General features: G+C 43.3%; 1 protein-coding gene across 3 annotated transcripts; it reads left to right on the top strand.

The window, feature by feature from the left end:
- The first annotated feature begins 25,711 nt into the window (after positions 1–25,711).
- BMF (Bcl2 modifying factor) lies at positions 25,712–141,886 on the top strand. 3 transcript variants are annotated; one of them, XM_077464859.1, is made up of 5 exons: positions 25,731–25,795; positions 34,344–34,506; positions 74,835–75,130; positions 97,899–98,053; positions 139,480–141,886. In XM_077464859.1, exons 3-5 carry the CDS (start codon positions 74,836–74,838, stop codon positions 139,576–139,578), a joined length of 549 nt encoding a protein of 182 aa, XP_077320985.1. In that variant the 5' UTR covers positions 25,731–25,795; positions 34,344–34,506; position 74,835; the 3' UTR covers positions 139,579–141,886. The 3 variants fall into 3 exon arrangements, with proteins under 3 accessions (XP_077320983.1, XP_077320985.1, XP_077320984.1); XM_077464857.1 differs by lacking the exon at positions 34,344–34,506 and having other exon boundaries at positions 25,712–25,795; XM_077464858.1 differs by lacking the exons at positions 25,731–25,795; positions 34,344–34,506 and adding an exon at positions 70,198–70,334.
- The last annotated feature ends 2,293 nt before the right edge of the window (positions 141,887–144,179 follow it).

Here is a 144,179-nt window from a genome sequence, read left to right as displayed (position 1 = left end):
TCCCACTTCCTAACAGGATTTCTGAAGTAGTCTGTAGATTTGTAAATAGATCTCACCAGTCTGTTGAATAAGTAAACTCCATTGGGTGACTTGCTTGTGCTCTAGCTCACTGTGGAACTTGAACCAACAGTTATTAAAAATGAAAATCTGTCTCAGTCTCTCTCTCTGCCTTGTAACATCATCTGGAAAGGAGAGAAGGAGGTGAGAAGAAATAGTTTCAGAGCAAAAATGACAGTTTTACTGCCCTTATTAAAAGCTTTGGGACTGTCAACATGTCCTGTGTAGCCTGACATACGACGAGTTATCTTAATGTGATAGTTAGCTCTTCAAAGCACAACATTACATTAGTAGAACACTGGCATCTGGTAGTTATAGTTTATTAATTGACCTATTCTTGCTTTGTTTTATTTTGTATAGGCTGAAAGCTGACAAATGTAGACACAAAAGTGAATGTCTCATTGGCAGTGACTCATTCCGTATATAACGGCTTAGTCCACAACTTTGGTCAGACAAAGTCGAGTAGGCACTACTGTGCTGCCTGTGTGGTCTCTTTAGATAACTCACAGTGCTGTTGGAATTATTTATCATTCATTTATTGTTAATTTGTAAAACATAAAAAATGTATATACAGTAGATATAGTAGTATAGTAGTAGATATACAATAGATACACAGATATAAAGCAACCATTTAGAACGATGTAAAGCTTAAAGATAAAAGTAAAATAAAACTGTCCATTAAAAGATAATAAAAAATACCTAGATTTTGGAAGCACAAAAAAATGCCCAACTATTTTAGATTGGGAAGCAGAAGTAAAAGAAAGTGGAGGCTGAAAAGTGGGTGTTTAAAATCATCTTCAGCAAAAAGTTTAATACGTACCATTCCATTGCTATACCCCCGAAAACACCAATGACTAGACATCTGATCTTCAGCTACCAAAAGTACCAAAATGTTCTCTCATTTTTTTATTTGTCATTTCTTTTTATCCTGCTAAATTTTTCCCCATCAAACTCCCAGTTTTAAATATTTTTTTTTCATGTTTATTCCATAATTGATGAAGAGCCATCATAGTTTTCATCAACCACAATTATAATTCTAGAAATATTCCTATTACGGTATAGCATGGAACAAGGAACGTAAAAGATCGATTCCTGAATATGTCAGCCTTTTAATACAGTACCTCTCTGAAGATATGAGATGTTTATTTAAAGAAACTACAATGGTGTTTGTATTGCCTTATGTATTCTTAATTTTAAAATTTCCATTCACTTCCTGCCCTATAAATACAGATGGAGTTGAAAAAAATGTCTCTGTGTGTCATGCTTACCCTCAACGCAGGTGGTCAGACACTATAGCTTGCTTCTGTGTTCTTCTGTGTTCTTCACCTATAACAAACCCCTTTGCCATAAAGGCAAGCCGGCCTACTGATACTCAGTTGTACTCAGGATTTTTGCACAATGCCTGACCACCACACCAGGGCATGCGCAAATTGAGCAAAGCAAACAGGTACTTTTGGTTGGCAGATAGGCAGAGTGGTTCAATTACAGTCCGGGTACAAGGCAGGCAGAGTTCAGAGAATAGTAGATATCTGACTCAAGGCTGTCAACAAGGGAATCCAAACAGCGGTGCAGGACAGACAAACAGCTTGATCATGTGTAACAAACGTAATATCACAAGCATGACACTGCAGGCTTGTCTTGCTTCAGTCAGGTTTGGTCTGCGCTAATCACAGGCAGTGAGACATTGCCCCAATGAGCGGCTGCAGAAATCGGGCAATGTCTCACTGCCTGTGATTAGCGCAGCTCTGCGCCGACTTCCTGGCGGGCTCTGCACGTGGAGCATGCGAACACGCCTGAGCTCATCCTTAGGCCCCTTTCACACTGGGGTGGGAGCGGCGTCAGCGGTAAAGTGTCGCTATTTTTATTGGCACTTTACCGTTATTTTAGCGATGTAATGCGGCCGCTAGCGGGGCGGTTAAAGTGTTAAAACCGTCCGCAAAGCGCCACTGCAGCGGCGCTTTGACGGCGGTATAGCCACGCTGCCCCATTGATTTCAATCGGTAGGAGCGGCTAGCAGGACTTTTTTCACCGTCCGCAAAGTGCAGCTTTCACACTGGAGTGAAAGGGGCCGGGTTTTTCAGGCGCTACACAGGCGCTATTTTTAGCGCTGTAGCGCCTGAAAACCACCACAGTGTGAAAGGGGCCTTAGTCTCCACTCAGAGACTGGTCACATTAATCACCTTGCAGGTGGAAAGACAGAAAAAGAGGGTGCCACAGCTAAACCCAGGATGCTGGAAAGAGGAGCAGGAGTGCTAGACACTGAGGCTCTGGATTTGATTCTCCTTTGAAAGAGGTCAATCAGAATTTTTTTTTTTTTTAAACTGAGTAATTGCTAACAAGGGGACCTCCCTAGCAAAATCTCCCCCTTCTTGCCCTTCATCGAGGCTACAAAACAAATAGAAGGATGAATGTAAATGTACAAAATCCTACACTGATCAAATCACTTTAAAATTCATGAGTACAAATACAGACAAAACACAACAAAACACAGACAAAACATGACTAAATTCATGCTAATCAGAAACACGTATAAACACTATTATATAGTGGCTAAACATAATGTTAATGAAATACATGAAAAACTATTGTAATTAACCACTTCAATACAGGGCACATAAACACCTTCCTGCCCAGACCAATTTTGAGCTTTCAGCACTGTCGCATTTTGAATGACAATTGCGCGGTCATGCTACACTGTACCCAAATGACATTTTTATCATTTTTTTCCCACAAATAGAGCTTTCTTTTGGTGGTATTCGATCACCTCTGCGGTTTTTATTTTTTGTGCTACAAATAAAAAAATACCGAAAATTTTGAAAAAAAAAATGTTTTTTTTTTGTTTCAGTTTCAAAACTTTGTAAATAAGTACGTTTTCTCCTTCACGGATGGGCACTGATGGGGCTACACTGATGGGCACTGATAAGGCGGCACTGATGGGCACCAATGAAGTGGCACTGATGAGGTGGCATTGATGGACACTGATAGGCGGCACTGATAGGTGGCACTGATAGGCGACACTGATAGGCGACACGGATGGGCGACATGGATGGGCGACACGGATGGGCGACACGGATGGACACTGATAGGTGGCACAAATTGGCACTGATAGCTGGCACGTATTGGCATGGATAGGCGGCACAGATGGGCATGGGTAGGCGGCACAGATGGGCATGGGTGGGCACTGATAGGCGGCACAGGTGGGCACTCATTAGCGGCACAGGTGGGCACTCATTAGCAACACAGGTGTTATACTGTACTAATGGATGCCAATCAGTGCCAAACAATAATGCATGCCAATCAGTGATGCCCATTGTGGGCACTGATTGCCATCCATTATGGGCACTGATTGGCATCCATTGTGCCTGACTGGCATCCCTGGTGGTCTAGGGAGGATTACCTCTGCTGGGCATCCCTGGTGGTCTGGTGGCATCCCTGGTGGTCCAGTGTGGGCATCCTCGGGGGGGGCTGTGCTGATAATCGATCAGCACAGACCCCCCCTGTCAGAGGAGCAGCCAATCGGCTCTCCTCTACTCGCGTCTGACAGACGCGAGTGAGGAAAAGCCGATCACCGGCTCTTCCCATTTACACTGTGATCAGCCGTGATTGGACACGGCTGATCACGTGGTAAAGAGTCTCCGTCGGAGACTCTTTACCGAGATCGTAGTTGCCGGGTGTCAGACTGACACCCCGCAACAGCGATCGCCGCAATGCGCGCCCCCGGGGGCGCGCAGCGGCTCATAATCCTGATCACGTCATATGACGTCCGGTTAGGATTATGAAACCACTTTGCCGCCGTCTATTTGTAATAGGGCGGGCGGCAAGTGGTTAAAAACAGAAAGAAAGCAGTATAGAGTGTGAGACTCAATTACATTAAAATCTATTAGAACATATTTAACAATCCTATAATATGGCCTTTTGGTTGCAAGGATTCATATCAGGGTATGCCTGAGTTATCCCATCTTTGAGCCTACCTGAATGTATTGTGTTATACTTGCCCATTAGGTGATTTTCATGTTGTACCCCTACCGTTGTTAATCTACAGGGTCAAACTATGTTTACTTGCTATTTCTTTCTACCTTTGTACTTCTTATTTGAAAAGATTTATAAAAAATCTATTGAAAATGGTAAACATAATTAATAAGATTAAAAACTATCCTATGAGATAAAATATAATGATATAGTTTCATAGTTAGTAAGGTTGAATAAAGACACCAGTCCATCCAGTTCAACCTGAGTGAGTGTCTACAATTGTCCCTATCCCTGTACATTGCACACTCACATCAGTCTCTACCCTCAAGGAGCCCACTATCCTAGGTCCCAATTCCTATACTAGGGCCAATTTTGGACAGAAGCCAATTAACCTACCTGCATGTCTTTGGATTGTGGGAGGAAACCGGAGCACCCGGAGGAAACCCACGCAGGCACAGGGAGAACAAGCAAACTCCAGGCAGGTAGTGTCGTGGTTGGGATTTGAACCAGCGACCCTTCTTACTGCTAGGTGAGAGTGCTAACCACTACACCACTGTGCTGCCCATAATAATATAATATGATACAACAGAGGTGTCCAACCTGTGGCCCAAAGACCGCATGCAGCCCAAGACGGCAATGAATGCGGACCAACACAAATTTTTTTAGAATTGTTTTGTAAAAATGCGTTTACACTTATCGTACATATGCGGTCGAAGAAAAATTTGATAGTGTCTATTTGCTGGACTTTTATCAATTTTATCTTTCCAAAGAAAAATAACAAAGGATAACAAACGCGCAATAGTTCTTTCTGCCACTAGATGTCCTCAGTCCTCTGAGTTGAATGCCATCTGTGAGTGCAGGACTTTATGGACCATTGCTTTGATGGGATGTTGCTTCAACACTCTGCATTCACATACATTGATACAGAGATTGGCGCTGACATCATCATATTTTTCTGCATCATTAAGGACTGCATTGTCACCCTGTCACACAGGTTTCTAGTGAAGACTGCAGACTTTCAACACATTACACAGGCATGGCCCATAATTGCGACTATAAGAAAACCCACCCTGAGAAATACCATGCAGCCATAGCTGGATTGCGTGTGGTCAGGAAGTGACTGCAAAGAGGTTGCAAGAGATCAGCAGCGCTGAGATGCAACATAAGATAAAAAAAAGGCCAAACCTGCATCATACTCTTTAAAAATGACAATTGTTTATGGTGCACAGTGCTTTAGCAAATTTAACATCTACAATATGTTCAAATTTACACAGCTACCTGCAGAAACAACTATGACCTTGTCAAAACACAAGCCAGTTTTTCCTACTCTAGGTAGATGGACATGGGCATCTTTATTCCTTCATAAAACACAGAATTATTTAACCAGTTCTCGACCAGCGCAGGCCGATGTACATTGGCAGAATGGCACGGGAAGGCATATTGGCGTACAGGTACGTCCAATCTTTAATACCACGTGAGTCCGGTCGCAGGTCCCGCAGACTCAATCGCCACGGGCATACCCGCAATTGTTTCACGGGGCTGCTGAACGGAGAGATGCCGTTGTAAACAGCATCTCCCCGTTCTGCCTAGCAACAAGTGACGCTGATCTCTGCTCCATGTGATTGGAGCAGAGATCAGTGTTCACTAAATGAAAGCCCAGCCCCCAACAGTTAGTAGCACATCGCTAGGAACACTTAACCCCTACACTGCCACTGTCATTTACACAGGAATCACTGCATTTGTATAGCAGTGATTGCTGTATAAATGACAATGGTCCCAAAAATGTGTCAAAAATGTCTGATGTGTCCGCCATAATGTCGCAGTCACAATAAAAATCGCTGATCGCCACCATTGCTAGTAAAAAAAAAATTATTAATAAAAATGCCATAAAACTATCCCCTATTTTGTAAACGCTATAACTTTTGCGCAAACCAAAATTTCAAAATTGTTGCTCTATTTTTGTTTATAGCGCAAAAAATAAAAACACAGGGGTGATGAAATACCACCAAAAGAAAGCTTTATTTGTGGGAAAAAAAGGACGTCAATTTTGTTTGGGAGCCACGTCGCATGACCGCGCAATTGTCAGTTAAAGCAACGCAGTGCCGAATCTCAAAAAGTGGTCTCGTCTTTGACCAGCAAGATGGTCCGGGCTGAAGTGGTTAAAGAAAGAAAAATAGAGCTGTTTATCCTTTGCTTAGTCTATAGGCAGTTTTTAATACTTCTAATTTGAGTATGTGGGAACAGAGATCTTTAACTTCAGTCTTTGATCTCTTTTAAATTCTGCTATGTAACGGACAAACCAACTTGTTTCTCTCATTTGACTTTGTTTCTTTCAAATAATGTAACAGTTCTGTTCCCGTTGGCTGGGTAGTAAAGATAAAATATGCAGGAACTGTTTTCATTCACTCTTCCTATTCTCAGCACTTTGTTTCATTATTCCCATTCTGTGCATTGTGTAGTGAACTCAATTGGAAAACAGAAAGATGGAAAGTGGAATAAAAACTGGAACTTCATGAGCTGAACTCCACGTATGGATTTTATTGCTTTGTATCATTGGCGCAACTTGGATTAATGTAGCTATGCATATTCCATACCTACGATACCGTTGTGGAAATCACTGCAGTATTACAGTGCAGTCATCCAGGTCCTGTGCTGTGCAGATACCCATATGCATAGTGAATACAGGGGGTCCCTCGCTGAGTGCAGCTGCCATTCACAGAACACCTTGTATTTTTTCAGTGAATACAAGGCATTCACTGATAAGACAAGATAAGACAAGATGGAGAAATGGTGGAGTCACATTTTCATCGGTTTTAGTAAATTCCCCTAATGTGTTCTATGAATGGCAGCTGCAACTGAGCAAACAACCCCCTTTACTATGCATTAGAGCACTGCACAGCACAGGCCCTGGAACACTACAGCCACTGCTACAGTGATTCTCAGCTTCTAGCTTCTCGGCCCCATAGCTCCCAACTGTTCCTGATTTCGAGGGACTGGCCCTTATTTGGGACAAAGTCCCTATGTCCCTCATTTTGGTCTGATCTATATAGTTGTATAGAAAATTAACTTTTTATCTTCCAAAAAGTGTTTCCCAGGGCTAAACCTTTCATCCAATTTTTTAATTTCTGTATTGGTAAATTTCAAAAGCCAATATAAAGGAATAGTAGTGGTAAAAAAAGCACTTGTGGGGTTAAGTAATCTTTTTCTCTAATTCTCCTTTAAGGGGGTGTGTCAGGGGGCATGTCTTATGCCTGCATATTTTTGTCAATACTGTAGGCGTCCCTCATTCCCATCTCAAAAAGTTGAGAGGTATGCGGTCCCACAGATATGGATTATGTATATGTGTATGTACACTGGTCCCAGCTGTAACAATGCAATAAAGAATAAACCTGGAGTTCAACTTTAATGATAATAAACATATTGACTGTTCAAATTTTTGTACATTTATTTCTGATTGCTGTCAAGAAATAAAGACACCCATATGCAATCCCTCTTTTGAATATCAAGTCCTTCAAGTTTTCAGTCATTCTATTTCTGTATTTCCAGTGATAAGCTATCCAGTTTGCATTTCAGGCAATAGTAAATGACAAAAATGCATTTTTTACATTTAGCTGAATTTATATATATATATATATTAGTGATGCACCAATACCATTTTTTTAACACCGATACCTATCGCCCTGGTACAGGGGATAGCCAGAGACTGCAGGCATGGTACAGGGGACAGCCAGAGACTGCAGGCATGGTACAGGGGACAGCCAGAGACTGCAGGCATGGTACAGGGGACAGCCAGAATTTGCAGGCATGGTACAGGGGACAGCCAGAGACTGCAGGCATGGTACAGGGGACAGCCAGAGACTGCAGATATGGTACAGGAGACAGCCAGGGAGGCACATACCAGGGAGGTCAGGAGAATACAGTACATGGAGTGTGCGGGAACATCAAATACCCTTTTAAAGGAGGCCACAAACTGAGGGTAACTCAAGACAACAGGTTTTGTGTCTCCCATAGAGGGTTATCCCAGGTCAAGGCTCTCTCAAAAAGCAAAGATATCACGAAACCTACTTTGCTTCTGTCCGTGGGAAATGCCTGGGGCAGCATCTCGAAGTATATCTCAACCTGATTGAGAAACTCTCTGCATTGAACTTGATCACCCCCAAATCGCTGGGGAAGCGGAGCAGAACCAGACATACCTCTTATAGAGGAGATACTCGAGGCGGGTGCCTGTACAGAGACTGGCGCAGCAGCAGGGACGGCCTGCAACACAGGTTGTACCGGAGAAGCCACCGTGGGGGATTCCAGGTGAGCCGTGTGATTCAGGAGCGTTTGTAACGCCATGTCAAACTGATCCATGTGGTGATCTTGCTCATCCAATCTGGAAAAAATATTCCCAACAAGTGGATTGACTGCATCTTCTGAATTCATGGCCTTCGCGTACTGTCAGAATCCATGAGACAGAAGTACAATTAAATCACACTTGTTTATTAATAAAAATAAAAAGGTAAATAGAAAAAGCGTAGTCAAGCATAGCCAGAGTCCAGTAACCAGATCAGGTAATTAGCCAGGCCAGAAGTCAGGGATCCAAGTAGAGCAACAGCAAGCAGGATAAGGAGCCAGAAGGGATGTCAGCAAGCCAGTCTTTAAACAAACCGCAGGAGATGGTTTCTAGTGATGTGGCCAAGGCAAAGTCAGAGGTGAAGTGAGCTGGAAGGCTTTAAGTACGCAGGTCAGACGAGCATCATCAGGAACAGCTGATAACTGTGGAGAGAGATGGGAGCTGACAATTAGCCGACAGCTGAGCAACCAGCCCAGAGAAGGAAGGGCTAAGCAGGCCCTGACACAACCACATGTTTTGGATGGTAAGACTATTATTAGAAATTATCTGTCAGCCACAGTCTTTCAGGAGGACCAAAAATATATTGGTGATTCCCCATGGAGGGAGAATCCTACACCATCGCATCTTGGCTGGTCAAGACAATCAAGAAGGCCTACGACATTCAGAATCTGCTGGTACCTGGAGGCATTAGGGCTCACTCAACAAGAGCAGTGGCAGCTTACTGTGCAGCGTATTGTAGAGTGTCTTGAGACAATTTGCAGGGCAGCAACCTGGTCTTCCAGGCATACATTCATGTCCCTCTATAGAGTGGACACGCCTCAGTTATCAATGGTAGATTTTGGAAGAGCCGTTGTTAGAGCCAATTCTTCAGCTATATAATAAATTATACTACTTTAACTTGCACCCTACCGACTGGCGAGTTATTTCCCAGTGTGTGCTGCCATGATGCATCAGGAAAACGGAAAATGTTATACTTTCCTTTCCGTAATTTTTCTTTTCTGATGCATCTGCATGTTAGCGCACAGCCCATCCCACCCCTTCTTTAGGATGGTAGTTACAGAGAATGAAGTGGGGTGCCTGTCCTTCAAATTTTTACTTAACCAATCCTGTCAGGTTGTGGGGGTGGAGTCACAACTCAGTGTGTGTTGCTATGGAGATCAGGAAAGGAAAATTACGGAAAGGTAAGTATACAATTTTCTGTTTTATTACAGTTCTGACTGGTCCTTGACTATATTTGATCTGGATATGTCCTCTTCATTACTTTAGCCTCAGCTGTGCCTTGGAGCCAGAAGGAACTGAGACCAGACAATACTGTATATATCAACTGAAGTGATAGGGTTCAGGCACATGGAATAATATAGGCATTTTATATTGCCCAGCACAAATTTCCTGGAGCTTACCTGTGCCCAGGAGCCGCTCGTGTCTCATACAGTCTGCCATTCAAGTGAATGCTTGTGAGCATGTGTACTCTTGTAAATGCGGATGCTTCATTACATTGATATTTACTCACAATGCACATCCAACATTTTTCCTGAAGGTGAAAATGTCTTTACCTCTTTACTTTAGCATTTATAAGAGTACAGGTGTGTACAGCCATTCACTGTAATGGCGAGCTGTACGCAGAATCTGCAGCTTCTCTGGTGTGGTAAAGCGCCAATAAATGTAGCTAGGCATACAAAATGCCTATAATATTCCATGTGCATAAAACACTACTTAGGCAGGCCATATACAGTTTGAATCTCGGCCAGTTCCCTCTGAACCAGCCGAGATTCGAACTGTTTGGGCAGGATGAATATACCAAGTTGATTGATCGATCAATTTGGGTACATCCAGCATGCCGAGTTTTACTTGCGATTATTGCTAGTGGCTGCTATAGCTGCTAGAAATAGGCAGGAGAAGACAATGGCCTGGCAGGAGGGATTCCTACATCAACCCATACTTGCAGGAAAGAAATTTACTCTGTGTATGGCCGGCCTTAAAAATAGATAAATAAATTCAGTCTGCATCAAAACACCATGGTGCTCATTTATAACATAGAGTGGATATCATAATCCGCTCTCTGTTATACTGTGCAGTACTACTGCATACTGCAAACTGCATAGGTCAGGCACTGATACTGGGAGAGAAGACCTGGCTCACAACTGAAATTCCAATTCATCCCAGGTGTTCAGTAGGGTTGGGGTCAGGGTTCTGTACAGAAATCCCCCACACCAAAATCACATAAACTATCTTTTTAACAGATCATAACTGGAACAGAAAAGGAGCTTACCCAAACTACCTCAAGTCTGGAGGTGCACAATTCTCGTAAATATATTTTTATGCTGTAGCATCAACACTACCCTTCACCAGAAATACCAGAACTCACATTCTTTGTCACGGCAGGTAAGTGCTGTAGTTCAACACTGCATGCCATCAAGATCTGGAAATGGTGAAGGTGTTCCATCAGATTAGACGACCCGTTAAATTTTGTAATGGAAGTGACATTCCATCACGACCATCTTGGTACACCCCACAGTAGCCCACAGTAGATACAGTGAGAAGGCAGCAAGCGGGTATCTTTTTACACCAACCGGAATCTGGCAATTCACACTTATCTTTACCAGTAAACTGAGTTTATATAGTGAAATACAATATTTTGAAATCCTTCTGACTCTTTTGATGTTGAATTTTAAAAGCAGTGGCATGCCTGCTGATCTCACAGGTTTGCTAATCTGACAGAACACCACAGCTTTTACTATTCAACATCAAAAGAGTCAGACGGATTGCAAAATACTGTATTTCACTATATAAGCTCTGTTTACTGGTAAATAAAAAAAGTGTGTGAAATGCCAGACTCCTGTGGGTGTAAAAAGATGTCCACCTGCCGCCTTCTCACTGTATCCTTACTGTGGGTGACTGCAGGGTGTACCAAGATGGCCGTAACGGAGCGTCGCCTCCGTTACAAAATTTGACAGGTTGCCTAATCTGATGGAACAGCAGCATACAATTAGTTTCTATCTAGTATGTAAATATTGATGCAGAGATTAGGTACTCACAAATCTTCACTGCAATTTTCCTATTAGGTTAATTTCCTAGGATGGTCAGATCTATCTAGTGGCAATAATGCCATACTTTTCCTAATTTAGGTATTTCAGGGGAAAAAAATGCTTCATTATTGCTATGAGATGGCACTGACGATCATGTAAAATAAACATAATAGGGAAATTATAGTGAAGATTTGTGGAGCCTGTGGGAATGAATGAAATATTTACACAGCAAATTTTTAGGCACAGATTTTCAATCTCATTAGCCTTTCAGCTTGGTGCAATCCTTGACTTTTCCCAAGGATTTAGTCATATATACATGTAGCGCCGGCTCCTGAAGAGCACGCGCTATGTGTTTTGAAATTTAATGTTACACCTGAACTGCAGTTTGGTTTGGGTATAATTATTCTAAATTTTGACCTCAGCATCAGTCTGACTGGACTATAGGGTGTTCAGCCGCCTGGCCATAGAGGGTGCTGTCTCTTCTGGCAGGCATGGTAACACAGTCTGGTTTGGGTGCTTTGAGATTACTTTCTCTCTGAGCCAGCCCAGTGGGAGCGTCGCTCTTGCTGTGTTTTCTGGGAGAAGGTACTTAAGATGCAGATGTCATGTGGTTCGGGGTTCTGGTCCAGAAGTATATTCTGACTCCATGGTCCTGGTCCTCCTGACCAGCCCCCAGGGCGCCTATGGCCTGGGGTGCGTATCCACCCGACTATATGTCTTGGGGCTGGCTAGCCCGAGGCAAGGAAGTTTGGTGAGAGACGATTCACGCTTTTCAGATTTGTGCTTCAGTTCAGTACTGCTCTTGATGACTCTGATAAGGGGACCTTATACTTTAGGCTTTAAATACTCATTTCCCAAAATGTTATACTGATCTTGGCCAAAAATGTTGGTGTCTAATCTGCTTGCAATGTTGATTAGCAAAATTACAAATTTTTTGTCTTGTTTCACTCCACAGTTTCCTTAAACGCCACAGGAATGGCAGACTGTGGCCTCCCACTTTGCCAGTCGTTGGGACTTTCCCAATTGTGGAGATGCAATTGATGGGAAACACGTCCGCATCGTCCCACCCCCCAACTCGGGGTCGTACTATTATAATTACAAGGGGTTTAATAGTATCGTGATGTTGGCAGTGGTGTCAGCGACCTATGACTTCCTTTATGTGGACGTGGGGCAAAATGGCCGGATGTCGGATGGTGGAGTGTTCTCACGGACGGAATTCTACTGGCATCTCCAGAGTGGCAGTCTGGGCTTGCCACCCCCCAGAGGAGAATCAGGAAGGACTCCCGTTCGTCTTCGTCGCGGATGAGGCGTTTGCCCTGACAAACCATCTGATGCGGCCTTTCCCGGTGAGGACCCTCACCCCGGACCAGAGGATCTTTAATTCCGAACTTTAAGTCAGAAGAGTGATGGAGAACACTTTTGGAATACTGGTTCCGCCTTTTTTTAACGCCTATCCACATGGCGGAATATAAAATAAATCACATAGTGCTTGCCTGCTGTGTTCTGCACAATTTCTTAAAAAGACATTCAGCAAACTATGTGGTCTCAGTTGGCCAAGATGCAGACTTGCCTAAAAATGAGAACCTCACGGCCCTTGAAGCTGCTCGTCCTGGCTTGCCCCCCCCAAAGTGCCCGTGAGGTCCAAAACCAATACATGGAGTACTTTGTGGTTAGGGGGGCCATTGATATGCCAGACAATGTCTGAGAGGCATTTTTTAATAATTTTTTCTTTGAAACTACAATAATCTTTGTTTTCATTTACTGCTTGGCTTGGTTTTAGGTGTCTCCTAGGTAAATTTTAGATTTTTGTTTTTGTGCCTTTTTCTCCAACAGTGCAAACCCAAGTTCTGAGCGAGATGAGGGGACAGACTCTTCTTCAGATAATCTTATTATGTTGTGGGTCTGCTACACACACACCTTGTTTTTGTTAACTAATGTATGTAGTGCATTACTGACAAAAATCTTGCTAATTTTCAACACCATGGCAGAAATATATGGGGTCAGGAAAATGGCGTGATTGTGAAAATGAACACATCACTGTGGGTGTTATTTACTAAAGGCACATCCACTATGCACTACAAGTGCACTGCAAAAGTACACCTGAAACTGCACTTGGAGTGCAAAGTGGAGTTGCCTTTAGTAAATAACACCCATTGTCACCGAAAACAAAAATTTTACTCCAAATCATGCTTTTGCGCATTGAAAAAGGAAGCCACGCATTGTTGATAATTTAACTTTTTAATCAAATTCACATGTGCGTTTAGAAAAGGGTTTTACAACAAACCAACATATTGGGTGTATCAAAAACATTATTTAAGGTAATTTTTTCGCAACTTGGTGTTTTTGTGTAAACAGGCATGTATCAAAGTGTAACATACAGAACACAGGAACTTACAAAGTTCAACTTTGAAAAGTGAAGACAATATCAGACATGAGTATGTACAAACTGGGCTGATATTGCCTTCATCACATGGGATGTCACCCCTGGAAAAGGCAAATTTGGAAGATGCACACAGTGTGTCAACATGTGCTATCTCCCATCATGGGGGATCAATGTACATGTTTTGGGGCTGCAACCCCTTCATCTCAGCCACTTTCCACAAAACACGTACATTGATCCCCCATGATGGGAGATAGGGCATGTTGACACACTGTGTGCATCTTCCAAATTTGGCTTTTTGTAAAATACAAAAGTTGTTGTTTCAAAACACAAAAATAAAACCCTAGCTAGTTTGGGGTGTTTCAGACTCTCCCCAAAACATCAATGATGTTCTTCATTTTATTTTGAACATCATAGATGTTTTTCTGTATATTTTCTAAATCCCGATTGCACCCCATTATCTCCCCAATCAGGATCTGGGCGCTTTCACTGGTAAAATGTGATTCTTCTTCCACATCACCTACAAAAAAAAGCAAAAAAAAAACACCATGTATTATAAATATGCCGACATACATTGATTAGCTTACTGGAAGCTGTGGTCTCTGACACTCACCTGTTGTGGTGACAATTTGTCCAACTTCAATGATCTCTCCTTCCTCCTCCTCCTGCTCCTCTGCTTCTGGTGTTGGAATTTTGCCTTCTTTGGGAGGTGTGGGGTCCCTGGTGTCCTCAGACTTCCCGAGTCTTCTCTCCCCTAAGAGAATGTAAAAAAGGAATACTTAGCACACAGAGGGCAGAAATAGGAATATGAAACATTGCTTGTAAGTGTGGTACAATTGTGTTTTTTGGCCGAGTTCAAAGATGAGAACATTATTGTGGACACTTTGTTAAGCTGGAATACTTACCTGCAAAACGATGTTTGTTACAAACAATTGAAACCATGAACCCCTAGACACAAGGAGCGAGCAAGAGAAGGTAACGGTAAGCCCATTAAAACCAGCCGCTCCTTCGGGGGGTAAGTGCCACATACAGTATGTATGTCTAGGCTAAGGAAATAGAGACTCCTAATAAAAGACTTATTTTTTCTCTCTAAAATGCACTTTATTGTTGTCATCTGATTTTGCATATTTCTAGGAATAAGATTTCCTGAAATAGTGTCCTATATTCTTTATGCAAGGTCAGATCAGTTTAGTTACAACCACTGCCCATTGTAAAGAACGCTGGCCAGGCCTCAGCTGTCTTGTCAGTCAACACCTTCAACTTTCTCACTTCGAAACTGGCCATCTTGCTTCCTTGTTAAAGTGGTTGTATAGTCTTTTTTTGAACATTTACCTACAGTAATATAATAAGGCTTACATGTAGGTAAAATGAATATCTTTTAAACCTGTACGGTTTAGGAGATATTTACTTTTTACGCAGCCGCTGACGTCATGCGGCGCATGCGCTGTTAAGGCCCGGCTGAAGGTCCGGCAGAACTGCCAGACCTTGCTGGGAAAAACAAGATATTTGGGGGCACACCCTAAAAGATGCATTAAAGATGGTGCAGCCATAAGACCATACAACAGAACATAATATTACAGCGCACACATGCAAAAAAGACATTTGCCTCCAGCAAGGCATATTTAAAACACCTAGACATTTCCAAAAAACATTATCTAAAAATGTGGGCATTTGGTCACACCATATTGCTATATGCAGGGCAGGACTTACCATTGGGCTTTACTGGGCTCAAGCCATGGGCCCCGCCCAATAGGGGGCCCCGCAGAGATACATAGCCAAGTGTACTCGGCTCGGCTTCGCTCACAGTCCCGCCCTATGATGGACATAACACAGGGACTGGGCGTGACTGTAAGCCGAGCCGACTGTGGGTGTTATTTACTAAAGGCACATCCACTATGCACTACAAGTGCACTGCAAAAGTACACCTGAAACTGCACTTGGAGTGCAAAGTGGAGTTGCCTTTAGTAAATAACACCCATTGTCACCGAAAACAACAATTTTACTCCAAATCATGCTTTTGCGCATTGAAAAAGGAAGCCACGCATTGTTGATAATTTAACTTTTTAATCAAATTCACATGTGCGTTTAGAAAAGGGTTTTACAACAAACCAACATATTGGATGTATCAAAAACATTATTTAAGGTAATTTTTTCGCAACTTGGTGTTTTTGTGTAAACAGGCATGTATCAAAGTGTAACATACAGAACACAGGAACTTACAAAGTTCAACTTTGAAAAGTGAAGACAATATCAGACATGAGTATGTACAAACTGGGCTGATATTGCCTTCATCACATGGGATGTCACCCCTGGAAAAGGCAAATTTGGAAGATGCACACAGTGTGTCAACATGTGCTATCTCCCATCATGGGGGATCAATGTACATGTTTTGGGGCTGCAACCCCTTCATCTCAGTCACTTTCCACAAAACACGTACATTGATCCCCCATGATGGGAGATAGGGCATGTTGACACACTGTGTGCATCTTCCAAATTTGGCTTTTTGTAAAATACAAAAGTTGTTGTTTCAAAACACAAAAATAAAACCCTAGCTAGTTTGGGGTGTTTCAGACTCTCCCCAAAACATCAATGATGTTCTTCATTTTATTTTGAACATCATAGATGTTTTTCTGTATATTTTCTAAATCCCGATAGCACCCCATTATCTCCCCAATCAGGATCTGGGCGCTTTCACTGGTAAAATGTGATTCTTCTTCCACATCACCTACAAAAAAAAGCAAAAAAAAAACACCATGTATTATAAATATGCCGACATACATTGATTAGCTTACTGGAAGCTGTGGTCTCTGACACTCACCTGTTGTGGTGACAATTTGTCCAACTTCAATGATCTCTCCTTCCTCCTCCTCCTGCTCCTCTGCTTCTGGTGTTGGAATTTTGCCTTCTTTGGGAGGTGTGGGGTCCCTGGTGTCCTCAGACTTCCCGAGTCTTCTCTCCCCTAGGAGAATGTAAAAAAGGAATACTTAGCACACAGAGGGCAGAAATAGGAATATGAAACATTGCTTGTAAGTGTGGTACAATTGTGTTTTTTGGCCGAGTTCAAAGATGAGAACATTATTGTGGACACTTTGTTAAGCTGGAATACTTACCTGCAGAACGATGTTTGTTACAAACAATTGAAACCATGAACTTGAAAGTGGCCATTTTAAACTGTACAACATGAATTCAAAGCACATGGAGCAGTATGCAAGCAAGAATAATCATATGAACACACGACAACTACTTACTTTTTTGAAAAACACGCTTGATCCTTCTGTACTGATCGTGCTCCCTTAGTTTCAGGTCTGACCAGCGTTTTCTCAGTTGATCCTTGGATCGTCATACCCCAAAATTCTTCTGAAGACTCTTCACAACTTTAGTCATGATCTTGGCCTTTCTGATATTTGGGTTTGGGTAAGGTCCATACTTCCCATCATAGTCGGTCCTCTTCAATATGTCCACCATATCCAACATCTCTCCAAAAGACATATTTGAGGCCTTAAATCTTCTCTTCCAGGATCGGGACGTTTCAGGCTCCGGGCTTTCCTCGCCCTCCTCCTCGTTAGTGGAACTCTAAATTGCGCACCTGCGGTCTCTCCGCCATGTGCTCTCCCCACTGTGCCGAAAGCGAAGGGGCGGGGAATAGTCTAGAAAGAACGTCAGGGGCGGGCAGAGTTTCACGCATGTGCACTGTATATAAAACGCAACACGCGTGTGTCGTACGTACGATCTGTGAGTAGAGGAAGGAGGAACTGAAACTCCGATCGTTCAAACAAAGGTACAATTTTAACTTGGTACATCACTAGCCTATACTGCTTCTAGATTGAGGCCTATATTGGCACAAGATTATAGAGAGTTTAGCCTGAAATGATTAGGTTTTGTCTTGTGTTGTGTCTTTCAGACAAGATGGATCCCTTCAAGGAACCTCATTTTCTAGAAATAATCATTGATATGCTCAGGGAGCTGCCCTGCCTGTGGCAAATGAAAAACCCCCTTTCTAAGGACCGAAGAAATAGGAAGGCAATGCTGGAGAAAGTGCTTGGTTTGGTTAAGATCATGCTTCCCATGGCAGACATGACCTATGTGATGGCCACAATTGGTGCCCTGAGGAGTACTTATCTCAGGGAGCACAAGAAGTTCCAGGATTCCCTGAGATCAGGATATATCCCCAGGATGTTGTACTATGAGAGGCTGCATTTTCTGGCAGACCAGGGGGAACCCAGGCCACCACTCTCCAGTCTTCCTTCAAGGCTTCCTTCACCCCCAGCTGAGGCTTCCGATGTCCAACCTGGGCCTTGCAGGCAACAACATGTGGAGGGGCCCAGCTTGAGACAGGTATAGTGATGTTAACTAGATGTTATTATTGATTAGTAAGTTGTGATTTAACAAAGTGGTTTACATCTCAATAGACAGTAGTGACCAAAAATGATTGGGACAAGAATGAAAAATGCTGGGCTCAGAATGATAGTCTGTTCTATTTGGTAACATTCAATTTGCAACAGTCATGAGCACAAAATTGTGTGATTGATGAGCAAAAAACTAAAACTATGTCCCATTTTCATACACAGGAAGACCTCAGCCGGGGGGAGGCTGTGGCAAGTGGCAGCCAGGAGGTTGACCATCACCCTCCTTCTCTTCCTCTTGCCACAACTACAGGAGCTGAGCCACAGCCTCGAAGGATGCCTGGCGGGAAGTGCCTAAGGGAGACTAGAGAGTGATGGCATGGGTTCAGTCTGGTCTGACAGAAGATGCAGCCTCTTGAAGAACCACATCCTGGGGACATAGATGGCATCTGCTCTTCCTGATCTCTAGGACTTCTGGACCAGACTTCTCTCCCTGAGATATGTACTCCTCAGGCCACCAATTTTTCTTTTTCGAATTAGTTCATGTCTGCCCTGGGGGCCAAAGGCTTCGCCAAATTGACAAGTTTCTCCAGCGCTGCCTCCCTCTTTTTAGTTGTTTGACACCTAAATAAAGGGTTTTTTGGTTTGAAGAAATACTTGCGTATGTGTTTTACTTCAAAAAGGAGAGTTTATTTGTGAGCAGGCAGGTACATTTCAAAAATACAAAGTGAAATGAATAACAAGGGGCACCAACACCAAACAACCTCCTGTAGATTAAAAAAGAAAAAAAAATACAAAAAAGATAATAATGGTGTTGTGGTAAGTTGAAACCCAAAACACACCCCAAAAAATGAAAAGATGAGCAAACTGACAAAAAAGGAGATGTTGATGAAAAAAAACAACCACAAAATTCCCCAATAAAAAAAATTGTGTAGATGTGACGATTTAAAATATTGTAGTGCTGAAATGAGAAGTGTGTGTGACTATGAGCATCAAAAGAAGTTCATTCTTGCAGCATTGTAAAGAACAAGAGAATGTGCTTCATGAAAGAATTTTTAACATTGCAGTGTGACGAATGTTCTATATCGATTACGAGCAGTAGTTTTACCTGAGCGAACGCTTCCGTGTCCGAATTTGATTGTGAGCATGCGTGGAACCTTGTCCGTCGGAGTAGGCTACACATGATCGGAGTATGTCCGATCGGAGCATTTTGACGGAAAATTTTACCGGCAAGTTGGAAAAGTTGGTCCATTTGATATTCCGACGGAAACAGTCCAATGGAGACCACACACAGTTGGAATATCCAACAAAACGGTCCGATAAGAAACATTCCGTCGGAATCTCTGACCGTGTGTACAAGGGCTAAGAGTACCTGGACTTTTCACCTAACCCTCTGATTCTACACTAGAGACTGTTGTTAACTACGTTTTTGCAAATAAAAATCCCTTTAAGCTGATCTGTCGTTAGTCTCTTAAGCCACGTACACACGGGCGGATTGTATGGCCTACTTAGTCGGTCATACAATCCAACGGACAGTCCGTCATACTTTCGAATGAACGGACTTGACCACACACGGATGCACAAACAGTCCGTCGAAAGCTTGCGCGATGATGTGTACAGCACGTACGACGGGACTAGAAATAGGAAGTCCAATACACAGCAATGCAACCTTTCGCCGTGTAAATCCTTTCTGAGCATGCGCCATTCTTAGTCCGTCGAACTAGCCTACTGACGAGCGGATTGTCCGCTGAAACCAAAGTATGACGGACAGTATTACGGAAATTCCGAAATACTTAGTACGCCAGACTGCACGCTGAAAAAGTCCGCTGAAGCCCACACACGAGCGGACTGTCCGCTGAAATGTGTTTCGACGGACTAAGTAGGCCATACAGTCCGCCCGTGTGTACGTGGCTTTACGTTTCTGGGCCATCTACCACGGGAACCCCTAGACACAAGGAGCGAGCAAGAGAAGGTAACGGTAAGCCCATTAAAACCAGCCGCTCCTTCGGGGGGTAAGTGCCACATACAGTATGTATGTCTAGGCTAAGGAAATAGAGACTCCTAATAAAAGACTTATTTTTTCTCTCTAAAATGCACTTTATTGTTGTCATCTGATTTTGCATATTTCTAGGAATAAGATTTCCTGAAATAGTGTCCTATATTCTTTATGCAAGGTCAGATCAGTTTAGTTACAACCACTGCCCATTGTAAAGAACGCTGGCCAGGCCTCAGCTGTCTTGTCAGTCAACACCTTCAACTTTCTCACTTCGAAACTGGCCAGCTTGCTTCCTTGTTAAAGTGGTTGTATAGTCTTTTTTTGAACATTTACCTACAGTAATATAATAAGGCTTACATGTAGGTAAGATGAATATCTTTTAAACCTGTACGGTTTAGGAGATATTTACTTTTTACGCAGCCGCTGACGTCATGCGGCGCATGCGCTGTTAAGGCCCGGCTGAAGGTCCGGCAGAACTGCCAGACCTTGCTGGGAAAAACAAGATATTTGGGGGCACACCCTAAAAGATGCATTAAAGATGGTGCAGCCATAAGACCATACAACAGAACATAATATTACAGCGCACACATGCAAAAAAGACATTTGCCTCCAGCAAGGCATATTTAAAACACCTAGACATTTCCAAAAAACATTATCTAAAAATGTGGGCATTTGGTCACACCATATTGTTATATGCAGGGCAGGACTTACCATTGGGCTTTACTGGGCTCAAGCCATGGGCCCCGCCCAATAGGGGGCCCCGCAGAGATACATAGCCAAGTGTACTCGGCTCGGCTTCGCTCACAGTCCTGCCCTATGATGGACATAACACAGGGACTGGGCGTGACTGTAAGCCGAGCCGAGTACTCTCAGCTACTCTCAGCTACTCTCGGCTCTGATCGGGACTGCGAGAGGACCCGAGAGCCGCGAGAGGACCCAAGAGCGGTCAAGAGAACCCAAGAGCCGGTGAGAGCCCCCGAGAGATCCCGAGAGCCGGCGAGAGCCCCGAGAGCTGCCAAGATACATAGGACTCTGTATCTAGGTGGCGCCATTTTTAAACGTCAAGACTGCAATGACAAGGCTGCAAATGACACTGGGGCAAGACTGCAAATGACAAGGCTGCAATGACACTGGACAAGGCTGCAGATGGACACTGATAAGGCTGCATTGATGGGCATTTAAATGTAAGTTTTTTTTCCCTTAAACTTCCCTCCTAAAAGTTTTTTTCCTTAAAATTCCCTCCTAAACTTGCGGTGCGTGTTATACGCTGGCACAGGTTGTAAGCTGATAAATGCGGTAATGTATAGACGGTAGGGCCCGAAAGTGACTCAAGCCCAGGGGCCCCCACCACCCTAAGTCCTGCCCTGGCTATATGGTGCTTAAGCCCACTTACTGGCAAGTATTGGCAAGTATTGGCAGAGTATTGCAGAGTATCGCACAGTGTTGCAGAGTATTGGCAGATTACTACACAGTATGGGCAGAGTACTGCAGATTATTGTCACTTAGCAGTGCTGTGGGCGCTTCACATCCAGCCCACAACGCTGCTGCAATCTCTCCCCCTCTCCGATCGTTACAGAGAGGGGAGGGAGGAACCGGCATCATGACATGACACCGGTTTGTTTACAAGTGATCGCTCCGTCATTTGGCTGAGCGATCATGTGGTAAACAGCCACTACCAGCGGCCGTTTACTGCGATCTGTGATGCGCCGGGTCCAGGGGGGGGGGGGGGGGGGCGTGCGAGAGCAAGATTCTGGGAGGACGTCCATGGACGTCCACCCAGAAAAACCCGCCCGTGCTGTAGCCGTCTTTCAGCAAGTGGTTAAATAAGCCAGCCTTGCTGGAGGTAAATGTCTTTTTTGCATGTGTGCGCTGTAATATCTTGTTCTGTTGCTGGGAAAAAGACTCCGCTATACCCGGAAGACACGCCAAGGCAACATGTCAGCTCCCTCTGCGTGGATTGGGTGAGATACCAGTGCCTCGTTATAAGGTATTTCATAATGAGCTAGTATGCGCTGCATACTAGCTCATTATGCCTTTGCCTTGCAGGTTTTTTTGTTTTTTAAAAGAAAAAAATTTGCGTGTTTACTACTGCTTTAACCCATACATTGTCCATTCATGTCAGCTGATGGTTACATACTTTACAGTACTTGTATATATTGCACCGTGTACAGTCTAGTAAATGAATAACAGAATAGATCTAAACCTGAGCAAAGTCTTATCTTCATGGAGACGAAAGTCCCGTACACACGATGCGAAAATCAGATGGAAAAATTTGTACAATGAGCTGTCTGACAAATTTCGGATCATTAGTACGGTGCTTTGGACAGCAGATTTCGCTTTTTTGTCAGGCAAAAGCTGGATGTGCAGACCAAAAATTTGGTCGGATGTGAACTCAACGTCTGATTTTTGTTCCATCAGTATGGTTTTCTTATGAAAAAAATTGTAAGAGCAAGACTACGCATGCTCAGAAACCATACAGAACTATTCAACACATTACATCACTTCTGATGTTGTATTCTGTCGTATGAACATTTTCGTAATTGTGAGTAACCTCTTCACTTTCAACATGACATTCGCATGCCACAAATACTGACGTTCTGTTGTCTCAGCCTGGGTTCACACATATGCAATGTCAGACATTGCATGCGATTCACACCACATTGCTGTGCCGATGACATGCAATGTCTTTGCAATGTGAGTTCCGCTATACAGTTATATGGCTGAACTCGCAATGGATTCACACGAATAGTGCAGGAATCTTTTTTCCCCTGTTATGGAATCAGATAGCATCGGTGTTCACACCCATGCGATCCGATTCCTGTCGGAATTCAGTGTGATCTGCGAACTTGATCTGGGGGTGTCATTAACTTTGCACTGACACGCTCAGTTCACAGAGGGCAGTGTGAACTGCCCGTGAGGACGATGCGATGCAGCAGCCGCCACTGGCATCGTGCTGGTTCCCGAAACGCATACGTGTGAACCGGAGGTTAGCGGTAAATGGTTTTTATCACGCATTTAACTGCCACTTTTGCTGGACAGGCAAAAGAAGGGACAAAATAGCAGATCTATTGGCAGAATCTAAAGAAACTAAATAAAAACAAGCCTAAAAAAGAAAACGACTTGCTTGGTCTGGATCTGAACCGTGGTCCGCTAGTTAGGGATGCCTGTTCTAGTCCCCGCATGCAAGGGTGGCTCCATAGGATGTTGTAGGGCAGGGATCCTCAAAATACGACCCTCCAGCTGTTGCGAAACTACACATCCCATGAGGCATTGTAAAACTCTGACATTCACAGACATGACTAGGCATCATGGGAATTGTAGTTCCTGAACAACTGGAGGGCCGTAGTTTGAAGACACATGTTGTAGGGGAAAGGAGCCACCCTGACACAAAAAACCTGGAGCAGTGGTCATGACACCAGCTTAAAAAGTGCTTAAGAACTGAGGGTTTAATATCGCTTTAGACTAAAAGAAAACGGGCAAGTTACACATGGGCATCGCTGGGCAGCTGATGTTCCTGTGCTGAGAGTGACCTCACTGTGCGTTCCTAGCACAGAGACTGAGCTGTCAACTCCCACTCCTCACTAGAATAGTAGCTGGTGGGACTGGATTCTGATAATGTGACTACTAAGAGGGCTTTCACACTGCTATTTTTAGCGGCGTTTTACCGTCGGATTTGCGCCGCATTTCAGCCGCTAGCGGGGCGCTTTTACCCCCTCTAGCTGCTGAGAAAGGGTTAAAACCACCTGTAATAGCAGCGTTTTGCCGGCGGTATTGCAGTGTTGCCCCATTGATTTCAATGGAGAGCATTGGTGGAGGAGCGTAAACACACGGCTTCTTCACCGCTCCAAAGAAGCTGCTGGCAGGACTTTTCCCGACGTCCTGCCAGCGCACCGCTCCAGTGTGAAAGCCCCTGGGCTTTCACACTGTAGACAATGGTGCAGCAGTTTGAGGGCGGATTTCAGGCGCTATTTCTAACGCTATAGCACCTGCAAAACGCCCTCGGTGTGAAAGGGGTCTAAGACAGCCAATCACAGTGGTCACATGATTTCTGATCCTTTCTACACTTCAGGCGCACAGAACCTATTCGGCCCCATTCACACCTCAGTGTTTTGTAGCTTGATGTTTGAAGCTTGAAAACGCTGGAGGAGAAAAAAAAATCAATGATTCTCTATGGAAATGATTCACATCCCTACTCCAAGTCGCCTGAAGCCAAACACCTGGAGCTCAAAAATGTTCTGGAATTTTTTTTGTAGCTCGAATCGGGCAGATTTGAATGGTTTTTTGGCGTGTTTTTATTCTCATAGTAATTAATGGAAATGTGCCATTTGCAATTTTTGTGCGCATTTTGTCACACGTTTTTGTGGAGATTTTTCTGCCCAAATGAAAATAACTGTAAAAATAAAAAAGTAATAATATATGAATAAATAAATGTAAAATAAATACACAAATAATTAAAAAGCATCATGAATAAATTAAATAAATTAATAATACATAAATAAATAATAATTAACCACTAACTTTAAAAAATATTAATAATATTTAATAATAATAATACAATTATAATAAATAAACACCTAAACCTGAACAAAAATAAAATAATAATAATAATAATGTATTTATTTATTTTATGTAAGGGTGTTTAGTTATTTATTATTATTTTATTTTTATTCAGGTTTAATAATAATAATAATAATAATAATATATTTATGTATTTTGTGTTAGTTATTTATTATTATTATTTTAAGGGTTATGGGTAGGGGTTAATTATTTATTTACTACTACTTAGTATTTATTTATTTCTATTATTTATTATTTGTTTCTGAATATTTTTATGTACTTGTGTATTTATTTTACAGTATTTATTCTCTTATTTTTATTATTAGTAGTAGGATTAACACCCTAACCCTAGCAAAAAAATAAATAAACTCAACCCCTAATCCTAACCTAACTTTAACTCTAACCCCTCACCCTAACGAAAATAAAGAAATAATATTAATAAAAAAGGAAATCAAAGCTAAAGGAAAAAATACAAAATCTGAAATACCTAGTAACAAATGATGCAGCTCTATTGGCTAAAAAAAAAAAAAAGACAAAGCTAAAAAACGCTGTATAAAACCATGGAAGTCGCGCCAAAAGACACTGAAAAAATGCCTAAAGACGCTGACGCTCTAAAGCGACTTTGGGGCCGGGTGGGACGTGGATAATGAAGAATTGCAGCTTTTAAAGTGGCAACATTGGGGGTGCAGATTGCTGACATCTTGTGAACAATAGTGAATCTGTTGAAAAACTCTGTGTTGTCCAATGAGCTGTACAGTCATTTCTCCTCCTGACATGGAAAACAAGGAGGGGGAGGGGAGCTTTACAATAAGAGAGAACACAAGCAGTGTGTGTGAAGTGTGATGGAAATACAACTTTCACCACTGACAGACAGCGGGCACCACAAACAATAGGAGAGAGGGAGGAGAGACCAGGACATCTATGCAGATAAGTAGTAAAAGAGGGCCTTGTCATTGGATGATGATGAGTGAAGGGGCGTGTCGGGGACGGAGAAGCGCTCCTCCTGCCAATCACCTCCGCTCTGTCCCTGGCACTCCGCCCCCTATCTCCTCCATGGGCTTCAGTGATCCCTGCTATCGGGACAAGCTGCCTGTGGCAGGTGAGAGGCGGCTCGCTGAGTGCCGGGACCAGGTGAGCGGTGCGGGCTGTGTGTCTCTCTGTCTCTGTGTGTGTGTGTCTGTGTGTGTCAGGGATCATTGTATAGAATGCTGGCTATATAGAGTGCTGCTATCATCGTATACAATGCTGGCTATATAGAGTGCTGCTATGATATACATATACAAGTCACTGCCCATCTCCCCGGACCGTCTGCCCGTCACCTTCCAGCCAGCATGGGGCCAATGTGGGTGGCACCGGGTGATCAGTGTGGTAAACAGAGAACAGATGTGTGGAGAGGAGGAGCTCTGTTTACACAACATCTGTGCCGGAGATCCGCACACCCAGTGTGCTCGTGTGTCACCTACCCAACGAACCTACCTACCGCCACCCCACGGGAGAGTTTTCAGCAGCTCCAACTAACATTAAAGGGGAACTCCAGTCCAGCCGCCTTAATCGCACCATGTGCCCCGGGCAAAGTAATGCACAAGTGCCCCTGCTAGCCTTCCACGAGTTACTCACCTACTCTCAGGAATTCAAGTGTAAATAGATGATAGAATTAAACATGTATTGATTAGTACTTTCAATAAAATCAGTTTGAAACAATAAGAAAACATGGCACAAATCAAAGACTAATCAACAGAAAGGGCAGAGTACTGGTGGAGAGGTAGAAAAGAGAATTTCAGGGGGGTTCAGGGGGGCACAGTGCTGGTATAAGGAGGGCACAGTGCTGGGATAAGGAGGGTACGATACTGGGATAAGAAGGGCACAATATGGGGATAAGAAGGGCACAATACTGATATAAGGAGTGTACAGTACTGGGATAAGGAGGGCACAGTACTGGGATACGGAGGGTATAGTACAGTAATAAGGAGGGCACAATACTTGGATAAGGAGGACACAGTACTGTGATAAGGAGGGCACAGTACTTGGATAAGGAGGGCACAGTACTGGGATAAGGAGGGCACAATACTGTGATGAGGGCACAATACTGTGATAAGGAGGTCACAGTACTTGGATAAGGAGGGCACAGTACTGGGATAAGGAGGGCACAGTACTGGGATAAGGAGGGCACAATACTGGGATAAGGAGGGCACAGTACTGGGATAAGGAGGGCACAGTACTGGGATAAGGAGGGCACAGTACTGTGATAAGGAGGTCACAGTACTTGGATAAGGAGGTCACAGTACTTGGATAAGGAGGGCACAGTACTGGGATAAGGAGGGCACAGTACTGGGATAAGGAGGGCACAATACTGGGATAAGGAGGGCACAGTACTGGGATAAGGAGGGCACAGTACTGGGATAAGGAGGGCACAATACAGGGATAAGGAGGGCACAATACTGATATAAGGAGTGTACTACTGGGATAAGGAGAGCACAGTACTGGGATAAGGGCGGCACAGTACTGGGATAAGGAGAGCACAGTACTGGGATAAGGGCGGCACAGTACTGGGATAAGGAGGGTACATTACAGGTTCTGGGACGTTGCCATCCCAAGACAGCTTAGTAAAAAGTGTGATCCAGGACAGTTGCAAAGTGCGTTATAATGCAAGATTATCATGGGGCCCCCATGCACCTGGGGCCCCTGGATTAAGAGGACCCTTACTCCAGTTATACCCTAAGACTAAACCTGCTCCTACCCCCATTCTGAGACTATTCTGTCTGCACTGTAAAAGAAAGATGTATATATATATATACTTATTCTCGGGGGGGGGGACTGGGGGGGGTCCCTGTCCAGTCACATGATCGGGTCCCACTGCTGGCTTCATTGTAGAGGAGGGGCAGTGACAACTGCTGCAGAGCTGGATATCAGCCATAGACTTACTATGGTGGAAGCCGTTGCTTGCTGTCCCTCTTCTATACTGAAGCTGGTGCTGGGACCCGACCATGTGAGTGGACTGGAGCAACTTCGGAAGATAGGGTAGATAGATTTAGGCTTATTTATGGTATGACTGGAGTTCCACTTTAACTATTAAGGGTCATTGGGCAGAATGCTCCTTAGATCAAGGGTCAATGTGAAGAATGTTACCTACAATGGGGGTCAGTAGGGAGAATGTCCCTTACATCGGTGGTTGAGAGAATGCCCCTTACATTGGTGGTCAGTGGGGAGAATGTCCCTTACATTGGTGGTCAGTGAGAAGACTGCTTCTAATATTGGTGGTCAGTGGGCAGAATGTCCCTTACATTGGTGGTCAGTGAGAAGTATGTTTCTTACATTGGTGGTCAGTGGGAAGAATGATTCTCACATTGGAGGTCAGTGGGAAGAAACTCTCCCTTTTATTGGTAGTCAGAGGGAAAACGCCCCTTATGTTGGTGGTCAATTGGAAGAATGGTCCTTATATTGCCAGTCAGCAGGAAGAATACCCTTCTATTGATGGTCAATGAGGAGAATGTCTCTGAGGAATGTCCCCTACATTGGAGATCAGAATGCCTCCTTTACACACTGCTAAGGAAATCATGGGCGTCATGATGGTGGCTCAGCCAAGTGGTGTTGGACTCAGAATTATGAAGGCACCATCAGATGGGAGGTCAATCAGCCACAGCCCAAGAAACCCCTAGCAAACTCTGTAAGAACCATGGGGGTTCCACAGAACCCTTGTTGAGAATAACTGTTGTAAAATCTGAAAGTGGGCCCTGAGCTCTCCAAATTCTAGAACCAGTCTTTGTGTGATTACACTATACTGTGATGAATAAGGGGGTACATTTGTCAAGCATACACCTAAACATGAACATGGTGGTGTGTTATTTCATTTGTTATGCTTTAGAAAGCTTGGTTCTTCATGACACAGTAAGTTTGGATTGCCTGTATGACATTGGTACAATTGTGATTTTTTTTTCTTTTTTGCTTCATCTACAATTGCAGGAATATACATTTTTTGCGACTTTATATATGGGATATATATACTGTATATACAGTATCTCACAAAAGTGAGTAAAGCCCTCACATTTTTGTAAATATTTAATTATATCTTTTCATGTGACAACACTGAAGAAATGACACTTTGCTACAATGTAAAATAGTGAGTGTACAGCTTGTATAACTGTAAATTTTCTGTCCCCTCAAAATAACTCAACACACAGCCATTAATGTTGAAACCTCTGGCAACAAAAGAGAGTACACCCCTAAGTAAAAATGTTCAAATTGGGTCCAATTAGCCATTTTCCCTCCCCGGTGTCATGTGACTTGTTAGTGTTACAAGATCTCAGGTGTGAAGGAGGAGCAGGTGTGTTAAATTTGGTGTTATCGCTCTCACTCTCTCATACTGGTCACTGAAAGTTCAACATGGCACCTCATGGCAAAGATCTTTCTGAAAAACTGAAAAAAAGAATTGTTGCTCTACGTAAAGATGGCTTAGGCTATAAGAAGATTGCCAAGATCCTGAAACTGAGCTGCAGCACGGTGGCCAAGACATACATGATTTAACAGGACAGGTTCCACTCAGAACAGGCCTCGCCATGGTCGACCAAAGAAGTTGAGTGCATGTGCTTAGCATCATATCCAGAAGTTGTCTATTGTAAATAGACGTATGAGTGCTGCCAGCATTGCTACAGAGGTTGAAGGGGTGGGGAGTCAACCTGTCAGTGCTCAGACCATACGCCGCACAATGCAATAAATAGGTCTGCATGGCTGTTGTCCCAAAAAGAAGGCACTAAGATGGTGCACAAGGAAGCCTGCAAACATTTTTCTGAAGACAAGCAGACTAAAGACATGGACTACTGGAACCATGTCCTGTGGTGTGATAAGACCAAGATAAACTTATTTGGTTCAGGTGGTGTCAAGTGTGTGTAGCAGCCACCAGGTGAGGAGTACAAAGACAAGTGTGTTTTGCTACAGTAAAGTATGCTGGTGGGAGTGTCATAGTCTGGGGCTGCATGAGTGCTGCTGACACTGGGGAGCTGCAGTTCATTGAGGGAACCATGAATGCCAACGTGTACTGTGACATACTGAAGCAGAGCATGATCCCCTCTCTGCGGAGACTGGGCCACAGGGCAGTATTCCAACATGAAAGCGACCCCAAACACATCTCCAAGATGACCGCTGCCTTGCTAAAGAAGCTGAGGGTAAAGGTGATGGACTAACCAAGCATGTCTCCAGACCTAAACCCTATTGAGCATCTGTGGGGCATCCTCAAACGGCAGGTAGAGCAGCACAAGGTCTCTAACATCCACCAGCTCCGTTATGGCGTCATGGAGGAGTGGAAGAGGACTCCAGTGGCAACCTGTGAAACTCTGGTGAAAGCCATGCCCAAGAGGGTTAAGGCAGTGTTGGAAAATAATGGTGGCCACACAAAAATATTGACACTTTGGGCCCAATTTGGACATTTTCACTTAGGGTTGCACTTGCTTTTGTTGCCAGCGGTTTAGACATTAATGGCTGTGCATTGAGTTATTTTGAGGGGGCAGAAAATTGACACTGTTATACAAGCTGTACACTCACTACTTTACATTGTAGCACTGTGTAATGTCTTCAGTGTTGTCACATAAAAAGATATAATAAAATATTTACAAAAATGCGAGGGGTGTATTCACTTTTGTGAGATACTGTAGTACATTCAATGACTAAGTGGACCACCCGTTTTTGTTGTTTTTTTCTCTGCTTCTCCGTTTTGGTCGATGACGCACATGTAAAATCTTGCGTCCCTACCACAAACATTTTTGTACTAGATTTGGTTTGCATTCTTGCCATTTAGCATTGGGGTTCTGGATCCAGTTCCCACCAGGGACACCATATATCTGGAGCTTCTATGTCCTCCATGTTTTTGTGTTGGGCTTTCTTCCACAATTCATAAACATACTTGTAGCATACTTGGCCATTGGGGAACATTGACTGGTGTGAATGGCTGAATTCTCTGTAAAGCTCTGAGAAAAGTGTCAGCTTTGTGTAAATTCTGTAATTGGTTAGTGTATAAAATATTTACTTCAGATGCAGTTTCCAGAGTGGTTTTCATATCTAAAGACCTATTTTTTCCATCTGCAAATTGCTGCTCATGTAATAATGAAAAGGCTGCTTGGTAATTATTTGGCAGATTTCAGATAGAACAGGCTTTAAATAAAAATAAGCTATAGGCATTATTTAAAGTGACCCTGTCATGTGAAAAAAAAAAATCGGCTGAAGGGTTTCTACAAGTGAAGATTTGGTAAACTGAACTTTCTGGCAGCCCTCAATCCCTACTTCTTTGGTTATCAAGCACTGCAGCCTCTCTTCAGCAATTGACACTTCCAGGAGTATCAGTTGGCTGTGTTCCCTGCCGCACACCATCGTTCCATCCTCTTACCCCTACATCATTTCAGGGCATGGCGTAGGGGATGGCGGATGGAACCACAGTGGCAAGACACATACATGCAAAATGTTGAACGCTGAAGAGACTGGCGCAGTTATTGTTGTAGAAGTGTATAGCTATGTATATACTGTATGTAACAATGGGCAAAGAAGAATGCGGGGGGGGGGGGGGTGTATCTCTATGCTGTGGGTTCCTGGCTCCTACTCTTTTCAGCATGATATAAAATGAATGGAGAATCTAGAAGGACCACTTGCTTGTGGCTCCAGATTTCTGTTCGGCATGATATAAAATGAATGGAGAATCTAGAAGGACCACTTGCTGGTGGCTCCAGATTTCTGTTCGGCATGATGTAAAATGAATGGAGAATCTAGAAGGACCACTTGCTGGTGGCTCCAGATTTCTGTTCGGCATGATGTAAAATGAATGGAGAATCTAGAGTAACCACTTTCTGATGGCTCCAGATTTCTGTTCGGCATGATATAAAATGAATGGAGAATCTAAAGGAACCACTTTCTGATGGCTCCAGATTTCTGTTCGGCATGATATAAAACGAATGGAAAATCTAGAAGGACCACTTGCTGATGGCTCCAGATTTCTGTTCGGCATGATATAAAATGAATGGAGTATCTAGAAGGACCATTTGCTGATGGCTCCAGATTTCTGTTCGGCATGCTATAAAACAAATAGAGTATCTAGAAGGACCACTTGCTGATGGCTCCAGATTTCTATTCAGCATGATATAAAACGAATGGAGAATCTAGAAGGACCACTTGCTGATGGCTCCAGATTTCTGTTCGGCATGATGTAAAATGAATGGAAAATCTAGAGTAACCACTTTCTGATGGCTCCAGATTTCTGTTCGGCATGATATAAAATGAATGGAGAATCTAGAAGAACCACTTTCTGATGACTCCAGATTTCTGATGAAGGGGGAAGTAGTAGAGTTCTCGCTGTCAGAGTCCCAGATGACTCAACTCACCAGCATCTACCAAACACTGAAGCAGCACTTTTTATGTAGATAATGATTTACAGCATCATGACTTTTAATGGCCTACAGCTTCTCCAGTTATCTTGTCAGCAGCCTAACAGGTTAGAACATCATCTATTTCAGCCTGACACCAAGCTAGTTGCTCCTTCATATTTATGAAATAAAGTAGCAGAAATAAAATACTGGACATAAGCCTACATGATCCCAAGGCTAACCACAACCACGAGTAGGTGCACACAATACTGTACAAGTCAGCAGTTGGGCCGATAACCACATTAGTCAGTAATGACAGAACATTCAGCTAAATATAAAGACCCAACAGAATGACTCAGCAAGACTTCTCTTGTGTGTCCTTTATACAGAAACGTGGACCTGTCTGCGGTGCTGAATGTTGCCTTCAATAGAGGAGAGTTTTTGCTTCTCTTCTCTATAGAATGAAATGGTCAAAATGTTTGCTCAATGGATACCAAGGGTGCCATCGGGATACCAAGGGTGCCATAGACGTAATGCCCACAGCCAGGGCTGGGTTCCTCAATTGTGTACAACATCCTCTAATCACTTTAGCCATGTGTTATTTGAGGTGTCTAAGAAAAGTAGCCATTCTGAAGACTTTAGTAACTTTGTTACATTGTACTATATCAGAGGTCCCCAACCTCTGGGACACAGACCAGGCCATGGCCTGATAGCAACCAGGCCGCACAGCAGGAGGTGAGCGGTGGGCGAGCGAGGTTTGATCTGTACTTACAGCCTAGCGCATTACTGCCTGAGCTCCGCCTCCTGTCAGATCAGTGGCAGCATTAGATTTTAATAGGAGCATGAACCCTACTGTACACTGCGCATGCGTGGGATCTAGGTTGTGCACTCCTATGAGAATGTAATGTCTCATGATCTGAGGTGGAGGCGGAGCTGAGGAAGTGATGCTAGTACTGATGAGCAGCTGCAAATACAGATCATTAGCAGGGAGGTTTGAGTGCACAGAAACCCTATCAGTGAGTGGCAAGTGACAAGCTGTATATGGTGGCAGGCTTTATTGTGACAAGTGTGCATCTTACTTCAATTGTAAAGCTGCATCTGGTGGCAGGCCTTAAAGTGTTACTAAACCCAGGACCCTGCATTTACCATATCCGGTCTCCCACAGTACACAGAACAATCATTTTAGTAAATATAAACTGCAAAATACCTTTTCTCATCAGCATTATATAGCAGTCTTGTGACTTCTATCAGTGCCTCTTTAAAGCTTGTAGGAGGAGTTTTCATACTGCACTGGCTGACCTATCAGGATGCAGGACATTGCTGATTGGCCCTGTGCTGATCACAAGAAAAACACCAAACTGAGCATGTGCAGAGTGACTCCAAAGGCTCTGTACTATTAGGAGATGGATTGGGGACAATAGACACTGTTGCGTGTTTAGTAACACTTTAAAGTGGTTGTAAACCCTTACAGACCACTTTAACCTACAGGTAAGCCTAGATTAAGGCTTATCTGTAGGTGCAAGAAATATATCCTTAACCTACACGGTTAAGGAGATATTTTCCAAAAAACGGGCACCGATGTCTACTGCGCATGCGCGCCATAGACAACGGCACAGGCGCACTGAGCGTGCCGTCAGTGACGCCGATCATGCCGTCACTGACAGCTCCTGCACGCAGGAGATATGGCGGGTGTAAACTGAGCTGAAGCTTACGGTATATTAATTATGACATTGGTATTATATTATGTTGCTGGTTTAGAATTAGTGCTTAGCAGATATTATGTTATCTAAGGTGGGAATAAGATGCATGCAGTAATGCTGAAATCTAAAAAAATGGATTTGGGACATGATGGCGGTAAGAAGGGCATTTGACAAATGAGATCTACTGTTATATAATACAGGGGCCCCCAACCTTCTTGGCAACAGGGACAGGTTTCTTGGAATGTTTCTATGGGCTGGTGGTTAGTATGGTTTCGGGATGATTCGAGCACAAGCAGACTAAAAAAAGTGTTGGACTCTGACTTAAAGGTGTTGTAAAGTCAGAATTTTTTTATCTTAATGCATTATGTGCATTAAGATAAAAAGCCTTTTGAGTGCAGCAGCCCCCCTCAGCACTCCTTTTCCTCTCCAGCAGACTGTTTCATTTCAAGAGATGATGCAAACCATTTAACCCTGGCAGGGGTGCTTACAATGATCAGCTGTTAAATATTTTTATAAAACCATTATCCCAAAAGGGAAAAAAACCTGCTGTAATTGCTTATAAAATATTAGCTGGAATGTGGCTTCAATTTGTTAGTGTATTTAAATCTGCTACTCCTTCTAACACTCCCCTCTCCCCAGACTGACAATGACGCTGTCCAGTGGTGCCCCCTGTGCTCCTTGATCCAGAGTAGGGCACACTAATACAGGAGGTGATTACTGTCCAGATAACCAGGTGAAAGCAAAGGGAAAAAGAGTCAGACCTAAGAAAGAAAAATGACGCAGCCACAACCTCTAATGACTGGTAAGCTGCAATATGTTACATTTTTATGAATCCCTAGAAATCCACGCTAGGTCAAAAATTGGTATATAGCAAGCAGCCACTTAATCAACTGCGATACCATCTGTATTAGAGCTGCGTATTATTTTGCATATATATTACATTTTTGGTTTTGGGTTTAAAGGGGTTGTAAACCTTTGTGTTTTTTCACCTTAAAGCGGTTCTTCACCCTAAAGGGGAAGTTCCGCTAGTATTATCCCTCCCCCCCTCCGGTGCCACAATCGGCACCTTTCGGGGGGAGGGGGGTGCAGTTACCTGGATAATCCAGGTAACTGCACCCACTTCCGGCCAGACCGCCGCAGACCCCCGCATCGCTACGCCCCCCCGTTGTGTTCTGGGAAACACACAGTTCCCAGAGACACAGCGGGGAACCAGCGCAGCGCGACTCGCGCATGCGCAGTAGGGAACCGGGCAGTGAAGCCCTCATGCTTCACTTCCCGATTCCCTGACAGAGGATGGCGGCGGTGGCTGCAGCGAGACGAGCGATCGCTCGTCATCTGCCGCCGACATCGCTGGAACCTGGGACAGGTAAGTGTGATATTATTAAAAGTCAGCAGCTGCAATATTAGTAGCTGCTGGCTTTTAATATTTTTTTTTTAGGTGCAGCTCCTCTTTAATGCATCCTATGCTGAAATCCTCTTGTCATTCTTTGATGTATGTCCGGCAACATGGGTTCAGTACCTTGCCATTCTTGAATTTTCAATATTTACTATTAAGAGGCTTTTCCATTCTTGAATTTTATTTATTTAATATTAAAAGAGAAGTATGGGATTTATTTTTTTTCAGTTTCATACTTACATCAGTGGATACAGCATCGGTCCCCCAGTGCCTTTGCACTGAGAACTGAGCGATCGAACATCGCTGATGACTTGGTTTTCACAGCTCCCAGAGCAGAGAGCTGCTGACTGTCTATCAGCAACTCTCCGCTCTGCTTCTGCCACGCTCATTGGAGCACTGAGCTGTGGAGGGGCGGGGAATGGCCGTCTCAGCGGCTCGCTGATAGAGGCTGAGACGGGTGTCAGTCCAGGCACCTGGTGGATCCCGACTCCCATTGTCGGGATGGTGCAGTGAAGTCCGTGACATCAGCAGAGAGCGAATTGCACTCCTGTGATCCATAGGAGAAGCCCAGCGAAATGAGCGTTGGCTGGACTTCTCCTTTAATGGTCCATTTACACCTTTGTGGTGTGTTAACACAAGCATGTCATATCTCAAATTAACATGCATGTCATTGAGGCAGGACGTTCAAAACAAATGGGCTGCCAATGAATCTTATTGTACTTAAAAGTGCACACCTAGCACACTACAATTCAGGTGCATTGGTAATTTTTATCATAGGTGTATTTTAAATGATAGAGACAAAATATCAACCAAAAATCCAGGAAAAACATGATCCAAATGTTATAAAATGAGCTGCAGTTCAGTGAGTAAAATAAGTATTTGATCCCCAAGCAAAACATGACTTAGTACTTGGTGGAGAAACCCTTGTTGACAAACACAGAGGTAAGACGTTCCTTGTAGATGGTTACCAGGTTTTCACAAATCTCAGGAAGGATTTTGGTCCTTTCTTGTTTACAGATCTTCTCTAAATCCTTAAAGGACATGTCCAGTCTGAGCTTGTTTGGCTGGGCTTCTCCTATGGGTCACAAGAATGCTATTCGTTATGCACTCCTGTGACCTATTTTCAGCAGAGATCGGCCTGAAGTCCACTCTCTGCAGATGTCACTGAAATCAGTCCAGGCACAACATTAAAGTCATCATGACAGTAACGTTTGGATTGGCCAGGTGCCTGGACTAATGCCTGTCTCGGCCTCTCAGCAAGCGGATTAGAGACGCCCACTCTCCGCCCCTCCACAGCTCATCGCACCAGTGAGCATGGAGGATCAGAGAGGAGAGATGCTGATTGACAGGCAGCAGCTCTCCTCTTGGGAATCTGTGAGAACCGAGTCATTGGCGATGTTCGATGGCTCGGTTTTCAGTGTAGAGATGCTCGGGGACGGGTGCATGCACCCACCTAGGTAAGTATAAAAGGGGAAAAAAAAACCTTTTAGGGTTTCTTGGCTGTCTCTTGCAAACTCGAATTTGCATCTCCCTCCATCATTTTTTTTTTTTTTTTATAGGATTAAGGTCTGAAGACTGGCTAGACCACTCCATGACCTTAATGTGCTTCTTCTTGAGCCACTCTTTAGTTGCCTTGGTGGTATGTTTTGGGTCATTGTCGTGCTGAAAGACCCATCCATGACCCATCTTCAGTGCTCTGGCTGAGGGAAGAAGGTTCCCATCCAAGATTTTACAATACATGGCCCCATTCATTGGCCGCTCAATTTTGGCAAAATCGGTCTGTACCTTTAGCTGAGAAACGGCACCGCAGAATAATGTTTCCGTGCTTGACAGTGGGGATGGTATTCTTGGGGTCATAGTCAGCGTTTTTCTTCCTCCGAACATGGCAAATCCCCCTCAAGAATGCAAATGTATAGTTGTGCTTACCAACAAGGGTTTCTTCACTAAGTCATGTTTTGCTTGGGGATAAAATTGTTTTATGTGGATTTTTGGTTGATGTTCTGTCTATCATTTTAAATAAATCTATGATAACTCGGTGCTGCCACTGTACAAGATCACCTATGTTAATCGAAATTGCCCTTTTAAATTTGGCAAGATATGGTCGGAATGGATAGATGCTTGAGGTATAGAGTTGGCAGATGACAATCGAGACTTTGTGATGCACCTGCTCCATGATAATGGACCACTGATATGATCTCCTGAATAACCATGTACTATCTATATCGTGTGAATCCAACTACTTAGATGAGGTCCCCCCCCCCCATTTTTCATTTATCCTACTCCTCTCCTTCCCTCTCCCCTACTATCTGGACCTCCTTAAATCAGTGTGCTTAGTTCTATTACTTCCAACCAGTATCTCATTGTAATGGGATAAAACAGCCCTGAACACCTCTCTCCTAACATCACCAAATCAACTGTTTTGTGACAATCTATGGCTATGCAATATTATATTTGTATAATATATATATATATATATATATATATATATATATATATATATATATATATATATATATATATATATATATATATATATATATATTTATATATATATATATTTATTTATTTATTTATTTTAGATTATAACTGCGTATATGCATTGCTTCTACTGTAAAACTTTGAGTAAACCTTTTTCTTGTGGGGAAAAAAAATACATCTATGATAAAAACTTATAGACTCTTCATTTCTTTGTAAGTGGGCAAATTTACAAAATCTGCAGGGGATCAAATCATTATTTTCCTCACTGTATAATATTTCTTTATTAACAAACCTATTCTACACTGGTCAGGCCTGTTCCAACCTTAGTGAGTGTCTACAGCAGACACGTCTTCTTCCTAATGTGGTCTATCAGGCTGGGAAGAAGTTGGGCATAGTGTGTAGACACATAAAACCCCCTGATTCTTGTTTCACGTTATTGCCAGACAAACTCTCATTGTTTGTAACTGCCTGCAGGGGGAGCTGTTCAGGCTTTTTCTGTCTGTACTGACAGCTGAAATTGTTCGTCTGTTTCATATGTTGTTCTAAGTGATCAGCTGCTCCCACAAGCGTGTGCGCTCTGCTCTCAGCTTCCAAACATGACTCAGCGCCTACCCGCTAACACTAGCATACGTGTTAACTCGCACAATGCCCTCTTGCACCTCATTCAACTGTAAAAAATGCATCTCATTTTGCTTCCAAGAACAATACAGAGCTGAGCTTGAGGAATAAATAACAAAAACAACACAACTTAGGTCAATAGTGCAATACAAAACAACAAGGTCATCTGTGGAAAGTTTGAGAGATTATTTAAAGGTAATTTTTTTTTTTTTTAAATAACAAACATGGTATACTTACCTCCACTGTGCAGCTCGTTTTGCACAGAGTGACCCCGAACCTGGTCTTCTGGGGCCCCTTGGCGGCTGTCCTGGCTCCTCCCCGCAAGAACTAAGCACCTTCATGTAAGCTCTCTCGCATGGTGGTTAGTTCTTGCGGGCACGCTCCTGTGATACAGCCGTCGGCTATAGCCGCTCACTGTATCACTCGGCCCCGCCCCCGGCGCACCACGTCATTGGATGTGATTGACAGCAGCGTGAGCCAAAGACTGAGCTGCTTTCAATCCATCCACACTAGCCAATCAACGGCCAGGCTGAGCGGCGAAGAGAACATCAGGGACGAGCGCAGCAGGTGAACGGGCTCAGGTAAGTAAAACGGGGGGCTGGGGGGAGCCGGTATTGTCGGATGTTTTTTCACCTTAATGCATAGGATGCATTAAGGTGAAAAAACGCAAACCTTTAAAACCCCTTTAATGGACAGCTTCACTGGTCAAAGTTGTCCTTTAAATCCTGAATGGCTGAATTTTATTGAAATCTCAAATTGAGTTCCATTCACTGTAGCATGTTGCGTTGCAGTGTAGTTCAGCATGACACCACTAGGGTTGCCACCACATCCCTTTAAACCCGAACACATATGAATTACACAGGCTGTGAAGCTAATTTAATGCAGATAAGGTACCAAGTGAGTTTAATTACCACCCTAATTTGCATTAATATGTGTTCCATTTTAAAGGGATGAGGTGGCAACCCTAGACGCCGCACACCACTAAAGCATGTTGGTGTGAACTGGCCCCATAAGAAACAAGGCAAATAGCCTTGTCTATGCATTGGCACAGTGTTGGGCATAACCGCCCAGTACAGCCCAATGCTCCTGGTCTGAATGGGGCTATAGCCCTACCACTGAGTTCTTAATTCTGTAGCCCTGCACAGCTCTTCACAGCCTTTGGCAATCCGTGATTTGGTTTATTCCTATTGCTTAGTCATGCTCTTCTAAATGACGGAGTACAGATTGGCCATAGAAATAAATGGGTAGGCGATCCTTGTGCACACTAGGCACAGGACTGGCCCTGTCCATTGCTCCACAGCATTTGTGTGCTATGGCTCCATTTATGGATTGTCAATACTCCGAATGGCTGGGTGAGTGGTGCTCATGTGCACTAGACACAAGACTGGCCCAGCACCTTACAGTGAAGAGCTCAGGCGCATGCTGAAGGTATTTTAGTATGCAGGCTACACTGAGGGCGGTGGGGGTAGTCCTCTTCTGTTTTTTTTTCCTGAACCTAGACAAATTTGGAGATAGATGTAAACAGACACAAGTCTGTTTACATCCAGTTGCCCATAGAGCTGCATGGAACTTCCTTTCTGCTCCAACTGAAAAGGCAGAGCTGATCAGAAAGCCTGTGTGAAAGGGGCCCAAGGGCGCCATTACCATGCGTGTTAGGCTGCCCATAGATGTTTTTTTATTTATTTTTGGTCCCCATTCACACGTGCGAGGTGGAGTAAATAATCCTCCCTGCTGTGCTGTTGTATTCTGACAGCAAAGACTCATCTACTGTCAGGCCGCGTACACACGCGGGGACTGTTCGCCCAACTTTGTCCGTCAAACAGTTTCGGCAAACTTTCCGCTCAAAATTAGCATGGACGGACATGGCCACAAACGACGGACGAACAGTTTGCTGAAACCGTGCGCGATGACGTGAACGGCACGTACGACGGGACGAAAAATACGACGTCCTATACACTGCATTATAACTTTCGGCGTGAAAATCCTTTCTGAGCATGCGCGGAACTTTGTTTGACGAACAAGCCTACACACGAGCGGACTGTTCGCTGAAACAAGGTTTCAGCGGACAGTTTTTCGGAAATTCCGAAAAACCTTGTCCGTCAAACTGTCCGCTGAAACTGTCCGCTGAAAGCCCACACACGAGCGGACTGTCCGCCCAAACACTGTTCAGCGGACAAAGTTGGGCGAACAGTCCGCCCGTGTGTACGCGGCCTCAGATTACACTGATAAACTCTGCAGTCAATTAATTGCAGCTGCTGATCAATTGAGAATTTTCCAACATTATTCAATAGAAACAGTAGTAGATGGAAAGAATTCCACTTAGTGCTACTAGTGATTTCCCATAAACAGAACCTTTCATGAAATTAATAATAATCAGCTATTACTAACATTGAAAATGCTAACTTCCCAGTTTTTTCAGGCCAAGTACATTTTGAGTTAAAGGCCTGGAACAAGCACACAGCAAGTAAAGTCTGAACAGAAATAGCCCGTGTTCTGTTCCCGATTAGCATCCCTCTCATCCCCGGAGCTCATCCTTCTGGAACAACGATTCAAATGAAAGATTAGAAAACCGTGGACGTGGCACTTTCAGTTGAACAAGGGGGATTTTGTCTATACAGGTTTGCATCCCAGTCAAGAAGTTGCTAATTCTTTGTTTTGTGGCAGCCCAACAATAAGGAAACCACGTTTCATTGCCTAAGCATTATCATCTAAAAGAAGTTTATTTTATTACACTATGGCGATCCCTCTCGTTTCTATATGTGCCGGGCAATGAGCGGTGTGGCCGTAGGATCTTTTCAACCACTTGAATCGAGTGCCTAATAGGGATACATCCTCCAGGCGGTCCATTTGCAGAGGGAGTGTTTTCATTGTGGCGATATCTGGTCTCAGTGATGGGACCAGTCTAGCTGGTAAGCGGCAGTAGTGTTGGTGGTGGATGCATGTCTCTGCAACTCTGATGACACTTTTCCTAATATTGGTGTGGTGTGTTACACATTGGAGACTACAATCAGAATCTTTGCTGATGGGGAATATGGACTAATATTTGAACACATGTATTTTTGGTCTACTTTTTGTTTAAATATTGTTGGATATATTTATTTATTTTATTTGATTTATTTATCTATTTCACATGGTATTTTTGGATCATTTTAGCGCAGCTTTTTTTGGGAAAAAAAAAAAATTACTAGCCACTCCATTCTATGTCATGGTCATGTCGGAGTACAAATTTTCCCTGATAATGAAGTATTTGCACTTTGAAGATAATGAATTATTTGATGAAACTACTCATCCAGCACCCAAACTCAAGAAGATTTGGGAGGTATATCAAATGATTCAGAAAAATTTCCACCAGAGCTATGTGCCAGATAGAGACATCAGTGTAGACAAAAGTCTAATGGCCTGCAAGGGAAGGCTCACCTGGATACAATATATGGTGTCAAAGAGAGCATGATTTGACATCAAATCCTTCATGCTACAGTGCCTTGCGAAAGTATTCGGCCCCCTTGAACTTTTCAACCTTTTGCCACATATCAGGCTTCATACATAAAGATATAAAATTTTAATTTTTTATTAAGAATCACCAACAAGTGGGACACAATTGTGAAGTGGAACGAAATCTATTGGATTTTTGAAACGTTTTTAACTAATAAAAAAATGAAAAGTGGGTCGTGCAAAATTATTCGGCCCCCTTGCGTTAATACTTTGTAGAGCCACCTTTTGCTGCAATTACAGCTGCAAGTCGCTTGGGGTATGTCTCTATCAGTTTTGCACATCGAGAGACTGAAATTCTTGCCCATTCTTCCTTGCAAAACAGCTCAAGCTCAGTGAGGTTGGATGGAGAGCGTTTGTGAACAGCAGTTTTCAGCTCTTTCCACAGATTCTCGATTGGATTCAGGTCTGGACTTTGACTTGGCCATTCTAACACCTGGATACGTTTATTTGTGAACCATTCCTTTGTAGATTTTGCTGTATGTTTGGGATCATTGTCTTGTTGGAAGATAAATCTCCGTCCCAGTTTCAGGTCTTTTGCAGACTCCAACAGGTTTTCATCCATAATGGTCCTGTATTTGGCTGCATCCATCTTCCCCTCAATTTTTTAAACAAAAAGTTTTTATTGAGGTATAACAAACAAAAATTTACAGGCACCAAGAGTACAATAAGTACAATTGCGAGGTAAGGTACAACAGCTTATAAGTACATCTCTCAAATGTCTTTATATTTATTTTATAATTATTATTATTTATTTTTTTATCCCCTTACTTCTTCCACCCCCTCCCCCCCCCCCCCCCCTTATTCTAACTAACTTTATATGCACATACATACATACACATATATATAATAAAAAACAGGCAAGAAGCGTATACATATTATTATATATATCCTACGTGTCACTGATATCAGAAGGGTGTACAGTGAGTAAAGTACAGCAATTTCAAAACCGGAGTCTCGAGTAACAGCGTATGTAAAAGAGGTCAAGAGTAGGTATAGGGTGATAACCGGTGCCAGCCATATGGGTCTTCCTGACCTCTGGCTATACTCCCAGTGAGGGGCAAACTACTCATCTGGCAACATATATTCAAGGTTCCTTACATGCAGGTGTCGGGGTCTCGTAACCAACGATCCCATATTTTGTCATACTTGGTCGGGCATTCTCTGTTAATATACAGTGGTGTGAAAAAGTGTTTGCCCCCTTCCTCATTTCCTGTTCCTTTGCATGTTTGTCACACTTAAGTGTTTCGGAACATCAAACCAATTTAAACAATAGTCAAGGACAACACAAGTAAACACAAAATGCAATTTGTAAATGAAGGTGTTTATTATTAAAGGTGAAAAAAAATCCAAACCATCATGGCCCTGTGTGAAAAAGTGATTGACCCCTAAACCTAATAACTGGTTGGGCCACCCTTAGCAGCAACAACTGCAACCAAGCGTTTGCGATAACGTGCAATGAGGCTTTTACAGCGTCCTGGAGGAATTTTGGCCCACTCATCTTTGCAGAATTGTCCTAATTCAGTTACATTAGAGGGTTTTCGAGCATGAACGGCCTTTTTAAGGTCATACCACAACATCTCAATAGGATTCAGGTCAGGACTTTGGCTAGGCCACTCCAAAGTCTTCATTTTGTTTTTCTTCAGCCATTCGGTGGTGGACTTGCTGGTGTGTTTAGGATCATTGTCCTGCTGCAGAACCCAAGTTGGTTTCAGCTTGAGTACACAAACAGATGGTCGGACATTCTCCTTCAGGATCTCTTGGTAGACAGCAGAATTCATAGTTCCTTTTATCACGGCAAGTCTTCCAGGTCCTGAAGCAGCAAAACAGCCCCAGACCATCACACTACCACCACCATATTTTACTGTTGGTATAATGTTCTTTTTCTGAAATGCAGTGTTCCCTCTACGCCAGATATACTTGGACACACACCTTCCAAAGAGTTCCACTTTTGTCTCATCGGTCCACAGAATGTTGTCCCAAAAGTCTTGGGGATCATCAAGATGTGTTGTGGAGAAATTGAGACGAGCTTTGATGTTCTTTTTGCTCAGCAGTGGTTTTCTCCTTGGAACTCTGCCATGCAGGCCATTTTTGCCCAGTCTTTTCCTGATGGTGGAGGCATGAACGCTGACCTTAACTGAGGCAAGTGAGGCCTGCAGTTCTTTGGACGTTGTTGTGGGGTCTTTTGTGACCTCTTGGATGAGTCGTCGCTGCGCTCTTGGGGTAATTTTGGGCGGCCGGCCACTCCTGGGAAGGTTCACCACTGTTCCATGTCTTCGCCATTTGTGGATAATGGCTTTCACTGTGGTTCGCTGGATTCCCAAAGCTTTGGAAATGGCTTTATAACCCTTTCCAGACTGATAGATCTCAATTACTTTCTTTCTCAATTGTTCCTGAATTTCTTTGGGTCTCGGCATGATGTGTAGCTTTTAAGGATCTTCTGGTGGACCTTACTGTGTCAAGCAGCTCCTATTTAAGTGATGCCTTGATTGTGAACAGGTGTGGCAATAATCAGGCCTGGGTGTGGCTAGAGAAATTGAACTCAGGTGTGGACAACCACAGTTATAGTATGTTTTAACAAGGGGGGCAATCACTTTTTCACACAGGGCCATGATGGTTTGGATTTTTTTTCACCTTTAATAATAAACACCTTCATTTACAAATTGCATTTTGTGTTTACTTGTGTTGTCCTTGACTATTATTTAAATTGGTTTGATGTTCCGAAACACTTAAGTGTGACAAACATGCAAAGGAACAGGAAATGAGGAAGGGGGCAAACACTTTTTCACACCACTGTACATAACCTTTTTATATGGTAAATTATTATTGACCTCCACCTTCCACTCCACCAACCCAGGGGGTATGGGACGCATCCAATTTCGGACAATAACCTTCCGCACTGAGAACAATGTCTCATGCAGGAATGTCTTTGTGTATTTGTCTGTGGTATCTGGAAGCACCCCAAGTAGGCATTGTTTTGGGTCCAATGTGACCGGAGAGCCCATGTGATCATGTAGAAAGGTGACAACTTGCGCCCAGAGGCCTTGTATTTTGGGACACGACCATATTAAATGAAAGAATTTACCCACCTCCTTCCCACACATCTGACATAAGGTAGATTGAGAGTTTCTATATCTGGCAACCCGCAGGGGGGTGAGATATGCCTGGTGGATAATATAAATTTGAGTCAGTCTGTCAGTAAGTTTGGGTGAGACAGCCTTACAGGATTCCAAAGACTCCTCCCATTCCACATCCTCCAGAGGGCCTATCACCCTTTCCCAACGAGGTTTGAGTTTGTATGCCAATTTGGTGGAAACTGGGGTAGTAAGCATGTCGTAGAAGGACGAGGTTAATTTACGGGGATCAGAGCTCTTGATTATGGCCATAAGTGCATTAGGGGTAGACTGTGGTGCGGATTCCAAAAACTGAGCCCGAGCCGCATGTCTCATCTGTAGAAACTGAAAGAGCATGGATCTGGGAAGTGAAAATTCTGCGCTAAGCGTGGCAAAAGTTTTAAAGGTTCCGTCGACAAACAATTGGTGCATATAGAGAATACCATATGTAAACCAAAGGTCTGTATCGGGAAGTCTTAGAAATTCCGACAAAGTTTTATTGTACCACAATGGAGTATAATTATTATAGAGTGGTATCCCTAGCTTGGCGGAAGCTAAGTCCCAAATGCGTCTGTAATGGTATAGCAAGGTCTGTCAATTGTCCCCCTGACCCGCACCGCTAGAGCCCATCGCCAGCGTGTAAATTGAGTCTCCAGTGCGTCGAGCCCATCTCGGGCAGAGCAGTTGGAGAAAGCGCTCCCTGTCCGTCTTGTCAATATGATACAGTTGGGATAATTGTGACGCGATATAATAGAGATTAAAATCGGGAAGGGCAGTGCCCCCTAGGTCCGTGGGGCTTTTAAGCGCCTGCCAAGCCAATTTGTGTCTGTTGGTTCCCCACACAAAGGGTTTGAGCAGGGCCTCAAGGGACTTAAAATGCTTCAGGGGTAAGTAAACCGGGGAGTGCCAGAGGATATAGAGTATCTTGGGTAAAAGGACCATTTTAATAAGATTTATCTGACCCCAAATCCCCAGCGGCAGATGGGCCTAGGCCCGCAGTTTGGATTGAATGTGGGAAATTAGAGGGCTTAAATTTAAATGTGTATAGTCCGCCGGTGATCTGGAGACACACACCCCCAGATACTTAATGACACTGACTCGTTGTAATGGCAGACTGTCCTGAAATTCAGTCGGTGGGAAGCTGTCAAGTGGAAGAATTTGGGACTTCCCCCTATTAATTTTTAACCCAGAAAAGGTCCCAAATCTCTCGATTGTCTGAAGAGCCTTCTGCAGAGAGGGGCCCGAGTCCGCCAGGTATAGCAGTGTGTCGTCAGCATACATGCTGATCTTTTCGGTCAGGGCGCCATGGCTCAGTCCCCTGATCTCTGGGTTAGCTCGGATGGATATGGCCAAGGGTTCCGCGGCCAGGGTGTATAATAGTGGTGAAAGAGGGCAGCCTTTTCTCGTGCCTCTGCACGAGACGGCCAGCCATTGGCCAACACCCGGGCCGTGGGCGCCTGATACAGCAGTTGAACCCACTTAATGAAACGTGGTCCAAAGCCATATCCCTCCAAGCAGCTCCAGAGATAACTCCATTCCACCGAGTCGAACACCTTTGCCGTGTCCAGTGTCACCACCACCCATGACCCAACTTCTGTGTGCGTAGCCTGGAGGTTAATATACAGTTTGCGTAGATTAAAGGATGTGTTGCGGCCTGGCATAAAGCCTGCTTGATCTACATGTATGAGGGAGAGAATGACTTGGTTCAATCGAAGGGACAGTACTTTAGCTATTATTTTTATATCTACTTGCAGTAGAGAAATAGGACGATAGGATTCGGGGTAACCTGGGTCCTTCCCCGGTTTGGGGATGAGGACTATTGTTGCTTCCTGCATGGAGGGGGGCAGGGTGAAGGTTTCAAATAGGTTATTGAATAGTGCAAGCAGTTTGGAAGTTAGTAATTCTCTAAATTGGGTGTAAAATTCAACAGGGAGTCCATCAGATCCAGGGGATTTGGATCTAGCAAAGCTGGAGATCGCGGCGTCTATTTCTTCCACGGTAAGGGGTGCCTCAAGTGAATCTGTTTGTTCTTTCGTCAACTGGGGGAAGGTAATGCTGTGAAGGAAAGTGGTCCGCATGTCTGTCAGGTCTGTCACTGTTGTTTTATATAGATCCGCAAAAAACTCTCTGAACTGAGAGGTAACACTGCATGGGTCCGTGATCTGACTCCCCCCGGGCCATGTAGGGTAATGACAACTGGGGGCCTGTCTTCGCTATGCACTAGGTAAGCAAGGAGCTTGCCCGCCTTTTCACCATATTCAAAGAGTTTCTGCTTAGTAAAGAAGAGCTTTTGATGAGCTTTCGTATACTGGAGTTGAGTCACCACTCTAGTCTGCATTTTAAGCTGGGCCGCTGTCGCTGGGGTGGGATTGGCCGCGTATTCCCGTTCAGTGGAGACTAGCTCCGCTATTGCCCTGTCGAACACTCCAGCGGAATCTGTTTTGATTTTGTTTATGTGTGAGATCAGGATAGTACGGGCGTACATTTTAAATGAATCCCAAATTGCAGCAACAGATGCTTTGTGATCATTTTCCAAGAAGTATTGCTTCCATTGGGGGATGAGCCCATCATCCTCTGGAAGCAGTGAGAGCCAGAACGTGTTCAATCGCCATGGCCTTGGTGGTTTATCAATAGGGATGCTAAGGGTGGTCCAGTACGGACTGTGGTCAGATAGTAGCATTAGTAACCTGGGGCAAAACGCTGTTTCCAGGATCCGTGGAGCAGGGTGTGGGATACAAGAATGAAATCTATGCGGGACATAGAGTTGTGAGTAGGAGAAAAACAGGAATAGGCTCGAGTGTACGGGAAGTTGTGCCTCCATGTGCCTACAAGGTGAAAGGTGGAGATGAGTTTAGAGAATTTAGTCGTATCAGCACTGGCTACTGTTGCCTGCGACGTCTGTAGTCTATCCAAGGCCGGACATAGTGTTGTGTTAAAATCGCCTAACCAGATCGCTGGTATCGTGGGGTTACGGGACATGAAGGCAAAGCCATCTATGAGCACTGTTACACTAAAGGGAGGAGGTATGTAGAAAGACATGAGAAGGAACGGTTCACCGTAGAGCTTAGCATGAAGAAATACATACCGACCGTGGGGATCAATTAGGAGTTCACAGAGTTCAAAATGTACCGATTTGGCTATCAATAATGAGACACCCCTAGCATTAGTCGTATAGGTGGAGTGGTACACCCACCCAACCCAGGGGCGGCGAAGAACCATTTGGAGTCTGCCCTCAACATGTGTCTCGACCAGCACCACTACATCAGCACATTGTTTTTTGAGGAATGCAAGGGTGGCCGAGTGCTTAATTTTCTCGCGCAGGCCCCTCACATTCCACGTGAGAAATTTTATAGTTGCCATGGTGCTGCGTAGGGTGCATACCCTTGCCTCAGTAGGACACATATCTTTAGGTCTAGTGAAAAATATAATATATAATAGAACTGGAGTACATCAAACACTGTGTGCGGCACCTCTTCAACAGATATACATTTTCCCATATTTGGTTCCTGAGACACTGTATGCACATTTACAAATTGCAAAAATAACTGTTGAACAACCCCCTCCCCGCCTTACACCCACCCCAACTTGTGCAGGCATGATCCCTTAACAATTTTAAACTTCCATCTGGGAAAAAACGTAACTTTGCATGTAAGGAGAAGATAAGGAACAGTTTTAGCCACTGGGACAAGTAGTGGTTCCGAGCCAGCCACCACAGAGATGAATGAAAATGGGGCCTAATTGCGCGCCCCCACATGTTAGTGTAGAGAAGAGGCAGTGAGACCCAGTCGCTCTGTTCATCTGCATAGTTATAATTCCCAGTGGTTAGTGGGGCATATATTTGCTGCACTATGCATGAGGCTTGTAGGACCAACACACCTCTGCAGCCCCGTGTGGCAAATAAGTTCAGGAGTATAAAGAAAAAAAAATAGAAAACCCCCATTTGCAGTGAAATATAGTAAGTCCACTCAAAATATCCAAAATCACAGGAGGATGGTTTAGAAACCCAGTGCTCTGTATGCCGTAGGAAGGATTATATATCAACGGTTGTGGCAGTAGGGTCAGTAAAAAAACCGAGGTCCACCCATCTCCCCGGCCCAGCAAAGCACAACAACGTGAACCCGCCAATGTGGGGCGCAAGTCAGGGTGACTATGTTGCAAGGGTGATTAAGTCAGGCCAAGTGGTGATGGAGATATGGAACAGTAGCGGCTTGCCATATGGCTCACCTGATGTGCAGTCAGTCACCCCTGCCCTGTGCAGGTCTGCGCTCCAGCCAGGAGATGACCTCGCGAGTATCCTCGAAGAATGATACGCGGCCATCATGTTCCACCCTCAGGCGTGCAGGAAAAAGCATGGAATACTTCAGGTGACGGTTGCGCAGTCTGCGTTTGGCTTCCATAAAGCTCTGTCGACGTCTCTGTATCTCGGCCGAGAAGTCAGAAAATATTGCCACTTTGATGTTTCCCACCGGGATGTTACCCCTCTCTCTCGCCAGCCGCAACGCAGCATCCCGATCTTTGTAGTTTAAAAGTTTTGCAATAAAGGTACGGGGGGAGCCACTTGAGGAGGAGGCTTAGCTGGCATCCTATGAGCTCTTTCCACCACCATCACAGGGGAGAAGGCCTCCCGACCGTACGTGGTTATCAGCAGTTGTTCAAGAAATTATGTCGGGTCTTTACCTTCCGCTCCCTCCGGGAGACCGACGAAGCGGAGATTACACCTCCTCAGGCGATTTTCCATGTCGTCCTGCTTGGCGAGCAGCTGGTTAATCTGTCCCTGCATGCGTTCAGATCTAGCCTGTATCAGCGGGAGGATATCTTCCACCGCACTGATGCGGGTTTCCGTCTCCGTGACCCGTTCACGGATTTTCTGAAAATCTTGTCTAATTAGAGATATGTCCGTTTTAACTTCCTCGATCTGGGCAGTGAGGGATGTCCTGCAGAGTGTGATCGCTTCTAGTAGTTTATCCGTGTCTCCCTGCCCACGCTCCCCTCCTGCCCTCTCAGCGACACCATCCTCCTCAGCCTCCTCTCCCTCATTCCCACGGTACTGTGCGAGCTTTGCCGCGGCAGATTTATGGCTCTTTGGAGGGAACATAGTATGAGGCTTACGTGTGACAGGTTCAGCCAGTCAGGGTATTGCAGGCAGAGAAGGGAGAGGACAGCAGACACAAGGCCCAGTAATGGCTGAAGGATGAGGTGTACCAAAATGGCCGCGGACCTCCAGGCACAGGCCAGCGCCCAGGACCTGCCCAGTCACAGTAGTGCAGGAGACTCACCCCTCCGTGCAGGCAGCTGGATGGCTGTACAATATAGTAGGCAGACTGGATGAGAGGACGGCGTGCACAAGGCCCAGCGCTGGTCCGGAGCCTGGGTGTACCAAGATGGCCGCTGACCTCCGTGGGTAGGCCGAAGCCGCGGTCTCGCCTAAGTGCGGCCGCCGTGCGGGACGGCATCGCTCCGACCGGGTCGCCGGGAGGCTGGAAAACAGGTAGGGTATACAGGGGGACCCCAGGCAAGTAGCCCACACGGAGTGGAGTGGAGGATCACTGCAAACCAGGATTAATAGATGGAGCCCTGGGTGTGCAGGTCCTACTCCATGCTCAGTCAGGCCACGCCCCATCTTCCCCTCAATTTTAACCATCTTCCCTGTCCCTGCTGAAGAAAAGCAGGCCCAAACCATGATGCTGCCACCACCAAGTTTGACAGTGGGGATGGTGTGTTGAGGGTGATGAGCTGTTTTGCTTTTACGCCAAACATATCGTTTTGCATTGTGGGCAAAAAGTTCCATTTTGGTTTCATCTGACCAGAGCACCTTCTTCCACATGTTTGGTGTGTCTCCCAGGTGGCTTGTGGCAAACTTTAGACGAGACTTTTTATGGATATCTTTGAGAAATGGCTTTCTTCTTGCCACTCTTCCATAAAGGCCAGATTTGTGCAGTGTACGACTGATTGTTGTCCTATGGACAGACTCTCCCACCTCAGCTGTAGTTCTCTGCAGTTCATCCAGAGTGATCATGGGCCTCTTGGCTGCATCTCTGATCAGTCTTCTCCTTGTCTGAGCTGAAAGTTTAGAGGGACGGCCAGGTCTTGGTAGATTTGCAGTGGTCTGATACTCCTTCCATTTCAAAATGATCGCTTGCACAGTGCTCCTTGGGATGTTTAAAGCTTGGGAAATCTTTTTGTATCCAAATCCGGCTTTAAACTTCTCCACAACAGTATTACGGACCTGCCTGGTGTGTTCCTTGGTCTTCATGATGCTCTCTGCGCTTTCAACAGAACCCTGAGACTATCACAGAGCAGGTGCATTTATACAGAGACTTGATTACACACAGGTGGATTCTATTTATCACCATCAGTCATTTAGGACAACATTGGATCATTCAGAGATCCTCGCTGAACTTCTGGAGTGAGTTTGCTTCACTGAAAGTAAAGGGGCCGAATAATTTTGCACGCACCACTTTTCAGTTTTTTATTTGCTAAAAAAGTTTAAATTATCCAATAGATTTCGTTCCAATTCACAATTGTGTCCCACTTGTTGGTGATTCTTCACAAAAAATTTAAATTTTATATCTTTATGTTTGAAGCCTGAAATGTGGCAAAAGGTTGAAAAGTTCAAGGGGGCCGAATACTTTCGCAAGGCACTGTATGTGAATCGAACACTGGTTACATTTGGAATTCTGTCCTATACACTGGGAAAGGAACCAAATTCAACACAAAATACAGCAATTATGGAATGGGAACATCTTCAGTTCTTTCATTGATTGAGCCAATGCTAAATTAGGACATACAGAACAAAATGGATGCCTATGGAAACGTTAGGGCTAACTGGCGTGACGTTCCACCAATCTTTTGGCAATGAAAAGCTCAAGACAGGAGAAATGGTTGCCTGACAGAAAGGCAAAATGATGGCACTGCGATGGCATGACAAAAAAGATGTGTGCCTAATGAGTACAATTCATAATACCTTCACTGTTATGGTACACGCTAAAGGTGGGAAAGACATCATGACACCACAAGCGGTGATAGACTACAACAACACCATGGGAGGTGTTGACAGAGCTGACCATGCAATGACATTTTATCCAGCAATGAGAAAACACCAAAAAAGTATTACAAGAAGATCTTCAGACATCTTCTTGAGCAATGCTTGGGGAATGCCTTCATTCTACTGTTGATCAAAGCATGATGACATTGGAAGGAAAATCCAAATGGAAAGCAGGTTCTATTGTCCTTATTGTGACGTCGGACTTTGTGCAGTTCCATGTTTCAAAATGTACCATACCTGGGATGTTTACTGAAGCAATATGACTAGTAATATTGCACCCTTGTTTGACCCAAAAAAATGTCAGGGATTTTTATTATATTATTGACTAAAATTTATTGAATAAAATATATTATTATGTTATTTATTATATTACAATTTATGATTTTGTGTTTCAAACTTTATCATACCCGGGATGTCTACTAGACTCTGGTTTGGACAGATTTAAGTGAGTTATTCATAAGAATTACAGGCCTACAATATAAAACGCCAAATGCAAAATAATTGTACCGCTTTCAGCATCAAAAATCTGAAAAAATCATACCACCAGGGAGGTTAAACATGAGAACTGTGTACCGCATGGATATCCATTGTATTGTCTTCATCAGTCAATATGCATTTAATTCCATCAGTGAATATAACAAATTTTGTCTGTGGATCTATGTACTCTGTGGGTAAACTGAAGATTTGAAATAAGTTTTACTTTTATTTAACATATATACATTTTATCCTGCTGTAAAAAATATGAATTGGGAGTCAGCTATAATCTGATCATTGTTTAGTATTGAATGTGTTGGTTTTTTTTCTTGGGTATATTTTTTATTCAGTATATTTTAGTCTAGTGACCTGATAAGATGAATCTTCTATATATTAGTATGTGTGTGTGCGTGTACACACAAAAACATCTGCTTAGTTCACAAGGTTACATCATAAAACATGTGATAGCTGTTTTTACTGCGAATGCTGGTTGATAAATGAGGTGTGATGGAGCCACGGTTATCGTCCAACAATTATCACTTGCGGGATGTTGATATTAGGTGCTCATTAGTACCCTATAAAATATTTCCCAGAAAATGTCCTAGATTTCCTGTGTTAGCTCACAGCATGCTACTGGTTTGGAATGAAATGATAGGCTAGGTAATTATTATCTAACGTAGCAGTATTTGTAAATGAGAAAATAAAAGATAACTCTACCCAAAGCCATTTTTCCACAGGATTCATCCACTGCCATTTCTCAAGTACTTCAGCAAGAAAAGTCCCTGGCCACTGGCATTGCCAAGAAAGGAAGTCACATGCATACTGTTGGGTTCAGTATAATGTAAAGGAAGATGATCAACCCCAGTCCCCCTGGTATTCCCATGCTGTACATTTTCTTTTTCTTTTTTTTTTATATATATACTGACCTTTTTTAGAGGTCAGTCATGTGATATGTTGAGTCCCTTCAGCAGGGCACTGTTCCCTAGACACAGAGATTAAAGATTGATACATTAACACCAGTACCACTGTCTGCATCAGTGCACTGTGAATAAAGGCTTTGTGGTGACACCCCACAGGGCCAATGACACCCTACATTCACAGTATTCTCCTCAGTCTTCCAGGTAGGGTGAAGCAGCACCTGGGGAACATATAAAGAAGAAAATTTGCCTTAATTGGGGGTGAAGAGGTAACATAGATTGGTGGGTATACCTTGCTGGGGGTGGGGGGGGGGGGTCAGGTCTCAGAAGCCCTGAATGGCCAATATGACAGTGCTGACAATATACTGCTAAAATAGAGATTAGCTAATCTCCAATCTCAGGTACCCAGAATAATTTGTTGAACATGACCATTCTGCTTTAAAAGAGAAGTAAACGAGAAATGCTTTTTTGGCCATACTTCTCTTCTGGGTCACATGTTCTGCTCTCCTGTGACCCAGATTTAGCCGTCAGTGAGCTAAAGTTTGCTGATGTAGCATAGCCAGTCTGAGCTCTGCAAGGATCCCGACAATAATGTTGGGATCCACTTAGATGCCTGACTATCAGATGGCTCAGCTGCTGAGAGCATGAACCAGCTGCTCCCACCCATTCCACAGCCCCGTACTCCAGTGAACGCTGGTGGGGCAGAGCAAAGAGCCGGTGATCGGTAAGCTCTCAGGCTTTTAGCTGGTGGGGGCAGCTGCAGCATCGGGCTGATGCTACAGCCATATACTGTAGGTGAGTATGTGGGTTTATTTTTTATCTCTCCCACACTTCTCCTATAAAGAGACACTGTCACTTTTGGCCATTCAGGGCTTCAGAGGGCCTTATATCTCAGCAAGGTATACTCACCAATGCACGTTACGCCCCTGGCTCTGTATTATATCTTGCTCCATAACAGAGCAGAGCTTCCAGGTATGGGAGAGCATGTGACCTCTTCTATGTGACAGTGCTCCAGCCTCAACAGTTATTTCCCATGCCCAAACAATGTCTCTAGGAGGCGGCAGTGCTGTCATTTACCCAGGTAAGCTCTAGTAAGATAAGAGTGGACTTGGTGGGCTATTGGTGAGTACAATTTGCTGGGGTTTGATGGGGAGGGGATATGTACAAGCACTGTCACTTCATCCTAAATAGGCTGGGGACATTGTCTTTTCAACATTACTGGACAAGTGGAAGCCTTGCTGTGTCTCATGGATCATAAGCTGACCAAAGAATTCTAGGAACAAGAGTTCCTATTGGTTTCTGGGAGTGTAGAGTTTTTTTTGTCACTGCACAAGGCTGAACATGCTAAGGAGGAAGAGTAGCCACATCTAGAGGAAGAGTAGCTACACAGTCGCTCGTTTGGCTGTACTTCTCCTGTGAATCACAGGAGTGCAATTTGTTCTGCACTCTTGTGACCCTTTTTTTTAGCAGAGTGGCCTGAAGCCTGCTGTTGGATGGTGTCACAGAGCCAGTCCAAGCTGGGGCAAGACTGCAACAATGAAGTCAGGATCCGCCCGCATGCCTGGACTGGTCCCTGGCTCAGCCTCTCAATGAGCCACTGAGCCTGAGCCGGCTGCTCCTGCCTTCTCCACAGCCCCATGCTCTAGTGAGCTTGGGGGGGGGGGGGGGGCAGAGCAGGCAGCAGTGACTGACAGACACCAGCTCTCTGCTCAGGAAGCCCTGAGAACTGAGCGGTCTGCAGTGTTTGATTGCTTGGTTCTCAGTCTTAGAGCCAGCGAGGGACAGATGCAGCACCCAGTACTTCTCTTTTAAGCATGAAGACTTCTCAGTGCCCCTCTTACTGATTTATCTCCTTTCCTGAAAGGAATTTGGATGAGTTTTATCCATGGCTGTAGTGGGAATTTTGTATCTATCCTGGAATCGTATTCTATAAAATTGTCATTTTAGGGCTATTCTCAATATCAGTGACTGGAGTGTACCAGTACTGGCCACCCTCTTGTAGACACGTTTAAAACATTCTGTTTGGTCTATTTGGAGAGGAAAATGTATTTTAATTTCCAGCATAGAAAGCTGTGTTTAGTCATTGTGACTTCTGACACTTTCACACAGATGTGCCTAGGCATTGAATATTCCAGACCAGCCATTTGACAGTTTATCAGCGTGATGTATACTGAGCCTGGAATGCATTTAAACAAAACTGAATACCTGATATTGCTGGATGCCAGCTGTTCAGAACTTGATAGCAATAAGAAGTTGATCAATATAACAATCTCAATAAATCAAGTTTATTTAAACTTTATCTTTCCTGATTAACCATTTATTAATGTGCTGGGGTTTGGTGGTTGAGGATTGGCAATGATTCCTATGACAATTTAGATTTACTCTCTTTTGCTCCTGACATCAGGAAACTCCATGGTGTTAACAGTGTGATCTAGATGACCCTTTTCCAGCCTGTGTGTATGGGATCTAAAGATTTTTGTTGTCTTGCTCAGTTACCTTTAGATTAAGGTTGTTAAATCTTTTGTTAGCTTTATTGTGTAACCCTTATGCCGCGTACACACGACCAGACTTATGTCCGACAGACTTCCGAAGGAGTTCTGCCGGAGTTCCGACAGAGTTCTGACGGACTTTTCGAATGAGCGGACTTGGCCACACACAATCACACTAAACTCCGACGGATTCGAACGTGATGACGTACGACTGGACTCGAATAAGGAAGTTCATAGCCAGTAGCCAATAGCTGCCCTGGCGTCGGTTTTAGTCCGTCGGAATAGCATACACACGAGCGAATTTTTCGGTAGGAACTGGGTCCGGCGGAGTTCCGTCGGAAAAATTTGAAGCATGTTCCATTTTCTAAAGTCTGTCAGACTTTTGCGAATCAAAAGTTCATTGCAGCCCACACACGATCGAAAAGTCTGACGGAATCATTCCGTCAGACTTTGGATGTCGAAAAGTCCGCTCGTGTGTACGGGGCTTTAGAGTCCATTCACACAGGAGCAACTTTGGATCCGACTTGAAGTCGCCCCAAGTTGCCTCAAGTCGTGCAACATGATAAAATCAATGTGAGTGAATGAGAGCCGTCTTAATGTACATTACTGAAGTTGCTCCGACTTCAGAAAAGGTTCCTGTACTACTTCAATCCGACTTCTAGGCAACTTGTACCCATTGATTTCAATAGAAGTTGCCTCCAAATCTGATCCCCTGTCTTAACTGAAGCAACTTTCCAGGAAGTAAAAATAGTTTTCTAGGCAAACCCCTCCCTCCCACAGAGCTGATTATTATGTGATTGGCCACTGGTAAAGTCCCCTGTCCTGGAAGCAACTTCAAGTTGCCTTGTAAGTTGCCTTAAGTCGTGCTGTGATTCATACTCAAGTCGTGTCCAAGTTGCCTCCCAAAGTCTCGCTCAAAGTCGTGTTGCCCCTGTGTGAATGGACCCTTAGTTGACAAATGCTTTGGTTGCAGTGCATGGACCTGAGACAGTTGTCAGCAATAAGTTACATTTCTTGCTGTGGTTAGCCCATGGGTGATCAACACAGATACAATACATCATTGGTTGGTGTTACCAGCATCAGGACTATTTACTGTGCAACACAATAACTCTACTTTATCATCTTATGATGGTTACAATAGATTGTTTAATTAATATATACATAAAGTTTAGGCTAAATTAACATTTTGTGATGGAGTTTTATTATCCGTAGATGTGTGTGTGTGTTTATGTACAGTCTTTATGTGTGTGTAAATTTATATAGTATATATAATTTTTTAGGGTACCTAGATAGTCAAGGCAGAGATAACATGAAGGTCTAGTTGGTTTTCTGTACTCCTCTGTAGTCAGACCTTCCAGAGCTCCTCACTTGTTCTGTGGGGTGGTATGCTTCCAGTAGCCTGTAGAGTGCCGCTTCTTCATTGCCTATTATTATCTCACTAGCACTGTCTTCTGAGCAAGGTAACATCTGGATGGTGTCAGAGCTCAGCTCGATCCCAAACTCCCAACAGTATGTGATGGGAAATCTCAACAGCAGGGTCACAGATTGCAACTAAATACATTACAGAGGATCTGTCCATTCCCCACATTCCCCGGTTCAATACAAAAAAAAACTATTTTGATTGGAGTTCACTGGGCTTTATGTTTGGGAGATTTTAAGCACACCAACTTTGCAATTCGTTAATAATCGGTATATGATAATCATGAATCAATCCCAAAAGTAATTTGTGAAAAAGTATGACAGTTAGTCAGGTTGAAAAAAGACACAAGTCCATCCAGTTCAACCAAAAAAAGATACAATCCCATATACACAATCCTATATCTTACATATACCTTACATATAATTCAAGAGAAACCCAAAAGCAAGAACCACCGTAGAATTAGAATAAGATGCAAGCAAAACATAAATTAAATGTAAAATGAGAGATGGCTGTCCTCATTCATGCTTTTATGAGGTAAATTACAGTATCTGGTTTGTATATCTAAAAAGTTCACTCTGAAATGTCTACAGTATCTGAGAAGATCCTTATCTGTTTAGCAGACTTAACTTGTTCAGTAATAATGAATCTGGGGTTTGATGTATTGTGATATACATAAACATAGGTGGTTTAGATTTTGAGCAGTACTGAATTTCAAAGTTGTAGGTCCCTGGTGGCTGCTCAACTTTTGTCAAAGGCCTACGTGGTGGTTATCCTGTCAAAGGTGTAGCAACTATAGTAATTGATCAATGATAACAATGCATTAAAGGGAGATGTTCTCTCTTCTTGCATTCTCACGCCCCCCATATCTTCCCTATACATACCACCATTTTCACTTTTTTGACATCCACCCTTTTTTTTCCCTTGCATCCCTGCGGTTGCCCATTTGTACATCTTTAATTTCCAGCTCAGGCTACCAAATCGCATCAGCCTTCTGTAATGCAGACTTACGTGGTCAATCATTCAAACCCTGAAGAAGGGTAAGAACTTGAAAACCCAGCATTTACATTTTACAAGTAAAATTCTGATGCTTCCACAATTCTAAATTTGTGACCATTCATGGCTGTCCTCACCAATCACTACAGTGGCTGCAGTTTACAAAGAAATATCAAATTTAAGTTTTGACTTCTACTTGCGTCATTGTACAATCTGCTTGAATATGTTTCTAGTTAATGCCTGTTATGTCTCTCTGGATACTATTTTCACGAATGACTCTTTGATTCACAATTAAAATATATTTATTAATTAATATATGCATTACCTTTTTAGTTTAGTTATTGTTTACTGGTCTTTGATATAACATCTTAATCTAAGCATCTTCTGTCTATAGTTAACCACTTTACAACCGGCGCACGCCGATGTACGTCCATTTTGTGAAGAGGGATATCTCGGTAATGGCAGCAGCTGGTGCCACAACCGAGATATCCATCTCTTCAGGCGCCAGTCGTGTGTGCGATAATTGTGGTCTCTACGGTGGGTTCACCACGAGATCACCGCTATCGGCGGCGGGAGAGGTGCTACCCCCCCTCCCGCCGCTCTCCCGCACCCTTTGCCGCTTACCGGAGGCAATCGGGTCCTTTCCTGTGCTGGGTATAGAGACGAGTGCGGATAAGATGGCCCCCCTCGTCTCTATACCATAGGAAGGCGGAAGCGACGTCAAAACGTCACTTCCTCCCATACCTCTTAAAGGCACATTTTTTCAATGTAATTTTTTCAAATGACATTTATTTTTTTATTTTTTTATTGCATTTAAGTCCAAATATGAGATCTGAGGACTTTTTGACCCCAGATCTCATATTTAAGAGGACATGTCATGCTTTTTTCTATTACAAGGGATGTTTACATTCCTTGTAATAGGAATAAAAGTGATCCATTTTTTATTAATTTTTTTAAAACAGTGTAAAAATAAATAAAATCAATTAAAATAAATAATAAAAAAATAAAAAAAAGGTTTTTAAAAACAACCTGATCCCGACGAGCTTGCGCGCAGAAGCGAGCGCATACGTGAGTAGCGCCCGCATATGAAAATGGTAGTCAAACCACACATGTGAATTATCGCCGCGATCGTTAGAGCGAGGGCAATAATTTGAGCCCTAGACCTCCTCTGTAACACAAAAAATGCAACCTGTAGAATTTTTTAAATGTTGCTTAAGGAGATATTTGAGGCTAAAAGTTTGACGCCATTCCACGAGCGGGCGCAATTTTGAAACATTACATGTTGGGTATTAATTTACTCAGCGTAACATTATCTTTCACAATATAAAAAATAAATTGGGCTAATTTTACTGTTGTCTTATTTTTTTATTCAAAAAAGTGAATAAAAAAAAAAATGCACTTGTAAGACCGCTGCGCAAATACGGTGTGAAAAAAAGTATTGCAATGATTGCCATTTTATTCTCTAGGGTGTTAGAAAAAAACAATATAAAATGTTTGGGGGTTCTAAGTAATTTTCTAGCAAAAAAAAAAATGTTTTAAACATGTAAACACTGAGTCTGAAAAAGAGGCCTGGTCCTTAAGTGGTTAACACAGCACACACAGATTCTGAAAATAGCCAAGGATGAATGGCTCCTGCGCCGTGAGTCCAGGTTCTATCCCCACCATCCAAGTGGACATAAAGTTAGAATAAAAAGAGCCGAGCATAGCGAGGCCGAGCCCGAAGCGTGGCAAGCAAAGCTCGCCCGCGAGGGGCCCTCTAATTTTCACAACCCTGTGTCCGCTTGGATGGGGGGGCTAACACCTCCACTCACGGTGCAGACGCCGTTCATCTTCGGAGATTTTCCGAAGCTTCGTCTGCCCCGTACTGCACATGCGCAGTAAGGGGCGGACACTATATGACGGCAGGACACTATCTGCCAGAACACCGGCCTTACCTTATGTATTACTTGACCCTCCCTCTTAGACTGTAAGCTCCAATGAGCAGGGCTCTCTGACCCCTGTTGTATTGAATTGTATTGTAACTGTACTATCTGCTTTCATTTTGTAAAGCACTGCAAAAACTGTTGACGCTATATACATTTTGTATAATAATTATAATAACAGTAAAAATAATAAAAAAAAAGTGAAGGGAAAGGCTTTGTTGGTATTATATATTCTGAGATTGACTACCTGTGAGTGCAAAGGCTTCATCAACTATTGTTTTTAAAACCAAAACTAAAACACACTGAACTGTCACCTTGAGTATCTATGATGGAATAAACATTTTTGAACTCTAGAAACATTTCCTGGACTTTATTTGAAATGCTCTAAAAGGCTAAATACTGTACTCTGTATGACCACATTTCAGCTAACACTGGATCTAGTGGCCCCAATCTATATTTCTGTAAGGCCTCATGCACACGGGATCTTTTCTAATCTCTTCTAGAGGCCTTCCTCTAGGCAGCAGCGTTTTGGCACATTTACAGGTGTCGAACGTTTGGGCATTAATTGATTTTATTCGCCAGAATAAATAATTAATTCTGGCAATTGAAATTAATTAACACTCAAGCACTAAATGCGCCTACCGTTAACGTGTTTTTAGTCTAGGTTCACATCTATGCGGTTGATGTGTTTTTCAGACAAGTTTTGCAGTGCATTTTTTGCTTTTCAACCCCAAGTTTTTGGTGCGTTTTTGCATGCAGTTTTCATGCTTTTTGTGTTTTTTTTTATCCTATAAAAACACGGTATATAGCTGGTTGCTAAGGAGCGGGCTGGGAACTTGGCTGCCGCATCCTTAACAACCGATGAAAGAGAGAAACAAAATTGTGAAAAAAATGGTGTGAGGTCTCCCCCAGAATAAGAAGAATTGCTGGCAAAAACATTTGTAAAAAAAGGTGTGGGGTCTCTCCCAGATCCATAACAGGTCCTTTGGGTCTGGTATAAATTTGCAGGGAAACCCTATGCCCCCAAAAAATGGGGTAGGGTCCTCCCCAGATCCATGCCTGGCCCTGGTATGGATTTGGTGAGGTAACCCACGCCAAAATAAAAAAAATTGTGCCCCCCCATCAATCCATACCAGAACATTAAAAAAATGGAGAGCACCCCCCCCCTCGAACCATACCAGGCCCTATGTTATCAACATGGGGAGGCCCCAAAGCACCTTGTCACCATGTTGATGGGGATAAGGGCCTCTTCTCCACAACCCTGGGCTGTGATTGTGGAGGTTGCCGGGCGGGGAACTTATCAGAATCTGGAAGCCTCCTTTAACAGGGGGGACCCCAGACCCTGCCCCCCCCCATGTGAATGAGTAGTGAGTACATTGGACCCCTACTTATTCACTAAAAAAAGTGTCACGTGTGACAGTTTTTGACAATTCCTTTATTTAAAATCTAAAAATAATGTCCCCTGATGTAGATACATTGTCAATAATGCCACCCGCCGGACCGCCAGACCCAAAATAAACCCTACCCCTTACCTATTTAGGAACTGTCAGATGGAGGAGCGGGCAGTTTGCGGTTATGGATTTTTCCCCCCCCCCCGGGTCCAGAAGTCTGGCAGACGGCATTATTGACGATGGATGGCCTGGTATGGTTCAGGAGGGGGTGCTCACTCATTCCCTCCCTTTCTTGACCTGCCAAGCTGCATGCTTGGATAATGGTCCTCAGGGGCCTCATGCCATTTTTTTCACAATTTTTTTTTTGCCGGTAATTCTTTTTTTTACATTTAGCTGATGACTCACCGGTTGTTAAGAGTGTGGCGGCCAGCTTCCCTGAATGCTCCTTAGCAACTAGCTATATGAAGTGTTTTTAAAGGGGAGAAAAGGGAAAAAAAAACACACAAAACACTATTGTTCTTTCCTAATCACTGGGTTTTTCACTTGACTCCTTTATTCCCTGTCATAGTTGGAGCCAAGGTTGTTAATTTTTTAGGTAAATGCAGATAATATAGGGCTGGACAAATCCCAGGAGTTGGTAGCCAGTGCTCTTTAAAAATTACAGCTGGCACCTACATTTTAAAGTTTTCTCTAGTTATCATCAGTGAAGCTGACCCCTGAAAAAAAGCTTAAAAAAACGTGCTGGCTCTTAGATTGAACAGACTAGCTCCTGAATTCCAGATTAAATTGTCCAGGTTGTGTCCTATATGGGGTTATTTACTAAAACTGGAGAGTGCAAAAACTGGGGCAGTTCTGCATAGGAAGCAATCAGCTTCCAGGTTTTATTGCCTCTGGATCACAGTGCCCCACCAGGGATTTGTGAAGGAACCACCAATATATCATTGTGCAAGATGTTTTCTACACTCATCATTGGAATCATGGAACTTTGGCTTTATCATTTCACCACAAATGGATTTATGCCTGCACACAGCGGTATCACCTGTAACATATAGGCTCAATCTCTGAGGAGTAATATACTCTATATTGTCCATCCTTAGGATCACTGGACATATTACCTTTTATCAGGGCTCGACAAACCCCGGGCGCCAGATCGCATTGGCGACTAGAATTTGTGATCTGGCGCCTGGGGCAGCACAGCGGGGGTATCCTGTCTCCTTCCACCCCCCCCTGGCGTGATCGTGTCGGGCCGCGCCGCCGGTAATTGAGGCCGCGGCTTTGAGGCCTTCTGTGGTCCTATGTTTAGTTCTGTAATCTGGCGCCATCTAGTGGTGGCTGTTGGTATGACAGCCAGCAATGCTAATGAAGCTTTCACTGCCCACCCATCTCACCTTTACTTAGAATAATAAAAAAAAAAAAATGTGTGTGTGTGTATATATATATATATATATATATATAGTGTGTATGTGTGTTTAGGAGTTCTAACAACCTAGAGAATAAAATGGTGGTCGTTGCAATACTGTCTGTCACACCGTATTTGTGCAGCGGACTTACAAGCGCATTTTCGGGGAAAAAGTCTTATTTTTTTAATTAAATATAACAGTAAAGTTGGCCCAATTTTTTTATATTGTGAAAAATAATGTTACACCGAATAAATTGATACCCAACATGTCACGCTTCAAAATTGCGTCCGCTCATGGAATGGCGACAAACTTTTAGCCTTTAAAATCTCCATAGGCGACGTTTAAAAAATTCTACAGGTTGCACGTTTTGGGTTACAGAGGAGGTCTAGGGCTAGAATTATTGCTCTCGCTCTACCGAACGCAGCGATACCTCATGTGTGGTTTGAACACCGCTTTCCTATGCGGGCGCTACTCACGTATGCGTTCGCTTCTGCACGCAAGCTTGGCAGGACAGGGCGCATTTAAAACATTTTTTTTTTTCTTATTTTAACTTTTTATTTTTTCACGGTGCTTTTAAAAAAAAAAAATTGTCACTTTTATTCCTATTACAAGGAATGTAAAAATCCCTTGTAATTGAAAAAAACAGGACAGGTCCTCTTAAATATATGAGATCTGGGGTCAGAGAGACCTCAGATCTCAAATTTACACTAAAATGCAATAAAAAAAAAAAAAAAATTGTCATTTGAAAAAATAAAAATAAAAAAAAAAATGTCCCTCTAAGAGCTATGGGCAATGACATGGAGACAGGTGGGGGGGCCGCGCTATCCTCCCCTCACTCGTCTCCATGTCAGGCCAGGGACAGGTCTGGATTGCCGTTACCGACCTGGCTCCTAACTTTTTTAGCTGGCTCCTAGATTCCAAGCAAATTTGTCAAGCCCTGCCTTTTATATACCTTCTATACATTTCCTATATATCTAGCTTTGATGACTTAGGTTTGTTGGTATGTATAGCAGATCCAGTATACACTGGATACTAACTTATGTACATAAATGTGAGTGTGGTTGCTGCATGTTTTCAGGTATGTGGGTTGGTGTATAGTTATTGTGGTACCTTTTTAAAGTTTACATTTGATGCAAGAAAGTGTTTTTTTTATTTAGAGTCCAGTGATTTGATGATAGATTTTTTCCTATAATTAATTTTTTCCGAGGTGGTTGATTAATTTTTATTGACTCAGTTTTTTTCTATATTGTCCTTACCAATATCTCCCACCGTCTTGAATGACCGACTGTTTTAGTAACTTATACGTAGGATATCGAGAATTAGGAGGATGATCTGGAGGGTCAACAATATTGGCATGGACAGCCAATCAAAATGAATGGCACCACATCACACCAATGTATAACACATGTTAGTGTAACGCACAAGGGATTCTGCCCTTACTGTTTTAGCATGGAGAAATAGGACGTGCTTGCCTTATGTAAGACTCCCCTACGTCCAGTCCTAAACTCTGAATTCCTGCCCTTGAAAATGTGAATCCAGGGACGTGTTACCTTAGTTTTGACAGAATCAAGGCATTGCTGGCTGGGACAATTAAAGAAAACATGGCAAGACAGTTGACCTAGTTGAAGCTCCCTTCCAGCACTGGAGGCCTCTATGGTTTGACTTCCATAGGCAGTGCTAGTGTAGGGCAGAGCACACCTGGGTACAGTGATATGTCTGCTCTGAGCTAGAATAGCCAATGGCAGCTACCAGCGCTGTAGATCAGCCACAGCTATGTCAAGTGATAGTTGTCCTGACAGATTCCCTTTAACATCTAACTACAGAGGACCTGCCTTGGGGTTCTAACAAACAGCAATGGGGGTTCATTCATTCTGAGTAATACAGATACCTTTTATATGCAGAAAAATATATCTGATGATCCTGCGATGCATATGATGTTCTATGTTTGATTTTTTTGCACAGGTTATAAACAGTAATTAGCCTAACCCTTAAATAATTTTCCAGAATCAGCATACTCAGCGCTGTAAAATACAAGAAAGAAGTCATGGCGGCTGCATATTTTGCATACATATGTGGTGAACGTCTGTACCCGCCAGACTCCACCACACATAGTGACTCATTGGTGAAGAGTTGCTCAACTGGCCACACATTTATAGATTACACGGTTTTCTCAGCAGGAGCGAGTCTGACTATTGTTATGTCTGAGGCACGGGCTAATATAGTGTCCTTCCCTTGTACTGCACGCATATCCTTTGTATAGATTTATATATTGACTCTTTTCTGTCATCCAAGTAAAATGGGGGGGAACTACTGTAGATTAAAGTGATTGTAAAATCTTTTTTTTTTTTAATAACAAACATGTTCTACTTACCTGCCCTATTGCAGTGGTTTTGCACAGATCAACCCTCCTCTTCTCGGGTCCCGCTTCATTGCTCTTGGGCCCTCCCTCCTGTTGAGCTGCTTGCTGTGGGAGTACCCGAGCCAAGCTGCTGCTCCGTGTGTCCATTCAGATACAGAGCTGCAGTTCGGCCCCACCACCTCTCTCCCCTGATTGGCTAACTGACTTTGATTGACAGCCACGGGAGCCAATGACGCCGCTGCTGTGTCTCAGCCAATCAAGGAGGAGTGTCCCGGATGGTCAAGGGACTCTTGGACATTGCTGGACAGAGAGGGGGCTCGGGTAAGTATTAAAGAGTGCTGGGGCGGCTGCTATACATAGAAGGCTTTTTATTTTAATGCATAGAATGCATTGAGATAAAAATAAACTTCTGCCTTTACAACTTCTTTAACCCATTCCCTCCGAGCGTACGCAGATGTGCGTACTCGGCTTCCGAGGGTTATACCAGGATGATGCCCGCACCTGCAGGCATCATCCCGGTACCGTTTTTTACAGTGGGCGATTGGCTATCCAGCCATAACAACCGAAGCGGCTAAAAGCCGCTCGGCTGTTATGCCGGAGGAGCGTCTCCCCCTCCCGCTGCTGTTACCGGTGCTTCCTCCTCGCACTGACAGCGCGAGGAGTAAAAAAAAGCCGATCACCGGTGGCCGTGATCGGGACATCAGTCCCGATCACGGGCAGATCATCAGTGCCCACCTGCCCCCTGCCAGTGCCACCTAAGTAGGGGACAAAGTGAAACATTAGTGCCACCCATTAGTGCCCACAGTGCCACCCATTAGTGCCCACAGTGCTACCTATCAGTGCCCACAGTGCCATCTATCAGTGCCCACAGTGCCTCCTATCAGTGGAAAAAAAATGATAAAACTTTCATTTGGGTACGGTGTTGTATGACCGCGCAATTGTCATTCAAAGTGCATCAGCGCTGAAAGCTGAAAATTGGTCTGGGCAGGAAGGGGGTTTAAGCGCCCAGTAAGCAAGTGGTTAAAGTGTATGTAAACCCAGTGTCATCCTTTCTAAACTACTGACATAGGGGTTATCTATAAGGATATATATGACTCCTGCATGTATCCCTACCTGTCAAATGTCTCCCCTCTGTCTGTTATGAGAACCGAAAAACTGCAGATTCTGTGGGTGGGTCTGTTGTCCGGAGCTCGGTGGGTGGAGTCTTGATGTCAGTAGACTCCCCACCCACCTCTAAACTCCCCTTGTCAATATGCATTTTCTCCTGTGTATTTCTTACACTGAACTTCTGCTATGATCTCTAACATCCAGTGAAAAGACAGGAAAGTAACCACATGACTTCAGCATGCCCAATAATGCGGAGGTGGGGAACATCCAATCCTTGCAGAGCAGCAGAAGAAAGGAGTGGGAGGGAATTTAAAAAAAATGCATGTCTCTTAGGCCAGTGCACGATATATGTAAATCACCTGTCACTCACAGCACCTGTCACTCAAATCACCTGTCATTCACCGGGAGGATTTCACAAAGTTTGTGGAGATTTATCTCACTGAACAATAAAAAAGGATTGCTCAGAGCTGGATTAACTCTTTGTGGCAAGACTGGGCTCAAATGATAGGAAATCTTATACTCTACACTATGACATCAAAAAAACATCCACTTTAACCACTTAACAACCGCCCATTGCCGATTAACGGCATCAGGGCGGTTGTTTAACTCTAAGAGGCCGTTAATTAACGGCCTCCTAGAATTCTGCTCTCGCGCGCCCCCTGGGGCGCGCACACGAGAGCATCCGTGACCGCTGGGTCCAGTGGACCCGGCGCATCACGAATCACGGTAAACGGCCGCTCATCGCGGCCGTTTACCACGTGATCGCTCCGTCAAATGACGGAGTGATCACTTGTAAACAAGCCGGCGTCATGTTATGACGCCGGTTCCTCCCTCCCCCTCTCTGTACCGATCGGTACAGCGGAGGGGGAAGAGATCGGTGTCAGCAGCGATGTGGGCTGCATCTGCAGTGCCCACATCGCTGCTCACCGAAAATTAACCCCTCAAATCCCTGCAAATACTCTGCATTACTCTGCAATTCCCTGCAAATACTCTGCATTACTCTGCAATTCCCTGCAAATACTCTGCATTACTCTGCAATTCCCTGCAAATACTCTGCAATTCCCTGCAAATACTCTGCAATGCCCTGCAACACTCTGCATTGCCCTGCAACACTCTGCAATGCCCTGCAACACTCCGCAATGCCCTGCAACACTCCGCAATGCCCTGCAACACTCCGCAATGCCCTGCAACACTCCGCAATGCCCTGCAACACTCCGCAATGCCCTGCAACACTCTGCAATGCCCTGCAACACTCTGCAACACTCCGCAATGCCCTGCAACACTCCGCAACGCTCTGCAATACCCTGCAACACCCGCCAATACCCTGCAACACTCTGCAATGCTCTGCAACCCCCGCCGATACCCTGCAACACTCTGCAATGCTCTGCAACCCCCGCCGATACCCTGCAACACTCTGCAATGCTCTGCAACCCCCGCCGATACCCTGCAACACTCTGCAATGCTCTGCAACACCCGCCAATACCCTGCAACACTCTGCAATGCTCTGCAACACCCGCCAATACCCTGCAATGCTCTGCAACGCAGTACTCTGCAACACCATGCTCTGAGATACCCAGCCATAGTCGGTGATACCCTGCAATACCCAGCCATAGACATCTCCCGCCGCCCTCCGCCCTCCGGTGCTTCTACCGAATCGCTAATACGATCAAAGCCAGAATCTTTTTTTTTTTTTCAGGCTTCCCAGCTTAGAGGTGAGATGTGGGTCTTATTGACCCCACATCTCACTGTAAAGAGGACCTGTCATGCCATATTCCTATTACAAGGGATGTTTACATTCCTTGTAATAGGAATAAAAGTGATCAAAAAAATTATTTTTGGGGAAAAAAATGTCAAACTAAAATAAATAAAGTAAAATGAACAATAAAAAAAAAATGTTTTTTTTAAAGCGCCCCTGTCCCCATGTGCTCGCATGCAGAAGCGAACGCATGCGTAAGTCCAGCCCACATATGAAAACGGTGTTCAAACCACACATGTGAGGTATCGCTGCGAACGTTAGAGCGAGAGAAATAATTCTAGCCCTAGACCTCCTCTGTAACTCAAAACATATAACCAGTAAAAAAAATGTAAATCGTCGCCTATGGGGATTTTTAAGTAGCGACGTTTGCCGCCATTCCACGAGCGTGTGCAATTTTGAAGAGTGACATATTAGGTATCTATTTACTCAGCGTAACTTCATCTTTCACATTATGCAAAAATTGGGCTAACTTTACTGTGTTTTTTTTTTTTTTAAGCACAAAACAGTTTTTTTTCCAAAAAAAAGCATTCGAAAAATTACTGCGAGATAAAAAGTTGCAAAGACCACCATTGTATTCTCCAGGGTGTTTGCTAAAAAAACATATATAATGTTTTGGAGTTCTATGTAATTTTCTAGCAAATAAATGATGATTTTTACATGTAGGAGAGAAATGTCAGAATTGTCCTGGGTGCTCCAGAACACCTGATGGCGCTCCCTGCATGTTAGGCCTCTGTATGTGGCCACACTGTGTAAAAGTCTCACACATGTGGTATCACCATACTCGGGAGTAATAGCAGAATGTGTTTTGGGGTGTAATTTGTGGTATGCATATGCTGTGTGTGAGAAATAACCTGATAATATGACAATTTTGTGAAAAAAAAAAAAAAAGTAAAAAGAATCTTGATTTTGCAAAGAATTGTGGGAAAAAATGACAACTTCAAAAAACTCATCATGCCTCTTACTAAATACCTTGGAATGTCTTCTTTCCAAAAAGGGGTCATTTGGGGGGTATTTGTACTTTTCTGGCATGTTAGGGTCTCAAGAATTGAAATAGGCCGTCAGTACTTCAGGTGTGATCAATTTTCAGATATTGGCACCATAGCTTGTGGACTCTATAACTTTCACAAAGACCAAATAATATCCACCAATTTGTACTTATTTTTACCAAAGATATGTAGTAGTATAAATTTTGGCCAAAATTTATGAAGAAAAAATTTCTAATCTGCTAAATTTTCTAACAGAAACAAAGAAAAATTCGTTTTTTTACAGAATTTTCGGTATTTTTTCTTTTATAGCACAAAAAAAAAAAAACCCAGCGGTGATTAAATACCACCAAAAGAAAGCTCTATTTGTGTGAAAAAAAGGACAAAAATTTCATATAGGTCCAGTGTTGCATGACTGAGTAATTGTCATTCAAAATGCGAGAGCACCGAAAGCTGAAAATTGGTCTGGTTATTAAGGGTGTTTAAGTGCCCAGTGGTCAAGTGGTTAAGGTAAAACATCTTAAGGCTTTAGAACGACTTTAACTCCCATTATGTAATTACACAAAATATGTGTTGAAATCCACCTGCCCGTTTTCCAGATGGACCCAATGGGATCACCCGTTTTTCTTTATGGAGCCGGTCCACTAAAAACAGATGGATGGGGATCAGATCAGATGAAAGTCGGATGGAAATGGAAAGGCAGACAGTTTCCATCCAGTCGCCCATAGAAAAGAGTGGGCTGCGTCGGTGTCCGCTCTGCATAGCGAACCCGCCCCATCTGAAAGGGACCTAAAGCTGTATATGGTTGGTCATGATGAACATTCTGTTTGTTGGCATTTTCTTGGATGTAGACCTTGCTGGTCTGTTGTCCGTACACACGGGGACGTTTTGCAGGGATTTACTTATTCATAATTAACATTGTAGCCATACCTGGTATGACAATAACTACAATTAGAATTCTTGAAGCCTGCCCTCAAGTCTATAGCCACAGCAGTCTCGGCCTTATATCGTGAAAATAGTTGCCTGCAGTTTTTTTGTCTTGTGTTTGAGGTTATGTATAATGAGGTGAAAACTGAAACCATCTTTCCAGAAACTCATCAGTGACACAAATGAAGTGTGGTGCAGACTAGGCCAGATAGCAATCTGCAGCTTTACTTCCTCCCTTGTCACTGATGTAAATATAGAGGGGCAGTCATGTGAGGAGACGGCAATACCGAGAGTGTGTCACTTAGGCCTGTTGCAAGTCGTGTCACTGGGCCGAACATTGCTCTCATCTGTAGGTATGTACCTATTTCTATCAACATGCCATGTCATTTGTTTTGGGTAACTTACAGTCACTCAGTGTGTTTTAGAGCAACTCACGTTTATTAGAAAATGTAGGAGAGGCTGATGTTTATTGCATGAGTTTTATGTAAAGCTAAAATGATTTTGCAATTTTTTTTTTAGGTTACTGGTTGTAGAGGGGGTAGTCCAGGAAAATACTTCATTAACAACTAGTGATACAGTACTAAATGTACAACAAAAGGCATGGTAAAAAAGTAGTTTTGATGTAAAATCTGGGATGATAAATAAAGGCTGACAAAATGACAGAGCGCAAAGATAGGCAAAAAAACATAAATAAATAAAAAAATTTAAACAATTAGGTAAGCAGGGAGACAGATGGAAATAGATAGGAGAGCATGATGCAAGAGACAAAGGGGACAGATGGGGACTAATCAAGATAAAATACAAATCATAGGGCAGAGAAACAGGTGTGTGTGTGTGTGTGTGTGTGTTTGGACTGGTCGTCAGTTTGTAAAAATGGAAAAATAGGAATAGTCCCTTATTCAGCTGAAATGGGCTTTATGATATGTCCAGCATTATATATGTACCCCCATCCATCTTACTTATTGAACCATATCACTTGAATGGGACTTTAAAGTGGCCATAGATGGATTGAATTTTGGCCAATTCAGCAAGGTCCAGCAAAATTTTGATCCATGTGCGGCCACTGCAGTTAAAGCGGAACTTCTGTCATTTTTTCATCTTTGCATCTATTAATCTTCTGCCCTTGTTTTAACTTTGTATAGTAAAACATTTTTTTCCTGCCAGTAAATACCTTATACCAGGGGCGGACTGACCATTTGGCCACTCGGGCACTGCCCGAGGGCCCGAGCCACTAGGGGGCCCCATCAGGGTTGTAAACCTCAGTAAAACCAGGGACAGTATCTAAAAATCTGTGTTTTTTTTACATCTGTCTCTGAAATGTCCCTTACCGACATCCTTTTGGTCTAAAAATCCAGAGATTATAGCTGCCCCACCTCTCCAGTACCTTCTCAGCCAATAGAAACATGTCTGTGTATACTGTGTGATTGTATACTGTGTGTGTGTATACTGTGTGGTCCCATAATCTCTGATTGCCTGGGGGCCCCATAATCTCCTATTGCCCGGGGGGGCCCATGAGTTGTCAGTCCGCCCCTGCCTTATACAGCCCACTTCCTGTTTCTTGTCTGGTAAAAAGCCTAGGCCTATAACAACATGCACAGCTCTGTCTCTCACTCTCCTGAGAGTTTGCCAGGAAGGGAGGGGGTGATAAGAGGGCCAATGAGAGCTGCAGAGCTGGATGTGTGCCTCTGTGTGTCTGTGTAAATCCAGGAAGTGAACAGGCAGCAGCTTCAGCGGACCACAGTTAAAATGGTTGCAGCCAGACTCAGTGGAGGGAGATTTCTGCAGCATATTTGGCAAGTACAGAATTACAGTATATATAAAATAATATGCAAAGTGGTTGGAGGGAAGCTTCAGAATGGCAAATATGTTTTTATTACAGATTATGTGAGCAGACTGCAGTTCCTCTTTTAGCAGAAGTCAATCCACCCATGAACTCCTGTTAAATTGCCTAGTCGGATAAAAGCTGTTTGACCAGAGCTACAGCCAATGGCTGCAATGCTGATCAGTGTATTCGAACAGCGAAAGGAGTCCACATCCACCATCAGTGTGTGGATGGGGGAATCAGTTCAGTTTTTTATTGTTTAGCCCGCTGGCTGAATGAAAAAAAACTGAACCATGTATGGCCAGCTTAAAATGGTATCTGACACAAAAGAGGAAAATCTTAACATCTACAGTTTCATTTACATCATATATACGATTGTGCAACTTGGACCAATGTAACTATGTATATACCAAACCTCCCTGACCTTGTGGAAGCTGGAAATCACCACTACAGTCCAGTGATCTCCACTTGCAGAGACTTCCTTGCTGCATTATGAACACAGGAGGTTGGCAGCTCAGCACCAGTGCCATTTAAAGTATACTTTACATTTATACATTGGATATGCATAGATTGCATATAAGTTAGACCTGGGAAAAAGGTGGCCATGTACTTTAACTATTGTTAATAATTGAAAATGTAGTGGAGACCAATAGAAAAGAAGTATTGCAGATAAGTAAACATCAACTTGACAACGAGGCACAAAAAAAAAAAAAAAAAAAAAAAGCTCCTGACCATTTACTATATAACCAAATAGGACATCCAAAGTCCAATGTCCCAGCTCAGTCCCAACCATGGGCTAGCCCAAAATGAGAGATGTTTACCTGTTCTCAATAGGCCCTAATAAAGGATGAATTGTAGGGAGACTGCCTTGTTTCTAAAGTGCATATTCAACACACAGTATATAGTACACTACCCAAAGGTAATGTAGGAAAAATAAAGAAAAAAAGTATGGGAAAAAAAACTAACAAAAGGAAAGAATGGGGGAGACTATTGCAAGCAAGAATGAAAGGAGGGGAGGAAGGTATGGGAGGCTGAGAGGGCCGAGAAGGTCTCCAATCCCCAGGGTAGGGGGCACACAATTCTGTTTTAATAAATCTGCACTATTACAGGCAACAGTTACCCACTTACCCCGACTCAAGTACAAGTTTTTTTAATTGAAATTGGGTAACACAATGAGTATGTATGCAATCAGTGTACTACCATTTCAGTTTTCCTCCACACAGTATGATAGTATTGTATATTTTGAAATTCTGTACTTGACCAATTCTATGTCAAACCAGTTGAAGCCCTTGTTGAAGGGTGGAACTCTTCCCCTTTACAACCAAATTTTGAATTTATATATGTGATCATTGACAGAGATGGGTATGTTGGTTTAGAATTATACCACAGATTCAGACATACGGTACTACATGTAAAAAAAACAATGTTCATACTGACTTGTGCCTATCATGCCAGGTCTCAAAGCACAGAGCAAGAAAAGTGACTACATTTGCTAAGGTATTCCAGGTTTATTTGTTTGTTACGGTAATTTGTTTGACTAAAGTGTAGTATACCTGTCCTTTTCTACTGTTCTCTTCTCCTTGATCATTGAGCTTATGTTATACCTACCAACATCACTGTCCCCAATCCTTCACTATGCGGCTGAGGCTGCAACTGAAACTGTCAGAAATCATCCACGCTGTATTAGTGCATGTGTGTCATGGCCTTCATTCATTTCAGTGAAAAGACAGACTGATTAGCGGGCTAACCACTGGAGTGAATGGCAGCTGCTGTGTTCATATTCCAGTACAGCTTGATGGTTTTCTGAAGATTTCAGCCACAGGTTGTGTGGTGTCTAGCAGACCATACAGTGAAGATCTCAGGACAGCAGCAATGGGATTGATTTACTAAAACGGTAGAGAGCAAAATCTGGTGCAGCTGTGTATGGTAGCCAATCAGCTTCTAACTTCAGCTTGTATAACTAAGCTTTGGCAAAAAAAACTAGAAGCCGATTGGTTTCTATGCAGAGCTGCACTATATTTTGCACTCTCCAGTTTTAAATAACTCAACCAATGCGTAGGTAAGTATTTACAGTCAAAATGCTGAAGAGATGTGGGGGTTAGAAAAGGTTAAGAGCCTTAACTGTGTACTAATCAAAAGAGTTAGCTCATTTAATTTTCTCTACTACTTGGCTTGATGGAGTAGTGAAGATTCTTTTCTACTGCTTGGCTTGATGGAGTAATGATCCAGCCTTAGAATTCCATTGAGTGCTCATATGACTGTCTCACTGGAGTCCATCAGCAAGCTTGTTCATTTACCAGCCATGGAATTTGAAATCTAAAAAAAAAAAACAGGAGGGCGTAAAGGGTTAGTGCATTACCAAACTACACTTTATTGAAACAATAAATATTGATAAAATAGCATTGCCAGCAAATCACACCAAAGAAGGTCCAACTGTGGGTCACCAAGTTGTCACTTCAGAAGGCAAGCTTACGTACTCATCCCACAGTTGGACCTTCTTTGGTGACATTGTCCCACAGTTGGACTGTATGTTTGAGATTTGTTGACAACACTGTTATATCAGTATTTTAGTGAGTATTCTTTTGTTCTTTATTATTTCCATACATGTTTGTTAATGCACTAGGCAGGGCATTTGAGCCCTCCTGTCTATTTTTACAGTTTTCTGTTAAGATTTACAAGTTTGAAACGGGCATCATTGGCGGAGTGTATGCCTTTGAAGACGCACCTGGAAAGTCTGTGGTTCTGGATCACTGGGGTGTATGAACATACTTTATAAGGAATTTGAAATGTCAATTTTGGTAAAAAGACCAACAATTACAGTATATCCTTGGCAAATCCCAAGTATGCTTTTGTTGGTCCAAATATTCTTTACTATCACAGATATATTTATTGGGTTGCCTCCTATCAGAATTCAGTATTATTTTCAATAAAGTATTTTGCATGTATTGTAAATTTAAATTAAGGTTATAAGATGTTCTAATTGGTCTGTGTTGAATTACATTTTAATATGTAGTTTTTTTTTCTCCTGCAGAATGGAACAGGATATTTTTCTGAGCTCAGATGAATTGGACGATGATGTATTTTATCCTGATGACTTTGGGTTTCCTGTTCAGCCTCTGACACCTTCAGCAATGTTCAACCATAGCCCATCTTACACTTGTATGTTGGGGCGTTTCCAGCTGTTCCCCCTGTCTCATTGCTGTGGCCCTGGGTGCAGGATTACGGACTGCGAGGATAAGGCCACCCAGACCTTAGAGCCATCATCCTATAATCGTGATATCATGTTACCTTGTGGTGTTGCAGAATCCCCTCAGAGACTTTTTTATGGTAAGCGACTCACACCTTTAATGCTGTATAATTTCTTGTATAATTTCTTGTAGAGCTGCTGAACTTGTCTTCTCACCATTTACTAAACAGAATTATTCTTGTTTGCCTTTTCCCTTGAAGTGTACGTCTAGGCAAAACCTTTTTTTTCTTTTTTAGTTTTGAATAGATTGAGAAATGGTTTGACCCTCTGTCATATTTTATTGCAGTGTACAAGGGACACATTTTTGAAAGGCTTATAGTCAGCCATCAGTACTAAATAGATACATTAGAAGGCCAGTATGGTCATCTGAATTCATGGGAGGAGCCCGTGGGAGGGGGGTATTTAAGCAGCCCACTCACCTGTGTTCCTTGTCGGTTCCAGTGCGCGATACTACACATCAATAGGCCAACTCTCCCCAGCTCTCTTCGTGTTCGTGAGCCTGTGTGTTCGATTACAAGTGTGTTGCGGATTCTCAGTTTGTGGTCTTCGTCAGCGGTTCTTGCGCGCTGTTGCAGGTAGGATTCAAACCTTCTTCGTTTCATACGCAATGTTATGATTTGTTTTGTTTCCTACCCTGCATCCCTTTCGTACTTAGCTATTTCTGAGTTGTTGACGGTCCTGTCCTGTCATCATTCGGCAGTAGATTCGTAGTTCCATCTGCCTTGTTTGTCATCCCATCCACAAACATATGATTCGTTCGTAGATCCAAGCCTGTGAGCCGATGTCGGTTGTTGTCGACACAGTCTTCACTGGTTATAGGATTCACTGTCTATGGGGTTGCCGCCTCATCCATTTGAAGATTGGCATGTATTGTTTGCACGGGTTCTGTGGCTGATTGGGTTGGTAATTAGACCCACCTGGTGCCTTGTCTGCAATTTTATTAGCCCCGGGGCTGAGTGGTTGGTATGTGTTTGGTTTTGGAGAAGGCGGTGGTACCCTAACACTCTACAACACCCCGATTCGAATACTGGTGGCGTCCTCGGTGCAACACAAGTCTATTTCAGTTGTTACACACATCACAAGCTTCCTGCAGCTCGCTCTCTCTCTCTCATGAAGCTCATCCCACAAGCAACCAGTCATTATTCAGACCATTCATACAATCGCACTTACTCAAACACATATGATACTCCAGCTTCATAACTCCGACCCAAGTTGGCACGATCTGTCCTTGTTTTCGCCTAACCCATGTGGCTACTTTTTTGCAATCGTTGCAAGCACTTTCCTAGTGGCACGAGATCTGAACACTCATTGTCTCCAGTGGCACACAATTTGACCACTTACGGTTTCTTGTCTGCCGTTTCTCCCTTCTCACCACAAACTTCTGCTACACGGCCTCTTTCTCAAGGATCTTTGCCACAGGCTCCCAGTTGCCATTCATACCACTCATTATCCATTTACAGGTACCAGCAGCTTCGGCAAAATGGCCTCCCCCACAAGGTCCCCACCACAAGCTCTCAGTTGCCACTCATACCACTCATTACCCATTTTCAGGCACCACGAGCTTCTTCAGTATGGCTTCCCCGTGAGGTTCCTGCAACAAGCTCTCAGTCACCACTTACACCACTCATTTACCCAGAGGGTTTTAACATGTTTTAGGGGGAGGGGTCCAGGACACAACTAGCACCACTATTCTATCCGGGCACGAGTCAGGTGGGTAGTACATGGGAAACTCCCACATCAACCAGCAGCACCCTTTATTCATCTCGATACCTCACATACACAAATTGGGCTGCCAGTCTGGCGCTTGGCTACTGTCACATTTTCTTTCCTACCTATTTTCTGAAGGACATCACCTTCAAACTATGCAGACACAGTTGCTAAACAGTTGCTTGCTGACAGTGCAGGCGTTAGCAGGCCAACCATACCTCACCTACTACAGAATGCAACATTCCTACTTAGGCCACAAACTACACTGCAGCTCTGTGCATGATACTGACCAGGTACCCGAGCTATTGGTTATTTGGCCACTCACCTCCTGGCTAACCTCGTGTTGCCCCACACTCTTTGAGTTTTCAAAATTTTCAGCATTCACTGGAACGCATTGTGTTCTTCACTAGGCCTTTTTCTGTTCTTCCTTCCCCTTACCCTTGCTTCTTACTTATTCTTACAAACTCTGTCTCTCCTCCACTGTTCTCATTTCCAAACACTCTTCTAAAACTAACACCCCCTTTTTCTCATTATAGCTGGAGTCATGTCATGGTCCAGCAATGAGGACCTTGCCTCCACCCCTCTGTCATCCACCGTGGGTTCAGAGCCAGGCAGCACTCAATCCCTCAGGGGATGGACTAAAGCTCACAGTAGAGCTACTGCGTAGGACCATTCCCTACCCAACTCAGCCAGGAAGCCCAAATTATTCAGGCTGCTGTTCCCAAGACCAGCAGCAGTTGCACCCGGCACCCAACAGACATCTCTGCAGTCCATCTCTTTGGCTCTTGCCCAGATGCACACCATGATTGGCACGCTGACCGCAGCAGTCTCTGACATGCATGCAAGAGTAGGAGTCCTAGAGGTGCGTCCAGCGGTGACCCCCCCCCCCCCCCCCAGACACGGCCACAGTGCCCATCTTGGCACTACCACCCACAGGTAGGTGGGACACTAGTTCCACTATTTTTCCTGCAAACCTAGTCTCTGCCGGTATCCGGAAGGACATTCTGGAGGGAAAGGATGTTAACCTGGCCTCCCTCCTTGTCTCAGTCCACGATCTGGCTGAGAATAAGTCCTATGCCTACGGGGACGTGTCCGTGGTTCTGAAGGCCAAAGACCCCTAGGCTCAATCGCAAACTGTTAATCACCGAGGGACGTGTTGTGCTCGGCCAACCCTGGCAACAGGGAAAAGATGGATTTGTACCTCCATGCCGTGATTGACTTAGGGTATGAATACGGAAGCTCTGTGTTTTATGACTACCACCGCTCATTCACAGCCAGAGCTGCAGGCAAACTCGCCCAGTTCCAAACCAGCATGAACTGGAGCATCGTGAACATGGAGTTGTTCTGCCCCCAATTTGCGGGTCGGCTTTCCCCGCTTTGCGCCATTTGCCAGCCCTTCAGGCACATGGCAAACTGGTTCTGTAACATGTACACCAGATATTCCCTGACCTTCCCCTCTATCTCTAGTGCTGCATTAAGGCATACCTGCCCCTATACTACATACTCAGGTGAACAAGTTGGGACAGCCCATCCAGTTAATAGGCAAGATGCCTATCTGCTACAACTTCAACTATGGCACCTGCAGCTTCAACCAATGCTCCACATTTGTGTCAGCTGTCATAGAGCTCATCCCAAGAGCACATGCACCCTCAAGCATCCCAATTCATCCTAGGTGAACCTATGATGGCTGGAGTTCTACCTTTCCTCTTGTGACGGAACCTGGATCTCCCACACTCTGCTTGAGTGTTTCCATCAGTATACCGCTTCCTAAATCCTGGAACAAGACGCCAATAGATTTGGCTATAGGAACCCCCAAGAACTAGACAAGACCAGTCTTGGAGTACACCAGAAATAATCTTCTTTTATTTGAGATGTCCCACAAATATATAAAGTAGGATGACTAAAACCTAACCTAATTAGCATGAGCTAATTATCTAATCATTGACCCAGACTAGTTGTCTGAGAGATAGGACTTTTCAGGGTACGTCTTCTAGCTCACTGACTGACTATTCAATATACATTACCATATTACCATAAACATCAACACAGGGTTAATTAGCACAAACAACAATGTGTGGAATACTCTTACAAGCCAGACTAGACTCATTTTTACAACAGACAGGTGACTGGAGTTGATGACATTAGCATCTAACAGTTTGTGTCCCAACAGTGTGATTCAGTCTATTGCTAATATGGCATATACATATCCAAAGTCTTTGTGTTTGGGGGGGACATGGATATGAATCCAAGTAACACCTCAGGGGTCCTCAGGCATACAGCTCACAAAGAGCACTGTTCCCCCAAATGCCAGGGCCCATAATCACAAGGCAAGAGGCTCGCATTCAGTCCCCTTCAACAACCTCTGTCCCAGCTAGAGCTGTCACACCTCTCACCTGTCACACGCATATGCAGTATTCTTGGTGTGCGGGTTTATCTCCGGATTCCACACGGGGCTCATAACCCTACCCCACACCACCCATAAGTGCAGGAACCTCTGCTCAGCCTCCACTGACGAGCAGGCTATTGACAATCTGTTGCAGACCGAGCTGGACAGGCGATTCAGTATCGACCCCTTCAGTGAGTCGCCATTTTAGACATGGAGAGTTAGCCCTATTGGGCTTGTCAAGGTCAAATTCTCAAATAAATTACGTTTGTTGTACAACTTGTCCATGCCTCATTCCTCCCACATCCTCAGTCTTAACTCACTGATTTCTTCCGAAGAGTTCTCTCTCAAATATGCATCTGTTGACTTAGCTATACAGTCCATCATTAGCGTAGGCACGGGCGTATGGCTGTCCAAGGTGGACATTTCAGATGCTTATAAGCTCTTATTGAACCTTCCTTGTGGCAGTGGCATGGTATCATGTGGAGAGATTCATACTACTTTGCTACCAAACTGACCTTCGGCTCAAAGAGCAGTTCATGGCTCTTCGATACGTTAGCTCAGTCCCTCACCTGGATTCTAACTCACCAGGCACAGTGCCAGAAAGTCATCCATTACCTGGACAACTTTCTGCTGATCAAATGGCCCAACAAACCCCCTCAGATTTAGACAAATTAAGCAGTGTGTTTGGCAACCTCAACATGATCATAGCGGAGATTAAAGTGGCAGTCCATCACATTCCTAGGAATCGCCCTTGACACCTGCTCTATGCAGGTCAGCCTACCCCCTGACAAGCTGTCCTGGATGAGGGCGGTCATTCACGCCTTCACCACCTCACAAAGTTGCACCGAGAGACAGCTGCAGTCCCTGTTAGGCATGCTGAATGTTCATCCCAGCAGCTTCAGCTTCCTCACCTCATATAGTAACAGATGCAGCAGCCTCCACAGGCTTCGCTGCCATTTTTGGCACCCATGGTTGCAGGAAATCCTCCTGGTCCCCGAGTTCAGCCAAACACCCTCATTGTTCAAGCTTTACCCTATCAATGCGGCAGTTCAGATCTGGAGACACACCTGGGTCAGGCAGACCATGGTCTTCTCCACTTAGCCATGGCTGAGATTGTCAACAAAGTCCCTGGCCACCATGTCCTTCCTACGCAGGCTTGTGCAAATTTCCCTTCACTGCTATTTCAATGTGCACTGTACTTACATACCTGGCAAGTGCAATCTTGCAGCAGATGCACATCTCAATTTTCCTTTGTATTTCTCACAGAGACCCAGAGCCATCCTGTCACGGCCCCCTTTTGGGTTGCTGCCCAGCCTGGTCATCCAAACAGCTGTCTACCTGGAATTCTATGGGCTGGTGAGTTCACTTACAGTGGCCCCTGTTGCCAGGTGCTACACAGGTGCCATCTGGCCTGCCTTCAAGACCATTTTGTCCTACATCTGGCAGATCCAAAACTCATCAGCCCGGCACCGGGGTCGACATCAAATTCTTCAAGACCCACAATGAATTGTTTTCCAGTAGCGGTTCTGGACCAGTTATCACACCTGCTGAGCCAGTCTAGCTCCAGCCCATTGTTGCCTTTTTTTCCAGTCCACTAACAGTTAGCCAGTCAGACATGTTTGCATTCTCCTGGCTAATCTAGGCCTCAACCCTAACCAGTTTTCCGGGCACTTCTTCCGGATTGAAGCAGCTGAGGCCCTCTCCCGGCATGGGGTGCCAGGTCATGTCATCGGTAGATTAGGCAGACAGAAATCCACCTGCTTTACCCGGTACATTCCAAATCCCAATGGGAGCAGCCTGAGGGGGTATTTAACCACTTCAGTTCCGGAAGAATTTACCCCCTTCCTGACCATGCTATTTTTGAGATATGGCACTGTGTTGCTTTAACTGACAATTGTGCTATAAACAAAAAGAAGCACAACAATTTTGAAAAAAAACCACGACTTTTAATTTTTGCTATAATATCTCAATTTAAAAAAAAATTAAAAAAATTTCCTTAGTTTAATCCGATTTGGGGAGGCGAGAAATCATTGTTCCTACTTAGTAGTAACACACAATCTGTCTCCTCTCCCCTGACAGAACCGGAATTTGTGTGTTTACACACACAGATCCCGGTTCTCGCGTCTGTCACGAGCGATCGGCTCCGGGGACACACTGTGGGCGCACGCCTCCTACAGCATATCAAAGAGCCGACGTACAGCTACGACGGCTCGCCCAGTGGAGCCATCCTGCCACGGTATAACTGCGGGGCTGGTCGGGAACCAGTTAAGCAGCCAACTCACCTCTGTTCCTTGTCAGTTCCAGTGCGCGATACCGTCCTTCTCATCCCCACAGGGCACTTCCTTCTCATCCCTCTTCTACAATCAACCATTATTTATCTTAGGTAAGCCCCCTTTCTGGCGTATGGACCAGCTGACCAGGGCATGCCTCAGGTCTATGTTATGTTGTGAGTCTTGTGGTGTGTTTATGTGGTTTTAAGTCTATCTCAGTTGGAGGGCTCCAACCATAAATTTTAAATCTCACAATTTTTCTAGGTAAATATATTTCTAAAGGTGCTATTGACATGAAATTTTCACCACCTTTTCGGTAACAACCCATGCAACACATACACAAAGAAACCAAAACAAATAAGTTCAGAAATTAAGTTATGTGTAATAATACTGTTGAATACTTATTTTAACCGCTATGTATATATAATATAAAGATCAGCTATAAGATTATGACCTGTGTCCTCTGTCTTAGTCTGATTCATGGTTTCTGACAGGTGGGAGGTGGTAGCGCAGTGCCGCTGGGGGGTTGGTGTCATTCAACCCCCCCCCCCCCCCCTCAAAAAAAAAAAACACCAGCTGCCACTAGCCTGAACCATCCTAAGACAGCCTGCTTCACTTTGTCATCAGTGCTGAAATGCTGACCTCCGAGGAACTCTTTTAAACAACAGATTATGCGTTGATTATCCAGGATCAGGCGTTCCGCGTGCTGAATGTTCACAGGTGTGCTGTGGGCTGGGAACCACCATGGCCAGTATCCTCACTGAAAACCATACATTTACACCATTCAAACATCTTACTGTGGCTGAGTATCTCATTACGTATTGTGCTTGAAGTTTTCGTAATCTCCGGTTCTTACACCTTCATTCACAAGAAACTTCATCAGCACATTGTTCCATGGTCAGTCTACTGTCTCAATCCAGAAGGTGTTTGCAGTGAAAGAAACCTTTTTGCAGTATGTAGAGAAAGCATAAAGCACAAAATCACATGCTCATAAATATTAAACTTGCATACATGTATGCGGAAATGGTGAAATGTTCCGTTCCATATAAGTATTAATGGCGTGTACAGCCAATATATATATATATACAACAAAGATCAAATGCCAGGAGGATTGTTGATGAAGTAAGGTTCTTTCAGTATGAAAATGAATCCATATAAGCAAACAGTGTCAGATAGTAGAGGCTCAGTTTCATATAGATATAGAGCATATAGAAACAGTGATATGCAGGTAAATATAGTCAACGAGTAATGCCTCGATGATGCTATTTGACATTTATGATAGAAAGAATGATATTCAAAATGGACCAATAATCAATGTCAATTGTATATGCGCCTCTGTGTTTTTTTTCACACCAGCCAGCCTTAAGCCCATGGACGACTGAGTGGAACATTTCATCTGTTTTAAGAGCTATGCATCCTGTCTGCTATGTATCGTCATGCCTTATCGTTATTGCACAGAGGTCAAATAGTGATATCCTCACCACACTGATGTTGCTCCATTGAACATTTACCTCATTTGTTCCGAAGCACATATACAATTGATATTTATCTACTGGTCCATCTTGGATATTGTTTTTCTATCCAGTGGTTTTCACATCCTAGCAACAAGTCAGTACATGGGGGGAGCAGTAAGTAGGAGTTTTTATAGCCAGACTTCTAAAGGGGCTCAAATTGTCTACAAGTAAAACAATCAAATTAAATCAGAACTAAAGGAGTAATACCTTTCCATTGGTCCCTCTCTGACCCCAAACATCTTCTCCTGTGTGCCAGTCTTCGGCCGTCTTCATTAGCTGTTGCAGGATGACATCACTCCTATTTACCTTATTGGAAAGTAGACAGTCCAAGATATTTAGTAAAAGGCATGGTAAGTTTTTTTGGGTTACATTTTTTTGTCACAATTTTTAGGAAAATTAAGAAATGAAATCATTTTTTTTTTCATAACATTTTTATTTTAACAAGTTATTTTTCACACACAGCATAGGCATACTTACAATTACACTTCAAACCACATTCTGCTAATCCTCCCAAGTATGGGGATATACCACATTTGTGAGACGTTTTCACAGCCTAGAAGCATAAAGGGGCCCAAAATACAAGGAACACATTTGGGCTTTCAAGAAGCATAAATTGCGCATTTAATATCCTGACTTCAAATTATATTTCTTGAGTTCCTGAAGTGCCAGGACAGCAGAAACACCTACAAAATGACTGCCTTTTGGAAAACAAACACCCCAAGGTACCATCTATGAGGGCAGGTTGAGTCTTTAAGACTTTTTTGCTACAAGTTTGTGGAAAATGCAGGAAAGCACGCAGCTTAGGCATACTTAGTAAAACACCCCAAAACACATTGTGCTACTCCTGCCAGGTATGGCAATACCACATGTGTGAGACTTTCCACAGCCTAGAAACATAGAGGTCCAAAATCTAAGGAGCACCTTCAGGCTTTCTATAGTCCTAAATTACACATCTAATTTCCTGACTACCTTTCACTTTTTTGGAGGCCCTGGAGCACCAGGACAGTGGAAACACCTACAAAATGACAATGTTTTGGAGAGTAAACACCCCATGGTATTTTTAGAAGACATGGTAAGTCTTTTGAAGATTCTATTTTCTTCCCACAAACTTGAAAAATGCAGAAAGAAAATTTAAAACATTTTTTACACACAGTTGTCAATTTAATAAGCTACTTAGAATTTCACCACAAAACACGTCCTGCCACTCCTTCCGAGTATGGCAATACCAAACCTGGAAGACTTTTCCAATTTTTGGACTGATTATGTACAAGACATATTATTTTATGTATCACATAAATCCACCAATTGTATCAAAAACAGTGTACTCTAAAGCTGGCCATACATGGCTCAGTTTTTGTGTGTTTGTTTTGTTTTTTTCAGCCAGCGAGCTGAACTTTTTTCATTCAACTGAATCAATACCCCCAAAATTCACACAGTCAAGGTGGATGTGGGAAGTTTCCCCCCTGTGTAATTGTAATCTGACAGTGAATAGTCAGCTGGACTGGTTTGCTCTCAGAATACACTGATGAGCACTACTGCCCTTTATGAGCAGTCAATCAGTAGATCGACTGTTCTCGAACAGGACCAGCCATAGATGGATAAAAATTTGGCCCCTGCTGAACCAGTTGAATTTCGATCTATTGTCAGCTATTGTCAGCTTATCAGCTACCTCTGTTTCTCCTCCCCCCTCCAAATCTCCCTCAAAACTTCTCATCCCACCACATCCAGTTGCAAAGAGGAGGAGAGACCTAGAGGAGGTGTGGGGTGTGTACCCAACCACCACCTGTCTGTGTACCAGAAATAACACTGAACACATTCATATTGAACTTTACAAGGTTTGATTACCTCCCCTTACCCACAAATTTTGCTGCTGGGACCAGAGCAGTGTGGAAAGAAGATAGGAGAGTCGAGAGGAGGTGTGGGCTTTGCTCTCTCCCTCCTGTCAGTACACAGGAGATAACAAAGGGTCATTCTCTGATTAGACCAATATGGGGCCATTTATGTCATTTTGCGGCGGCACCCCAGTTGACATAGTTGGCTTAGTGTAGCGTCACCTATAGCAGTCCCCATTCCTGCAAGCCAAGCCTGCTGGTGCGTGGCTGCCCCCAGGAATACCACGTTCACTGACTGAGCAGTACAGGAAGCTGAAGAAGAAAGTCCTCTTTTGGATCACAGCTTTATTACAATGGCATGCTTCAATAATTATTTCTTTAGTGTTATCATCAGAGATTTATTATCTACTAGTATTTACTGTATGTACTTCTGCAGACAAAATACTGGTGTGGATTCCTAGCCTATTTTATCAAATGTGATTATCTATAAATTATAGTTATTGAATATAGGTTGTGCATCATCCTCATCCTGGATTCACTACATATTGAGCCCCTGGCATAGAATAAATATGTTAGAACAGAGTGTAGGTTCATAATTTACAGGCTGTGTGCTTGTTCCAGGTAAGTGACTCTCTGCTACAGCCAGAATAAGAATGTTGGCCAGTATGGTTAGAGGTATACTATAAATGTTTGAGAACTGTATGCTTTAACATAGTATGCAGAATAGTGTTGTAAAGATGTAAAAACACACTTTGTGTAACGTTGAAAACACGGGTCAATGCTACCGGTACCAACATTACAACTTACCCTTCATACAAAAAGTCAGCAACCTTCCTAGACCCAGTAGAAGGCTGTGTTGTCAACATAACCCACTTGTTGCAGTCCATCACAATTCCCATCTGAGTTACCATCAAATTTGATGCACGAATTACTTAGGAATACAGATACATGTCTCTAAAATTATCTTTGGCACGGCACAGCTGATACAACCTGAATATGGAAAATAATGTGGTTCTAATTATGAATAGTGGCTGAATGCCACAATCTTACAGACTCTTAGAACACAGACTGCTGTTTATGCATTTAAAGGATTCCATGGGACTCTCCAGTATAATATAGCTAATACCTCACAACAAATGCTGAAATTGGTATAAATACATGTCTGTAATATTTTTTGAAGATTAACATTTGTTTTTTCCAGATAAGATTTGACAGTTAAGGTTCACAATGTCCTTCACCAGTTAGAAGATTGTTTACTGCAAAGTCTTATTACTTATTAATTCTTATTTCAGTTTTTGGTATAGGTAATACAGTCACTGAGAAGGGACTGATAAAGCTAGGATACTCACTCATACACTAGAATTTGATAGGCAAGCAGGAATTATTGTGATGCCTTAAATGCAGACAGAGTGCATTCGGAGTCACGTACCTGTCCGTGCATGCCTGTCAAACTTGGATATGCATGTGAGTCCGTACAGCTGTTGCATCTCCATTCACTAACATAGACTGCCCGCAAGCACTCCGAAAACATAAACAAATGGCTCTTGTACACTGTATAGACCTCGGGGGCTGTGTGAATGAGCCCTCACAGAAACTATGCTATAGTTTCTCTCTCTCTCTTTCTTTTTTTTTTTTTTTTATGATGACGGTTTTCTGAAAGCATGGCCAAGGCAGGGCAGCTCTTGCACAGCACATTATGGCACGCTGATCTCTGTGTTTGCGCTCCTTCATCACTGACAGTTCAAAGCTGTCCCTCTTCTTTAGCCATCAGGTTGCCTCTGGTGATATAATTTTTGTGCATGCATGCTGAAGTCGCATCTCCATGGCACCAGGTTCCATTCTCTGCATCTTACAGATGTCAGGAATCAGCCAGGAGTGTATTCCACACTGTCTATGCGTAGCAGACAGTGTACACTAGAGAAATATCTGCTAGAGGAAAGGGTTTTATTGGCAGAAAACACATGCAAAGTTTCTGCCAAAAAGCTGTACCTTCCAGTAATTATTTATTTTAGAGTATAGTTCCGCTTTGATATGATGAAGCTTTTTTGATTAGGTAGGTCTGAGCAGGCCCGGACTGGCCATAGGGCACACCGGGCGTTTGCCCGGTGGGCCGCGGGTCACCGGGCCGCATGTCACATCTCCCCACTCTGCAGCTGCTTGGCCGGCCCTGCTCATTTGCCGCTGGTCTCTGCAACAAGCTCCGCGGCCGGCTCCGTGGTTGACTCTGTGGAGACGGCCGCGGATCCCACCCGGATCTACTCCCCACTATCAAGGCAGCGGGCTGGGCTGCTCCTTGTGCCAGCGCCGCTCACCACAGCCGTCTCCATGGCCACCTCCGTGGCTGTCCAGCCAGCCTTCTATTCAACTTAGGAGGAAATTAACAGGAAGGACAGGTCATGTGACCGTGAAGGGGGAGGAGTTGGAGGAGACCTCCTCTGCCTGGTGTCGTAAAAGGACCTGTGACTGCTAGAAAGGTAAGTGACACTATGCCAGCCTGCATATATGTATATTTTTTTTTTTTATGCATCTTGGCTGATAATGTGTGTTTTTCTTTTTTTTATCATGCCTGCCAATGTATTTTTTTTTTATCATGCCTGCCAATGTGTTTTTTTATTCCTGCCTGCCAATGTTTTTTTTTTTATCATGCATGCCAATGTGTTTTTTTTTTTGTTATCATGCCTGCCAATGTGTTTTTTTTTTATCATGCCTGCCAATGTGTTTTTTTTCCTGCCTGCCAATGTGTTTTTTTTTTTATCATGCATGCCAATGTGTTTTTTTTTATCATGCCTGCCAATGTGTTTTTTTTTCATGCCTGCCAATGTGTTTTTTTTTTTTATCATGCCTGCCAATGTGTTTTTTTTTTTTATCATGCCTGCCAATGTGTTTTTTTTTTTATCATGCCTACCAATGTGGTTTTTTTTTATCATGCCTGCCAATGTGTTTTTTTTTTGTATCTTGGCTGATAATGTTTTTTTTTTCATGCCTGCCAATGTTTTAAACTGATCTTAATAAAAAATAAAAGTGGTCAGTCTCTCTTAGAGACCCCTTTCACACTGGTCATCTCCTGTATTAGATCCGCAGTCTCTGGTCATCTCCTGTATTAGATCTGCAGTCTCTGGTCATCTCCTTTATAAGATCCGCAGTCTCTAGTCATCTCCTGTATTAGATCCGCAGTCTCTGGTCATCTCCTGTATTAGATCCGCAGTCTCTGGTCATCTCCTGTATTAGATCCACAGTCTCTGGTCATCTCCTGTATTAGATCCGCAGTCTCTGGTCATCTCCTGTATTAGATCCGTAGTCTCTGGTCATCTCCTGTATTAGATCCGCAGTCTCTGGTCATCTCCTGTATTAGATCCGCAGTCTCTGGTCATCTCCTGTATTAGATCCGCAGTCTCTGGCCATCTCCTCTGTTAGATCCGCAGTCTCTGGTCATCTCCTGTATTAGATCCGCAGTCTCTGGTCATCACCTGTATTAGATCCGCAGTCTCTGGTCATCTCCTGTCGTACTTTTCTCAGTGAGCAATAATAATGTGCAGTATCCTCTATCAATGAATGAGGAAGCAAAAATGATGTGTTGTAACCTTTAACAACCAGTCAGTGATCAGTAATAATATGCTGTATCCTCTGGCAACCAATTGCAATTGCTGCCTGATCTTCTGCAGTAAACTGATTTTGAGTCTTACTGCTATATGTTAAATGTCTAAGCCCTTGTACACACGGTCGGAGATTCCGACGGAATGTGTCCTATCGGACAGTTTTGTCGGATAATCCGACTGTGTGTGGTATGCATCGGACTGTTTCCGTCGGAATATCCGTCGGACCCAATTTTCCAACTTGTTGGAAATATTTTCCGACAAACTGGTCCGATCGGACATACTCCGATCATGTGTAGAGAATTTTGATCGGACAAAGTGCCACGCATGCTCAGATCAAATTCCTACATCAAAGCTATTGGCTACTAGCCTGAATGTAATGTAACGATCGGATTTTCTGACAACTTGGTCCGACCGTGTGTATGCAACAGTTTCGGACACAATCCGTCGTACAAAATCCGTCTGACAAAATCCAATGGATTTGGTTGGCAGAATGTCCGACCGTGTGTACAGGGGCTAAGAGCGGTTGGGGGGCCCCAAAATACATTGAGAAACCGGTTGCCATTATTTATAATTAGTTTTTTTTTTTAAATGGGCTGCTCAGCTTAGAATGCCTGGGCCTATTTTATGTCCCAGTCCGGGCCTGGGTCTGAGTACCCCTGAAATAACACATGCAATTAATATTTTTAGGTTTTCTTCAAGGAATTACAGGAGAAATAATAGGAGTGCTTCTGATAATTACCCTAGCTGTAATAATTACCCTAGCTGTAACCTAACAATGGGCTCCATTCACAAAAGGAACTCACATGCGATATTTAGGTGTCCGGACACTTTTTTGCCTAAATATAGCATGCGATCCTGTAACTGGCAATTCACTATACTGTTCTGCAGTATTTACCGCAAATTGCTGAAAACACTTAGTAAATACTGCATGAACAAGTGTTAAACTCAATTCACAGAAATAAATAAATAGTTAAATGCATGCGGTAATTAAGTAGTGATCAAGGCATGCAGTATTTATGGAGTGTGTACAGGTTGTTAAGGAGCAGGCAGGTGCCTGCGTCCTTGACAACCTGTAAACTACATGGTTGTTAAGGAGTGGGCGGCTGCCACATCATTAACAACCAATGAGTCGTCAGCTGTCACCGGGGATCCCCACTGGGTAAAAAAAGAATTGCCGGCAATTAAAAATGTGAAAAAAGCGTCTTGGGGTCCCCCCCACTCAATCCCATACCAGACCTTCGGGTCTGGTATGGATTTGGAAGGGAACCCTCCGGCCAAAATGTAAAAAAAAGCATGCAGCCCAGGGACAAGGGCCTCTTCCCCACAACACTGGCCGGTGGTTGTGGGGGTCTGATGGCAGAGGGCTTATTGGAATCTGGAAAGGGGGCCCCCTCGGATCCTGGCTCCCTCCATGTGAATGAGTATGGGGTAAATAGTACCCCTACTCATTCACCCCCAAAAAAATGTGTAGTGTAAAAAAAAGACGTTAGACAGTTTTTGACAAGTCCTTTCATTAAAAAAAGAAAAAGAAAGGTCCCCTGGTGTACATCCTTTGTCAATAACAATGCCCGCCACCACCCCCGATCCGAAAAAAAAGTCTGCTCAAGTCGAAGGCATCTGCCAGCTCCGCTGTCTGACAGTTCTTAAATTATTAAGGGACAGGGTCGATGGGAGGGGCATGCTGGGCCAATGATGTCACAAGGACAGCGTCACCCGGTGACTTCACTGGGTGACCCCTGCGGCTTAGTTATTTTAAGAACTGTCAGATGGCAGAGCTGGCCCCATACTCATTTATATAGTGGGGGCCAGGATCTGGGGGCCCCCTTGTTAATCAGGGCTTCCAGATTCCGATAAGCCCCCTGCCCGCAGACCCCCACAACCACCAGCCAAGGTTGTGGGGAAGAGGCCATTGTCCCCGTCAACATATGGACAAGGCGCTTTGGGGGCATGTTGAAGGTATGTGGCCTAGTATGGTTTAGGAGGGGAGCTCACTCTCCTTTTCCTGACCTGGTATGGATTGGGGGGGACCCCACGCCAGTTTTTTTAGTTACTGGCGATTTTTTTTTTTTACTTTCAGATGTCAACGGGGAAATCCGCTGACAAGTGATGACTCATTTGTTGTTATGGATGTGGCGATCCTTAACATCATGGTATTCACTACTGGTAATGAATACGCTAGTTACCATCAGGCGTTAATTCACCACATGTTTTCACTACTAAAATACTGCATGACTTTCTAAAATAACTCATGCAGTATTTTAGTAGTATATTTTTAGCGAATGCCAAAAAACTTTTTGAAAAATGCTGTGCGGTATCTTACTGCATACTTTAATGCTGTAAGATAACACTTTGTGAATAGAGCCCATTATCTTTGGTAAAGACTCCAAACCAGAATGGTAGCCATAGCACAAAATTAATGCCCTACTCTCCAAAATGAAAATATATTTTGTTTAGTTCTACTTCAAGAGTACAGTGGTCAGGAGTATAATATATACAGTCTGGTGTACAGTGACGTGGTCAAGAGTATGAATATATAACACTATAATAAGTGTATATAGTGCAGGGCCAAGGGTGAAGGGCTCAGGATTGCACCTGTAAAGGTTTCCTGAGCCTTTAAATGGTCTGGTTCAGTAGGCTACACAATCATGGGGAAGACTGCTGACTTGATAGTTGTCTAGAAGACAGTCATTGACACCCTCCACAAGGAGGGTAAGTTATAAAAGGTTATTGCTAAGCTGGCTGTTCAGAGTGCTGTATCCAAGCATATTAATGAAAAGTTGAATGGAAGGAAACAATGTGGTAGAAAAAGGTGCACAAGCAACAGGGATAACCACATTCTTGAGAAGATTGTGAAGCAAAGGCCATTCAAGAGTTTGAGGGAGAGTCACAAGGAGTGGACTACGGCTGCTGTCAGTGCTTCAAGAGCCACCACACAGACATATCCAGGACATGGACTACGACTGTCACATTCTTTGTGTCAAGCCACCCCTGAACCAATGACTGTCAAATGTCAAAAGCGTCTTACCTGGGCTAAGGAGAAAAAGGTCTGGACTGTTGTTCAGTGGTCCAAAGTCCTCTTTCGGATGAAAGTAAATTTTGCATTTCATTTGGAAATTGAGGTCCCAGAGTCTGAAGGAAGAATGGAGTGGCACATAATCCATGTTGCATATGGTCCAATGTGACATTTCCACAATAATGCTTTAGGGAGCCATGTCATCTGCTGGTGTTGGTCCACTGTGTTTTATCAAGTCCAAAGTCAGCGCAGCCCTCTACCAGGAAATTCAAGAGCACTTCATGCTTCCCTCTGCTGACCAGCTTTATAGAGATGCTGATGTTTCTGTATTAAAAATATTATTTTTTTTGGGGGCGTGGCCTGGACGGCGATGGTGTAGGTCGCAAGTGAGCTGAGCTCCGCTCCCGGCCTATCCTGCCCAGACATCCTGTTCTCTGCACCCGACTGGGAACCGTTAGTGTATACCCGGAAGACTCGTGGACGCACTGCCCGGAGCCCTTGTGATGTCTCCGCCGAAGAAGGGCAGTAATTCAGCTGCTTCTTCCCTCGAGAAATTCCGGAGAGCAGACAGGGAGGGGGTCCAAGATGGCGCTTCCACACAGCGTGCGGACCAGCAGCCTGTAAGTGACACCGCCAAGGTGCTTGATGCTATTTCCGCATGCCAAACATCCCTAACCTCCAAGATCGAGGAAATTCGGGTGGACATATCCCTGATCCGGCAGGACATGACTAAGTTAAGGGACCGTGTTAAGGAAGCGGAGGACCGGATTAGCACAGCAGAGGATGCGCTGCATCCACTCCAACATTCCCACGCGGAGGTACAGCGCCAATTGCAGCTCCTCGCCATGAAGCATGACGATCTGGAGAACAGGGCCCGCCGATCGAATCTCCGCTTCGTGGGCCTTCCGGAGGGCGCGGAGGGCTCGGATCCCCCCTCTTTCCTAGAGAACCTCCTGGTTTCAACGTATGGAAGGGAGGCCTTCTCCACGTCATTTGTAGTGGAGAGGGCGCATCGCATGCCGGCCAAGAGGCCTCCGGATGGTGCGCCTCCCCGCACATTCATAGCCAAGCTGCTGAATTTTCGAGACCGTGATGCTATCCTACGATTGAGCAGGGAGAAGGGTAATATACCCTTTCAGGCTGGCCGACTGATGGTCTTCCCGGATTTTTCGGCGGAGGTGCAGAAGCAGAGGGCTCGTTTTGTGGAGGTGAAGCGTCGGCTGAGGACCCATCATCTGAAGTATGCGATGATGTACCCTGCAAGGCTTCGTATTGTTGGGGAGGATCGTGCACATTTTTTCGATGATGCTGCGCAGGCGGCGGACTGGCTGGACAGACGGGAGGCTGCTAGGAACCGCCCGGCCTGAGTAGCGGAGGTCTGGTCGGTGTATTGGGGAGGTGAGCCTACCTTTTGACTGTTTTTTCTCCTCCGGCACTCTCCGTACTGCCACTTGATGTTGTCGCCTGCACTAGTGCGGGTTTATTGCACCCACGGCTGCTCCTTCTCTGCTTGTTTATTTAGCCCACAAGTTCTTATGTTTTTCCCCTTTTTGCATCTATCTATTTTTTGTTTTTTTATTTTTTCTCTCGCCATTGGTGCCTTTGGGCCTCACGCCTCCTGCTACCTGTTATGTGACGCCATGTGGACTACTGACGGCTCCATCTTTTCGTGAGGCACCAGGACTATTGCAAGAAGTGAGGTGACTTTGCTTTTTCTGGCTGGGGGAGGAGGGGGGGGGGGTTAAGAAGTATGCCTTGATCCTCTGTTCTCTCTTCTTATTTTACTATTGCTCTGTTGTTGCTGGTACTAACTGCTATGATACATTTTTGGGATGGCGGTTTGTATGGTTCCCGGACAGTGCACAATGACTCTGGACTCATTTATGCTGCTTTGTATTCTTTTCCTTTTGTTGGTATCCTTATTTCTACATTTTTTTTAATGGGCTGGGGGCGGGGGTGGTCGGCTCTATTGCTCCTATGGGCTTCTAGTATAGCCACAGTCGCCGCCTCAGCGAGTGGTCGTCCTATGTTAGGGTGGATACCGCCTGGGCCGTGTGTGCAGGGGACTGTGCGGGCTGACCGGTGGCGGCTGTTCGGCGGCCCCTGGGCACATGTCAGGGGGTCGGGGATCTATTAGGTTGGGGATAAATGCTCCGGCTATGTTGGGGAGGCTGAGGGCTGGGTGGGGGTGGGAGGGGGGGAATTTGGTTGTAGTTCTGTTCAAGGTTGTGTTTTTGGTGGTACAAGTGGTTATCCCTGTAACCTGGGATTGCTTATATGTCTTTTGTTTTTCTATATTTTTTCTGCAATATCATACAAGGGGAGGGGGGGAGGGCTTGATATGGTGGTCAAATTGTATGCTCTGGTCCATGGCTGTAATTACGTGGGTAAATGTCGGCTGTTAAATTCTTGACGTGGAATGTCCGCGGGATCAGAGACAAACTTAAGCGTACTGCCATTTTTGGTTGCCTGAAGGCATACAGGGCTGACGTCATCGTGCTGACTGAGACGCATGTGACCGGCCAGCTTCGGCTCGCGCTTCGGCGGCCCTGGGTTGGCTGGTCGTATCACGCGACTCATTCTCCCTACTCTCGGGGTGTCTCGATCCTGGTGGCTAAGACGTTGCACTTTGGTCTGATCTCCCTGCGGACAGATCCACTGGGTCGCTATATTTTTATGCACTGTAATATCTATGGCAAACCGTGTCTGATTATTGCCCTATATATACCGCCCCCGTACTCTGCATGCCTGGTCAATGAGGGATTGTTATACATGGCCCAATACCCGGGAACCCCGGCCATTTGGCTCGGGGACTTCAATATGACTCTAAATCCCCGTAGGGATAGGTTACGTAGCGACATGGACCCGACCACTCCGACGGAAACTAGATTGTCCCGCACTCTTGATGAGTTCTCCTTGACTGAGGTGTGGCGGCATAGGAACCCTGAAGCCACTGCATATTCCTGTTTCTCAGCCTCGCATACCACTATGTCTCGGATTGATTATATCCTGGTGTCTGATGTCCTTCTCTCACGGGTGGAGGACGCGGGATACCATGCTAGATCTCTTTCGGACCATGCCCCCTGCTGGGCAACTATATGCCTGGCCCCTCAGGTGGGACCCCGTTCCTGGCGCCTCAACCCCTTTTGGCTGACGGCGTTGGGGGAGGAAGGTGAGGGCCTGGCGGGGGAGTGGCGGTATTTTTTTGAGATTAATAGGGGCACAGCCGCGGTGGGGACGGTGTGGGAGGCGTTCAAGCTGCATGCTCGTGCGGTTCTAATTAGCCGGATAAATAGACTAAAGCGGGCATCCCAGGAGACCTTGCGACAGGCGCTAGCACAGCTAGAATCGACGACTGATGCGTTTGTGTCTATTCCCACCCACGCCAACGCCTCGGCACTTAAACTTCAAACGCGCGTGGTGGAGCAACTACACTTTGAGCGGGCTCGGCGTAAACATTTTTTCTCGAGACAGCGCATTTTCGAACAGGGCGAAAGAGCTGGGAAACTGTTGGCCTACTTGGCCCATCAAGATGCCAGGCCTCCGGTGGTGGTCTCGCTCCTGGACCGCAATGCTGCCCTGACGTCTGACCCACTGGCGGTGGCGGACCTGTTTCGCCGGTACTATGCAGACCTATATACGTCCAGAACGTCGGCCACGGCGCAAGAGACCCAGGCCTTTTTGCAGACTGTCCCATTTGCGCAACTGTCTGCGGCTCAGACCGCTGAGTTGGAACTCCCCTTTACTAAGGAGGAGGTGGAGGCTGCGATTATGTCTCTGGCGGCCTCTAAGGCCCCTGGGCAGGATGGTCTACCGCTGGACTTTTATGTGGCATATATAGAGGTGCTCGCCCCTGAACTTCTTCGACTATACAATTTTTTATTTGAAACCGGATCCCTTCCCGAATCCCTTCGACAGGCGACGATTGTGGTTCTTCCGAAGCCGGGGAAGGACCCCGCCCTTCCTGATTCTTACAGGCCAATTTCCCTGCTCCAGGTTGACACCAAGATCATGGCAAAAATTTTGGCGTCCCGGCTGAACCCGCATATCCTCTCTCTGATTCATCCGGACCAGACCGGGTTTATGCCGGGTAAAAACACGGCCATGAATGTCCGCAGATTACACATGAATCTCCAGGCATGTCATGAGGGGACAGGTGCCCGGGTCGTGGTGGCATTGGATGCGGCCAAGGCATTCGATTCAGTGGAGTGGGAATATTTGTGGGAATGCCTTGGCCGGTTTGGGTTTGGCCCTAACTTTATTCAGTGGGTTAGGGTGCTATACTCCTCCCCGGAGGCCAGGGTGGCGGTGAACGGGCAGATGTCGGAGTCCTTGGTCTTGGGCCGGGGGACTAGGCAGGGCTGCCCACTGTCTCCACTCCTTTATGCTTTGGCGGTGGAGCCGCTCGCGGCCTCTCTCCGCGCTAGTGAGCATGTCCAGGGGCTTCGGTCGGGTCCCATTACCGAGAAGGTAAGCTTGTACGCGGACGACATGCTCCTTTATTTGGCTGATGAGGGGGCGTCGCTGCGGGCTGCCCTGCAGATTATTGCGGACTTTGGGGTTCACTCGGGCCTACGGGTTAATTGGTCAAAATCCCAGATCCTACCCATAGACATGTTTCCCCCCGCCTGCGACGCGGCCTCCCTCCCTCTCCGTCGTGTATCGTCCATCCAATATTTGGGAGTCCAGATTACTAGGGACCCTCTTGATTATTTGAACCATAATATCTTACCGCTAATCCCATACATCAAGGCAAAGACGCAAATATGGGCCAGATTACCTTTGGGGGTAATGGGCAGAATTAACCTTATAAAAATGATTGTCTTACCCAAGGTCCTATATAAAATGTGGCATTCGCCCACTTTTATACCCCTTAAAATCTTCAAAACAATAGACACCATCCTTAACACTTTCGTATGGGGTTCAGGTCGCCATAAACTGGCGTGGAATATACTTAAAAATCCCACGGACTTAGGGGGGGCGGCGCTTCCTGACCTGCGTTCGTATTATATTGCGGCCCAGCTGTCCCATTTCCACCACCTGCACAAGTCGGATGGCCCCCGGTATCATGCGCTGATATGTGGAAAAAAAAAATATATATATATATTTTTTTATTAGTCTTATGTAATATTCAAATTTTCTGAGATACTGAATTTTGAGTTTTTTGCTAGCTGTAAGCTATCATCATCAAAATGAAAGGAAAGAAATGCTTGAAATATATCACTCTGTGTGTAATGAATCTATATAATATGTGTTTTACTTTTTGAATTGAATCACTGAAATAAATTAGCTTTTGTGATGATATTCTAGTGTTTTGAGATGCACTTGTATATATGTATGTCATGACAAGCAAATGTGAAGGCCTTATTGGATCAAACTTTTCTACTTTGATACAATATGAGATACCTTAATATTTAGATCCAACCTTTGTAATTGCATTATTGGGTAACTGGTAAACTGTGTTCATATGGGGTGTTGATGTATGTTTCTATGTTTTTTAATTATGTTGTAATAAAATTATATAAAAAATAAAATAAAATTCCCTCTCATGTGTGCCCACAAAGTCCACCTATTTTTTGTTTCTCAATCCTTTTTTATATATATAATGAATGTTGGTATGGTGGGGGTTCTCCCTTCTAATGTAAAGTAGTGAGTGTACAGCTTGTATAACAGTGTAAATTTGCTGTCCCCTCAAAATAACTCAACAACAGCCATTAATGTCTAAACCGCAGGGGTGTACTCACAAAAGTGAGTACACCCCTTAGTGAAAATGTCCAAATTGGGCCCAAAGTGTCAATATTTTATGTGGCCACCATTATTTTCCTGCATTGCCTTAACCCTTATGGGCATGGAGTTCACCAGAGCTTCACAGATTGCCACTGGAGTCATCTTTCACTCTTCCATGATGACATATTTACATAGTTGGTCAGGTTGAAAAAAGACTCAAGTTCATCTAGTTAAAGCAAAAAAAAAAAATACAATCCCATACATCAAGGAGCTGATGGATGTTAGAGACCTTGCGCTCCTCCACCTTCCGTTTGAGGATGCCCCACAGATGCCCAATGGGGTTTAGGTCTGGAGACATGCTTCGCCAGTCCATCACCTTTACCCTCCGCTTCTGTTCTATTAAACCTCTGTATGGTCTTGGCCACCATGCTGCAGCTCAGTTTCAGGGTCTTGGCAATCTTCTTATAGCCTATGCCATCTTTATGTAGAGCAACAATTCATTTTTTCAGATCCTCAGAGAGTTCTATACCATGAGGTGCCATGTTGAACCTCCAGTGACCAGTATGAGAGAGCGATAACATCAAATTTAACACACCTGCTCCCCATTCACACCTGAGACCTTGTAACATTAACGAGTCACATGACACCGGGGAGGGAAAATGGCTAATTGGTCCCAATTTGGACATTTTGACTTAGGGGTGTACTCACCTTTATTGCCAGCAGTTTAGACATTAATAGCTGTGTGTTGAGTTATAGCGATATAAATATAGAAGCAATAATGAAGACTTCTATGTGTGTTGCAGGAAATGCCGGTTACCTTTTACATCAGCCGATAGACTTAGCTATGCAAATAGGAGAGGAGACACAACACCGGAGACTGGAGCAGAGTGCGGAAAGACGAATTGCTCGGAAGTTACAGTGTATTGGAGATCAGTTCCATAGACTTCACTTGCAAAGGGTACATTTTTTCCTTTTTATGATTGTTTTACTAGCCATATGCATCTCTGTTTCAACATTTTTTACATTTTCTTAGATGTTTAATGTTCTACTATTTTAAAGTTGAGCTAAATCCATTGTTTAACCGTTTCCAAAAAGAAAGCTTGAATTAGAAATGTTCAGCAAATATCCTACATTTTTAATCAAGCATACCAATGTTGTTTTCTACAGTGTTTTTATTTACATTCTATCTACTTGGGCATGTGCAGTGTATGCTAAAGTCAAGGCATGACTCTGGTGATAACTGTGCCAGTGTGCTTATGTTAATTCCCCACCAATTTTAGAAGTGCTCAGATGGCGGGTGGAAAAGATGGGCTACATGTACAGCACCATGGAAAGTGCAGAACTGCATAGAGGCTATGATGGCACCATCCTTGGCAGGTAAGAGGCTAGGAGGATTTTGCTTCTCTTTAAGAGGGTCCTATCCAATTGGCCAACAAACGAAGAAGCAAATAGAATGTTCAAAACATTCGCTAAGGAAGACTGTATTGGTTGGGATGGTAGGTGTAAGTTCTGCTTGAGAAAGGTTGGATGAGGAATAGGTTGTTTTGGTCAGGTGAATTTTGAGGGATTATTTAGACGATTGAGGTGACTATTATCAGTGGATACAAGAAAATTCAGTAGAATGTAGATTGAGAAAGGGCTGTAAGACATACAACTGATTTTAAGTGTTTAAAGCCCAACTGCAGCCAAATCGTTTTTTGTTGTGGTTTTAGGTAGAATAGAGAAAGTGAAGATCCTCTGCTGGGTTTTTAATGGTGTTTTTGTATCTGTCAAGAAGTTTTCTCCTCACTACCGATAACTATCACCTGAGCAGGAAGTGAGGGCACATTTCCCCAACAAGGACTAACAAGGGATTACTAGAGCATAAATATATTTTTTGGAGATTCAATAAAGAGGGGCAGTGAATGAATACAGGTAGACTCATAGAATACTGTATGAGTTTAGCAGCAGAGTTGATACCAGATTTGAGAAATTTAGGCAGTAGTAAAGTCCACGTTTTAACCTGAACCTACATGTAAGCCAATATTAAGTTAATATCTTCTAAACATGTACCGTTTGGGAAATAGTCAAATGTGTAGCAGTCTGTGATTTCACTGGCGCATGCGCACTGCACTCTGAATGAAGGGCACACTCAAGTGTGCCATGTATTGAGAGTGGTGTGGGGCCGAGATAGCGACTCCAGTGAGCATCAGCGGGAGTGATGTCATTGTGGCTCAGCCATTCAAATGGCCGGAGCCTGTGAACCCATAATGAAGACCGAGGGTGAAGTTGGAATCCCTGTCAGCAGTGACAATGCGCTTTATCCGGCCCTTTGTCCTCCCACTGACACCAATGATGGGGCAATAATTTCTGTACTGACACCAATGGGGCATAATTCCTCCCGCCGATTCCAATGATGGGACTATTCCTCTCACTGACACCAGTGATAGGGCACTATTTCTCCCACTGATACCAACAATGGAGTCTATTCTTACCACTGATACCAAAGATGGGGGGAACTAGTCCTACCACTGACACCAATGATGGGGCACTATTCCTCCCACTGACACCAATAATGGAAAACAATTTCTTCTCCTGCTACCAATGAAGGGCACTATTCCTCCCACTGAAACACAAACAATGGGCCACTATTCCTGCCACTGACACCAATGATGGGGCACTATTCCTCCCACTGACACCAATAATGGGGGGACTATTCCTCCCCTCTGACATCAATGATGGGGCACTATTCCTTCCACTGAAACCAATGATGGGGCACTATTCCTCCCCTCTGACATCAATGATAGGGCACTATTCCTTCCACTGACACCAATTATGGAGCACTATTCCTTCCTCTAATACCAATGATGGGGCACTTATAATTCTCCCAATACCAAAGATAGGACATTTTTTACTCCCACTGATGCCAGGACGTATCCTACTCCAACTGACCCTGGTCCAGCCCCCCTAAAGTCTGAGGGACAGTAAACTGGCCCTTTGTTTAGAAATTTTGGAGACCCCTGAGCTACAGTCACCAATGTAAGAAATTATTAGATCTTCAGATAGTCAGAACTATTCTTTCTTAGACATTTGTCAGATGGCCCCCTCCTAAAGGGCATAGGACAATGTGTTCGCCTTGCCTTATTGCTCCTTATTTGTATGATGTTTCTGTGTACTCTGGAGAACCAGCATTCAAAGCAAACTCTACAATCTACTTGTGTATACTCTATAGGAATAAGGCGCTTGAGAGGGACAGAGTTTAATGTGTGTGAATAACCTTTAGTACTGGCAGTGGGACAGTGTTTCACATATTACTTTAGGCTCTTTTTAAATGTAAGAACAGATTGGCTAAAAATGTGAATAAAGCAAAGTTGCAATAAACCAACAACTTTGTGAAATATGTTGACTATAATACAGTGTAAACTATTTCCGGTAACAAGTGTAACGCTGACCCCCCCTAAATATTTCATATACTGTACAGTGTTGGGATTCCGACGTTTTCCTTACCCCGGCATAGTAGAGTATACAGCGAATGACATGTTTTTATATAGTAGTTAAATTGCAAATATGAAGTTCTAGCTTCACACACGTTTTTTCCGTCGGCTGCAGAATGGTACTTTTCTTTAGTCTACTCAAAAACCCGGCAGCTGCAGAACAGGTTTTACAGAAATCTGACTCTTTTCTGTCATTACGCAATGTTTTATCCCTGTCACTTTTTGTTAGGAAAGAAAAGGGCTGGGGAGGGGGAGAGGGAGGGGGTTATGAAGAATGGAGCGCGTCCAATGTATTAACAATAAAAAAACACACAGGGAAGGTAAAATGAAATGCACTCCTTGTTCTGTATATTCTGGCTGAGGTTAAACCTTGCACTCTCTGAGTAAATGTAACTGGAGGGCATGTTGATATAGCTAGCTGTATGGCTCTGTTACCAACTGACAAGGAAAGCCATGACCTTGCTTTATAAATGAACATTAAACTCCTATATTTACTTTACTCATATAACCTGTGATTTACTGGAGATTCCAGAAATAAATGTTCACAAATACCCTCACGTTACTTGTAGATTGGCCATACACGTAGCAGTTTTCAGGAAACAACCAGGTGTTGATTGCAAAGTTAACAAAAAATTGCAGAATTAAGTTTTTATTCTGCATCAGAAATGCATGGACAGTGTTTAACGAGGATTCCAATGCTACTAGTTCATATCAGTGAAGTGCATTCCAGTGCAGTCAACAAAGGTAGGATATGTTGCATTATTTTCCCTCTAGGACACATTTGAAACATTGCAAAAAAATAAAAACTCTGTAACACACATGCAGAAACGCATCCAAAATGCAGAAATTGTGGTGTAAACCAGCCTTTACTATCAGTTTTGATTTTTTCAAAGTTACATAGTGTGGTTTAACCGCTTCAGCCCCGAGAAAATTTGACTCGCTTCCTGATCAGAGCACTTTTTGCAATTCGGCACTGTGTCGCTTTAACTGACAATTGCGCAGTTGTGCGACATTGTACCCAAACAAAATTGATGTCCTTTTTTTCCCACAAATAGAGCTTTCTTTTGGTGGTATTTGATCACCTCTGCATTTTTTATATTTTGCACTATAAACAAAAACAAGTGACAATTTTGAAAAAAACACATTATTTTTTACTTTTTGCTATAATAAATATTCTAGAATAGACGTGCATAAAACTGTGTGGAAAGAGACTGACTGCCCACATCCCTAATACATTAGACACAAAACCAATTTTTCCTCGATTGGGACTTTAGTTTAGACAGTAGTCTCAAAAATTATTAGCAAAAAGAAGTTAAAAAATTATTTTTATTACATAGTACAAAACAATATACATATGCGAATGCACAATGATTAATAGAGAGTACAACAAATTCCAGTGTTTCTAGAGCAGCATAATGGGGATGAAGGCACCCACGTTGTAGATCACAGAACAATGCTGAAACCAACAGAGGTCCGACGCGTTTCAAGGTTGTTCAAAAGTATTAAACCTTTTCCTCAGGGGCTCATGATGCATTACATTCCCATCTATGGACATTACAAAAAAGAAAAAGATCATAGGTAGCAATAAATAAACAATATACTAATATAGGTACAATTTGTGATAAAGAAACAAATTAGATTATAACATATAATCTACCCAGATATTGTTGTGCTTTGCTATTCATAGGGCATCCAAATTGCTAAAACCTGGTGAAGAGATGTCTGCCGAAACAGGACCCAGACCGCGACCCACCGATGGCGGCCGGAGGTGCACAGTAAAAACAGCCAAAACGAACTGTACTCAAGGGCCACTATTCCCACCCTGCAGATAATTGTGGTATGGCCAGGCGGTTCTATGGTCAAGAAGAAAAAATCTAAATACAGCCCATCAGAGACATAAACCCTGATTGGAAAAATTACCAATCCAGACTTGTCAGCCATGTGACTACATAAATGGTTATACCCGAATGCTATACCTATCAAAATTCCTCACACAAAGGTGCTGGATTCAGCCATCCATCCCAAAAGTGGAGATAATGGTCTCCAGAGGTGTCCACAAAACTAGCAAATACAGAGAGAGAGGAAGGAACACAAGGGAAAACGTAAAAAGACATATATTAGAAAATAGAGTCCAGAAAAAATCCCCATCATAGTACAACATTGGTATATGATTTAATATTGCAGGGATTTCCCACTATATCCATGTCCCTGTATAGGGTCAGTGCAGGGGAAAGCATAAAAAACATATATTGGAAAATAGAGTCCTGAAAAAATCTCCATCATAGTACAACAATGGTAAATGATTATAATATTGCAGGGATTTCCCACTATATCCATGTCCTTATATAGGGTCAGTGTATATGGACCATATAATCAATCCCCCCGATAGTTCCAAAGCAACTAGAACAAGAAGAGAGTGGACTGTATACCTGTATATTGAGAGCTGAAGCCACGCTGTCTGTCTGATGCACACACCAGCATGAGACTGGACAAGCGTGTATTCCCTTTAGGCCCAGCGGCTGATTGTTAGATCAGTAACAACTGGGAGAAGGGAGGGATGGACAGAGTGAGAGGGTGAGGGGACACTCCCCGCGAGCCATTGGCGCACAGGCCTGCCCCCAACTGCATCCCCACCATGAGACGCCTGATGATAATAATGGCGTCATAGTGCCCGCCCTCAGGAGGGGGCATGGTTAAGGGAGAGAGGTGGCCGGCGTCCAGCCCGGAAATCTCCAGCCCGGATGATCATCCTCCTGAGGGCGGGCGCTATGATGCCATTATTATCATCAGGCGAATTTTTTTCAGGACTCTATTTTCCAATATATGTTTTTTATGCTTTCCCCTGCACTGACCCTATACAGGGACATGGCTATAGTGGGAAATCCCTGCAATATTAAATCATATACCAATGTTGTACTATGATGGGGATTTTTTCTGGACTCTATTTTCTAATTTTTTTTTTTTTTTTTTTTTTTTTAACAGTTAGAATTTATTAAAGAAATAGCCAGTTACAATACAACATAACAAAGCATAATGATCGCAGATGCAACTGCCTGAGTGAACAATAGGGTAGCAACAGCGTTACAGATTCGTACTTTTAGACATCTTGGTTGCGTATAGACAGATTAACAAAGATCCCATTAAGCTAGTGGGCCCCTCCAAAAGTGGAAAAACCTCTTAATAGAAGGATAGGTACATTGCCATTCCTAGTGCATCATTAGGACCTAAACATGTACACTAATGTATTGTAAAAGCCTGTCCCAACATATCTGCATTGTAACTTTATGCCAATCAGGTTACACCCCACTACTTATAATCCAAGAGCCAAATATGGCAAAAGAAGATAGAAAAGAGGTGACAGCCTATCTCAAGGCTGGCACCTTGGAAAAAGAAAAAGAAAAATCTATTTTCTAATATATGTCTTTTTACATTTTCCCTTGTGTTCCTTCCTCTCTCTGTATTTGCTCGTTTTGTGGACATCTCTGGAGACCATTATCTCCACTTTTGGGATGGATGGCTGAATCCAGCACCTTTGTTTGAGGAATTTTGATAGGTATGGCATTCGGGTATAACCATTTATGTAGTCACGTGGCTGACAAGTCTGGATTGGTAATTTTTCCAATCAGGGTTCGGCAGACATCTCTCCACCAGGTTTTAGCAATTTGGATGCCCTTTGAATAGCAACGCACAACAATATCTGGGTAGATTATATGTTATAATCTAATTTGTTTCTTTATCACAAATTGTACCTATATTAGTATATTGTTTATTTATTGCTACCTATGGTCTTTTTCTTTTTTGTAATGTCCATAGATGGGAATGTAATGCATCATGAGCCCCTGAGGAAAAGGTTTAATACTTTTGAACAACCTTGAAACGTGTCGGGCCTCTGTTGGTTTCAGCATTGTTCTGTGATCGACAACGTGGGTGCCTTCATCCCCATTACGCTGCTCTAGAAACGCTGGAATTTGTTGTACTCTCTATTAATCATTGTGCATCCGCATATGTATATTGTTTTGTACTATGTAATAAAAATTATTTTTTAACTTCTTTTTGCTAATAATTTTTAAGACTACTGTCTAAACTAAAGTCCCAATCGAGGAAAAAATTGGTTTTGTGTCTAATAAATATTCTAGGGCTGTTACTGATTACAATTTTTGTGTTCGATTAATCGATTTTTTTTAAAATCGATTAATCGACTAATTTCGATTAATTATAATGCACATACAGATCCAACTACTTTTAGCTGATCTCCTTGAATTGCAACGCTGCATTAGTCAGTGGTAAATGTGGTATACACTATATACAATCACCCGACACTAGTTAGATTCTACAATCCATGACTTAACTTCACAGTTCACACAAATACGCTTTAAATTCAAACTGTAGCACTGACGTCAGTAATGAATTTTTTTCCACAGTAGCGTGACAATCCCTCCACCTCCGGTAATTACTCTCACCTTATGGCATGGACCCCTGTGCAAACAGATGGTCATGCAAGTGGGTATCAAAAGGGTTAACACGGACCATAAGCTTCTCTCACGTCTCCTTAGATCTCAGCAAGGACACCAGGTCATGGGTAGAAAGAAAAGATCTAAGTGCTCACCGCTTAAAGTGGAAGTAAACCCATCGATTTAAACAGTTAAAAAAAAAAGGCATGCCAGGAATGCTAACTGCACATTGGCTGTGCTCTCAGCCAAATTATCAAACCATCCAATGGCTGGTGTCATAACGAATCACATGTGCAGCACCATAGCAGTTGAAGATTAAACTGAGACAAAGATGGCAGCTTCCTTGGCTGAAAACGATAGGGGAGTTTACTTCCACTTTAAGTATAAGATTACATTTTTCTGTTCAAACACAAACTACTCACATAAAGATGATAAAAACACAGCATGTAAAGCCGATAATCGTGTTAGTTCCGTAGGGCAGCAGCAGATGATGTAATGCGTAGCTCCTCCCCCGTATGCGTTACGTTCAATCAGAACTTCAACGTCACCGGACTCCTCCCCCCTTCCCTTCGTTGGCAGACGGAGGCACTTGGGAAAGGGAGGAGGAGTCCAGTGACGTTGATGTCCGATGGAACTCCCTGAAGAAGCCGGCGGAGAGTTGAGTACCGATCAAAAGAATTTTGATCGATCAAAAAAAATTAATCGATTAATCAAGGAATTAATCTTTAATTTCCACAGCCCTAAAATATTCCCCAAAAAATATATAAAAAACAACCTTTTTCCGCAGTTTAGGCTGATATGTATTCTTCTACATATTTTTGGTTAAAAAAACCCCGCAATAAGCGTATATTGATTGGTTTGCATAAAAGTTATAGCGTCTGCAAAATAGGGGATAGATTTATAGCATTTTTATTATTATTATTTTTTTATGGCGGCAATCTTTTTATTTTTATTGTGACTACGACATCATGGCGGACACATCAGACAATTTTGACACATTTTTGGGACCATTGGCATTAATACAGCGATCAGTGCGATTAAAAATGCATTGATTACTGTAAAAATGTCACTGGCAGAGAAGGGGTTAAAATTAGGGGGCAGTGAACAGGTTAAGTGTGTCCTAGCTGGTGTTCTAACTCTGTATGAACAGACGATCTGTCAGTTCTCCCCTCAGAGAACCGGAAACAGTGTGTTTACACACACAGTTCCGGGTTCTCCGTCTTTCAGCGGCAATCGAGGGAGCCCGGCGGTGATTGAGACTGCTGGGCACTCGCATTGGCTCAGGGGGGCCCGCTAATGGCATGTGCGCCCGCTAATGGCCAAAGGGTGAATCGATGGTACATAACATTGTTTCGTCCATCTGTGTCATTCTGCACAGTACAACTGCGGCGGCTGGTTGGCATGTGGTTACAAAAGACACAAATCCATCCAGTTCTACCAATAGAAGGGGAAAAAAATGATACAATCCTATACTCAAGGTTGATCCAGAGAAAGGCAAAAAATCCCAGCAAAGCATGATTCAATTTGCTCCAGCAGGGGGAAAAAATTTACTTTCTGATCCCCCCAAGCTAGCTATCTATACCACTTCAGCCCTGGAAGGATTTACCCCCTTCCTAACCAACCCCTTTTTTGAGATACGGCACTGCGTCGGCACAAACTGACAATTGCGCGGTTGTGCGACGTTGTACCCAAACAAAATTGACGTCCTTTTTTTCCCACAAATAGAGCTTTCTTTTGGTGGTATTTGATCACCTCTGCTTTTTTGAGAAAAAGCTATATTTTTTACTTTTTGCTATAATAAATAGCCCTCAAAAATATATAAAAAAACGAATTTGTTCCTCAGTTTAGGCCAATATGTATTCTACATATTTTTGATTAAAAAAAATTGCAATAAGCATGTATTGATTGGTTTGCACAAAAGTTATCACATCTGCAAAATAGGGGATAGATTTATGGCATTTTTATTATTATTATTTTTTTATTAGTAATGACAATTTTTATCATGACTGCGGCGGACAGATCGGACACTTTTGATACTATTTTGGGACCATTGACTATTATATACATTGACTTAAAAAAAAAAAAAGACACTTACCTGTCCGGAGATCCAGCACTGTCCTTACCTTGGCCAGTTCTTCACCGGTGTGCGGGTCCCCTGCGTCTCCATGTTTACTATGGGAAGCCGGATATGACTTCTTATGGCTACACAGCCTGGATCCACAGTGTCTGGGAACCTGTGATGTGTCCCCGGAAGTTGTGGGCAGCGGAATTAACTTCTACTGGGAACGCCATTGTTCCACTCTGTTTATGTTTTTGAATGTACATAAATAAACCAGATTTTTTTTGTCCTAGTCCCAACCTACTTCTGATGAGAGAGAATGAGAGGCAGCTTTTTTAGATTGAAACCCAAATTCAGGAGCTAGGGGTTCAAGAACAAAGAAAAATATTTACCTTATTCAGTGCTTATTAAGGGTCCCTCTAACAATGCAACCAGTTTCCCGCAGTCACCTCTCTAAGCCACTTACACCCATGGCTGCATGCTCACCTCCACCACAAACAATGCCAGGTTATAGTAGCCTTGCATTGTACATGATGATGTTAAGGAGCAGCCCACCAGCCATAGTTGGCAGAGCAGGGTATAAGGTAAGTAATGATGCCTCTATTCCCTAGATATAATGTGCAATTTAATCTGTGGGGGGGGGGGGGGCAAGATCTTTCTGATTTCTGGAGTTGGGCTTAAAGAGGACCAGACTACTCTAAATTTTATATTTCAGGTTTGGGTGGACTTATCACTCACTCAGACTGGGTTCACACTTTTGCGAATTGGATGCCGGCATCCAATTCGCATGACAGGAGAGTGTGACCGGCTCTCAATGGACCCGATTCACACATCTCTGGGGTGGCCATGGAGCGCACAACAGAAAGGTCCTGTGCGTCTTTGGCTCTGTTTCAGGTCCAAATTTTTGCCTGAAACTGAGAACAGGGATGCACTGGACCCCCTGCTGCGTGCCGCTCCATACAACAGTGTGAACCCAGCCTAACTCCCCATATCCCTTGGTGACTTCCATAATAAGATCCCCCAGGCTGAATTGCTAAATCTTCTGTCTCCTTCATCACGGAATCCCATTTAATATTTCTGTAGCAATTTTATGACGTGCAATTCAAAAAGAAAAAACTCCAATAGGGTGATGAAGAAAGGTGCTGTAAATTGCTCAGCAGGCATGTGAACCTTACAACACAAATTACGGACTTTGCCTTTGGTTGTGTACCCAGAAATGAAAAAAATGTCATAATCAAGACACATCTAGACAAAACTGAGTGAACTTCCTCTTTCAATATGTTTCTTCCCGTTTTAAAATTTAAGAGGAACCTTGTGTGTGCTGAAAAATAAACAGATTTCTTTAAATTCTGCCTTTTGGGCAGAACAAGCAAAGCAGCGTGATATATTTTATGTAATGGAGTAATATGGGGGGAGGGCAGAGCACCGATGAATGTGCACCAGTTGGCTCCGTCCTTCTCATGTGATGTATACAGGACTTTGTAGAACAGTTGCTGCTTTCATACAAGATTTTGTTTTAATCTGGTCCAAGTTATAAAGCAAAAAGAAATTTAAAGTGGATGTAAAGTTAATTTATTTCCTAAAATAAAAGATACTGATAAATAATACTGATACTGATAAATAAACTACTGGTATCACCTATGCAAAACCACCCTGAGAAATGATGTGCAGCTCTCACTGGAAGGTGTGCATGTAGACTGGAAGTGGCTTAAGGAGGCCGGATAATATCAGCAGTACTGGGATACTAAAAGTCTATAAGAATGGTGAAAACAGTAAATTAGAGGAAAATCTATGATGATTGTTTATAATACACAGTGCTTTAGCAAAGTTAATGATGTCCAATTAGGTGTATAGGGGAGCATATCAGAAATGGGACTGGACCTGCTTTGACAATGTGGCTGGACCTATTAAAGTGACCTATTATAGCACATCTTTAGGCACAATTACCTTCACAGATTTCACAAACATTGTTTCTCAGAAGGCCCTTGCTGTCATGCAAGCATACTTCTGTCTTCTAAAAATCACTTAGTTTAAATGCCAGAGGAAGTACAATGGGAGCTGTACTTCCTTGCTGCTTTGGATGTAAGTGCAGCAGGTCTCAAAGACCCCAGTGCTATGGTTGCCCCTCTGCCACCACCCCTGCTTACCATTCAAGATCACACAGCCCAATCAATCAAGTTTTGGAGGAGAGGGGGCAGAGACATGACCATAGAACTAGGTTCTATGAGACCTGCAGCACCTACATCCAAATTAATCAGAACGCACAGCGCACACTGTGTTTTTATTTCTGAAGGATCTGATGTCAGTTGCACAGGATCATTCTTTGGGGTCATGCTGTTGCTTTCACAGATCCCATCTGCATCCCTCCTATCGGCTAGTAGATTTAGTGCCTTGAAATCTGGTCATCCTGGCCAGCAGTTTATTATTTATGCCTGACACAGTATTCCTGAGTCTGAAAAATCCCAAGGTCTTCTCAGCTAAAAAGCGATAAGACATTTGAGATTTCATTATTTCTATGCTTACTCACTTGTTTTACGAGGCACTGATGACATGTGCCAACCTTCAGTGTATCCGGGAAAGCACTTCACAGCACTTCACTTTTTCCACATTTTGTTATGTTTCAGCCTAAGGCCTCATGCACACGAGACGCAGTTAAACGCGCGTTCAGATGCAGTTGGACAGTTTTTTCAACTGCACCTGAACTCATTCAATGTTATCCTATGTGTCCATGCACACAGTCTCGTTTTTTTGCGTTTATATGCAGTTGCGTTTAATCACGTTTTTCCAGAAGCAAAAAAATGCGTTCAGAGACAAAAATTTCTGCGTTTCAGACGCAAAACGGGGCTAAACGCGGCTAAACGCGGCTGAACGCGGCAACCGCGTTTAGCCGCGTTTGCGTTTATATGCGTTTTTAAAGGTGACCTTTTTTTTTACATTAAAAATCTCAAAAATGATTGCAAATGATGAAAAACCATTAGAAAAATATTTTAAACAATTGCAATTGCAAGTGGACAATCCACAACTTGTGGCAAGTGACGTGGCAAGTGGACAATCCACAACTTGTGGCAAGTGACATGGCAGGTGGCAAGTGATGTGGCAAGTGGACAATCCACAACTTGTGGCAAGTGACGTGGCAGGTGAAGTGGCAAGTGACGTGGAAAGTGGACAATAGACAACTTGTGGCAGGTGACGTGGCAAGTGACCTGGCAGGTGACGCGGCAAGTGACTTGGCAGGTGACGTGGCAAGTGGAAAATCAACAACTTGTGGCAGGTGACTGGCATGTGACGTGGCAAGTGGACAATCCATAACTTGTGGCAGGTGACGTGGCAAGTGACGTGGCAAGTGGACAATCCATAACTTGTGGCAGGTGACGTGGCAAGTGACGTGGCAAGTGGACAATCCACTTGTGGCAGGTGACGTGGCAGGGGACGTGGCAAGGGACGTGGCAAGTGGACGATCCACAACTTGTGGCAGGTGATGTGGCTGGTGACGTGGCAAGTGGACAATCCACATCTTGTGTCAGGTGACGTGGCAGGTGACGTGGAAAGTGGTGTGGCAAGTGGACAATCCACAACTTGTGGCAGGTGATGTGGCTGGTGACGTGGTAAGTGGACAATCCACAACTTGTGGCAGATGGCATGGCAGGTGACGTGGAAAGTGGACAATCCACATCTTGTGGCAAGTGACGTGGCAAGTGGACAATCCACAACTTGTGGCAGGTGATGTGGCAAGTGATGTGGCAGGTGATGTGACAAGTGGACAATCCACATCTTGTGGCTAGTGACGTGGCAGCTGACGTGGCAAGTGACGTGGCAGGTGACGTGGCAAGTGACATGGCAAGTGGACAATCCACATCTCGTGGCAAGTGACGTGGCAGGTGATGTGGCAAGTGGACAATCCACAACTTGTGGCAGGTGACGTGGCAGGTGATGTGGCAAGTGACGTGGCAGCTGACGTGGCAAGTGGACAATCCAAAACTTGTGGCAGGTGATGTGGCAAGTGACGTGGCAGGTGACGTGGCAAGTGATGTGGCAAGTGGACAATCCACAGCTTGTGGCAAGTGACGTGGCAAGTGGACAATCCACAACTTGTGGCAGGTGATGTGGCAGGTGACGTGGCAAGTGAACAATCCACAACTTGTGGCAGGTGACGTGGCAAGTGACGTGACAGGTGAAGTGGCAAGTGACGCGGCAAGTAGACAATCCACAACTTGTGGCAGGTGATGTGGCAAGTGACGTGGCAGGTGATGTGGCAAGTCACGTGGCAAGTGGACAATCCACAACTTGTGGCAGGTGATGTGGCTGGTGACGTGTCAAGTGGACAATCCACAGCTTGTGGCAGGTGGCATGGCAGATGACGTGGAAAGTGGACAATCCACATCTCGTGGCAAGTGACGTGGCAGCTGACGTGGCAAGTGACATGGCAAGTGGACAATCCAAAACTTGTGGCAGGTGACGTGGCAGGTGACGTGGCAAGTGACGTGGCAGGTGACGTGGCAAGTGATGTGGCAAGTGGACAATCCACAGCTTGTGGCAAGTGACGTGGCAAGTGGACAATCCACAACTTGTGGCAGGTGACGTGGCAGGTGACGTGGCAAGTGAACAATCCACAACTTGTGGCAGGTGATGTGGCAAGTGACGTGGCAGGTGATGTGGCAAGTGACGCGGCAAGTAGACAATCCACAACTTGTGGCAGGTGATGTGGCTGGTGACGTGGCAAGTGGACAATCCACAGCTTGTGGCAGGTGGCATGGCAGATGACGTGGAAAGTGGACAATCCACATCTCGTGGCAAGTGACGTGGCAGGTGATGTGGCAAGTGACGTGGCAAGTGGACAATCCACAATTTGTGGCAGGTGACGTGGCAGGTGATGTGGCAAGTGGACAATCCCCAACTTGTGGCAAGTGACGTGGCAAGTGGACAATCCACAACTTGTGGCAGGTGCCGTGGCAAGTGACACGGCAAATGCAAGTGTACAACTGCTCTCTATGCTGCTGCTGCTCACTCTGATCAAAATAGCAGAAATAGTTAAAAAAAATGCTTTGAGAGCTTGGGGAGGGTCTACATGATGTTATCTTTATAAACGCGTCTAAACGCAAACGCGTCTAAACGCGTCTAAACGCGACATGCAAACGCGGCAAAACGCGCGTTTCTAAACGCGCGTTTCAGCTTTTTTTTGACAGAGGTTTCATCTGCGTCTCGTGTGCATGAGGCCTTATTCCAAAATGGATTAAATTCATTCTTTTCCTCAAAATTCTACAAACATTACCCCATAATGACAACATGACAGAAGTTGTTTGAAATCTTTGCAAATGTATTAAAAATAAAAAAACATGAGTATTCACAGCCTTTTCTCGATACTTTGTTGACGCACCTTTAGCACCAATTGCAGCCTCAAGTCTTTTTAAGTATGATACTACAAGCTTGGCACACCTATTTTTGGCAGTTTCTCCCATTCTTCTTTGCAGGACCTCTCAAGCTTCATCAGGCCTGATTGATGGAGTGCTGCAGAGGTGGCTGTTGTTCTGGAAGATCTCCTCTGTCCACAGAGAGAGCTGTCAGAGTGACTATCTGGTTCTTGGTCACCTCCCTAAGGCCTTTTCACCCTGATCGCTCAGTTTAGCTGGGCGGCCCTCTTTAGGAAGAGTCCTGGTGGTTCCAAACTTCCATTTACAGATGATGGAGGCCACTGTGCTCATTGATACCTTCAATGCTGCAGAAAATTTTCTGCACCCTACCCCAGATCTGTGCCTCGATACGATCCTGTCTCGTAGGTCCACAGACAATTCATTTTGGAATTCAAAAAAGCAAGACTTAATAAGACTTTGCAGGAAGGTTTGGATTCCCTATGTAAAAATAGGGATCTAGTGATAAGGCTAGCTGATGGGGGGTGGGGGGATTGTTGTTCTAGATCGACAGGACTATATGACCGAAATGTATAGGATTCTAAATGATAGTGATACTTATACACTGCTTCATTCGGATCCCAAGAGTAAATATCTGAAGGAATTAGAGGTGATTTTGGCTAGGAGTTGCCGGGTGGGTATCCTTAATAAAAAGGAGGGTCCATATCTAGTGCCTAGAGCTCCGTACACCCCTACCATTTATTACTTGCCGAAAGTCCACAAGAATTCTGTCTGCCCCTCGGGACGTCCTATTGTTAGTGGCATAGATTCACTGACGTCCCGGGGTGGGCAGATACATAGATTTCTATCTGCAGCTTCTTGTTCAAAAGATGCCTTCATACATTAAGGACTCTAGGCATGTTATTAAATTACTCTCCGATGTCCAGGTTAAACTGGAGATGTGGTTAGTCACTGCAGATGTGACTTCTTTATATACTATAATCCCACATGGCTTGGGCCTGGAGGCTGTAATGAGCTTTCTAGATAGGGATTCTAGACTCTCACAGAATCAATTGTTGTTTTTGATGGATGTATTGGAGTATGCTGTCTCCCATAATTATTTTTGGTTCGACAATAATTTTTATAGACAGGATATGGGAGTTGCTATGGGGTCTAAATATGCCCCCAGTTTGGCAAACCTTTTTATGGCCAAGTGGGAGGAGAATGTCATCTAATGTCATCTGCCCATGATACACCTCAGGTGGTTTTGTGGGCTAAGTACATAGATGACATCCTCCTCCTATGGGATGGCGAACATCTTGCCTTACAGGATTTTATGTCTTCCCTTAATGTGAACCAGAGAGGCATATTGTTGAACTATGAGACGAGTCAAAATGAAATTAATATTTTAGACCTTAAATTTCTGTTAGTGGACATAGGGTGATCACGTCCACTTTCGTTAAAGAAACTGATAGAAATTCATTAATACCTGTGGACAGCTGTCATCATCGTCCTTGGTTGGAATCAGTTCCAAAGAGTCGATATCTGCGACTCAAATGGAATTGTTCCAACTAGACTGATTTTCTAGCAAAGGCGGAGGTTTTAACTGGTAGGTTTCTTGAAAAGGGATATCCAAGAGAATCCCTGTGCAAGACTTTAGATACCATCAAAAATGTTAATAGGAACGAATTACTCATCGAGAGAAGACCATGTGTCAATGAGGCCCTTACTTTTGGAGTCCCTTTCGTGACTACCTACTCTGCAGCACCACAGTGTTAAGCAATTAGTTTATAAACATTGGCATGTTGTCAAGAGTGATGAGGTGCTCAATGGGGTGTTGCCGGAGAAACCTTGGGTTGTTTTTAAAGGGCACCCTCTTTGAGGAATCGAATAGTCCCAAATGTTTTGAACCAACCAACTATAAACCCAGTTTTTTTAATTAAATGACTTTAAATGGTTTTACCAATGTAGATGTTGTAGGGTCTGTTCGTTGAGTGCATGTTCCCACAGAGGGACTACAACCTTTACCTCTACTAACACACAGGAAGTACACACGATAAAGCCGTTTATCACCTGTGCTGCAGAGGGGGTTGTATATATGTTGCAGTGCTCTTGTGGCCTGCAATATGTGGTCTGAAACCAAACGGCCCCTTCAAGTTCGCCTCAATGAACATATCACTAATATCAAGATTGGGTTTAAGAACCACTCAGTGTTGAAGCACTATTTACTTGCACAACCAAAACCATGTTTTTAGGTATTGATAGGCTTAACCCTCATTGGAGGGGGAGTTCATCAGTTAGAGAGATATCCAAGTTAGAGATGACTTGGATCCATAGATTAAAAATGTATGCACCTTATGGGTTAAATATCGATACTGATGTAAACGCTTTTATCGATAAAATTTGTTATTAATGGGCCTATGGGTAAATTTTCTCCTGAAAGGATTTATATGTAAACTTGTTCTGAGACACCAGTACAGGGCTTAGATAAAGGGCCTTTTCTTTTTCTTTTCTATCTATATTTTTATATTTAGAATATTAAAAAAAATTTTTTATAATATTTACATAATGGTCTATAGTATAATAAGGTCTATATAAAAATAAAATTTCTGTAGAGATATTAGTTGATTCCATCAATGGTTAATGGGGACCATTATGTGACTAGATGGTCGTGTAATTAATTATAATTATTATACTAATTATTTTATTAGATTAACACATATTTAATATTTTAACACATTATTGATAACTTCATTTATTCATTATATTTTGTCCTATTATCACACTATTTTTTACTTTTATCACTCACATGGTTCATCGAATATTTATTCTAATTATTTATTTCACATCACTTATTATATATATCAATTTATATACTGTTTATATTTTAATTTAATTTATTTCAATTATTTCACATTATTTATTATCTTCATTACATTTAATGTTTACAAGTATCACTATTTCGTGCCAATTTACATTTTAATTATACTTAATGGATTCATTCTATAGTCCCTCATATTAATTGTTGAGGGGAATTATTGTTGTAGCTATGTAAGTTAATGGTCTCTATTACATTGGCCCGAAATCGATTGACCATATTAAATCTATTGTTCGATCTGTTTTGGGTTTATATTTAGTTAGGTTCCACATCTTTTAATGTTTTTTATATGTGAGCCATCTTGTACTTTTACGTTTTCATGGCTTCTAATGTTTGCATTAGTCCAAGCGGGGCATTGTGGATGAATGTGTCCCAGCTCTGACTATTAAGGGATAACTGCCCATATCGAATATGGCGCCCCTTGTCCTGTGTACTCGCGACTGAGAACAAGGCTTGGTTCAGTATTCAAGGTGGTGAGTCACTACGCTGCCAATTCCCCATTGACAATGTCTGGTGATGACGAAATGCTTCTGGAGGAAGGCACGTAGTGGCGTCACCACGCAATTGGACTAGGACGATGGGCTCCGTTTGTTCCAACCGGCATTTTTTATGCAATGTTATTTCCTTCCTAAATGTAAGTGCAATATCTTGTGAATTCTAGACTGTATTACGCTATGGCCAGTTTTCTTTTCTCCCGGGCATCCATTTGAGTGCAAGTAGATATCCCAGCGAGATAGAGGGATCGATCATCCAGCTTAATTTATTTGGTTTATCGTTTCCACTTTGACCACCTGCAAGCTAAAGGCCTAGGCTGGGCTAAAGCCAATTTGCCCTTTATGCTTGCAATCCCGTAAGCAGAATCTACAGCTACGGTGGTTGGGCATTTTCCTTGTTTGTGTGTGCACACTGCGGTGACATCAAGTTTTCCAGTGAATTTGAATTCATTTCCTTGTTTTATTTTAATTTTTGTGGACTCATTCATTGAGACTTTATTTAGCGCAGTTTTTTAAGTTTTAATTCCTTGGACTTCATGGCTTGGTTTGTGCTCTGACATGCACTGTTAACTGTGGGACTAGAGCTGCACGATTCTGGGAAAAATGAGAATCACAATTTTTTTGCTTAGAATAAAGATCACAATTCTCACAGTGTAACATTTTCTTTCGCATTATCCAAAAATTGGCCTAACTTTACTGTTCGTTTTTTTTTAAATTCATTAAAGTGTATTTTTTTACAAAAAAATTGCATTTGAAAAACCATTGTGCAAATACAGTATGACAGTAAAAATTGCAACAACCACCATTTTATTCTCTAGGGTCTCTGCTAAAAAAAAGTATATATATAATGTTTAGGGTTTCTAAGTAATTTTCTAGCAAAAAAATAACAATTTTAACTTGCAACCAACAAATGTCAGAAAAAGGTTTAGTCTTTAAGTGGTTAAACTTCCCTCATTTACAGACTGAAGTTCATTCCTTTGATCTAAAGAACAAAACGTTACAATGTTTATAGTTAGCTCAGCGGCTAGGGAATGCTGTGAAACTTGGCAGACTGCCTGTTTTTTTTTTTGACAGCTGTCGCTTGAGCAGAGAACTCTGCATAGAATCGGGTAATGCTTTGTTAAGATTACGAGGGGGAAAGAATTGCGATCTTGATTCTGAATGATTAATCATGCAGCTCTATGTGGGACCTTATATAGACATGTGTGTACCTTTCCAAATCATGTCCAATTAACTGAATTTACTTCCGGTGGACTCCAGTTGTAGAAACATCTCAAGGATGATCAGTGGAAACAGGATTCGCCTGAGCTCAATTTTGAGCAAAGGCTGTGAATACTTTTTTTTTTTTTATTATTCAATTTTTAATAAATTTCGAAAGATTTTAAACAAACGTCATTTCACTTTGTCATTATGGCATATTGTTTGTAGAACTTTGAGGAAAATAATGGATTTAATCCATTTTAGAATAAGGCTGTAACATAAAATGTGGGAAAAGTGAAGCGTTGTGAATACTTTCTGGATGCACTGTATAGGATACACACTGGGATGGCAACATCACCAGTGCCCTCAGAGGTTATCTTCCCTGTAAAACACAGGATCTCATAGGATTGTGCAAAATTCTGCAAGATCTTTTAGGAAATAACTTTTTTTTTATACTTCAGATCAGATGACCGCTCACATGTTCAATGAAGCAGATGCAGATCTATGCATGAATTAATGAAATCTTAAATTCATTCATAGATGTGTTTTTTGCCCCCTAACAAACCACCCAATAATCAAACTGCACATGCACAAGATCTGGCTGAGGACATCATCAGTAGAACAACAGAGGAAACCAAGTAGAACATGTCAGCAACCAGTGACGTGGTTTGTTAAAAATGGCAGCCTGGTAGCTCAGGACAGTTGTGACAGAGCAGTATTGGGGCAAGGTAGGTAGGTAGGTAGGTATGGGCACATGTAGTCAAACTTCTTTTTCAGATTAGTTTTGAATAGCGTTGGCAGTCTAGTACAGGGGAGGGGGGTCTATATTAAAATTATAGATTATTGCACTTAGGAGCACTAACAAATATGTAATAATATTACATTTAAAAATATATATAATTGTTTACAGGCTACTAAAAAATAATGTTCAGCAGTTTCTGGCTGGGGTGGTCAAAGAGGTGGGAAAGGTTAAAATGTTCATGAAGCGCCAAGATCTTATACCGTGACAAAGATCAATTGCTGAAAAATACTGGTAAACTACTGAGTAACTGGCTGTAGAATTAAAATGTTAGCTCACCTTTTACAGGAAAAATGTAAAAGTGAACTAGCAGAAGACATCCATCACCCCTTCCCAATACCTTCTGTACTTATCTCTGGGGTTGCCAAGCTCTCTAGCACAACACCAAGTAAGTAGAGCGGGTATCAGGGAGGTGGGGATGTTGTCCGCTGTTATTTTGCCTTTACAATTTTTCTGTAAAGGTGAACTAACCCTTTAAAGCTAAACGTTAATTCCCTGCACTGCTACTGTTCCCCTGGCAGCTTCAATCCAAAGCACTGATCCCTAGTATTGTACCCTGTTTGTGATTTAGATGCACTTTTTGTAAGGAAGAATTACACTATTTTACCAGTTGACACAGGGAGAGATCGCTGGGGGGCCCTATTAATTGTAGTTAGGCCCCTGTCATAGTCTGGGTTCAGGCTCAGAGTCCAGTGGCTGTAGCAGTAGAGAGGTTCACGAGTAGTCAGCGGTAAATAGATTAGCAGATCCCCTAACTGCAGATGGAGCAGGTTCATCTGAGGCACAGGGTGTAAGTCAGCCTTTTTCAACCAGGGTGCCCAGGCACTGGGGTGTCTTAAGGTTTCTTAAGGTGGTGCCTTGGCAAAATGCCCAAATATTGCCAAAAAATTGAATATAAGCCAGCGGGTGGATCAAGCCTACCTTTTAGTTACACAATGCACAAATTTTCATTGTACACCATTACAACCTTCCAGTCACCGGCACTATATCAACAAATTATCATTTGTTGATAAGGAGGATGTTGGGCACCTGCACAACATCCTTTTTTGCCCCTTCCCTGCCACTCTCCATCCGCACTGGGGTCTGATTAGCTGAGTGAGGGAGAGAACTGAGGGAGAAAAGAAACACTGGAATTCTAGTCAGTACCAGTGAGCAAAGGTGTATTTGCTTTGGAAAAATAAATCAACTCTAATGCTACATGTCTGGATGTTGCTGAGTTATATAAAACTGTAAGTTTATGTTTTTACATTTTAGAATGGGGTACCTTGAGTATGTGCATAATTTTAAAGTGTGCCTTGACTGAAAAAAAGTTGAGAAACACTGGTGTAAATTCACCAGGGCTCCTGATGTTGGAGAAGGGTTTTGCTCTGTGTTTAGTACAAGGTCACGATCCTCAGGATCACCCTACCAGAAGGTGAGAAAGTTGGGTTAAGTAGCAAATGTAGCAGGTAGGGAAGTGCAGTCTATAAACAAGCCAAAGGTCGGTTACAAAAAGTAGTTGGATGAGATCAGACATCAGCGTAGTCAATAAACAAGCCAAGGGTGAATAACGAGTGGTAGCGAAGACAAGGGCAGCAGCAGGTATGCAAGGAGCAAGGTATCAACTGGAGAGAGCACAATAATCTGGCCAACAAGAAATATAGAGACACGTCTTAAATCAGGAAGTTCATGGAAGGAGCAAAGGATTCAAACTTCACTAGAGACAAGATGCAAAGCAAGGTTGTCCACAGAATCAAGCAGGGAGCTGTCCAGCATCCCCGGTGGCACAACGAGAAGAGCCACAGTCAGACACTGCAGAGGTTGTAGTTTCAGACTTGCGTCCTGACAGCCCCTGCGTCATACCTATTTCAGTTTACTTAAAACAATCATAGGCAAAGCAGGTATTACATATTAGAAAATTGTCCCCCAATCTAGTTGATAATGTTTATACTGGGTGATGAGAGTCTTGTCTGTGGGTTGTAGCAGACGGCCCCAGCTGATCCTCATTATGAGGAGAAACATTTCTCTGCGTTAGATCTTTGACCTGTTCCTGTTGTCTCCCCTGAGATTAGGCAGATGACAGGGTCGTCTGGCTTCTTTCCTGCTACCCTTACCAATAAACAAGCCTAGCCGGCAAAAACAAGCATTAATGTTAATGGAATGATTGTATTGCCTACATGCCTGAACACTATCTAATGTCTACGGCAGACTTGGTTAACTTTGAGCAGTTAGTGAAGAGTTTTGCCTGAGCAGTTACCACAAGCATAACCGTTTTGCAGCTTTTCCTTTTTAAAAAGCTGTAAGGGTTGAACAGGGTGAGAGAAAATAAGCGTGGTTGTGGAAAGCGAGGGGAGGGAGGGGGAGGCATCGCGTGAGTGAAACAAGGGACAGCATGGTCGTGTGTGTGTTTTGTGGTTGCAGTCTCCTCCCTGTTTATATCGCTTTCTATATTTAGCTTCTGAGTCATAAGATATTTTACTACCCACAATGCACCACCAGCACCTGACTACTGCCTTTTTTTTTTATCTTCCCAGAAAACTGAGTTTAAAGATTACCCCGAGGATACTGAATTGGTTTCATAGTAATTTTATGAGCTAAATCTCTCTAACGCTATGAGAAGTAAACAGCATCTCTATGAATAACAATTCTAAACTCTTAAACAAATAGCTCAAGGGACAAGCATGTTATTTACTAAAGTTTCTATGACTGCAACTGTTACTTTATATGATTAAGGCCATTTTCATGTGTAGGGTGACCATACACTATATCGGGGGTCTCTAAATTATGGCCTACAGGCCAAATCAGGCCCACTACAAGATGTTTTCTGATCTGCAGCTGGGGTTAGTGTAGTATTCTTAACAAATTGAAGAATAAGGTAAGCAAAGGCTGCAAATGAGCCCCACTCCAGCCCCCTTTTCAATTCTAACTACCAATAACATGCTTCCCCCAGCATTCATAGTAGGACTTCCTTCCTTTAGACCTGCTCCAGTTTCCGCCCTGCTGCTACACAGCTACAGCCATACCTATAGATTACTGTGGTTAGAGATACTGTGAAGTGCACCCTAATATAATTGGGGACTCTGATGTGGACTTTTGTGGACTCATAATGTTGTGAAGTAAGATTCCGCCCTAGCTCATTCTTCAGGAAAGAGTGGCAGGATGTTATAGATTTTGGAGAGAGCGTGGCATCCCACCTCAACATAGGTCTCCAAATGTGGTTAAAGGCCTGTTGTGATTCTGTACTCATGGGATGGCATTTCTTTTTAGCAAAAAAGGTTGACAGCGCTCAGGAACTAAGCTGGAATTGATGGGTAATGGCATGAACCACATGTAAAGTCAAAAAGGCTGCTGGTGATTTATTCCAAAGATTAAAACAGTACAAATTTGAATAACAACATTACCACAAGACTGGCTCAGGCACTGATGGATCGCTAGAACTGACCGGGACAACCAACCAAATGACACCGACCATGGAAAGTCACAAGGACATGCCGGCTGCAGTGTATGGTGTGTAAAGCCGGACCCGCTGGCAAGGGAAGATGGTGTCACTGACACTGGCGATATAGATCGAACCAAGCAGCTGACTTTGTCCAGGGGAAAACTCTGTGGTGGGCATCGAAGGAAGGGGCGTCTCCGAAGACTAGCCAGAACTGAGGTGTCGGAAAAGGAACAAATCTCGGCCAACGTGTATGCCCTGCTCACCACAGAATTTTCCCCTGGACACAGTCAGCTGCGTGGCTCGATCTCCATCTCTAATGACACCATCTTCCCTTGCCAGCAGGTCCGACTCTACACACCACACACTGCAGCCGGCGTGTCCCTCTGGCTTTTCATGGTCGGTGTGCCTTGGTTGGTTGTCCTAGTCAGTTCTAGTGATCCATCAGTGCCTGAGCCAGTCTTACAGCTTTGTGTTTTTTTTGTAAATTTGTGTTTATTAACAGTTTTTCAACACATACAATATAAAACATAAACATATGACCCTAAGCAGCATGGTTCAGCTGAACATATATTGAATTATGTGTTTTTTGCTGTGATTAGCGCTTAGACTCAACCTTTCTTTTTCTTTTTAACAAGACCATGAAGAACATTTAGTGCACACTGCGAAATTTGGTGTACTCTACAGCCGACAACTGTTAAAGTGCTTTCTCCATACCATTATACTCACCTTTTTCTAAATCAGGGGTCTCCAAACTTTGCAAACAATGGGCCAGTTTACAGTCCTTCAGACCTTAGTGGAGCCAGACTAGGGCCAATGGGAGTAGAAAATGTCCTGGCATCCAATCCCACAATGCCATATCTTTGCTGACAGTGGGAGAACTAGTGCCCCATTGTTGATGTCAGTGGAAGGAATAGTTCCCCATTGTTGATGTCAGTTGAAGGAATAGTTCCCCTTTGTTGATGTCAATGGAAAAAATTAGTTTGCCATCGTTGGTGTCAATAGGAGGAATTTTGTCCTTTCACTGGTATCATTGGGAGGAAAAGTGGCTATTGTTGGTATCAATGGAAGGAATTATGCCCCATCAATGGTTTCAGTGGAAAGAATTGTGCCCCATCATTGGTATCAGTGAATGGAGATGGCAGGGGAGAGATGGATCAATGCTGCACCCACCTAGGTAAGTATGATTAACCAAGGAGCCTTAACTGGCACCTGGCTCAGCCTACATAAGTATGATTAAAAAACAAACCAAAAAACTCTTCTTTTTAAAGTGTTACTAAACCCACAACAGTAAAATCAGTGTGTAAAGCTTGTTATACTCACTGTGGAACCTAAAGGGGGTTAATCCTCCTCATTGTGTAGAAAGGCTGTTTGATACTGTCTTCTATGACCCTCCTCTTCTTTTCCTGTCCCCAGTCCATATGCTTATAGTACAGAGCCCTAGGAGGCACTCTGCACACGCTCAATTTGGTGTGTATTGCTAGAGAGTTTTTTTTTTTTTTTTTTGGAAGGGTGCATGTAATCAGCACAGGGCCAATCAGTCCAGACAGGAGATCAGGGGTCATGCAGCCTCATAGGACAATCAGAGCAGAATGAAAACTCCTAGTACAAGCTTTAACCAGTGCTCAGCCAGACATTGATAGAAGTCACAAGACTTCTATATACTGCTGAGAAAAGGTATTTAACAGTTTATATTTACTAAAACAATTGCATTTCCATATTCTGTGTTTCATGTTCTATATCTGGTGGGTTTATTAACACTTTAAGCCATTGACCAGGGACAAATAAAGGAATACCAGGTGTCCCAACATTGGATATACACATGCTTGTTCCAGGTTGGTGCCCCAATCGAAGGATCAGAATGGCAGCCCTGGAGCTTGGCCTAACAAAATGCTGCCTTACAATCTTTGTGTCATGATAGGTATGTTGCAAGACACAGTTAGGTGGATTTACTACAGGCATATATACTGCACTTTGCAAGTGCAGTTGCACGCATTTTCCTTGGTAAATGTAAATGCGGTAAAGCTTCACTTTGTAAAGAATACACAATCAGATGCAAGGAAAATAATTAAAAAAAAACAGCATTTTTTTCTTGCACATGATTGGATGATGGAATTCAGCAGAGCTTGACCACATTCACTAAGCTCTGGGGAAAATGATTGAAACTGCACCTGCAAAGTGCACATTCTATTTGCCTTTATTAATTAAATCCACTCCATTAACCACTTCAGCCCCAGACCATTTTGCTGGCCAAAGACCAGACCACTTTTTGCGATTCGGCACTGCATCGCTTTAACTGAAAATTGCGCGGTCATGCGACGTGGCTCCCAAACAAAATTGACGTCCTTTTTTTCCCACAAATAGAGCTTTCTTATGGTGGTATTTGATCAGCCCTGCGGTTTTTATTTTTTGTGCTATAAACAAAAATAGAGCGACAATTTTGAAAAAAACACATTATTTTTTACTTTTTGTTATAATAAATATCCCCCAAAAATATATAAAAAAACATTTTTTTCCCTCAGTTTAGGCCAATACGTATTCTTTTACATATTTTTGGTTAAAAAAAACGCAATAGGCGATTATTGATTGGTTTGCGCAAAAGTTATAGCGTTTACAAAATAGGGGATAGTTTTATGGCATTTTTACTAATAATTTTTTTTTTACTAGTAATGCCGGCGATCAGCGATTTTTATTGTGACTGCGACATTATGGCGGACACATCGGACATTTTTGGGACCATTGTCATTTATACAGCAATCACTGCTATACAAATGCAGTGATTCCTGTGTAAATGACACTGGCAGTGAAGGGGGTAACCGGTGGGTGGCAGTGTAGGGGTTAAGTGTTCCTAGGGGTGTGTTACTAATCGTTGGGGGCTGGGCTTTCTTTTAGTGAACACTGATCTCTGCTCCAATCACATAGAGCAGAGATCAGCGTCACTTGTTGCTAGGCAGAACGGGGAGATGCTGTTTACAACGGCATCTCCCCCCGTTCAGCCACCCCGTGAGACGATCGTGAGTATGCCTGCGGCGATCGAGTCCGCGGGACCCGCGACCGGACTCACGAGGGTCCTGACCAGCACGCGAGTGCGCTGCTGGCGGCGCGCTCGCGATGGCAGGGCAGCAATTTTAAAGGGATGTACAGGTACACCCATTTGCCTGCCCGTTCCATTCTGCCAACGTACATCAGCGTGCGCTGGTCGGGAAGTGGTTAATAAAAACAATATTCTCTGTTTTTCAGGTAGAGAGCTCTATTACCAGATAATGTTATGAACTGATTCATCACAAATCAATCCTTGAGGCAATTCTTTCACAATCAGTAATGTGACCAAGTGGGGTGGGTCTTCCTTTCATTTAAAATAGAGGTACTTTTTGCCTTTGGGGAAAATTCACCTATAAAAATGGGAGGTGGTATACGTCACTTCTTTAACTGTTCATTCTTGTTTACCACTATTTGCTTCCTCTTACTTTCCAGCTTGACTTGGTAACATTGTTACATAATCCGAAGCCCAATGGAGTAGCTTTTTTTTTCAGCTTCCTTATCTTGAGTATATGTATAGTCGTACTAAAGAAAATTCGGAAGGCACGAGCAACTGTACACAAGCCAGGCAATATCTTACTCTTACCTCTATTGTGCAAGCGATTTGAAGATGCACTGACTTGTAGATAAAATGCATCGTATCATTCTATACATTTTGTAAAACCTATTGCCCAGGGTAGATGATTTTAGCAGATTTTTTTTGGCTTCCTTTTTCTAGAAATGTCCGCTCTCAAGGTACAGTATTCAGAGCCTGTAGAGTGCTTAGAAATGTGCATGCAACAGAGTGCGGCACTAGCATATTCGTATGCCCAACAATTATTTAAAGCTGAGGTTTATTGTGCCGTCAGTGTATTTTGTCTTCCCTGGTTTACCCCCCCTTCATCAGCATGCTAATATTATTATTATTATTATACAGGATTTATATAGTGCCAACAGTTTACGCAGCGCTTTACAATATAAAAGGGAGACAATACAGTTCAAAAGGTTGTAACTGTGGGAAATGGTAAAAGATTAGTTAGAGACATGATAGGCTTTCCTGCAGAGATGAGTTTTCAGGGATCGCCTGAAGGTAGCAAGAGTAGGGGATAGCCAGACCAGTGGAGGTAGTGAGTTCCAGAGGATGGGAGAGGCTCTGGAGGAATCCTGCAGAGGAGCATGAGAGGAGGAGAGGAGAAAGCTTGAGAGTAGGAGGTCTTAAGAAGAGCAGAGAGGACGATTTGGAGACAAGATTAGTGATGTAGCTCGGGGTAGAGTTGTGAATGGCTTTCAGTTAGTATTTTGAATTTAATTTGCTGGGTGATTGGGAGCCAGTGTAGGGACAGTGTAGGAGGAGAGGGTTGCCAGACACTGAGTGGTTGGTAAGGTGGATAAGTCTGGCAGCAGCATTCATGATAGACTGAAGAGGGGATAGCCTATGGAGAGGCAGGCCAATGAGAAGGGAGTTACATAGTAAGGTAGAATGAAGACACCAGTCCATCCTGAGTGTCTACAATTATCCCTATCCCTGTACATTGCACACTCACATCAGTCCCTACCCTCAAGGAGCCCACAATCCAAGGTCCCCATTCATATACTAGGGCCAATTTTGGACAGAAGCCAATTAACCTACCTGCATGTCTTTGGAATGTGGGAGGAAACCAGAGCACCTGGAGGAAACCCACGCAGGCACAGGGAGAACATGCAAACTCCAGGCAGGTAGTGTCGTGGTTGGGATACGAACCAGTGACCCTTCTTACTGCTATGTGAGAGTACTAACCACTACACCATTGTGCCACCCCAAGTTGCAATAGTCAAGGCGAGAGATAACAAGAGAGTGAATGAGGAGCTTGGTGGTTTCATTTGTTAAAAAGGGGTGAATTTTAGAAATGTTACGGAGGTGAATTCTACAAACTTTTGACAACGACTGGACTTGAGGCTGAAATGTCATAGTCTAGGATTACACCGAGTACCCTGGTGTGAGAGGAGGGCCTGATGGTTTGTTGATTTTGATGCAAAAGTCATGGAGGGAGGCACGGGCGGGGGGAATATTAATAGCTCAGTTTTAGAGAGATTTTGTTTAAGGTGCGACATCCGTGCCGATATGTCAGTTAGTAAGTTAGTAATGCGAGAGGAGACTGATAATAAAATATTTTTAAAAAAACGTGCTTCTCTATGCGGTGCAGGCTGGTGGGAGGGGCCAGCAGGGTGTCGTGCGTAGCTTTCTGAAAACAGGAAGCTGTGGTAAGGCCCATATTCGATGATGAGCCACCTTGACTGAAGGAAAGGAATTCCAGTAAAAGAAAGGGGCAGGCCAGGGACAATAAGGATGAGGAGGAAAGGGCTAGACGATGCTGGGCACAATGTGCAGAGAAATCAGTAAGCAATATCAGTACAGGAGAAAAGTCTGTTCTTCAGTGTTAAAAGTGTCACACTGATGTCAATCGGATGCAGGTTTCACCGCATCCAATTTGCATGACAGGAGAGTGTGACCGACTCTCAATGAAGCTGGTTCACACACTTCCGGGGCGGCCACAGTCCACATTAGAAAAGCGTCCTATGCATCTTTGGCTCTGTTTTGTGTGCAAATTCAGGCACAAATTCAGACCTGATTCGCACCTGAATCTGGTGTACAGGGGCGCATCGGACCCCCTGCTGTGATCCCAGGCCACAGTGTGAACCCAGCCTTAGGCTAGAGTTCAGCTTTAAGGTGAACCTGTTTTTTGCCCATGCCTGCTTATTTGCTTATGAGACTCCTCTTAATATGAAACCAAGCAGCCCCGAAACCTTTATAACGCAGCCCTGTGTTCCTAATGCCCATTAAATACACGTCTTTTGTCCAGGCTGAAATTCAGCTTTGCCTTTCCCAACACTAAGCCTCACCCCTGTGATTAAGCTATAAAATGCCGGCAATTCCCTGGGTAGTAGAGACTAAGGCTGGCCATACACTTTGCAAATTTCTTTCCTGCAACCAATTCCCGCCAGGAGGAACCAGTGATTATTACCAGCGGCTATAGCAGCCGCTAGTGATAATCACAAGGGAATCCGACAGGCTGGTTGTACCAAAGTTGATCGATCAATGTGGTACATTTAGCCTGCCCATTAATGGTTTGAATCTCGGCTTGTTCCTGCTGAACTGGCCGAGATTTGAACCGTGTATGGCCGGCCTTGGGCATATGACAGTTATAAGACACCAGGCAGGACTAAAGCTGGCCTTACACATACTTATTGTAACAGATACTTCCATCCATGCTGGGATGGATAGGCAAATCTCCCACTGTGGACATTGTATTTTGAGAGTTGGTCCTGCCAACTGTCAGAATACCCAAACAGCATCTGCATCTGACTGGATGCAGGCTCTGTTTGGCCATACATTTTTCAATCAAGGGTTGTTGGGCAGAAGGCAGCTGACGGGATGAGAGTCCAAATTGCGAACAGTCTGTGGCCAGGTTTACAAATGTCTTAGAACAGGTCAGCTTCATTTTAGTTGCACTTAAAGTTTGCTGTCGGCAGAACCACCCAGCACCGAGTGTGTTGATGTTGATTTAAATATGAAGTCTCTGTTATGACTCTAATAGCATTGAGGAAGAGAAATGAAGGTCTGAATATCATGTGGGGGGAGCAGGCTGGGGAAAGCACGGGATAGTGTTTGGTACAGCTTGTTGCCGTAAGATAATAATTAATAGGTAGTGTCTAACGGGTGTTGCATAAGAAAAGTTCTAGAAGTTTGTGTGTCTGGCCTTTAGTATTGCTTAATCAGGTTGCCAAGAAACTGGATGAACTTCCTGTCTACAACAACTGTGACACAGCAGGTTTGCTTTGAACTTTGATACTATTTTTTCTAATATGCATCTAAAAAAATAATATACAATAATCTACCCAAAATTAGGACAGCTGGTTCTGGCTTTACATACACTTTACAGTAAGTAGATTTTTGCTCTAATTAGTAACTGTCAGTGTCTGGATTTTATCCCTGTTGCCTGATGCGCTCTGATTCTTAAAGCGGGACTTCAGTCATTTTTTTCATCTTTCCATCTATTATATCCTCTGCCCTTGTTGTTTTAACTTTGATTAGTAAAACATTTTTTTTCTGCCAGTAAATACCTTATACAGCCCACTTCCTATTTCTTGTCTGGTAAAAAGCCTAGGCTAATGACATCGTGCACAGCTCTGTCTCTCACTCTCCTGAGAGTTTGCCAGCAAAGGGGGGGGGGGGGGTGAGTCATAAGAGGGCCAGTGAAAGCTGCAGAGCTGGAGGTGTACCTCTGTGTGTCTGTGTAAATGCAGGAAGTGAACAGGCAGCAGCTTCAGCTATGCACAGTTAAAATGGTTGCAGCCAGACTCAGTGGAAGGAGATTTTCTGCGGTATATTTGGCAAGTACAGAATCACGGTATATATAACATAATGTGCAAAGTGGTTGGAGGGAAGCTTCAGAATGGCAAATATGTTTTAATTACAAATTATGTGAGCAGAGTGCAGTTCCTCTTTAAAGCCTAACTCCAGGTTTACTTTCACTTACATCAGCTACATACAGTATACAGTGCTGTGTTCCAACAGCAGTATTGGGATATCCCTTCTGTTGCTGGAACAAAATTGAGTCAGGCCATTCACAGGATGCCTTGTAGTTTATCAATGAATACAAGGCTTCCTCTGATCATGATGTCATCCGCCCGCCTCTCCATTTTCATCCAATCAAATCTCTGCCTTGTACCTTTGCCAGAGCACAGTGCTGCATACTGCATGTAGCTGATGCTACATAAAGTTTATACAGCACTGACAACAGCCACATCAATTAGTAAAGGAACGAGTGTGCTTGGGCCAGCTTGGCCCAAGCTAGCTATTATTTAAAGTGACAATAAACGTGGAGTTAGGCTGTAACCGCTTGCTGACCTCACTATAGCTGAATAACTGCTGCAGCGTGGTCGGATAACTCTGAGAGGGCTTCCATTGACGTCCTCCAAGAATCGCCCCTTGGGGTGCGCACCCGGGAATATCCGTGACTATCGGGTCCATAGGACCCGGCACATCAGGGTAAATAGCCATGGCAAACTGGCGTCACGTCCAGTTTCTCTTTCCCCTCTGTATTGATCAGTACAGAGAGGAGAGAGATCCGAGGCAGCAGCGCTGTGGGCTGGATGTGCACTGCCCACAGCGCTGATATGTGACAACTCCAGCCATCCATCCATACTGAGCCATCCATCCTCATCAATACTCAGCCATCCATCCTCATCAGCCATCCATCCTCATCAATACTCAGCCATCCATCCTCATCCACACTCAGCCATCCATCCTCATCAATACTCAGCAATCCATGCTCGACCATCCATCCATCCTCAGCAATATTCATCCATCCATCCATACTCATCAATACTCATCCATGCTCAGCCATCCAACCATACGCAGCAATACTCATCCATCCATCCTCAGCAATACTCATCCATCCATCCATACTCATCAATACTCATCCATGCTCAGCCATCCATCCATACTCAGCAATACTCATCCATCCATACTCATCAGTACTCATCCATGCTCATCCATCCATCCATGGTCAGCCAACCCATCCATATTGTACCCAGCCATACTCACCCGCATCCAGCCGCATGCAGCAGTACCCAGCCACACCCAGCCATACTCAGCCGTACCCAGCCTCAGCCGTACCTTGCCATACTCAGCCGCACCCAGCCGCACACAGTCGTACCCAGCTGCACCCAGTAGTACCCATCCATAACCAGCCGTACCCAGTCTTACCCATCCAAACCCAGCCATACTCAGCCGTACTCAGGCATACTCATTCATGCTCAGTCATCCCCATCCATGGCTCATCCATCTCCATTCATGCTCATCCATGCCACATCAGTTCTCATCCTTGCCAGATACATGCCACTACAGTGCCTCACAAAAGTGTAATAGGTAGTCAAATTAGGTTTGACATTTATGCCCCTAGAACACCTGATGGTGCTCCCTGCATGTTGGGCCTCTCTATGTGGCCAGGCTATGTAAAAGTCTCCAACATGTGGTATCGCCATACTCAGGAGGAGTAGGAAAATGTATTTTGGGCTGTAACTTTGTTATGTACATGCTATTTGTTAGAAATATTGTATAAATGATCAACTTTGTGTAAAAAAAAAAATGTGTTTTCGTTTTTTTTACACAATTTCCAAACACTTGTAGAAAAAAATCACATGATGCAAAATACTCACTATGCCTCATAGATTATACGTTTGGTTGTTTTCTTTCCAAAATGGGGTAGTTTTTGGGGTGTTTCCATTGGTGCTCCAGGGCCTTCAAAATTTGAAGAGGTAGTCAAAAAATTATATGTATAACTTATGCTCCAAGAACGCCTGACAGTGCTCCTTGCATGTTGAGCCTCTGTATGTGACCAGGCTGTGTAAAAGTCTCACACATGTGGTATCGTCGTATTCACGAGGAGTAGTAGAATGTGTTTTTGGGTGTAATTTGTGTTATGCATATGCTGTGTGTGATAACCTGCTAATATAACAATTTTGTGAAAAAAATAAAAAAAATTTGATTTTGCAAAGAATTGTGGGACAAAATAACTTAAAAAAACTCACCATGCATCTTACTAAATACCTTGGGATGTCTACTTTCCAAAAAGTGATCATTTGGGGGTTATTTGTACTTTCCTGGATTGTTAGGGTCTCAAGAATTGAGACAGGCCGTCATCAGGTGTGATCAATTTTCAGAGATTGGCACCATAGCTTGTGGATTCTATAAATTTCACAAAAACCAAAAAATATACACCGATTTGGGTTATTTTTACCAAAGATATGTTGCAGTATAACTTTTGGCCAAAATTTATGAAGAAAAATTACAGATTTTATAACAGAAACCAAGAAAATTTAAAAATTTTTACAGAATTTTTGGTCTTTTTTTCTTTCATAGCGCAAAAAAAACAGCGGTGATTAAATACCACCAAAAGAAAACTATTTGTGTGAAAAAAAGGACAAAAAATTCATATAAGTACAGTGTTGCATGACTGAGTAATTGTAATTCAAAATGTGAGAGCACTGAAAGCTGAAAATTGGTCTGGTTAGCAAGGGCGTTTAAGTACCCAGTGGGTAAGGGGTTAAACCTAAAGGTAACTTGTCATGAGAGAAACATGGAGGCTGCCATTGCTAACCTTCATTTCTGATAATTCCGGCTGCCTGGCTGTCATGCTGAAGTTACTGAACTTGAACAAGTATCCAGATAAGGATTTTAGATTTATGCCGTGTACACACGACCGGACTGTCCGGCAGACTAGGTTCGATGGTCTTCCCAATGGACTTTCGGCTTTTTTCAGCTAAGCACAGCCTCCTGTGTGTATGTCTGAGCTAAGGACAGACGGATTCCAGGAAGTAAATGCTGAATGAATCATCTACCCTTAATCAGTATGGCCAGGGTATTTTTCAAAGTGATTCCTCAGCAAAATAAAGGTGATGGAACTTTTTTTTGCAGCTGAAACCCTGAGTAGATACACTGGTCCATTTTGGAGCAATGTAAATATATACAATACCTGGAATCCTTCTTTAATATATCTGACGGATCTGCCACAAAGCTGAATTGGACAGTTCCTGATGTATTCTAGCAGTGGGACCCTAAGAAAAATAACATTGATCTTTTAGAATGATGTAACCTATCATTTAGTAACAGGCTTTTACTGTTTTCAGTCTTGAAATCGTATATTTGGAACATAGAAAAATGCCACATAGATCATAATTTATGTTTCTAATTCCAAAGCAAAATGTAAAAGGAGTTGTATTATCAGGGCGATAGCAATGGAGAGGGAGGATAGTTGTGTTTTGTACTGTATAAAAAGCAATGTTTTGCTGTCTCAGCAGTGCGGTTTAATTCGAAGATTAACCTTGCAACCCACTCAGTGTGAAATCACTTACAGATGGATCATTGCTCACTCTGAAACCCCTCGCCCTGGGATTTTAAAGAAGGTTTGGAACTCTGCAATGAGGGATAAAGACCGGTGCTGAAAATGGTTTTGTTGTATATGCAGCTGCGGCTCTGACAAGTTCAGTGATTTATCTAATTAAGTGTTTCAGTGTAGACAGCAGAGTTTTACACAGAAAAGGTTCATCACCGACCATAAATGTACATAGGTTCATGGACCCAATTCAATCCTTAGAAGACGAGTTCATGGAACAAGGCAGAAGAAGCTTGAGAAAATGTTGAAGAATGGTCACATACATTATAAATTTAAAAGGGACTTAAAAAAGAATCACAACTTATTTACATTATTTAATAATATACAAACCACATCTGCTTCTCATTGTTGGTTGCATTATTTGGCTTGGGCTTCTGAATGTGTTTTTAAAATATATTCGATATGGGACCTTCTTTGTTCTTGTAACATTGCAAAACACTGTTGACTTGAATCCTGAATGCCCATCAATTGTAATTACCAAAACTCTGCCAGTTTTGTGATATGTTAGGGATATAGATCTGGGATATACAGTCTTGTGAAAAACTAAGCACACCCCTCATAAATTGTTCATTTTTTTTCCAAAATTTTTGAACAGGAAAAAAATGGATTTTGATTCAAATAGTGCCCATAGATAAAGGTAATATTTAGCCATAGTAACAGTGGACATGTTTGCTGCAAACTGAAAACATTATTTCAGGAGAAAGACCTTATAGCAGCTGTGAAGCATGGTGGAGGAAATGGGGTAGTTGGGGTAGTTTAGCTGCTTCAGGGCCTCAGCAGCTCCCAGTCATCAGGTCAACTTTATATATACCTTGTATATCAATATTTCTATATATTGCATCATATCAAAGTGTGTTTGATGAGAGTGTGAGACCTTGTCCAAAATTTGAAGTTGAAATGGGTTCTTCAGCTCGAAAATGAATGACTCAAAAAAAAAATAGAGGATTATGGATTGCCCTAGCCAAAGCCCTGATTTAATTACCATTGACATTTTGAAGGGGGATTTTGAAACAGGAAGTTCATGCAAGGAAACCCATGAACATCTTGCAGCTGAAGGAACTTTGCATGGAAAAGCAGTCAAAAAATCTCAGAGACTGGTGGGAAGTTGTACCATATTTTTTTTGGGGGGGGGAACAATTCACCCACAGTTACACCTAGTTGGTTGGGTCACTCGCATCCCCCTGGGTTGGTCGGTTGGATACGAGTCCTGCATTTATACACAGATAGACCAAAAGCATGTCGGTAAGGGACATTTCAGAGGCAGATGTAAAAATAAACACAGATTTTTACATACTGTCCCTGGTTTTACGGAGGCTGGCAACCCTGATAGGGCCCCCTATTGGCCCGGGGCCCTCGGGCAGTGCCCGAATGGCTGAATGGTCAGTCCGCCCCTGACTCTAGGCTAATGGATGGATACTATACTTGAATACATATTGGCAATTCATTTCAAATTTTATTCAGCCAGCCTTATAAACCACACCTCATAGCTATCTGTATATTATAGCATAGTCCCAAATATCCCTGATACTTACACTGCAGTTAAAGTAGACCTGAAGTCATAGTTGAAATTTTATATGTTGCATAGTAGGTGAGGTTGAAAAAAGACACAAGTCCATCAAGTCCAACCTATGTTTGTGATTATATGTCAGTATTACATTGTATATCCCTGTATGTTTTGGTCATTCAGGTGCTTATCTAATAGTTTTTTGAAACATCCGATGCCCCTCTGTGAAAGGGAATTCCACATCCTTGCCGCTCTTACAGTAAAGAACCCTCTACGTAGTTTATGGTTAATCCTCTTTTCTTCTCATTTTAATGCATGGCCATGGGGCTTGTTAAACTCCCTTCCATGAAAAAGTTGTATCCCTATTGTGGGGTCACCAGTACGGTATTTGTATATTGAAATCATATCCCCTCTCAAGCGTCTCTTCTCCAGAGAGAATAAGTTCAGTGCTCGCAACCTTTCCTCATAACTAATATCCTCCAGACTCTTTATCAGCTTTGTTGTGATATGTGATACAGTAGGTAAAGCATTACACTGAAAACATCAACCTTGTATCTTGATTTCATAATGAACAATGACAGCACACTTCCTGGTATGTGACTGTGACCAGGCACATCCATGGCTGCAACCTCATAGTGGTACAGTGCCTTGAAAAAGCATACCCCTGGAAATTTTCCACATTTTATCATGTTACAACCAAAAATGTAATTGGATTTTATTGGGATTTTATGTGATAGACCAACACAAAGTGGCACATAATTGCGAAGTAGAAGAAAATGATAAATAGTTTTCAACATTTTTTTGCAAGAAAATATCTGAAAAGTTTGGTGTGCATTTGTATTGCACCCCCTTTACTCTGATACCCCTAACTAAACTCTAGTGGAACCAATTGCCTTCATAAGTCACCTAATTAGTAAATAGAGTCCACCTGTGTGTAATTTAATCTCAGTATAAATATAGATATTCTGTGAAGCCCTCATAGGTTTGTCAGAGAACCTTAGTGAACAAAAAGTAACATGAAGGCCAAGGAACACACCAGACAGGTCAGGGATAAAGCTGTGGAGAAGTTTAAAGCAGGGTTAGGTTATAAAAAAAATATCCCAAGCTTTGGTCTGCATGGCTGTCATCCCAGAAGGAAGCCTCATCTAAAGATGATGCACAAGAAAGCTTGGAAACAGTTTGCTGAAGACAAGCAGACTAAGGACATGGATTAATGGAACCATGTCCTATGGTCTGATGAGACCAAGATAAACGTATTTGGTTCAGATGGTGTCAAGCGTGTGTCGCTGCAACAGGTGAGGAGTACAAAGACAAATGCGTCTTGCCTACAGTCAAGCATGGTGGTGGGAATGTCATTTTCTGGGGCTGCATGAGTGCTGCGGCACTGGAGAGCTGCAGTTCATTGAGGGGGCCATGAATGCCAATATGTACTATGACATATTGATGCAGAGCATGATCCCCTCCCTTCGGAGACTGGGCCGCAGGGCAGTATTCCAACATAATAATGACCCCAAACACACCTCCAAGATGACCACTGCCTTGCTAAAGAAGCTGAGGGTAAAGGTGATGGACTGGCCAAGCTTGTCTCCAGACCTAAATCCTATTGATCATCTGTGGGGCATCCTCAAACAGAAGGTGGAGGAGCGCAAGGTCTCTAACATCCACCAGCTCTGTGATGTCATTATGGAGGACTGAAAAAAAATGGCAGGGGTTAAAAGCTTATAGTTCTAATTTAATTTCAAAGAGATACTGGCCAATAATTGCAAATCAAATGGATAATAAAGCGGACCGTCAGTAATATTTTCAACTTTCCATCTATCAAATCTTCTGCCTTTGTTGTTTTAACTTTGGATAGTAAAACATTTTTTTTTCTGCCAGTAAATACCGTATACAGCCCACTTCCTGTTTCTTATCTGGTCATTAGCCTAGGCTTATGACATCATGCACAGCTCTCTCTCTCACTCTTGCGAGAGTTTACCAGGAGGGGAGGGGGGTAAGTCATAAGCGGCGCAGTGGTGTAGTGGTTAGCAGTAGCACTCTCGCCTAGCAGTAAAAAGGGTCACTGGTTCGTATCCCAGCCACGACACTACCTGCCTGGAGTTTGCATGTTCTCCCTGTGCCTGCGTGGGTTTCCTCCCACAGACATGCAGGTAGGTTAATTGGCTTCTGTCCAAAATTGGCCCTAGTATATGAATGGGGACCTTGGATTGTGGGCTCCTTGAAGGTAGGGATGGATGTAAGTGTGCAATGTACAGGGATAGGGACAATTGTAGAAACTCACTCAGGTTGAACTGGATGGACTGGTGTCTTTATTCAACCTTACTAACTATGTAACAATGTAACTATAAGGGGGCCAATGAGAGCCACAGAGCTGGAGGTGTGTCTCTGTAAATCCAGGAAGTGAACAGGCAGCAGCTTCAGCTGCCCACAGTTAAAATGGCTGCAGGCAGTCTCGTGGAGGGAGATTTCTGCAGCATATTTGGCAAGTACAGTATATAGAAAATAATATGCAAAGTGGTTGGAGGGAAGCTACTGAATGGCAAAGATGCTTTTATTACAAATTATGTGAGCAGAATGCAGTTCCTCTTTAAGTAAGGAATTTGGGTTGCCAAAATGGCAGACTGTCAGGTTGATAGAGAGTTGCTTCTCAATCTTAAAGAGATTGTAAAGATTCTGATTTTTTTTTTTTTTTAAACAAACATGTCATACCTGCTCTGTGCAGTTGTTTTGCACAGAGTAGCCACGATCTTCCGCTTCTGAGGTCCCCCACTGGTGCTCCAGGACCCTCCCCCCTGCTAAGTGTCCCCAGAGCAAGCAGCTTGCTCGCTCCCACACCACCTCTGTGTGTCTATGTGCCCCCCACTCCCTCCTCAGAGCAGGGGAATCTGCACACTGAAGGCTTTTTTACAATAGAATGCATGAAAGTAAAAAACCTTCAGGCTTTAGAACCACTTCAAATTTGCCTACTCTGGGGATCAGTGCCCCACCAATGCAAATACTGTAAAGAATAGAGTCCTGACCTTAATGCATTTCCGCTTTGCCCAGTCTAACTAATTTCACAAATTATACAATGCTGATATCAAGTCGGATTTAGGTACTTACAATAGTTGTTTAAACCTAAATAATATAATAATAATAATAATAATAATAATAAATAAAAATAATAAATGAATGCATGATAACATTTCTGTATATGTTGGAAGTTCAGCTTCTTAGTATGTGTTTTGGAGTCCAGGCCACTTACTAACTACTGTTTCCCCAGACCAGAGTGCTGTGTACAGCATATTCTATAGTGATATAATAAATTACCATGAGTCCCCACATTACAAGTGCTATAATTCTGCTGACTGCGTAAAACTGTCTTTGTAATGCATTGACTATGTACACTAAAATCTCCCATGTGGTCATTAGAAATATATTTTTAAAGACTGCTAATCCTACCCACTGATGATATGTCCTTGTGTCTATTGTTTCTTTCTGGCATGAGCTAATACGTTTGTCTCTGTTTCTGATGCTGTGATGACACAAAAAGTAGTTTCTTGCCTGTCTCTATCTTTTTTTTAAAGGGCAAGTGTTCTTTTTTTAACACCCTTCAAACACGCCCTGGCATTAGCAAGAAAATCCTCTGTAGGGTCCTGTATCTTCCTGCAGGTCTAGTTGCCCTCTAAAGTCTAGGAGCACCCTAATGCCGCATACACATGACCGGACTTCACAGCAGACTAGGTCAGACGGACTTTCCGAACGGACTTGCCCACACATGACCAGACTTCCCTGCAGACTAAGTCCGCCAGTCTTCCCGACGGATTTTCAACAGAGTTACGACGGACTTCCAAATGAACGGACTTGCCCAATACGGAATAAAGTCCGTTCATTTTGAAAGTGATGAGTTACGACGGGACTAGAAAAGGAAGTCCATCTCGCTGGTTTTATCGGCGAGATTGACACCTTGCGAGCCCCGTCACCTGGTATGGATTTTAAGGGGAACCCCCTACGCTGAAAAAACGGCATGGGGGTCACCCCAAGGTCCATACCAGATGCTTATCCGAGCACGTAGCCTGACCGGTCAGGAAAGGGGGTGGGGACAAGCAAGCGCCCCCCCCCTCCTGAGCCGTACCAGGCCACATGCCCTCAACATGGGGGGTGGGGGGTTTAGGGAAGGGGGGTGCTCTGTGGGCCCCCCACCCCAAAGCACCTTGTCCCCATGTTGATGAGGACAAGGGACTCTTCCCGACAACCCTGGCCGTTTGTTGTCGGGGTCTGCGGGCATGGGGCTTATCGGAATCCGGGAGCCCCCTTTAATAAGAGGGCCCCCAGATCCTGTCGCCCCACCCTATGTGAATAAACATGGGGTACATCATACCCCTACCCATTCACCTGGGGGAAAGAAAGTCAATAAAAAAACACACTAGACAGGTTTTTAAAGTAGTTTATTAGGCAGCTCTGGGAGTCTCTTCCGTCTTCAAAGGTCTCTTCCGACTCCTCCGCTCTCTCCAGCCTCTTCTCCTGGTCCCCGGCCTTCTCTCCCGGTCTCCGGTTCTTCTCCCACTCTCAGGTCTCTTCTCCCACTCTCTCTGATTCTTCTCCCACTCTCCGATTCTTCTCCCGGGCTCCTCCGCTATCTTCTGCTCTTTTGCCGCTCTTTTTCTAATGGTGGCCAAGTCTCTTCCGTCGTCTTCTTCCCTCTTCTCTTCTTCCGATGTTGACACAGCACTCTCTCCCGCTGTAATGCTGTGTACACGGTGCGCAACGACTTATATAGGTATGGGGGTGGGGTCACTGGGTGATTTCACCCCGTGGATATTTTTTTATAACCTAACCCTGACTTGTACTTCTCAACAACATTGTCCCTTACTTGTTTGGAGGGTTCCTTGGTCTTCATGGCAGTGTTTGGCTAGTGGTACCTCTTGCTTAAGTGTTGCAGCCTCTGGGGCCTTTCTAAAAGGTGTGTATATGTAATGCCAGATCATGTCACACTTAGATTGCACAAAGGTGGACATCATTTCACTAATTATATGACTTCTGAAGGTAATTGGCTGCACCAGAGCTTTTTATGGGCTTCATAACAAAGGGGGTGAGTACATACGCACATGCCAATTATCAGTTTTTTTATTTCTGAAAAATAGTTTTATGTAGGTATTTTTCTAATTTTATTTCACCAACTTAGACTATTGTGTTCTGATCCATCACATATAATTCAGATAAAAAAAAATTCAAGTAAAGGCTGTGAGGCCGCGTACACACGCGGGGACTGTTCGCTCAACTTTGTCCGTCAAACAGCTTCAGCGGACAGTCCGCTCAAAATTAGCATGGACGGACTTGGCCACACACGACGAACGAACAGTCCGCTGAAACCGTGCGCGATGACGTGAACGGCACGTACGACGGGACAAGAAAACGACGTCCTATACACTGCAATGCAAACTTCGGCGTGTAAATCCTTTCTGAGCATGCGCGGAACTTAGTTTGACGAACAAGCCTACACACGAGGGGACTGTTCGCTGAAACAAAGTTTCAGCGGACAGTTTTTCGGAATTTCCGAAAAACTTTGTTCAGCAGACTGTCCGCTGAAACTGTCCGCTGAAAGCCCACACACGAGCGGACTGTCCGCCGAAACACTGTTCAGCGGACAAAGTTGAGCGAACAGTCCCCGCGTGTGTACGCGGCCTGATGTAACAAAATATGTAAAAAGCCAAGGGGGTGAATACTTTTGCAAGGCACTCTATGTAGTTCAGGTTAACAGTCTGGCTTTTACTTGCACTGAACCTCTGCAATTTTTAAATGTTGTATTTTCATTGTCTTATTTTACTGCAGAATCAGCAAAACCGAAACCAGGTATGGTTCCAGATCCTTATCTTCTTCCGCAACTTGGTGTTACCTCGTGACAGGAACAGGGGTATCATCATGAGGTGAGATCATCATTGCGATCAGTTCCGATGTTGAACCACTGGAGGACTCTGCACCATATCTTACAGAAATAGATGCAAGAACTATCTCAATCAGGACTTTCTGGAAGCAGATGGGAAGTCTGGTCAAACACTGCTGAGAAACCGGCTTGTTTACATCACGTTTATTTCTGCAGATGTAGCCTGTGTAGTACTGTAATAAGATGAGTACAACGGAACAACGAGGACACGTGTTTGCTTCTCTAGATGTGCCTTATCAGCTTTACACAACCAAAAACAACCCAATAAAACAAGGGAATTTCCGCTTTTGCAATGGTACATGTCCAATGAGCAGAGAAGAGTACAAGTACTTACCAGCCATGGAAAATACCTGAAAGCTCTTGTACATGTGCAATACTAAAATAGTCATTTACTTTTAAAATAAGACATTCCCACATGTACATTTTAAAATTAGTATTTCAAAACGGCAAATGATAAACAAAAAGTACCCATACCCAAAAGTACCCATATATATTTATTCTGATATAAATAATTGTATCTTAAAAAACTTGTCAGGTTGTAATTTCTCGCAATCCCATGTATACATATAATCAGATTGACTGGGGAAGGAATGCACTGAGAGCAGCATTGTACAGATGACAGCACAGAGCTATCATCCTAAAGGTACCCAAAACCGCTACAATTTGTTTTTGTAAGATTTCCCATTCTCTATGATTTTTTTTTTCAGTCCAGTAGTTCTGTTATTGCAACATGTATGGTCGTATTTCTGATCAGGTGCAAGTGGAATTTGGGCAGAAATGTGATTTGCCTTATCCATTGAAGCTGTAAACTTTGTGATGTGCTTGTTTAATCAGTCATGATTGGCTATCTAATTTATAGATGTAAGATGATGTGTGGAGTAACTGATAGTAGCTGATTTTTGTCTAATTGGTTTCCTAAAAATTACAAATGGCATTTGAATTTAATTTGAAATCAGACTGGAAGCTGCTCCAATGGGCAGGGCTGGGTGCGGTAGGTAATACAAGGGGCTGCTGAGCTGGTAGAGTAGTTAGGAGAGTCACCTAGTCGGGGTGCGCTCTGTAACTGAAACCTATTGTCCTGTACACACGGTCGGACTTTCCGCCGGAAAATGTGCAATCGGATCTTGTTGTCGGAAAATTCGATCGTGTGTGGGCTCCATCTGACTTTTTCCGTTGGAATTTCCGACACACAAAGTTTGAGAGCTGGATCTAAAATTTTCTGACAACAAAATCCGATGGTTTAAATTCCGATCGTGTGTAGACAATTCCGACGGACAAAGTGCCATGCATGCTCAAAATAAATTACGAGACAAAAGTATTGGCTACTGCCCTCTTTATAGTCCCGTCGTACATGTTGCACGTCACCGCGTTCAGAACGATCGGATTTTCCAACAACTTTGTGCAACGTGTGTATGCAAGACAGGTTTGAGCCAAAATCCGTTGGAAAAAATCAGACGGATTTTGTCGTCGGAATGTCTGACCATGTGTACAGGGCATTAGTGTACGTTTTATAGAGTGTATAAGAAAATGAAATGACAGACTCTAAAAAGTATATTTGTGTATGTAAACAGATATTTCCTGTTCTGGCATACTTTTCTATTAGCAGTGTTAGTGGGAGATGTGAATATATGAAGATATGAATATTTGGATATAAGGACATTTCAAAGAACTTCAGGAAACAAAACCCTGTAGAAGTAGTGGAGTTAAAGTGCATATATACCTTAACAATGAATTTCTCTTATTTGCACTCATTTGGTCTGCATTGAAAGTTTTCCTGTATGAGAAGTGCAAAAAATAATGTTGCAAGAAATCTTGTGAGCCGATAACTTCTTGTGTTCTCAGCCTGTGCACAAGGAGGGGTTATGGAGGTGAGGAGGGGGACAGGATTAGCAGAGATCTCTGTTCTTTGCAATGCATCAGAAATTAGGTAGGCAGGGCTGACACCACATGCTTTAAAATTCAGACATATAAATACACTGGGGCTGTTTTACTGGTGCAGCTCTGCATAGAAACCAATCAGCTTCCAGGTTTTAGTGTCAAAGCTTAACTGAACAAGCTGAGGTTAGATGGTGATTGGCTACCATGCTAAACTGCACCAGATTTGGCACTCTCCAGTTGTCATAAATCAACCCCACTGTGTTGCCATGTGAAAAGACGAAGGTAGGAAGGAATACAGTATATATTTTTTGACACATCAACATCTGTATTTGCAATCTGTATAATAGGATAAAACATGGGACAATGTTGTGCATATTGTGCAGAGATGATCAATATATATATATATATATATATATATACACACACATATATATATATATATATATATATATATATATATATATATACACACATATGTATGTATATGTATTTATATATATATATATATATATATATATATATATATATATATATATATATATATATATATATATGTGTGTGTTTTCTTTTTTTGCCTTGACATAGTCTAGTAAACCCATTACATCCATAATGATTTAAGCTGCTACAAATCTTGTCTTTTCATGCTGTCTATGATGCTGAACTGCGATCCACCTCGTGCAGGAATGTCAAAAATGCTCTATGGCAATGGTCCCCAACCTCAAATCCCCCAAACAGGCCATGTTTTCAGGATTTCCTTCACTTTGCATAGGTGCTTTAAATCAGCGTCAATTACTAGGTATTTGTGACAGCTATTTTATCTTAGGGAAATTCCCAAAACATAGTCTGTTCAGGGTACTAGAGGAATGATGCTGGGATACACTATTCTATGGGGATGACAGTTAAAGTATGAACTGAAGGCAACACTTAGGTTTGGATAGAGTGGAGAGGGATTAAAACACCTGGCAGGTATTTATCATTTTCTGTTCCCCTGTTAAGAAGATTCCCTCTCTCTGATTGTCATGGTATCCCTAAAAGTGAAATTGAAAGAAAATCCCACATTTTGGATTGTCCCCAGAACAGTAGTAGAGGGGATATATTCCAATGAAGACACTGGTTCTGGTGACCTTAGTGGATTTCTTCTTGGAGGAATTTCCTCTAATTTCCCGTTTTCGCTATTGGACAGAAAGTGAAAGGAAATCTCAGCAATAGGATACAGATTACAAAAAATCTACTTAAAATTCTACCACTTAAGGATTGAGCCTCTTTTTGAGATGTGTTGTTTACAAGTTAAAAACTGTTTTTTTTTATAGAAAATTACTTAGAACCCCCAAACATTATACATTTGTTTTTCTAACACCCTAGAGAATAAAATAGCGGTTGTTGCAATACTTTGTCACACTGTATTTGCACAGCAGTCTTACAAGCGCACTTTTTTGGAAAAAATACACTTTTTTGAATTAAAAAATAAGACAACATTAAAGTTAGCCCAATTTTTTTTAATATTGTGAAAGATAATGTTACGCCGAGTAAATTGATACCGAACATTTCACGCTTCAAAATTGCGCCCACTCGTGGAATGGCAACAAACTTTTACTCTTAAAAGTCTCCATAGGTGAGGTTTAAAAAATTCTATAGGTTGCATGTTTTGAGTTACAGAGGAGGTCTAGGGCTAGAATTATTGTTCTCGCTCTACCAATCGCGGTGATACCTCACATGTGTGGTTTGAATACAGTTTTCATATGCGGGCGCTACTCATGTATGCGGTCGCTTCTGCACCCGAGCTCGGCGGGACGGGGTGCGTTGAATTTTTTTTTCTTATTTATTTTACCTTTTATTTTTAATTTTTACACTGTTTTAAAAAAAATAAAAAATGTGTCACTTTTATTCCTGTTACAAGAAATGTAAACATCCCTTGTAACAGAAAAAAAAGCATGACAGGACCTCTTAAATATGAGATCTGGGGTCAAAAAGACCTCAGATCTCATATTTACACTAAAATGTACTAAAAAATATTGTCATTTAAAAAATAATTTTTAAAAACCTTTTAAGAGCTATGGGCACAAGTGATGTTTTGACATCGCTTCCACCCTGCAATATCATGGAAATGGGTGGGGGCCATCTTCCCCTCACTTGTCTCCATGCCAGGGAAGGCATAACATTTGATCGCCGCCGCTGCTGCCATCGGCTCCGTTAAGTGGCAGAAGGTACAGGAATGAGAGGGGGGCCCCCTAATAAAAGTAATCTTGTAGCGAATCTGCCGCAGAGACCACTTTTATCTTGAAGTGCACCGCCGGCCAAACAAGAGGATACCGAGGTTATGGCAGCTAACTGCTGCCATAACAATGATATCCTCCTTCAAAATAAGGACGTATATCTGCGTGCGGCGGTCCGGAAGTGGTTAATGACTAATTTAGTTGAAAAGCTGCAGAGCAGAGTGAAGGCCTATAATTTTAGAGCAGTTTAATTCTTAAAGTGATTGTAAAAGTTAAAATTTATTTAATTTTTTTAAATAACAGACATGTTATACTTACCTGCTCTGTGCAAGGATTTTTCACAAAGCAGCCCCAATCCTCCTCTTCTGGGGTGCACCACAGGCACTCCTGGCTCCTCCTCTTCATCGGTGCCCTCACAGAAAGCCACTTTCCATGTGGACTACCATCCAGGCACGCTATCGAGTCCTGCTGCTGCATTCATTGACAAAGCGGGACTC

This window comes from Lithobates pipiens, unplaced genomic scaffold (genome assembly GCF_037356315.1).
Source record: "Lithobates pipiens isolate NorthernLeopardFrog02 unplaced genomic scaffold, aLitPip1_a1.2 Scaffold_30, whole genome shotgun sequence".
Lineage (NCBI taxonomy): Eukaryota > Metazoa > Chordata > Amphibia > Anura > Ranidae > Lithobates > Lithobates pipiens.
Note: the sequence above shows the minus strand (reverse complement) of the source record. Positions and strands in the feature narration are given on the sequence as shown.

Excerpts from the sequence above, each read along its gene's own strand:
- BMF (XM_077464857.1), top strand. The coding sequence starts at position 74,836 with ATGGAACAGGATATTTTTCTGAGCTCAGATGAATTGGACGATGATGTA. Across the intron at positions 75,131-97,898 it reads CCCTCAGAGACTTTTTTATG|GAAATGCCGGTTACCTTTTA; the intron begins GTAAGCGACTCA and ends TGTGTGTTGCAG. Across the intron at positions 98,054-139,479 it reads ATAGACTTCACTTGCAAAGG|AATCAGCAAAACCGAAACCA; the intron begins GTACATTTTTTC and ends ATTTTACTGCAG.